Source organism: Heterodontus francisci, chromosome 2 (genome assembly GCF_036365525.1).
Source record: "Heterodontus francisci isolate sHetFra1 chromosome 2, sHetFra1.hap1, whole genome shotgun sequence".
NCBI classification, from domain to species: Eukaryota; Metazoa; Chordata; class Chondrichthyes; order Heterodontiformes; family Heterodontidae; genus Heterodontus; species Heterodontus francisci.
This window is the reverse complement of record NC_090372.1, coordinates 216,982,017-217,126,195: the sequence shown is the minus strand read 5'-3', so window position 1 is coordinate 217,126,195 and position 144,179 is coordinate 216,982,017. Positions and strand designations below refer to the sequence as shown.

Genomic DNA, 144,179 nt, shown 5'->3' with positions numbered 1-144,179 from the left:
TCCCTTGTTAACAGCACTGTGGGTGTACCCACACCCCAAGGACTGCAGCAGTTCAAGAAGGCAGCTCACCACCACCTTCTCATGGTGAATTAAGATTAGAGAAATGAATGTATGGCTAAAAGACTGGTATGGTAGAAGTGCTTTCTGGTTCATGGGGCACTGGCACCAGTACTGGGGTAAGTGGGGGCTGTACCAGTGGTACGGTCTACACCTAAACTGTGCTGGGGCTAGTATTCTAGCAAGCCACATAACTAGGGAAGTAGAGAGGGTTTTAAACTAAATAGTGGGGCAAGGGATTACATTTGGGAAGATGTGGTAAATCAAAGAGTAGAGACAAGAGAGAAGGACATTAATATGGGAAAAGATAAACACATTGACAGGAAGGGATTGAGAGTACAAATGCAAGAATAAATAAGCAGTCAAGGTTAGACATTACAAAATAAAACAAAACGGCTCTGTATCTGAACGCACATTGCATTTGAAACGAGTATGATCTATCAGTTCATCTGTTTTGTTTATTTCTAATTGCGCTGATAGGAATTACAGAGACATGGCTGCAGGATGACAGATCGGGTCCTGAATATTGGAGGGTACATGACATTTAGGAAGGACAGGAAGCTAGGAAAAAAGGTGAAGGGGTGGCTCTGTTAATTAATGATGGTATTAGCGCAAGAGAGGAATCACCCAAGTTCAGGAAACCACGATGTGGAAGCAGTTGGGGTAAAGATGAGAAACGATAAAGGCAAAAAGTCACTTGTGGGAGTGGTGTACAGGCCCCCTAACAGTAACCACACAGTAGGACAGAGCATAAAAGGAAGAAATAATGGGAGCTTGTCAGAAGGGTACAGCAATAATCATGGGGGATTTTAATCTACATATAGACTCAAAAAATCAGATTGGCAAAAGGTAGTCTAGATGAAGGGTTCATAGAATGATTTCAGGAAAGTTTCTTACAACAGCACGGTCTGGAGCTAACCAGAGAGCAGACTATACTAAACCAAGTATTGTGCAACGAGATAGGACTAATGACCTCATAGTGAAGGCTGCAGCGATCATACGATTGAATTTTACATTTGAGGGAGAGTGGTCTAAGGCTAGTATTTTAAACTTAAGGGCATGAAAGCAGAGCTAAAGTGAACTGGCAGATTAGGCTAAGAGATAGGTCAATAGAGATGCAGTGGCAGACATTTAAGGAGTCTTTTTTTTGAGGATATTATTAACAGTACTGACAAAGGGGAGTCAGTGGACGTGGTATACTTGGATTTTCAGAAGGCTTTTGATAAAGTCCCCCACAGGAGATTGGTTAGCAAAATTAAAGCACATGGGATAGGAGGTAATATAATCGCATGAATTAAAGATTGGTTAACAGACAGAAAGCAGAGAACAAAGAACAGTACAGCACAGGAACAGGCCATTCGGCCCTCAAAGCCTGCGCCGATCTTGATACCTGCCGAAACTAACACCTTCTGCACTTCCGGGGCCCATATCCCTCTATTCCCTTCCTATTCATGTATGTCAAGATGTCTCTTAAACGTTGCTATCGTATCTGCTTCCACCACCTCCCCTGGCAGCAAGTTCCAGGCACTCACCACCCTCTGTGTAAAAAAAAAAACTTGCCTCGCACATCCCCTCTAAACTTTGCCCCTCGCACCTTAAACCTATGTCCCCTAGTAACTGACTCTTCCACCCTGGGAAAAAGCTTCTGACTATCCACTCTGTCCATGCCACTCATAACTTTGTAAACCTCTATCATGTCGCCCCTCCACCTCCGTCGTTCCAGTGAAAACAATCCGGGTTTTTCCAACCTCTCCTCATAGCTAATGCCCTCCAGACCAGGCAACATCCTGGTAAACCTCCTCTGTACCCTCTCCAAAGCCTCCACGTCCTTCTGGTAGTGTGGCAACCAGAATTGCACACAATATTCTAAGTGTGGCCTAACTAAAGTTCTGTACAGCTGCAACATGACTTGCCAATTTTTATACTCTAAGCCCCGACCGATGAAGGCAAGCATGCCGTATGCCTTCTTGACTACCTTATCCACCTGCGTTGCCACTTTCAGTGGCCTGTGGACCTGTACGCCCAGATCTCTCTGCCTGTCAATACTCCTAAGGGTTCTACCATTTACTGTATACCTCCCACCTGCATTAGACCTTCCAAAATGCATTACCTCACATTTGTCCGGATTAAACTCCATCTGCCATTTCTCCACCCAAGTCTCCAACCGATCTATATCCTGCTGTATCCTCTGACAATCCTAATCATTATCTGCAACTCCTGTGTTGGCAGGCTGTGACGAGTGGGGTACCGCAGGGATCAGTGCTTGGGCCCCAGCTGTTCACAATACACAATGATTTGGATGTGGGGACCAAATGTAATACTTCCAAGTTTGCGGATGACAAAACTAGGTGGGCATGTGTGTTGTAAGCATGATGCAAAGTGGCTTCAAGGGGATTTGGACAGACTTAGTGAGTGGGCAAGAACGTGGCAGATGAAATATAATGTGGAAAATTGTGAAGTTATCCACTTTGGTAGGAGGAATAGATGTGCAGAGTATTTCTTAAATGGTAAGAGATTAGAAAGTGTAGATGTACGAAGGGACCTAGGTGTCCTTGTCAATAAGTCACTGAAAGCCAACATGCAAGTGCAACAATTGGGAAGGCGAATGGTATATCTACCTTTATCGCAACAGGATGAGTACAGCAGTAGTGAAGTCTTGCTTCAATTTTATAGAAACTTGGTTAGACCACACCAGGAGTACTGTGTGCAGTTTTGGTCCCCTTACCTTAGAAAAAGGATATTATTGTGTCATGCAGGCCCCCACCTGCCAAGAATGAGGCGCACATTATTTCACCACATGAACATTAAAACTTAAAATTGGTGCTGGGGAGAAAAGAGGGCCTATCACAAGGAATTGCCAGGCCCTTGCCATAAAGACCTTTTTGTTGTATGCGAGCAGACAGTGTTGGAACAAAGGACCCAATCCTTGCTTCCCCAATACACAGAAGTGGTCAGACCAGTTTAGTCACATGACTAACTGGCTGTTTGAATTTGAACTTGCCACAGACTGTTTGAAACTCAATGTTTTTTCTCCTGGACTGAACACCTCTCTCCTGTCTGCTCACATCTCTTTCTCACGGAACTGAAAACCACCAAAGACATATGAACCCCAAGAAAGAAAAGGCTCCTACAGTGAACAAGGTGTAAGACGAATACTGGGCCCCAACGAAAAACACTACCTACAATCAAGGTCTACGGAGAGTTCGAAGCACAGTAAAAAAAAAAAAAAACCCTCTTCAGAGATTGCCTCAAACCCCTCCATTTTATTTTTCTTCTCTTTTCTGTCCCTATTTGCATGTGCGTATCGCGTATACATGCCAGCGTGGGGTGCAGCATGTAGCCATAGGCGTTAACCGAAATGGAGTTTAAGTATTAGTAAATTTCATTTTTCTTCTTTAAACCTAAGAAAGCCTGTTTATGCTCATTTCTTTGCCTTATAGTCGGAAAGCAGTGAACAAGGATTCACCAAGGGGGAGCTCAACACAATGTGTTTAAAATTAAAACCTGTTACAATAAGACCAGGTGAAGACAGCAAATGACCCCTAGACATCCTTCTTACTGGGTCATAACAATTGCCATAGAGGGAGTACAAAGGTTCAACAGATTTGTTCCCAGGATGGCAGGACTGTCCTATGAAGAGAGATTGGGGAAACTGGGCCTGTATTCTCCACAGTTGCGAAGAATGACAGGTGATCTCATTGAAACCTACAAAATACTTAAAAGGGATAGACAGGGTAGATGCAGCAAAGAGGTTTCCCCTGGTTGGGGAGTCTAGAACCAGGGGAAACAATTTCAAAATAAGGGGGAAGCCACTTAGGACAGAGATGAGGAGAAATTTCTTTACTCACTCAGTGTCGTGAATCTTTGGAATTCTCTACCCAGAGGGCTGTGGAAGCTCAGTCATTGAGTATGTTTAAAGCAGAGATTGACAGATTTCTAAATACAAATGACATAAGGCGATACGAGAATAGTGTAGGAAAAAGGCATTGAAGTGGATGATCAGCCATGATCATACTGAATTGGGGGGGGGGACACACAGACTCGATGGGCTGAATGGCCTACTCTGGTTCCTATGTTCCTCTGAAATAATTTCAAAAAGTACTTCATTGGCTGCAAGGGCTTGTGGACAGCCAAAGCAGTGAAAAGGTGCTATATAAATGCAAATCGTCCCTTTCACAAGGTGATGACAGAGAACCACCGCCAAAGACTTGCAGGTGATAGGTAAATTGGCTGTTATAAATTGCCCCTAGTGTAGGTAGGTGGTAGGGCATATGGGATTACTGTGGGGTTAGTATAGATGGGTGGTTGTTGGTCAGCACAGACTCGGTGGGCCAAAGGGCCTGTTTCAGTGCTGTATCTCTAAATAAAAAATAAAAAAAACGACATCAGCTTGTTAGTCCAGAATGACTCCAACAAACTCCTTATCATAGCACCTAATTGGTTGCTCAACAATTCCAGAATTTTCATTCCCACTACTCTATCTAGGATTATGTAATCAATCCATGAAAATGAACTTCCCAATATTAGTTCTAAGTGTGCTTATGTCAGTAACGTACAGTGGCTGAGGAGATGGAACCATTTAAGGCTGAAAACCCACAGGCTCCTTTTATGGAGCAGGAGTAGGCCATTTGGCCCCTTCATGTCTGCTCCGCCATTTAGTAAGATCATGGCTGATCTGACTGTGGCCTCAATTCCACGTTCCCGCCTACCCTCCTCTGCCCTTTGACTCCCTTGTTAGGCAAGGATTTATCTACTCCTGCCTTTAAAGTATTCAATGACCCTGTCTCCATTGGAACTCTCTTCCCCAGAGAGCAAAGAGTCACATCCCTCAGAAAAAAAATTTCTCTTCACCCTTGTCTCAAATGGGAGACTTCTTATTGTTAAACTGTGTCTCCCGTAAGTGGAAACATCCTTCCAGCATCCACCCTGTCAAATCCCCTCAGGATCTTATAGAAACATAGAAAATAGGAGCAGGAGTTGGCCATTCGGCCCCTCAAGCCTGCTCCGCCATTCATGATCATGGCTGATCATCCAACTCAGTAACCTGTTCCCGCTTTCGCCCCATACCCTTTGATCCCTTTAGACCCAAGAGCTATATCTAACTCCTTCTTGAAAACATACAATGTTTTGGCCTCAACTGCTTTGTGGTAGAAAATTCCACAGGCTCCCCACTCTCTGGGTGAAGAGATCTTATGTTTCAATAAGATCACCTCTCAATCTTCGAAACTCCAATGGATACAGACTCTCAAGATTAAACCACCACCCCACCCCCCCCAATCCCAGGTATCAGTCTTCTCTGAACTGCTTCCAATGCAATTATATCCTTTGAGACCAAAACTGGACAATACTCTAGATGTGGTCTCACCAATGCCCTGTACAACTGTAGCTAAACATCTCTACTTTTGAATTTCTTCCCCTTGCAATAAACATTGCATTTTCCTTCTTAAATTACTTGCTGTATCTGCAAGTAACCAGCAAGCACCAGCTAGACCTCATTGTCACAAGGCGAGCCGCCTTAAACAGTGTTCAAATCACACGCAGCTTCCACAGTGCGGACTGCGACACCGACCACTCCCTGGTGTGCAGCAAGGTTACACTCAGACCAAAGAAGTTGCATCATTCCAAGCAGAAGGGCCACCCGTGCATCAACACGAGCAGAATTTCTCACCCACAGCTGTTACAAAAATTTCTAAATTCACTTGTAACAGCCCTTCAAAACACTCCCACAGGGGATGCTGAGACCAAGTGGGCCCACATCAGAGACGCCATCTATGAGTCAGCTTTGACCACCTACGGCAAAAGTGCGAAGAGAAATGCAGACTGGTTTCAATCTCATAATGAAGAGCTGGAACCTGTCATAGCCGCTAAGCGCATTGCACTTTTGAACTACAAGAAAGCCCCCAGCGATTTAACATCCGCAGCACTTAAAGCAGCCAGAAGTACTGCACAAAGAACAGCTAGGCGTTGCGCAAACGACTACTGGCAACACCTATGCAGTCATATTCAGCTGGCCTCAGACACCGGAAACATCAGAGGAATGTATGATGGCATGAAGAGAGCTCTTGGGCCAACCATCAAGAAGATCACCCCCCTCAAATCTAAATCGGGGGACATAATCACTGACCAACGCAAACAGATGGACCGCTGGGTTGAGCACTACCTAGAACTGTACTCCAGGGAGAATGCTGTCACTGAGACTGCCCTCAATGCAGCCCAGCCTCTACCAGTCATGGATGAGCTGGACATACAGCCAACCAAATCGGAACTCAGTGATGCCATTGATTCCCTAGCCAGCGGAAAAGCCCCTGGGAAGGACAGCATTACCCCTGAAATAATCAAGAGTGCCAAGCCTGCTATACTCTCAGCACTACATGAACTGCTATGCCTGTGCTGGGACGAGGGAGCAGTACCCCAGGACATGCGCGATGCCAACATCATCACCCTCTATAAAAACAAAGGTGACCGCGGTGACTGCAACAACTACCGTGGAATCTCCCTGCTCAGCATAGTGGGGAAAGTCTTTGCTCGAGTCGCTCTGAACAGGCTCCAGAAGCTGGCCGAGCGCGTCTACCCTGAGGCACAGTGTGGCTTTCGTGCAGAGAGATCGACTATTGACATGCTGTTCTCCCTTCGTCAGATACAGGAGAAATGCCGTGAACAACAGATGCCCCTCTACATTGCTTTCATTGATCTCACCAAAGCCTTTGACCTCGTCAGCAGACGTGGTCTCTTCAGACTACTAGAAAAGATCGGATGTCCACCAAAGCTACTAAGTATCATCACCTCATTCCATGACAATATGAAAGGCACAATTCAACATGGTGGCTCCTCATCAGAGCCCTTTCCTATCCTGAGTGGTGTGAAACAGGGCTGTGTTCTCGCACCCACACTTTTTGGGATTTTCTTCTCCCTGCTGCTTTCACATGCGTTCAAATCCTCTGAAGAAGGAATTTTCCTCCACACAAGATCAGGGGGCAGGTTGTTCAACCTTGCCCGTCTAAGAGCGAAGTCCAAAGTACGGAAAGTCCTCATCAGAGAACTCCTCTTTGCTGACGATGCTGCTTTAACATCTCACACTGAAGAATGCCTGCAGAGTCTCATCGACAGGTTTGCGTCTGCCTGCAATGAATTTGGCCTAACCATCAGCCTCAAGAAAACGAACATCATGGGGCAGGATGTCAGAAATGCTCCATCCATCAATATTGGCGACCATGCTCTGGAAGTGGTTCAAGAGTTCACCTACCTAGGCTCAACTATCACCAGTAACCTGTCTCTAGATGCAGAAATCAACAAGCGCATGGGTAAGGCTTCCACTGCTATGTCCAGACTGGCCAAGAGAGTGTGGGAAAATGGCGCACTGACACGGAACACAAAAGTCCGAGTGTATCAGGCCTGTGTCCTCAGTACCTTGCTCTACGGCAGCGAGGCCTGGACAACGTATGCCAGCCAAGAGCGACGTCTCAATTCATTCCATCTTCGCTGCCTTCGGAGAATACTTGGCATCAGGTGGCAGGACTATATCTCCAACACAGAAGTCCTTGAAGCGGCCAACACCCCCAGCTTATACACACTACTGAGTCAGCGGCGCTTGAGATGGCTTGGCCATGTGAGCCGCATGGAAGATGGCAGGATCCCCAAAGACACATTGTACAGCGAGCTCGCCACTGGTATCAGACCCACCGGCCGTCCATGTCTCCGTTATAAAGACGTCTGCAAACGCGACATGAAATCGTGTGACATTGATCACAAGTCGTGGGAGTCAGTTGCCAGCATTCGCCAGAGCTGGCGGGCAGCCATAAAGACAGGGCTAAATTGTGGCGAGTCGAAGAGACTTAGTAGTTGGCAGGAAAAAAGACAGAGGCGCAAGGGGAGAGCCAACTGTGCAACAGCCCCAACAAACAAATTTCTCTGCAGCACCTGTGGAAGAGCCTGTCACTCCAGAATTGGCCTTTATAGCCACTCCAGGCGCTGCTTCACAAACCACTGACCACCTCCAGGCGCGTATCCATTGTCTCTCGAGATAAGGAGGCCCAAAAGAATCTGCATACTAACTTCATGTGTGTACAAGGACACTCAGATCCCTCTGCATCTCAGTTCTGCAAACTCTCTCCATTTAAATACTTTGCTTTTCTATTTTTCCGACCAAGCTGGACAAGTTCACACTTTCCCACATTGTACTCCATCTGCCAAATCTTTGCCCACTCAAACTATTTATATCCCTTTGCACACTCCTCATGTCCGCCTTGTCTGAGACACACATCAGCCATGAACTTATCGAATGGCGGAGCAGGATCGAGGGGCCAAATGTCCTACTTCTGCTCCGAATTTATATATTCATATGTTATGAAGAGGATACAACTTACCCTTCTACCTATCTTTATCAGCAAATTTAACAACCATACATTCTGTCTCTTCATCCAAGTTTAATATAGATTGTAAATAGTTGAGGTCATACGAACATACAAATTAGGAGCAGGAGTAGGCCACTCGCCCTTCGAGCCTGCTCTGACATTCAATAAGTTCATGGCTGAACTGATTACTCCACATTTCCACCTACCCCAAATAACCTTCCATCCCCTTGCTTATCAATAATCTATCTACCTCTGCTTCTTCCACTGCCTTTTGAGTCCAAAGACCCTCAGAGAAAACATTTCTCCTCATCGGTCTTAAATGGGGGCCCCCTTATTTTTAAACAGTGACCCCTAGTTCTAGATTCTCCCACAAGGGAAAACACGCACCCTGTCAAGACCCCTCAGGATTTTGTGTGTTTCAATCAAGTCCCTCTTACTCTAAATTCCAGCAGATACAAGCCTAGCTTGTCCAATCTTTCCTCGTAAGACAGCCCACCCATTCCAGATATTAATCTAGTCAACCCTCTCTGAACTGCCTCCAATGCATTTACATCCTTCCTTAAATAAGGAGACCAGTACAGTATTCCAGATGTATAGCTGAAACATAACCTCCCTACTTTTGTATTCAATTCCTTTCGCAATAAATGATAACATTCCATTAGCTTTCCCAATTATGTGCTGTACCTGCATACTAACCTTTAGCAATTCATGCACTAGGACACCCAGATCCCTCTGCATTTCAGAGCTCTGCAATCTCTCACCATTTAGATAATATGCTTTTTTATTCTTCCTGCCAAAGTGGACTATTTCCCACATTATACTCCATTTGCCAGGTCTTTGCCCACTCACTTAACCTATCTATATCCCTTTGTAGCCTCCTTATGTCCTCTTCACAACATACATTCCTACCTATCTTTGTGTCATCAGCAAATTTAGCAAACATCCCTTCATCCAAGTCATTTATATAAATTGTAAAAAGTTGAGGCCCCAGCACAGATCCCTGTGGCACACCGCTCGTTACATCTTGCCAACCAGAAAGTGACCCATTTATGCCTACTGTTTCCTGTTAACTAGCCAATCTTCTATCCATGTCAATATGTTACCCCCTACACCATGAGCTTTTATTTTCCACAATAACCTTTGATGTGGCACCTCATCAAATGCCTTCTGGAAATCTAAGTACAATACATCCACCTGTTCCCCTTTATCCACAGCACATGCAACTTCCTCAAAGAACCCCAATAAATTGGTAAAACATGATTTCCCTTTCAAAAACCACGTGGACTCTGCCTGATTCTTCTTTGGCCTCCTTGTCTCGGGAGACAATGGGTAAGCGCCTGGAGGTGGTCAGTGGTTTGTGGAGCAGCGCCTGGCTATAAAGGCCAATACTAGAGTGACAGACTCTTCCACAGGTGCTGCAGAAAAAATTGGTTGTCGGGGCTGTTACACAGTTGGCTCTCCCCTTGCACTTGTCTTTTTTCCTGCCAACTGCTAAGTCTCTTCGACTCGCCACACTTTAGCCCTGCCTTTATGGCTGCCCGCCAGTTCTGCCAATCGCTGGCAACTGACTCCCACGACTTGTGATCAGTTACAGGACTTCAAGTCGTGTTTGCAGACATCTTTAAAGCGGAGGCAGTGACGGCCGGTGGGTCTGATACCAGTGGCGAGCTCACTGTACAATGTGTCCTTGGGGATCCTGCCATCTTCCATGCGGCTCACATGGTCAAGCCATCTCAAGCGCCGCTGACTCAGTAGTGCGTATAGTCTGCCTGATTACCTCGATTTTTTTCTAAGTGCCCTGCTATAACATCTTTAATAATAGCTTCTAACATTTTCCCCAAGACAGAAGTTAAGCTAACTGGCCAGTAGTTTCCTGCTTTCTATCTCTCCGCCGCCTCCCCCCCACTTTTTGAATAAAAGGAGAGACATTCGCTATTTTACAATCTAAAGGAACCTTCCCCAAATCTAGGGAATTTTGGAAAATTAAAACTAACGCATCAACTATCCCACTAGCCACTTCTTTTAACACCCGAGGATGAAGTCCATCAGGACCCGGGGACTTGTCAGCCCACAGCTCCAACAATTTGTTCGGTACCACTTCCCCAGTGATTACAATTTTCTTGAATTCCTCCCTCCCATTTCCTGACTTACAGCGAATACTGGGATGTTACTTGTATCCTCAATAGTGAAGATTGATGCAAAATATCTGTTCAGTTCATCTGCCAGCGCTGATCCCTGTTGCACTCCACTAGTTACAGCTCGTCAACCCAAGAATGACCCACTTATGCCTACTCTCTGGTTAGCTAACAGGAAACACTCCTCTATCCATGCTAATATGTTACCCCCTAAACCATTGGCTCTTATTTTGCGTGATAACCTTTGATCTAGCACCTCACCAAATGCCTTCTGGAAATACAAGTCCACCACATCCACAGGATCCCCTTTATCCCCATTGCTGGGGATAAAGAACTACATTAGTCAAACATGATTTCTCTTTCACAAAACCATATTGACTGCCTAATTACACTGAGATTTAATAATAGATTAATAATAGATTCCAGCATTTTCCCTATGACCGATGTTAAGCTAACTGGTCTGTAGTTTCCTCCTTTCTTGAATAGCAGAGTTACATTTGCTATTTTCTAATCTAATGGGACTTTTCCAGAATCTGCGGAATTTTGGAAAATTAAAACCAATGCATCCACTATCTCAGCAGCTCTAACTCGCTAATCTTATTTACCTTATGTCAATTTGCTCATAGCTCAGGTAATAATCCAGAGATTATTACCTTTGAGGTTCTGCTTTTTAAATTTAGGCCCTAGCTGCTCATTCTCAGCAGAACCTCTTTCCTAGCTCTACCTACATGGTAGATGAAGGTAGAAACAATGACCACTGGAACCTCCCCCTTCCACTGCAAGTTCCTCTCCAGCCCAGAGCAGATGTCCCGCATCCTAGCACTGGGCAGGCAACACAGCCAACTGGACTCACTCTCAGCTGCAGAGAACTGTGTCTATCTCCTGACTATGCTATCCCCTATCACTACATTCCTATTAACTTTCCCCCCCCCACCCCACCCCACCTCCCCACACCCACACTTGAATGGCTTCCTGTATCATGGTGCCATGGTCAGTTCACTCATCCACCTTGCAGCCCCTGCTTTCATCTACAGGTTGGAAGAACCTTGAACCTGAGACAATTGCAAAGATTGAGGCTCCTCCACTTATACATTCTGGGTCCCCATACCTGCCTCACTCACTTTCCTGTCCCTTACCATGGGCCAAAGCAGAAGACCCTATCCTAAGAGGTGTCCAGGTAACTTTCCCCTCCCTGATGCATTGCAGTGTCTGAAGCTCGGCCTCCAGCTCACTGACTCTGAGCCGAAGTTCCTGCAGCCGCAGACACTTACTGCGGACGTATTTGTCCTGGATCACACTGGCATCCAGGAGCTTCCACTTCATGTAGTCGCAACATTATCACCTACCCAGCCATTTTTATTATTTGATAAAAAATAAATTCATAAAGCTTAATACTCCCAATAAGCTTTATTACTGCTAGTAAACTTTACTAGTAATAAAACCAGTTACTGATAAATTACTTCAGTTTTGAAGATAAAACTCTCAGACCACTCCCCTCAAAGTAGCAATACCCAGCCTATCAGCTTAAGACTTTCCTGTGATGCCACACCAGGTTCCTGTACTGTTTTCAAACTCTCTCTACATGCTCTGCACATCTTTTTAAAAGTGAAAAAATGCAGGATGTCGACATCACTGGAAAAACCCAGTCTTTATTGCCCATCCCTAGTTGCACATTGATAAGGTGGCAGTGGGTAAAGGCCTGCTCGGGTCTGCAAATGAAACCCAACACGAGCCCGACAGAACCCGCGCCCAACCAGAGTCCTTTTATTTTTTCCCGCACCCAACCATAAATTAATCTACCTTCTGTTTTCCACCTTGTTCCTTACCTGCACAAGCTTAAAATAACAAAACCACCTTTAAAGTCCAAAAAGTAAATAAACATTAGAGTCACTTACCTGAGGTGGTGATCGAGTGTCCAATTCGGCCCAACCCGAGCCCAAATGCCAGACACGTCGTCAGGTTCAGGTCAGATAGCAGGCCTTTAGTGGTGGGCCATCTTGAACCACTGCAGTCCAGATGGTGAAAGTATTGTTAGATAGGGAATGCCAAGATTTTGCCATATATAATTTTTTTTATTCATTCATGGGATGTGGGCATCACTGACAAGGCAGGTATTTATTGCCCATTCTAATTCACCTTGAGAATGTGGTGATGAGCCCCCTTCTTGAAGCACTGCAGCCCCTGTAGGGTACATACACCCACAGTGCTGTTGGGAAGGGAGTTCCAGGATTTTGTCCCAGTTACTGAGTAACTTGGAAGAAGATCACATGCACTTGCTGTCCTTGTCCTTCTAGGCAGCGTGCACGATGACCATGTACTACTTCACTTGCATCATAAACTTTTACCTATGTAGCTCAACAGTTATAGGAACGGGAAGCCATTCAGTCCCACAGACCTATTCTCCCATTAAGTTAGATCATCCCTAATGTTAAGTCAGTTACTCAACTTCCAACTTGGTTACATAACCCTTACCAAACTAAAAATGAACAAAATGGCTGTCAATCTGGCAAAGGGTCATTGATGTCAATCATTAACTGTTGCTCTTTCCACAGATGTTACATGAACTGCAGAGTATTTTCAGCATTTTCTGTTTTATTTCAGATTTCCAGTACTTAGTTTTTTCTTTACAAAAGCAATCTCAGCTTTGATATTTTCAGCTGACTTCAATTTAGTTTCAGTTATTTTGGGGGGTGGCAAGTTCCAAATTGCCACTATCTTTTGTGGAAAGTGCTTCCTGACATCACTACTGAACTGCCTAACTAGTGGCTTATCCTAAAGTAAGAGCAAAATACTGCTGGAAATCTGAAATAGAGAGAAAAAAATTGCTGGAAATACTCAACAGGTCTGGCAGGATCCGTGGAGAGAGAAACAGAGTTTCAGGTCAGTAACCCTTTATCAGAAGTTCAGATCACTGACCTGAAACATTAACTCTGCTTCTCTCTCTCTCTCTCTCGCTCCACAGATCCTGCCAGACCCGCTGAATATTTCCAGCATGTCTTTTTAATTTCGTGGTTTATCCTTCTTCTACCCCCCCCCCCCCCCCCCTTGTCTAATGAAGGCGACAAGCAGATAAGCTGCACTTTTATTAAGCAGCCAACTTCGCAAGTACTTTTCTCTCCTTACCTGGAGTGCTGTACTTTCCCCAATCAGAGCTGAACAACTCAATAAAACCTTGTCCGAAATCCCCCTTCACATTAACCAGCTCCTCACCGACCAAAGGCAAGAGAGGGGGAAAAACTTGAAGCCATAAAAACAACCTCCAACCTCTTTCTAAACAGGACTCCACAATAAGCAGCACAGGGATTGGCCATGTTATATTTATTCCACCCAATCGTGGTGGACCTTGACTTAAAGAGGCACGTTCTTCTTAAAGGGGTGATCCAATATTTTTTGTTGCGCCGACAAAACGTTTTGGTGGGGTAGGGCGATGTTGGTGTAGGGGAAGATCACATTAAAGAAGTGTTTTTTTTTTAACGCACAAAGGCAAAAAATTTTCAACTGCCCCTTACCCTGCCTCATTCTGAAGTGTGGCAGATATGTAGAAATTGATTCCAAACACAAAGCAGTTAATATCACTCCTGTAACAGAAAAGGAACAGATGCAGAAATCTGACAGGAATAGCACTCAGTCCCAGGATATCACTGCAGGAGTTCCTCAGGGCCCAACCAACTTCAGCTGCTTCATCAATGACCTTCCTTCAATCATAAAGTCAGAAGTGGGATGTTCACTGATGGTTGCACAATGTTCAGCACCGTTCACGACTCCTCAGACACTGAAGCAGTCCATATGCAGCAAGACCTGGATAACATTCAGGCTTGGGCTGATAAGTGGCAAGATACATTGGTGCCACACAAGTGCCAGACAATGACCATTTCCAACAAGAGAGAATCTAACCATCTCCCTTTGACATTCAATGGCATTACCATCGCTGAATCCCCCACTATCAACATCCTGGGGCTCAGCATCGACCAGAAACTGAACTGAACCAGCCATATAAGTACTGCAGCTACAAGAGGAGTTGATGGTGTAGTGGTAATGTCACTGGACTAAGAGGCCCAGGCTAGGACTCTGGGGACATGAGTTCAAATTCCACCACAGCAGATGGTAAAATTTGAGTTTCAATTAATAAACCTAGAATTAAAAAGTTAGTAACCATTGTTGATTGTTGTAAAACCCCATCTGGTTTACTAATGTCTGCTGGCCTACATATGACTCCTTGGAGAGGATTCTTCAGGACAGTATTTACTCCCATTTGGAAACAAATGAATTTATTAGCGAGAGGCAGCATGGTTTTGTGAAGGGGAGGTTGTGTCTTACTAACTTGATCGGTTTTTTGAGGAAGTGACAAAGATGATTGATGAAGGAAGGGCAGTGGATGTTGTCTACATGGACTTCAGTAAAGCCTTTGACAAGGTCACTCATGGCAGACTGGTACAAAAGGTGAAGTCACACGGGATCAGAGGTGAGCTGGCAAGATGGATACAGAACTGGCTCTGTCATAGAAGACAGAGGGTAGCAGTGGAAAAGTGCTTTTCTGAATGGAGGGCTGTGACTAGTGGTGTTCCGCAGGGATCAGTGCTGGGACCTTTGCTGTTTGTAGTATATATAAATGATTTGGAGGAAAATGTAGCTGGTCTGATTAGTAAGTTTGCGGACGACACAAAGGTTGGTGGAGTTGCGGATAGTGATGAGGATTGTCAGAGGATACAGCAGGATATAGATCGGTTGGAGACTTGGGCAGAGAAATGGCAGGTGGAGTTTAATCCGGACAAATGTGAGGTAATGCATTTTGGAAGGTCTAATACAGGTGGGAAGTATACAATAAATGACAGAACCCTTAGGAGTATTGACAGGCAGAGAGATCTGGGCGTACAGGTCCACAGATCACTGAAAGTGGCAACGCAGGTGGATAAGGTGGTCAAGAAGGCATACAGCATGCTTGCCTTCATTGGTCAGGGCATAGAGTATAAAAATTGACAAATCATGCTGCAGCTATACAGAACCTTAGTTAGGCCACACTTGGAATATTGCGTACAATTCTGGTCGCCACACTACCAGAAGGATGTAGAGGCTTTGGAGAGGGTACAGAAGAGAACCAGGATGTTGCCTGGTCTGGAGGGTATTAGCTATGAGGAGAGGTTGGATAAACTCGGATTGTTTTCACTGGAACGATGGAGGTGGAGGGGTGACGTGATAGAGATTTACAAAGTTATGAGTGGCATGGACAGAGTGGATAGTCAGAAGCTTTTTCTCAGGGTGGAAGAGTCAGTTACTAGGGGACATAGGTTTAAGGTGCGAGGGGCAAAGTTTAGAGGGGATGTGCGAGGCAAGTTTTTTTACACAGAGGGTGGTGAGTGCCTGGAACATGCTGCTGGGGGAGGTGGTGGAAGCAGCTACGATAGCGACGTTTAAGAGGCATCATGAATAGGATGGGAATAGAGGGATACGGACCCCGGAAGTGCAGAAGGTTTTAGTTTAGACAGGCATCAAGATCGGCGCAGGCTTGGAGGGCCGAATGGCCTGTTCCTGTGCTGTACTGTTCTTTGTTCTTTTGTTGTTCATCCACAGCAATGTGGTTGACTCTTAACTGCCCTCTGAAATGGCCTAGCAAGCCACTCAGTTCAAGGGCAATTTGCTGGCCTAACATGATCCTGACTTGGAACTATATCGCCATTCCATCACTGTTGCTGGGTCAAAGTCCTGGAACTCCCTCCTTCACAGCACTGTGGGTGTACCTACCCCACATGGACTGCAGCAGTTCAAGAAGGCAACTCACCACCACCTTCTCAAGGGCAATTAAGATTGGGCAAGAAATGCTGGCATAGCCAGCAAAGCCCACATCCTGTGAAAGAATAAAAAAAAGTACTGAGGGAGTGCTGCACCATTGGGGGCACTGTCTTCCAGATGAAATGTTAAAGTGAAATGCCCATTTTCCCTCTCAGGTGGACATAAAAGATCACACAGCACTATTTTGAAGTGGAGTTCTCCTTGGTATGCTAGCTAACATTTTACCCTCAACCAACATCACTAAAACAGATTATTTCATCATTGTTTCATTGCTGTTTGTAACATTATAACAGTGACTACACTTCAAAACAACGTCATTGGTTATGAAACGTCTTGGGTCATCTTGAGGTTGTGAAAAGGCGCTGTATAAATGCAGGTCTTTTCTTCACAATGAATGAAGTACTTGAAGGCGTAATCATGGTTATGTAGGGAAGGTCGAATTTGAATGCGGAATACAGGCTTAAAGACAGGATTCTTGGTAGTGTGGAGGAACAGAGGGATCTTGGGGTCCATGTCCATAGATCGCTCAAAGTTGCCACCCAAGTTGATAGGGTTGTTAAGAAGGCGTATGGTGTGTTGGCTTTCATTAACAGGGGGATTGAGTTTAAGAGCCGCGAGGTTATGCTGCAGCTCTATAAGGCCCTGGTTCGACCACACTTGGAATATTGTGTTCAGTTCTGGTCGCCTCATTATAGGAAGGATGTGGAAGCTTTAGAGAGGGTGCAGAGGAGATTTACCAGGATGCTGCGTGGACTGGAGGGCATGTCTTATGAAGAAAGATTGAGGGAGCTAGGGCTTTTCTCATTGGAACGAAGAAGGATGAGAGGAGACTTGATAGAGGGTTCCAAGATGATGAGAGGCTTAGATAGAGTGGATAGTCAGAGACTTTTTCCCAGGGTGGAAAGGGCTATCCCCAGGGTGCATAATTTTAAGGTTATTGGAGGATGGTTTCGGTGAGATGTCAGAGGTAGGTTCTTTACACAGAGAGTGGTGGGTGCGTGGAATGCGCTGCCAGTGGTGGTAGTAGAAGCAGATACATTAGGGGCATTTAAGCGACTCTTGGATAGGTACATGGATGATAGTAGAATGAAGGGTAGGTAGTTAGTTTGATCTTAGAGTAGGTTAAAGGTTCGGCACAACATCGTGGGCCAAAGGGCCTGTACTGTGCTGTACTGTTGTATGTTCTATGAAACAGTCATAATTTTGCAGACACAAAGATAAAAAGATATAAATAATCAGTTAATCCATTTTGTTTTAATTGATTGAGGGGGGAGTATTGGCCAGGATACAGATAAAACTCTGAATAGTGCCATTGGATATTTTGCTTCCACCTGATCAGTCACCTGAAAATGACAACTCTGGCAGAGCAGCACTCCCTCAGTACTGCAGTGGGGTGTCAGGTTAGATAATGCACTCAGGCCTTTAAGTGGGTCTTGAACCCACAACCTTTGACTCAGACTTATGCCCCAGTGAGAGAAGAGTTGAGGAGAACTACTATAGCATTCATGGAGGAGAAGAATTTGATGAAGGATAGGGGAATAAACCATGGAGTGTATGAGCTGGTACTGGGGCCAAGGTATTGGAAAATTTTTTAATTCATTCGCTGTCCATTTCTGGTAACACTGACCTTCTGCTTGAACTGCTGCTATAACTGAATGAGTGGGTTGCTTAGGTAGTTACAAGTCTGATCTGAGATTGGAGTCATGTATTGGTCAGACTGGACAAGAACAGCAGGTTTCCTTCCCTAAAGGACATGAGCTAATGAGTTAAGATTCTACGACAATCTACCACCTTTGTGGTTACTTTTACTGATACCAGCTTTTTATTTCCAGATTTAGAAAATCTGAATTCACCGATCTTCACAACAGGATTTCTGGTGGCAAAATAACCACTACACAACTGCACCCCAGAGTTCAAAACAGGGCAGGAAGTGTGTGACTTTTGGGACCACCCCAATGGGTGAAGATGGTAATTTCTTGGCTCTCATGTCCCTATATATTCTTCAGGAAATTGGAACAAGGTGAAGGAGGGGGTATTAGATGATGTTTGTAGAAGACACAGGTTCCATACCAGAAATAGGCAGTAACCTAGGGGCTAAAAAGAGTGAGGATATTGATATCAGCCGAGAAAAAGGTTTGGAGAAACTTGAGGGACTTAAATCTGACAAGTCCCTGGGACCAGATGGCCTACATCCTAGGGTTCTAAAAGAGATAGCTGCAGAGATAGTGGATGTCTGGCTATGATTTTCCAGAATTCATTAGATTCGTCAGATTGGAAGTTGCAAATGTTGAACCACTTTTCAAGAAAGGAAGTAGAGAGAAAACAGGGAACTACAAGCCAGTTAGCCTAACATCAGTCATTGGGAAGATGCTGGAAACTATTATTAAAGAAGTCTTAACATTGCACTTGGAAAGCATAGTATGATTAGAACAAGTCAGCATGGTTTTACTACAGGGAGATCCTGTTCAACAATTTAATAGAGTTTTTTGAGGATGTGACTATTAGGGTAGATAAAGGGGAACCAGTAGTTGTAGTCATAGAAATCATAGAAAGTTTAAGGCACAGAAAAAGGTCACTTGGCCCATCTTGTCTCTGCCGGCCAAAAAACAATCCATCTATTCTAATCCCACCTTCCAGCATTTGGTCCGTAGCCCTGCAGGTTACGGCCCTTGAGGTGCATATCCAGACTCCTTTTGAATGAGTCTCTGCCTTAACTACCCTTTCAGGCAGTGAGTTCCAGACCATCACCACCCTCTGGGTCAAAGAGGTTTTCCTCATCTCCCCTCTAATTTTTCTACCAATCACTTTAAATCTATGCTCCCTCGTCCCTGACCTCTCTGCTAAGGTGAATAGACCCTTCACCCCCACGCTATCCAGGCCCCTCAAAATTTTGTACATTTCAATCAGACCTCCCCTCAGTCTTCTCTGCTCCAAGGAGAATAACCCCAGCCTATACAATTTTTCCTCATAGCTGCATTTTCCAGTCCTGGCAACATCCTCGTAAATCTCCTCTGTACCCTCTCTAGTGCAATTATATTATTTCTGTAATGAGGTGACCAGAACTGCACACTGTACTCAAGTTGTGGCCTAACCAATGAGTTATACAGTTCTAGCATAACCTCCCTGCTCTTATATTCAATACCTCAGCTACTAAAGGAAAGAACTCCATATGCCTTCTTAACCACCTTATCGACCTGTCCTGCTGCCTTCAGGGATCTGTGGACATTCACTGTAAGGTCCCTTACTTCCTCTACATTTCTCAGTATTTTCCCATTAATCGTGTATTCCCTTGCCTTGTGTGACCTCCCCAAATGCATCATGTCACACTTCTCCAAGTTGAATTCCATTTGCCACTTTTCTGCCCATCTGACCAGACCATCAAAATCTTTCTGCAGCCTACATTTATCCTCCTCAGTATCTACCACACGGCCAATCTTTGTGTCATCCGCAAACTTCTTGATCATTTTTAAAAATTCATTCATGGGATGTGGGCTTTGCTGACCAGGCCAGCATTTATTGCCCATCCCTAATTGCCCTTGAGAAGGTGGTGGTGAGTTGCCTTCTTGAACCGCTGCAGTCCATTTGGAGTAGGTATACCCACAGTGCTGTTAGGAAGGGAGTTCCAGGATTTTGACCCAGCGACAGTGAAGAAACGGCGGTATAGTTCCAAATCAGGATGGCGTGTGACTTGGAGGGGAACTTGTAGGTGGTGGTGTTCCCATGTATTTGCTGCTCTTGTCCTTCTTGTTAGTAGAGGTCGTGGGTTTGGAAGGTGCTGTCGAAGGAGCCTTGGTGCATTGCTGCAGTGCATCTTGTAGATGGTACATTCTGCTGCCACTGTGCGTCGGTGGTGGAGGGAGTGAATGTTTGTAGATGGGATGCCAGTCAAGCGGGCTGCTTTGTCCTGGATGATGTCAAGCTTCTTGAGTGTTGTTGGAGCTGCACCCATCCAGGCAAGTGGAGAGTATTCCATCACACTCCTAACTTGGGCCTTGTAGATGGTGGACAGGCTTTGGGGAGCCACGAGGTAAGTTACTCGCCTCAGGATTCCTAGCCTCTGACCTGCTCTTGTAGGCACGGTATTTATATTTTTATTTTATTTTTATTTAGAGATACATATGGTTACACCAGTTCAGTTTCTGGTCAATGGTAGCCCCTAGGATGTTGATAGTGGGGGATTCAGCGATGGTAATGCCGTTGAATGTCAAGGGGAGATGGTTAGATTCTCTCTTGCTGGAGATGGTCATTGCCTGGCACTTGTGTGGCGCGAATGTTACTAGCCACTTCTCAGCCCGAGCCTGGATATTGTCCTGGTCTTGCTGCATTTCTACACGGACTGCTTCAGTATCTGAGGAGTCATGAATGGTGCTGAACATTGTGCAACCATCAGCGAACATCCCCACTTCTGACCTTATGATTGACGGAAGGTCATTGATGAAGCAGCTGAAGATGGTTGGGCCTAGGACACTACCCTGAGGAACTCCTGCAGTGATGTCCTGGAGCTCAGATGATTGACCTCTAACAACCACAACAATCTTCCTTTGCGCTAGGTATGACACCAGCCTGCGGAGGGTTTTCCCCTGATTCCCAGTGACCTCAGTTTTGCTAGGGCTCCTTGATGCCATACTCGGTCAAATGCTGCCTTGATGTCAAGGGCAGTCACTCTCACCTCCACTCTTGTGTTCAGCTCTTTTGTCCATGTTTGAACCAAGGCTTTAAAGTGGTCAGGAGCTGAGTGGCCCTAGCGGAACCCAAACTGAGCATCACTGAGCCCCCTACATTTACGTCCAAATCGTTAATATACAGCACAAGAATCAGGGGACCCAATACTGAGCCCTGTGGAACCCCACTGGAAACAGTCCTCCAGTCGCTAAAACAGCCATCAAAAATTACCCTTTGTTTCCTGCCACTGAGCCAATTTTGTATCCACCTTGCTGCATTTCCCTGTATCCCATGGGATTTTATTTTTTTTAACCAGTCTGCCATGTGGGACCTTGTCAAAAGCCTAGTGTACCTGGATTTTCAAAAGGCATTCGATAAGGTGCCGTATAAAAGATTAATAGGCAAGATAAGGGCTCATGGTGTTGGGGGTAATACATTAGTGTGGATAGAGGATTGGTTAACAGACGGGAAGCAGAGTGAGCATAAATGGGGCATTTTCAAGTTGGCGGGCAGTGAATAGTGGGGTGCCGCAAGGATCAGTGCTGCGGCCTCAGCTATTTACACTCTACATTAATGACTTGGATGAAGAAACAGAGAGTAATATATCTAAGTTTGCTGATGATACAAAGTTCGGTGGTAAGGTAAGATGCAAGGAGGACAAAGAGAGGCTACAAAAAGATATAGACAGGTTAAGTGGATGGGCAACAAGATGGCAAATGGAGTATAATGTAGGGAAGTGTGATGTTGTTCACTTTGGACGTAAAAATAGAAAAACAGATTATTTTTTAAAAGGTGTGAAACTGGTAAGTGTTGATGATCAGAGAGACTTGGGGGTACTCGTACAAGGAATACACAAAGTTAACATTGTTGGCCAGGGGCTGCAAGAAGTACTGAATCTGTTACAAACTGTTGCATAGCTTGTGAACTAAAGTAACCCAAGCTCAGACACTGTTGAACAGCTTGTGAACTAAAGTAACCTGAGCTCAGGCACTGGCCTGTGCTGGTAAAAACCAGTTTGAACTAATTAATTTATGTGAAAGACAAGGAGAGATCACAAGCATAGAGTCTTATTTGGACAAAGAATGATACCAGGGTCTTTGGGCCTGGGCCAATAAGGAGAAGATACGAACAAGGTGAGCAGGCCTAAAGCAACAGGAAAGAGACTGCACAGCTCGAAGAGATAAGAAAGAGAATAAGTATGGAGAATCTCGGGCAGAGAGCCAGCGAGAAACTCCGGAGACCAACCATCGTGGAAGTGGAAGACCCTGCGTCAGCAACGCGATGACGACGTAAAAGAGAGAGAGAACGTAACGCCTGGCCAACGTCAGCTCTCCCCTTTTTCGGGTATTATCCTTTGTTTTCTGTGACTAGGTCAGGGAAAGGTCAGAGGAACCTAGTGGGTATGCTTATCGATTCTAGTTAGCTTTATTATTAACTGTATAACCCAGTTTGAGTTGCATGCTTTTGTCTAACCAAGTGTATAAGCCTTATTCTTACATTGTACAACAAGTTGAATAAAGTAACTTGATAGTTAAAGAAAGGACTGAGTTTCCTCCTCTTTGTACGAAGCCATTAACTGTAGCCAGTGGATTAGGTGGAGGGTGGCTCTCCTGTAACCCCGATATCCCAAACACCCAGCCTGAGCCTGAATTAAGAGGACTTAGTCCCACGTGACGGCCAGGATCAAGTGGGTGGAGGGAATAAAGGTGCCAAGGGGGAGTTGACCCTGCGCCACGGTTTACATAATTGGCGTCCCTGGGTGGGCACGAGGATCAATCTCTCCGTTGAATCAGTGGGAGACTCGAGCCGAACTGAATTGGCAAAGTACAGAGAGAACAGGAACTTAGGGATTAATTCATAGCTACTAACATAAGATGACGAGTAAAAGGGAATCTCCAAGCCCTGAGGACTTGGATTGTTTTGATTGGAAGGGACTCCTCCAAAAATATGTAATAGGGAATGGGCCGCAATACGTGGAGTATGCAGGTCACACTAGCGACAAGGGAAAACCGGTAGGAGAAGCCCTTTGGAAGATTCCACAAGCAAAGATGTCAGCTAGGAAATTTTTAAAAATACAGAAGTCAGTAGCTATCGGCTGTTTACTTGAGGAATGGATAGAATGCCAACAGCAGGCTAAAAATGAGCAGAACAGACTAGAGGAAGAGATTACAAAACTCCGTGAGGAGGCAGCCCACCTTAGTGAAAAAAGTAACTGATTTGCAGGGACAGAGAAGTGTGGATTTGATGCATATGAACCAATATCAGTTACAGTGTGAAAAACTAGTTACGGAAAAAAGTAGGCAAGAGGGAGAAGCCCAAGCAGCTAAAGCTGAGGTGGAAGGATGGAAACAACAATGTAGTGATTTAAAAACTGCTATGAATGTGATTCAGAGAGCAGTTCAGGAAAAGAGAAGTAATTCAGGTGATCACACAAAGTGTCAAAAATACATAGCGAGACTGCAAGAGCAGCTAGCCACGCAGAGAGGTATAATCTGTGATTTTGCACCTGAAGGAAGTGAGGAGAATGGTGAAGGGGGCATAGATTGGAATGAGTTAGCAGATGAAGCGGCTAGATACGGCCATGATGACGGAGACCCTCTACCCGAGGATCCTCCGCCAGCACATGAGCCAGAGCCAAAGGAGCCATCAGTCCCCATGGCCCCCCTTGTGATCACTAGGGCAGCGATAGGGGCAGATGGCCAGGTGGCAGCTGGCCCACGTATGACATATTCCACTCCAATGGGGGTACAGCAATTGAGGGATATTGCGAAAGATATTGGGACGTGCGCACCCGGGGATGATCCTAGGGAGCTATTCCAAGCGGTCAGTCAACAGAGAGGAATACAAGGCTTAGATGATGCTGAAGAAAGAAAATTAATTATAATATGCTACACCCTCACATACACTCCGCCCTACCGGAGGAGCAAAAACTCGGTAGAGGCACAAATGAGGATTTAAAAGATCAAGTATTAAACGTCATGGGCGTTAACAGAGGGGACCCAGTGGAGGCGCTAACGAAATGCTATCAAAGAAAAGGTGAACACCCTGTCGCGTCTGCGGCTCGCATCTGGGCGGTGTTTCAAGGGGTACATGGCGCAAACCTAGATAGAGCCAATCCAACGCCAGAGATTAGAAACCGATGGCTGAGAACGCTGGTGTCACATGGCACTGAGGAGTCAAGAAGGGCACTTGATCAATTTGATCCCTCTGATGACACGCACACAGAGGCTTGGCTACTCAGGAGGATGGTTAGAGCATGGGAGAAGGAAACAACAAAATTCTCCAAGGCCCCTTGGGGAAAGGTGATGCCTGTCAAAGATCAGATAATAACCTGGAGAAATGAAGGGAGGGGAACTACACAAGGGGCACCCCACCCCGCCTATCAGACAGGAGGAAGGGGTCGAGGCATTGGGAGAGGATCCGTCCCAGGAACAGGGAGAACTCAGAACTGCTGTAACTGTGGCCAGGAGGGACATTTCAAAAGAGAATGCCCAAACCCGAGACGAGAAAATGCAGGTCGGGGAGGAGGCCAGAACAAACGCCAGAGCCTACCCGTGGAAGGACTGAATAGGTCAAATCCTCAATGTGATATAATAGAGATAGCACCGTCTTCGGGGTTGTACCCTGAACCACAATGACGGTTGCAGGCCTCTCCGTTATGGGTGTGTGACACACGGTGGGAGAACACAGGGAGACCCCTAGTGAATGGTAGGGTTGGAGGCCGCCCTGTCACATTCCTTTGGGACACTGGAGGATCCCGAACCACCGTAAACACCACCAATGTTAGTAAAGTAGATTGGAAAATTCAAAGCAAACTTGTTTTACGTGGATTCACAGGACATTCACAAGTGGGATATGTGAGCGTACCGTTGGAAGTCAGTGTGGGGGACATAGCAATGGAGCACTCAGTGGTTCTCATTAAGTTACTCAGAGAACAAGAACATATATTAGGGTGTGATTATATGGCTAAAGCAGGACTTTGTTTTAACCCTGTTAATTGCGCGATTTGGCAAATGCCCTTGGGCATAGAGTCGTATAGCATAGAAACAGGCCCTTCGGCCCACCGTGTCCATGCCAACCATAATGCCTATCTATACTAATCCCACCTGCCTGCATTAATTCCATATCCCTCTATGCCTTGCTCATTCAAGTACCTGTCCAGATGCCTCTTAAATGTTGCTACTGTTCCTGCCTCCACCACCTCCTCAGGCAGCTCATTCCAGATACCCACTATTCTTTGTGTGAAAAATGTACCCCTTTGATCCCCTCTAAACCTCCTCCCTCTCACCTTAAATCTATGCCCTCTAGTTTTAGTCACCCCTACCATGGGAAACAGACTCTGGCTATCTACCCTATCTATGCCTCTCATAATTTTATATACCTCTATCATGTCCCCTCTCAGCCTCCTTCGCTCCAGGGAAAACAGACCCAGCCTAACCAATAGCACCCATTCCCGACAGCAGATTTACAGTGACAATCACTGATGCCTAATTGCCAGACCACCACCTTAAAGTTCCACTGCCCTATGGTCCAAATAGCCAGCCATTTTAAATATCATACCTGACAGTTACTCCAGCTGTATGTAGCTTGGACTGCTACTTGTTGCCAAGTCCAGCACCAGGTAGATTAGAGATAGGGCAGGAGGGGGATTAAGCCTTGAATTTGATGTTTGAATTGCTGCTGATGAGATTAATTGAAAACATTAATTAAGTCACTTTACTAGACTAAGATTAAGTGGGTGAAATCTCTCTTTATAACTAACTCAAGCCCTCCAAACCAGGCAATATCCTTGTGAATCTTTTCTGCACCCTCCCTAGCTTAATCACATCTTTCCTGTAGTGCGGCATGGATTGTATAGATCACACATCCGTCCCGGTGGGGGAATACCAGGATAGGATATGCACGTTTGGGGAAATGTGGACAAGACCAGAAGAAATGAGTAGCAATTGTGAAGTACAACAAATTATCACACAGAATTCAGTAGTATTTTCTCGACATAAACATGATTGTGGGAAAATGACCGGGAGTGTGAGTATACAGGGTCCAGATCCTAAACCACAGAAGCAGTATGGTTTTCCAAAACAGGCAGAAGAGGAGGTGGGAAAGGTGATACAGAATTTGCTGCTACAAGGGATACTAAGACCGGTAGCCTCCACTAACAACTTGCCTATTTGGCCGGTGAGGAAACCGGACGGTAGCTGGCGACTAACGATAGACTACCGAGAATTAAATAAGGTAACCCCGTTAACGGCCCCCACCGTAGCAACTAGCCCAGAGACGGTAGTTAAACAAAATGAGGTCACAGTGGTTCACGGTTTTAGACATAAGTAACGGTTTTTGGTCTATTCCACTGGAGATAGACTGCCAATATAAATTTGCGTTTACCTTCCAAGGACAACAATATACATGGACCGCCCTGCCACAGAGATTTCATAATTCCCCATCTATATTTCACCAGCGTCTAAGGGAAGGGTTAAAAGGTTTGAGATACAGCACTGAAACAGGCCCTTCGGCACACCGAGTCTGTGCCGACCAACAACCACCCATTAATACTAACCCTACAGTAATCCCATATTCCCTACCACCTACCTACACTAGGGGCAATTTACAACGGCCAATTTACCTATCACCTGCAAGTCTTTGGCTGTGGGAGGAAACCAGAGCACCCGGCGAAAACCCACGCGGTCACAGGGAGAACTTGCAAACTCCACACAGACAGTATCCAGAATCAAACCCGGGTCCCTGGAGCTGTGAGGCTGCGGTGCTAACCACTGCGCCACTGTGCCGCCCCAAAGCCGGTTCTCAAAGCCTGAAAGCCTGGTGCAGAATGTGGACGACTTACTTCTACAAACTGAAACGGAAAAGGAACATTATCAGCTACTAAGTGAATTACTACAATTGTTACATGAATTGGGACTAAAAGTAAACCCTAAAAAAGTGTAGGTTATGAAACAGAAGGTTACTTACTTGGGAATGATCTTGACACTGGGTAAGAGAGAAATTGACCAATGAAGGGTGGTAGCGGTTGGCAAACTCCCTATCCCGATGGATGAAAAAGGGTTGAGATCCTTCCTGGGGTTGGTGGGATATTGCAGGGACCACATTGACGGATTTGCTACAAAAGCAGCCCCATTAATGGAGCTATTGAAAAAGAATGTGGCGCGGGAGTGGAAAACTGAACACACACAGGTCATTTCAGATTTAAAGCAGGCACTAGCTACTGCGCCTGCTCTGAAAACCCCAAATCCAACTGAGCCGTTTTCATTGGAGGTAGCTACCACAGACACCACCCGCTCGGCAGTTCTGTTACAGGAGACACACGGGAAATTGAGACCAGTAGCGTATGCCTCGCGTATGCTTTCACCGGTAGAGCAGGGGTATATGACATGCGAGAAACATTTGTTAGCAGTTTTTTGGGCAGTACAGTATTTTACTTACGTAGTGGGACTGAACCCACTTACAATATTGACAGAACATACTCCCGTACAGTTACTATTAGACGGTAGGATCAAAGACGGGTCAGTAAGTCAGAGCCGAATTGCTTGGTGGATACTATTGTTGCAAGAAAGAAACATAAGCGTAAAAGGGGTAAAAACTACCACTATGTTGACAGACAACCTAGTGTATCAAGGAGAGAAACATGAGTGTCAAGTCATGATAGCAAATGATCCCAAGGGACCATTTGTATCAAAACAAAGAGGAGGGGGTAGGAGTGGATTGGAGAAAGCAACGGGGCCCGAAAGCAAAGATGCAAAGGAAAAAGAAGAACCCCACTTAAAAATTTTTGTGGATGGTTCCTCATCAGTACAGGATGGTGAGAGGAAAACTGGGTGCGGGATATATGTAGAAGACGAACACGGTCAGGAAAAATTTAGCACAGCCTTAAAATTGCCTAAAACCATGAGCGCGCAGGCGGCAGAATTAGCAGCCGTCGCATATGTGGTTGGCCACCCAGAATACTTCCCGCCCGGATCAGTTATATATTCTGATAGCATGTATGTCTGTAATAGCCTCAAGGAACATTTGCCCTTATGGGAGGCGAGAGGTTTTGTCTCAGCAGATGGGAAGCCCCTTCCATCGGCCCCATTATTAAGATACATCTTTGTAGGAGCACAGGGGAAAGGATATGGGATCACGAAGGTAAAAGCTCATTCAAAACTTAGTCCGGAAGGGAACAGGAAAGCGGATGAGCTAGCCAAACAAGGTGCTGTTAGTGGGCAGGAATGGCAGCTACCGATTGAGGACATTGGGGAACAGAAAGGGAAACAGGTTCAGATAATGGATTTAACAGAGGAGCAGAAGAAAGATGGAGAATTGAAAAAACTGATAGAAGGAGTAGAGTCAGACACATACAAAGAGTACTAGGGGGTCTATATTCAGGACGGAGTGGTTTTATGTGAAGGAAAACTTGTAGTGCCAGAGGGGGGATGAAACCAAATAATCCACTGGTACCATGACATATGGGGACATAAAGGGACAGAGAGTACCCTGGAAAGGATAAAGGAGGTGTGCTGGTGGTCTGGGATGAAAGGTGACATGGAACACTACGTCAAGAATTGTTTGATTTGTGCACAACACAACCCCGATAGGAATGTCAAGAAAGGGGCCCTCCGACATACTAGACCAGTAGAAGGGCCTTGGACTAATTTACAGATAGACTACGTAGGACCCCCTACCCCCCACTCCAGGAGGGTTTAAGTACATTCTAATAATAGTAGATACGTTTACCAAATGGGTGGAAACTTTCCCAACCAGAACAAATTCAGCCAAAATCACCGCGAAAATTCTGTTAGAGAGGGTGTTCACTCGGTGGGGTTTACCCCGAAGCATAGAATCAGATCAGGGAACACATTTTACAGCCCAAGTAATGCAAAATGTAATGACCCTCTTTGGGGTCAAACAGAAATTCCACATACCCTATAGACCACAGTCTAGCGGAATTGTGGAAAGGATGAATTGGATATTGAAAAACATGATAGCTAAAATGGTACAGCAGCACAAGACGACCTGGCAGGTCATTCTGCCCTATGTGTTGATGGTAATCAGGAATACTGCGGCTTCATCAACAGGCTATACTCCCTATAAACTCATGACGGGAAGGGGCATGAGAGGAATGGAGGGGTTGGTAGGTTTGGAATTGTCCGAACCCGAGGTGGACAGTATCATATCAGAAAAATGGGTGCAACAACTAGTAGAAACAGTGAGAGAAGCAAATTACATAGCAGCTCACCAAGAACGAAAGAAGAGACAGCAAAGCAAGGCTTATTTTGATGCGAAAGCTAGCCCGAGAGAGTTGGACCATGGACAAAGGGTAATGATCAGAATATACCAGCCCTCCTCATTCTTGAGTCCAAAGTCCAAAGTTATGAGATAGTAGATAAAGCTAGTCCATCTGTATACAAAGTATTGACAGCACCAGATAAGAGTGGCTGGTATCACATTAATCAGTTAAAGTTAGGAGGAGAAAAACAAGATAATCACAGTTGGCATGTGATGCTTGATGCTCCCGATGTTTCGACCGAAGGTCAGGGAGATCAAGAGCAGGATCAACTGCGGATCCAAACGGAAGTGTTTGAAAGATAACCTGATGTTGTACGTCCACATACAGAGAGAAATCGAGGGGAAAAACGAAAGTAAAATAAAGAAAACAGGGGAAGTAAGTGGGCTAGAAGAAATAGACGGTTAGAATCAGTAACAAATTGGGAACAAGATATAGACAGTCTGGCTCAGTGTATGGAGAGACTGGACTTAAAATAGGATATGAAAGAAACTGTAAATAAGAGCTGAAATTACAATTGTATATTACAGGCCTAGCCCACAATGAAGAGGGTGATACATTGCATTGCTATTGGATTGACCATATTTGGGACTATAGGTGAACCCGCATCGGAGCTGTCACGACGAATGAATGTTCCGGAAGCAGTGTTGACGCGGGAAGACTATCCCGTGGCCAGAAACAACTTTGCTCTGCAGATCAAGATAGTTCGAACCAACAAAGGAAAGCGAGAAGATTTAAATTTGTATTATGCGGGAGTGGATGGGTTGGCGTGCGCGGGAAAAACATTGGGTATACCGGAGGGAACAGAAGTTTGACCTTAACTAACAGAGTGTTAGGTACCTGTGACGAGGATAGAGGAAGATATTATGTTGGGGCAGTGTTTCATATTCCCCGACACGGAAGCAATTTGACCTACCCTTTAAAGAGAGTCCATAACGTGGGCAAGTACCAAGAGGGTATTTGGATATCTTTAAGTAACCCACCATCTCATGCCATTGTAATGGATGGTGTTGAGAAAGGGGTAGATTTGTCAAAATGTCATCAAGGGGAGAATCACTGGGCCTGTCCGGAAGAGACAACGAGACAGAAACTTACAAATTGCGGGCTCAGCACCTATGAAAATTGTTCATTGTCCATTCTGCGTGTTAATAACCAGACCTTTTCACAATATGCCCTTGTGGGGCAAACACATTACACAGCCACGGCTGCTATGAACTACAACAAGGGCTGGAAACAGTGCCCTCTGGAGGGACACAATGTAGCCATTCACAATGTAACCTCGGACTTGGTTGTTGGTGAACAAGTCCTGCCTAAGCCAATAACGAGGATAGTGAAAAAGGAAAATCTCACAATCCAATGTACTGATACAGATCAAGAGGTACGGGAATATATTGCCACCGAATTACCACCCATTCCACACCTAACAGCAGATTGGGCACAAATAGCAGAAGAGGCAAAAGAGATAATTCATCAATGGAATAAACACACTAAAACAATTAGAACCCATTCCGACAAGGCAAATTAACTGTTGCGTGACCCAGGGTTTTGGAGTAAGTTTTGGAATTGGAGATCTAATGTTCAAATACATCCAAGGGTCAGAATTGTATCACATATCACATGTTGCTGTCTTAGTGATTCTATGTGCGCTAATAATTGTTGTACTCAATGTATATCAGCTTAGAAGGTGGAAAAATGAAATTTTGCGAAGATTGGATGATGGGGCTATAATGAAACAGAAGGAACGGTTATCAATATAAACAAAAACTGTAAAAAAAACTGTATATACTAAGTTTTATAGATGTATCTTTTTGTATGTAACGGTATAGCACACCCATTGGGGGACAATGACATTCTCAGGAATGGTTCACAGAGAAGGGAGGATTGATGATCCTAAGATAAGTATCTTTGGATCAAGAGGGGGGTGATGTTGGCCAGGGGTTGCAAGAAGTACTGAATCTGTTACAAACTGTTGCATAGCTTGTGAACTAAAGTAACCTGAGCTCAGGCACTGGCCCGTGCTGGTAAAAACCAGTTTGAACTAATTAATTTATGTGAAAGACAAGGGAGAGATCACAAGCATAGAGTCTTATTTGGACAAAGAGTGATACCAGGGTCTTTGGGCCTGGGCCAATAAGGAGAAGATATGAACGAGGTGAGCAGGCCTAAAGCAACAGGAAAGAGACTGCACAGCTCGAAGAGATAAGAAAGAGAATAAGTATGGAGAATCTCGAGCATAGAGCCAGCGAGAAACTCCGGAGACCAACCATCGTGGAAGTGGAAGACCCTGCGTCAGCAACGCGGTGACGACGTAAAAGAGAGAGAGAACGTAACGCCTGGCCAACGTCAGCTCTCCCCTTTTTTGGGTATTATCCTTTGTTTTCTGTGACTAGGTCAGGGAAAGGTCAGAGGAACCTAGTGGGTATGCTTATCGATTCTAGTTAGCTTTGTTATTAACTGTATAACCCAGTTTGAGTTGCATGCTTTTGTCTAACCAAGTGTATAAGCCTTATTCTTACATTGTACAACAACATGAATAAAGTAAATTGATAGTTAAAGAAAGGGCTAAGTTTCCTCCTCTTTGTACTAAGCCATTAAATGTAGCTGGTGGATTAGGTGAAGGGTGGCTCTCCTGTAACCCCGATATCCCAAACACCCAGCCTGAGCCTGAATTAAGAGGACTTAGTCCCATGTGACGGCCAGGATCAAGTGGGTGGAGGGAATAAAGGGGCCAAGGGGAAGTTGACTCCGTGCCACGGTTTTCAACATGCAGGTGCAGCAGGCTATTAGGAAAGCAAAATGGTTCAATGAAGAGTGCAAGAGGGCATGCGAGGAGCAGCACCAGGCATACCTCAAAATGAGGTGTCAACCTGGTGAAGCTACAGCCCAGGACTACTTGCGTACCAAACGTAAGCAGCATGCAATAGATCCCACAACCAATGGATCAGATCGAAACTCTGCAGTCCTGCCACATCCAGCCGTGAATGGTGGTGGACAATTAAACAACTAATTGGGGGAGGTGGCTCCACAAATATCCCTATCCTCAATGCTGAGGGAGTCCAGCACATCAGTGCGAAAGATAAGGCTGAAGCATTTGCAACAATCTTCAGCCAGAAGTGCCGAGTTGATGATCCATCTCGGCCTCCTCCTGAGGTCCCCAGCAACACAGATGCCAGACTTCAGCCAATGCGATTCACTCCATGTGATATCAAGAAATGACTGAAGGCATTGGATACTGCAAAGGTTATAGGCCCTGACAATATTCTGGCAATAGTACTGAAGACCTGTGTTCCAGAACTTGCCACGCCACTAGCTTAAAATTGCCCAGATATGTCTTGTGCACAACATGTAGGACAAGTCCAACCCGGCCAATTACCACCCATCAGTCTACTCTTGATCATCAGTAAAGTGATGGAACGTGTCATCAACGGTGCTATCAAGCGGTACTTGCTTAGCAATAACCTGCTCAGTGGCACTCAGTTTGGGTTCCGCCAGGGCCACTCAGCTCTGACCTCATTACAGCCTTAGTTCAAACATGAACAAAAGAGCTGAACTCAAGAGGTGAGGTGATAGTAACTGCCCTTGACATCAAGGCAGCATTTGACTGAGTATGGCATCAATGAGCCCTAGCAAATCTGGAGTCAATGGGGATCAGGGGCAAAATCCTCCACTGGTTGGAGTCGTACCTAGTGCAAAGGAAGATGGTTGTGGTTTTTGGAAGTCAATCATCTGAGCTCCAGGACATCACTGCAGGAGTTCCTCAGGGTAGTGTCCTAGGCCAAACCATCTTCAGTTGCTTCATCAATGACCTTCCTTCCATCATAAGGTCAGAAGTGTGGATGTTTGCTGATGATTGCACAATGTTCAGCACCATTCACAACTCCTCAGATACTGAAGAAGACGGTGTAGAAATGCAGCAAGACCTGGACAACATCCAGGCTTGGGTTGATAAGTGGCAAACAACATTTGCACCATAGAAGTGCCAGGTAATGACCATCTCCAACAATAGAGAATCTAACCATCTCCCCTTCACATTCAATGGCAGTACTATCGCTGAATCCCACACTATCAACATCTTGGGGAGGTTACCAGTGACCAGAAACTGAACTGGAGTACAAATACCATAGCTACAAGAGCAGGTCAGAGGCTAGGAATCCTGTGGTGAGTAACTCACCTCCTGACCCCCCAAAGCCTGTCCACCATCTACAAGGCACAAGTCAGGAGTGTGATGGATTACTCTCCACTTGCCTGAATGGGTGCAGCTCCAACAACACTCAAGGACCTCGACACCATCCAGGACAAAGCAGCCCGCTTGATTGGCACCCCGTCCACAAACATTCACTCCCTCCACCACCGACGCACAGTGACAGCAGTGTGCACCATCTACAAGATGCACTGCAGCAGTGCACCAAGGCTCCTTAGACAGAACCTTGCAAACCCGCGACCTCTGCCACCTAGAAGGACAAGGGCAGCAGATGCATGGGAACACCACCACCTGCATGTTCTCCTCCAAGCCACACACCATCCTGACTTGGAACTATATCACTTTTCCTTCACTGTCGGTGGGTCAAAATCCTGGAACACCCTTCCTAACAGCAATATGGGTGCACTTAACCCACATAGACTGCAGCAGTTCAAGAAGGCAGCTCACCACCACCTTCTCAAGGGCAATTAAGGATGGACAATAAATGCTTGCATTGGAGGTGGTGAGCAAAGGTTTACTTACTAAATTGGTCCCTGGGATGAGGGGTTTTTCCTATGATCAGAGGCTGAGTAAATTTGGCCTATATTCTCTGGAGTTTAGAAGAATGAGAGGCGATCTAATTGAGACGTACAAGATTCTGAAAGGGCTTGATAGGGTAGAAGCTGATAGATTGTTCCCACTGGTTACGGAATCTAGAACATGGGGACACAATCTCAGGGTAAGGGACCAATCATTCAGGACTGAGATGAGGAGAAATTACTACACTCAAAGGGTTGTGAATCTTTGGAATTCTCTACCCCAAAGGTTTGTGGATGCTCCATCATTGAATACATTTAAGGATAGAAAGACTTTTGGTCTTGCAGTGAATCGAGGGATATGGGGAGCAGGCAGGAAAGTGGAATTGAAGCCCAAGATCAGCCACAATCGTATTGAATGGCGAATCAGGCTCGATGGGCCGTATGGTCTACTTCTGCTCCTATTTCTTGTGTTCTTGTGTTTGCCTAGCGATGTGTCTTGGACTTAATTACCTCAGTGAATCAGGAAGGAATTTCCCAGAGCTTTGCCTGAAACTAGGCACGATATTTTTGTCTTCACCCCACCAGAGTGTGTCATTGTTACTAGTGATTGGAGAGGATGGTGCTTGAGGTTACACTGTCGAATGGATATCGTGGCCATGGAGGTCCCTGATGATCTCTTATTTTCCTTTGAATCTGTTCGTATGAACATACGAACATATGAATTAGGAGCAGGAGTCGGCCACTCGACCCCTCGGGTATGCTGCACCATTCATGGCTGAACTGATTACTCCACATTTCCACCTACCCCGATAACCTTCCACCCCCTTGCTTATCAAGAATCTATTTACCTCTACCTCCACCACCCTTTCAGGAAGAGATTTCCAAAGACTCACGACCCTCTGAGAGAAAAAAATCCTCATCATCTCTCTTAAATGTGCGACCCCTTATTTTTAAACAGTGATCCATAGTTCGAGATTTTCCCACAAGGGGAAACAGCCTTTTCACATCCACCCTGTCAAGACCCCTCAGGATCTTATATGTTTCAATCAAGTTGAATACTCTTCTAAATTCCAGCGGATACAAGCCTAGCCTGTCCAATTTTCCCTTATAAGATAGCCCGCCCATTCCATGTATTAGTCTAGTAAACCTTCTCTGTACTGCCTCCAACGCATTTACATCCTTAAATAAGGAGACCAGTACTGTACACAGTACTCCAGATGTGGTCTCACCAATGCCCTGTATAGTTGAAGCATAACCTCCCTACTTTTGTATGGGATGGAGGTAAAAGGATGGAGAGGTCAGTAGCTCTGGTTTGTGGTGGAGAGAAGGGGTTCAGAGTTAGCTTTCTTCATTTGATGATTCTTGAGTACTAGGAGGAGTCAGTTGTGCAGAGAAGAGGCAGGGTGGAGGAAGCAATTGTGATAATGAAGCCAGATGTGGCAGTGGATGTAGGTAGAAGGAGGACTTTCAAGGCTGACATTTCGGAGGCAGCACTGAGGGAGTGCTGCATTCTGGGAGTTGCCAATCTTCAGATAGGATTGAGGTCCCATCTGCTGGGACCAGGTGGGTGTGAACGATTCCACGAATCAGGGAGTTCTCGGCGCCCTGTGGCCATGGTTCCTCCTTCAACCAACGACTAACTGGTTGCTCATCGCAAGGTGTTAAGTAACATCTCCAAAAAAAGACACACTCTTTTCTCCACGCAACACCAGTCACTGTCCTTCCAAGTAGTTCACTGGGTGCCATGGATTATGGGATGTTTTTGAGAGATGATTTAAGGAGGTGGCAGTGGGGAGGGTGGAGGGAAGATGTGTCTAGTCATGATATTTAGGTCACCGTGGTGTGAGCAGACTTGATGCTCTCTTGCCCACATCTCTGTCCTTGACCTCCTGCAGTGTTCCAGTGAACATCAATGGAAGCTCAAGGAACAGCACCTGATCTTTCGATTAGGCACTCTCCAGCTTTGTGGACTGAAAATTGAGTTCAATAATTTCAGAGCCTTTTTTATATTTTATTTGATTTTATTTTAATCATGTTTCTGTTTATCATGAGGACAGAACTGCTCATTATTCTGCCATTAACACTCTTTCTGGACTAATGCTTTGCCTTTCACACAAGCATTAACACGCTGTCCCATGACAGCTTTGTTATTTAAGCTCTCCTGCCCTCTGCCCTATCACACACCTTCCCTTTTGTTCTGTTCCCTACCAAACCCCCCTCCCCCCTTCATTTGCTTAAAACCTAATTATTTGCTAACCTTTGCCAGTTCTGATGAAAGGTCACTGACCTGTAACGTTAACTCTGCTTCTCGCTCCAGACCTGCTGAGTATTTCCAGCACTTTTTATTTTTATTTCAGACTTGATGGACTTTTCTGCCCATCAATTTCTTATGTTGTTTGTCCTGATGGAATGTACGGCAGGTGTGCTACAATCTGTAGCAGATGGACTTGAGCCCATGGAGGTGACTGTTGTACAAGTGGCACAGTTGGAATGGGAGACTGTGCAGATGCTAGACATTGAGGGTCGTTTCGATGTCAGTGCAAGTGCCAAGCTGGTTGTTGTATAAACACACTGGTGCGCACACACGGATGCACACATGAGCACGTGTGGGAGAGATTGTTAATATTCTCTAGAACCCCACAGGTCCTTGTACAATGACTGTGTTGCTGGAGGCAGCAGCAGCTGTCTGCATACTCACAAGATGATACAGTCCACACTTCCGGTGGCACAGACAATCAAACAATTCATGGACCTCAAGAGTGGAAATCAGAGGCAGATGGCTTCTTCCAATAAGTCCTCCAACAGGGACTGGTGGAAGGATGGTACATAATACATAAAACACAGTAAGTAAGTAAGTACGAATGTAATTGTGTCACAAATTGGGCTGGATTTTGGTGTGAGCTATGACTCAATTGGTAGTACCCGTGCCTCTGGATCATGAAAGTTGCGGATTCAAACCCACTCCAGAGACTTGAATGCGAAATCTGGGCTAACACTCCACTCCAGTATTGCACTCTTGAAAGTGCAGTCTTTTAAACTGATAGCCAGTCTGTCACCTCAGGTGGATGTAAAAATGCCGTGGCACTATTTGAGAAAAGAGGCAGTGTAGGTATTTTGGTGCCTTAGCCAACATTTATCCCTCAACCTTCGTTCTTTCAACAGTTCTTTCTTAAAGTTTCTTGGAGAGAGTTGTCTGTTCTTGGACATTTTCTGGGAGAATACTTCCCTCCTTCAGCTAAGGTTAGGAGAACCCACTGGGGACTGGACTTACTAGGTGAAGGTGAATGTCTTTTCTCATCCAAGTTTTGCAACTTCTTAATTCCTTTGTGGCTCTCAGTCAACTCAAACAGCCGGAAGAAACTAGTCAGCAGGGTGAGGCCAGTAATGGGGAGTAAAAATACAGCCTTCAGGACTATATTCATGAAATGATTGCTTAAGTGTACATAAGATTTGTTAGGACTCTGCTCCTTTTATCTTGATTACCTTTGCGGCCCAAGTTATACAATTAAGGTACGTCCACATGTACTATTACCCGGGTTCTTAATGCCTTCTGTATTGGCCTTTATGTTGGTATTCTATTACTCTGTGACAAGAGGCACTGAAGGAACTGGAGTATGCACTGCACAAGGGTGGAAATATTATTTAAATTAAGAATAAAAATCATCACATTTTTATGACTTGGGTTAAAATGAATTAATGGAACTGGGAGGAGGGTCATGTGCAGCATATACACCAACACAGACCAAATACCAAAGCAAAATACTGTGGATGCTGAAAATCTGAAATAAAAACAGAAAATGCTTAAAATACTCTGCAGGTCAGGCAACATCTGTAGAGAGAGGAATAGTGTTAACTTTTAAGCATTTTCTGTTTTCACACCAGCATTAACCAGTTGGGCCGAATGGCCTGTGTCGGTGCTATGTAATGTTGCCTGTAAATTATCTGCTAGTATTACAATTTCAGAATGGCTTAGAGCTATATTTACCAGATTGTTAAGGAATTTTAGAACCTGAGAGGGTGATCATTTGGCAAAAAGGTACGTCAAACGAAATAATAAATTAAACAGTGCAGTCAAATAATACTGTAGCTGAGGTTTGACTATGCAAATGAGCAGCTGCAATACAAAAATAAACGTCAGCATTTTGCTTTGTGCCACGCATTTAACGCAAAATAAAAATAACTTTTTTTTAAAAAATGTTTTTAAAAATGCAAATTCTGCCAGTTAAAAAACAGTCGCTTTTGTCGTTGTCCCCTCCCCTTTTAAAACGTTGCCTTTAAGACTACGGTTTCAAAGAGCGACTCAGGTGTCGACCCAGTTTGATCGCGTTTTGTGATTGACGGGAGGTTTGGACCAATTGATGGTGGGAATCGCTGTCTCCTGTTGAAAGGCGCTGCTGCGAAGTAGCCAATTGGCGTGAGCGGAGGGCGGGACTGGGTACCAGCTATCAGGTTAGTGTGACCCGCAGTAGCGGGCAAAACATGACAGCAGCCAGGGAGTGAGCGGACGGTAACGTCAAGTAAGTAATTGAGTGAAGGGAGAGGAGGAGGAGGAGGAAGGGAGAGGGTTCAGATAGAGTTAAAAACTGTGTGTGGCAGTGTTTTTGGAAAGCCTTAATTAGGCCTCGTTACCGTGGTTACTGCCCGGTTTGATGCCATGGCTAGTGCCCCTGTGCCCGGTTTGAGGCCACGGCTAGTGCCCCTGTGCCCGGTTTGATGCCATGGCTAGTGCCCCTGTGCCCGGTTTGATGCCATGGCTAGTGCCCCTGTGCCTGGTTTGATGCCCCTGTGCCCGGTTTGATGCCATGGCTAGTGCCCCTGTGCCCGGTTTGAGGCCACGGCTAGTGCCCCTGTGCCTGGTTTGATGCCATGGCTAGTGCCCCTGTGCCTGGTTTGATGCCCCTGTGCCCGGTTTGATGCCATGGCTAGTGCCCCTGTGCCCGGTTTGAGGCCACGGCTAGTGCCCCTGTGCCCAGTTTGATGCCATGGCTAGTGCCCCTGTGCCCGGTTTGATGCCATGGCTAGTGCCCCTGTGCCTGGTTTGATGCCCCTGTGCCCGGTTTGATGCCATGGCTAGTGCCCCTGTGCCCGGTTTGAGGCCACGGCTAGTGCCCCTGTGCCTGGTTTGATGCCATGGCTAGTGCCCCTGTGCCTGGTTTGATGCCCCTGTGCCCGGTTTGATGCCATGGCTAGTGCCCCTGTGCCTGGTTTGATGCCATGGCTAGTGCCCCTGTGCCTGGTTTGATGCCCCTGTGCCCGGTTTGATGCCATGGCTAGTGCCCCTGTGCCCGGTTTGAGGCCATGGCTAGTGCCCCTGTGCCCGGTTTGATGCCACGGCTAGTGCCCCTGTGCCTGGTTTGATGCCCCTGTGCCCGGTTTGATGCCATGGCTAGTGCCCCTGTGCCTGGTTTGATGCCATGGCTAGTGCCCCTGTGCCTGGTTTGATGCCCCTGTGCCCGGTTTGATGCCATGGCTAGTGCCCCTGTGCCCGGTTTGATGCCATGGCTAGTGCCCCTGTGCCCGGTTTGATGCCATGGCTAGTGCCCCTGTGCCCGGTTTGATGCCACGGCTAGTGCCCCTGTGCCCAGTTTGATGCCACGGCTAGTGCCCCTGTGCCCGGTTTGATGCCACGGCTAGTGCCCCTGTTCCCGGTTTGATGCCACGGCTAGTGCCCCTGTGCCCGGTTTGATGCCACGGCTAGTGCCCCTGTGCCCGGTTTGATGCCACGGCTAGTGCCCCTGTGCCCGGTTTGATGCCACGGCTAGTGCCCCTGTGCCCGGTTTGATGCCACGGCTAGTGCCCCTGTGCCCAGTTTGATGCCACGGCTAGTGCCCCTGTGCCCAGTTTGATGCCACGGCTAGTGCCCCTGTGCCCAGTTTGATGCCACGGCTAGTGCCCCTGTTCCCGGTTTGAGGCCACGGCTAGTGCCCCTGTTCCCGGTTTGATGCCCCTGTGCCCGGTTTGATGCCCCTGTGCCTGGTTTGATGCCCCGGCTAGTGCCCCTGTGCCCGGTTTGATGCCATGGCTAGTGCCCCTGTGCCCGGTTTGAGGCCATGGCTAGTGCCCCTGTGCCCGGTTTGAGGCCATGGCTAGTGCCCCTGTGCCCAGTTTGATGCCATGGCTAGTGCCCCTGTGCCCAGTTTGAGGCCATGGCTAGTAACACCATGTCTAATTGGATGCCATGGCTAGTGCCCCTATTGTGGAGAATTTCAAACACCACTCCGGAGCTTTATTCAAGCATTTGCAGGGGAGAAACAGTTAGTGAACTAAGTCCTTCTCAAAGAATCAATTGTTATAGTAGCCATATTTATCCTTCCCCCTAGAGGAAGCTACGCATTACAAATATCCAAACAAGACAGAGTTTCTGTGCCCATATTATTCCGGCTAACCCAATTAACGACTGTAAAATTCAATCAATTGTAAGATTAATCAGTTCTAAAATTCAATCAATTACAATTAACCCATTAACAATTGTTAAAACAACAAGCAATTTATTGAACCATAGGTGCCCCACACCACCCCCTGTTGGATACTATGGCTAGTGCTCCAAGGCCCAGTTGGATGCCATGGCGACGAACCCCATGCAAAAACTATAGAGCAACTACCCTAATATCAACAGCAGTGTCGTTGATTCTTACATGCCCACTGAAATGGCCTAGCAAGCCACTCAGTTGTACCTAACTGCTACAAAGTCAATGAAAAGGAATGAAACCGGATGGACCACCCAGCATTGACCGAGGCACCGGAAACGGCAATGGCAAACCCAGCCCTGTTGACCCTGCAAAGTCCTCCTTACTAACATCTGGGGGCTTGTGCCAAAGTTGGGAGAGCTGTCTCACAGACTAGTCAAGCAACAGCCTGACATAGTCATACTCACGGAATCATACCTTACATACAATGTCCCAGACACTGCAATCACTATCCCTGGGTATGTCCTGTCCCACCGGAAGGACAGACCCAGCAGAGGTGGTGGCACAGTGGTATACAGTAGGGAGGGAGTTGCCCTGGGAGTCTTCAACATCGACTCCGGAGCCCATGAAGTCTCATGGCATCAGGTCAAACATGGGCAAGGTAACCTCCTACTGATTACCACCTACAGCCCTCCCTCAGCTGATGAGTCAGTACTCCTCCATGTTGAGCACCACTTGGAGGAAGCACTGAGGGTGGAAAGGGCACAAAATGAACTCTGGGTGGGGGACTTCAATGTCCATCACCAAGAGTGGCTCGGTCACACCACTACTGACCGAGCTGGCTGAGTACTAAAGGACATAGCTGCTAGACTAGGTATGCGGCAGGTGGTGGGGGAACCAACATGAGGGAAAAACATACTTGACCTTGTCCTCACCAATCTGCCTGCTGCAGATGCTTCTGTCCATGACTGTATTGGTAGGAGTGATCACCGCACAGTCCTTGTGGAGGCGAAGTCCCGCCTTCACATTGAGGATACCGTCCATCGTGTTGTGTGGCACTATCACCGTGCTAAATGGGATAAATTTCGAACAGATCCAGCAATGCAAAACTGGGCATCCATGAGGCGCTGTGGGCCATCAGCAGCAGCAGAATTGTACTCAACCACAATCTGTAACCTCATGGCCCAGCATATCCCCACTCTACCGTTACCATCAAGCCAGGAGACCAACCCTGGTTCAATGAAGAGTGCAGGAGGGCATGCCAGGAGCAGCACAAAGGAGAGGGATAATGCAGACATTGTAGTTAAAGAGGAGGAGTGTGAAATAGTAGATATGATAAGCATAATGAGAGAGGGTCTGACATCCTTGAAAGTTGATAAATCGCCAGGGCCGGACGGATTGCATCTTGGTTTCTTAAAGGAAGCCAGGGAGGAAATAGCAGATGCTCTGAGGATCATCTTCAAATCCTCACTGGATATGGGTGAGGTGCCAGAGGATTGGAGGTCTGCGAACGTTATACCATTGTTTAAAAAGGGTGCGGGGGATAGGCCAAATAATTATAGGCCGGACAGTCTGACCTCAGTGGTAGGTAAATTATTAGAATCAATTGTGAGGGATATGATAAACTGCCACTTCGAAGGGCTTGGATTAATCAGGGATAGTCAGCATGGATTTGTTATGGGAAGGTCATGTCTTACTAACTTAACTGAGGTTTTTTGCGAAGTGACAAGGAGGATTGATGAAGGTAGTTCAGTGGATGTGGTCTACATGGATTTTAGTAAAGTATTTGACAAGGTCCCGCATGGCAGACTGGTCAGTAAAATGATAACCCATGGGATACAGGGGAATGTGGCAGGTTGGATCCAAATAAAGGGTAGTAGTCGACAGATGTTTTTGCGAATGGAAAGCTGTTTCCAGTGGTGTTCCACAAGGCTCAGTGTTGGGTCCCTTACTGCTTATGGTATATATTAAATGATTTGGACTTAAACGTGGTAGAAATTTCCACATGACTCAAAAATTGGCCATGGAATTGATAGTGAAGAGGATTGCTGTCGACTCCAGAATTATATCAATGGTTTGGTTGAGTGGGCGGAAAAGTGGCAAATGGAATTCAATCCAAAGAATTGTGAGGTAATGCATTTTGGGAGGGCAAACAAAGCGAGGAATACACAATAAATGGGAGGATATTGAGAGGGGTAGACGAAGTGAGAGACCTTGGAGTGCATGTCCACAGGTTCATGAAGGTGGCAGGACAGGTAGATAGAGTGGTGAAGAAGGCACATGGAATTCTTTACTTTATTGGCCGAGTTATGGAATACAAAATGAGAGATGTAATGTTGGAACTGTATAAAATGCTGTTTAGGCCACAGTTGAAGTATTGAAATGTACAAAATTTTGAGGGGCCTGGAGAGAGTGGAGGTGAAGGGTCTATTCACCTTAGCAGAGAGGTCAGTGAAGAAGGAGCATAGATTTAAAGTGATTGGTAGAAAAATTAGAGGGGAGATGAGGAAACATTTTTTCACCCAGAGGGTGGTGGGGGTCTGGAACTCATTGCCTGAAAGGGTAGTAGAGGCAGAGACCCTCATCTCATTTAAAAGTTGCCTGGATGTGCACCTTTAATTGCCATAACCTGCAGGGCTATGGACCAAATGCTGGAAAGTGGAACGAGGCTGGGTGCCTATTTTTCTTTTGGCTGGCACAGACAAGTGGCCTCTTTCTGTGCCGCAAACCTTCTAAGATTCTGTGATTCTATATCCTGTTGAATGTCATGGCTGCTACCCCCTCATATCCTGTTGGATGCCGTGGCTTGTGCCCCCATTGCTCAGTTGGTAATTGAGTGGAGGGAGAGAAGAGGAGGTGGTGAGGCGGTTAAAAGTTAAAAACTGTGTATGGTGGTGTTTTTGGAAAGCCTTAATTAGGCCTCGTTACTGTGGTAACTGCTCAGTTGGGTGCCACTGCTAGTGCCCCCCATGCCCAGTTGGATGCATTGGCTAGTGCCCCCCATGCCCAGTTGGAGGCCGTGGCTAGTGCCCCCCATGCCCAGTTGGAGGCCGTGGCTAGTGCCCCCCATGCCCAGTTGGAGGCCGTGGCTAGTGCCCCCCATGCCCAGTTGGAGGCCGTGGCTAGTGCCCCCCATGCCCAGTTGGAGGCCGTGGCTAGTGCCCCCCATGCCCAGTTGGAGGCCGTGGCTAGTGCCCCCCATGCCCAGTTGGAGGCCGTGGCTAGTGCCCCCCATGCCCAGTTGGATGCCTTGGCTACTGCCCCCCATGCCCAGTTGGATGCCTTGGCTAGTGCCCCCCATGCCCAGTTGGATGCATTGGCTAGTGCCCCCCATGCCCGGTTGGATGCCTTGGCTAGTGCCCCCCATGCCCGGTTGGATGCCTTGGCTACTGCCCCCCATGCCCAGTTGGATGCCTTGGCTACTGCCCCCCATGCCCAGTTGGATGCCTTGGCTACTGCCCCCCATGCCCAGTTGGATGCCTTGGCTACTGCCCCCCATGCCCAGTTGGATGCCTTGGCTAGTGCCCCCATGCCCAGTTGGATGCCTTGGCTAGTGCCCCCATGCCCAGTTGGATGCCTTGGCTAGTGCCCCCCATGCCCAGTTGGATGCCTTGGCTACTGCCCCCATGCCCAGTTGGACGTCATGGCTACTGCCCCCCATGCCCAGTTGGATGCTGAAAAGGCACCTCACCACCACCTTTTCAAGTGCAATTAGGGATGGGCAACAAATGCTGGCCTTGCCAGCGACACCCACATCCCATGAAACAAATAAACAAAAAAGTTGGATGCCATGGCTGCTGTCACCATCCGCCCCCACCCCTGCCCAGAAATTCCTCTGAGTGTCTGGGAGCGGATCCCCAGTTGTTTTCCCATGATGCCAGGCAGGAATGTGGATGTTGCTGGAATGTGAAGAAGTGGGATCTTTGTAAAATGACCTCCCACGTTTCTTTTATTCATTCGATGTGGGTGTCGCTGGCAAGGCCTAGCTCTCTTATTGGCAAAACAGGGGTTTGCTAGGCCATTTGAGAGGGTAGTTAAGTATAATTCACATTACTGTGGCTCTGGGGTCGCATATAGGCTAGACTAGATAAAAATGGCAGATTTGCATCCCTAAAGAACATTAGCGATAGTCTTTTACAACAATCTGATAGTTATACGGTCACCATCACTGATACTAACCTTTTATTACATTGCTCGATGTTGTCCATAAGCCATCAACTAGTGGGAAGGATGGAGAGGAACAAATTTGCAAAGCAATTACAGAGAGGTGCAATTAGTATAGGGTAGTCATAATGGGGGGCTTTAATTATCTAAATATAGACTGGGGTAATTGTAGTGTAAAGGGCAGCGAGGGGCAAGAGTGTGTTCAAGAAAATGTTCTACAGCAGTATGTTTCTAGTGCAATGAGAAAGGAGGGACTGCTAGACCTGTTTCTTGGGAATGAGGTGGGACAAGTGGATCAGGTGTCAGGAGAACATTTAGGGGACAGTGATCAAGGTTTAGGCTAGAAAAAGACAGAGAACAATCCAGAGTAAGAATAATGAGCTGGGGGAAGGCCAACTTCAGTGGGGTAAGAATGGAGTTGGGGCAAATAAATTGGAGTCAAAGGTTGGCAGGAGAAACAGTAGCTGAACAACGAACCTTCAAGGAAGAGATAGTTCAGGCACAGTCAAGATATTTTTCCTCGAAGGGGAAAGATAGGGTAAACAAATCCAGAGTTCCCTGGATGACAAAAGAGAAAGAGATTAAGGTAAAGAAGAAAAAGTGTGCTTACGGCAGATGCCAAGTAGAAAATACAATGGAGAACCAGGCTGAGTATAGAAGGTTCAGAGAGGCAATGAAAAAGCAGAGAGAGTATGAAAAGAGACAGGCAAATAACGTAAAAGGGAATCCCAACGTTTTCTACAGAGATGTGAATAGTAAAAGGGTGGTAAAAGGAGGAGTGGGGCTGATTAGTGATCAAAAAGGAGATTTGTGCATGCAGGCAGAGGGCATAGCTGAGGTATTAAATGAATACTTTGCATCTGTCCTTACCAAGGAAGAAGATGCAACCCATGCAATGGTGAAAAACTTTTGTTGTAAAAATATTGGAAAGAACGGGCTGTTTAATTGTTTTATATAATCATAACATACAGTTGGAGACAAGCGGTCATGTGATTAAAAACTGCAGGAATGCCTCTACCCATAATTGGCAACTTTAGCTTCTCCCCTAACTTCTGCCTGCTGTATGATCTGACCCTTTTGTGGGGATGTTTTCTAGCCACTATAGTTATGCCCTGATCAGACTGGGTTCATGAATTTGTCCCAACATGGCCTGTGGATTATGGTTGTGAAACGAAAGGTGAAGCAGCATTATAGGCTCATCCAAATATGTTTTTTTTAATGCACAGGATGTGGGTGTCACTGGCAAGACCTGTGTTTATTGTGAGGCCATTCGGCCCATTTCATCCATGCTGGCTCTCTGCAAGAGCAACTCCACTGGTTCCCAGGCCTTTTCCTCATAGCCTTGCAAATTTTCTTGCTTCAGGTGCTTATCCAATTCCCCTTTAAAAGCTACAATTGAATCTGCCTCCACTATACTCTCAGGCAGTGCATTTCGGATCCTAACCATTCACTGCGTAAAAATTTTTTTCCTTATGTCGCTTTGGTGTTCTTTTGCCATACTCCTTATGTTGGTGTCCTCTGGTTCTTGAACCTTCCACCAATGGGAACGGTTTCTCTCCATCCACTTTGTCTATAGCCTTCATAATTTTGAACACCACTATCAAATCTCTTAATCTTCTCTTCTCCAAGGAGTACAGGCCCAGCTTCTGCAGTCTATCCTTGTAACTGTAGACCCTCATCTCTGGAACTATTCTCGTAAATCTTTTCTTCACCTGCTTTAAAGCCTTCATATCCTTCCTAAAGTGTGGTGCCCAGAATTGGACATGATACTCCAGTTGAGGCCGAATCTGTGTTTTATAAAGGTTCTTCATAACTTCCTTGCTTTGGGGTGAAAGGTTATCGGGAGTAGGCAGGAATGTTGAGTTGAGATCAGCCACGCACTTGTTGAATAGCAGAGCTGGCTCAAGGGGCTGAGTGATCTACTCCTGCTCCTAATTTGTATGTTCGTATGTCTTTTTGTAAAACCCAGGATCCTGTATTCCTTTTCAACTGATTTCTCAATCTGCCATGCTACCTTCAATGATTTGTGCACAAATATCCCCAGGTCTCTCTGTTCTTGCGTGCCCTTTAGAATTGCAATTGGTGTGTATGTCCTGTGTGTAGCAGGACAGGTAGAATAGGTGGATGAGAAGGCATACAGGATTCTTTCCTTTATTAGCCGAGGCATAGAATACAAGAGCAGGGAGGTTATGCTAGAACTGTATACAACATTAGTTAGGCCACAGCTAACAGTACTGTGTACAGTTCTGGTAACGTATTACATCACATGAGAGGGTACCAAAGAGATTTAAGAGGTTCGCAGAATCACAGAAGTGTTATAGCACAAAGGAGGCCATTTGGCTCATTGTGTCTGCACTGGCTCTCCAAAAGAACAGTTTACCTAGTGCCACTCTGCAGCCTTCTCCCTGTAGTCCTGCACTTTCTTCCTTTTCACATAGCAATCCAATTCCCTTTTGAATGCCTCGATTGAACCTGCCTCCACCACACTCTCAGACAGTACATTCCAGATCCTAAACACTCACTGAACCTGCCTCCACCACACTCTCAGACAGTGCATTCCAGATCCTAAACACTCACTGAACCTGCCTCCACCACACTCTCAGACAGTGCATTCCAGATCCTAAACACTCACTGAACCTGCCTCCACCACACTCTCAGACAGTACATTCCAGATCCTAAACACTCACTGAATGGAAAACGTTTTTCCTCATGTCGCTATTGTTTCTTTTGCCAATTACCTCTTGTTCTCAATCCCTCCACCAATGGGAACAGTTTTTCCCTATCCACCTTGTCCAGAATCCTGATGATTTTGTATATCTCTATCAAATCTCCTCTCAACCTTCTCCAAAGAAAACAATCCCACCTTCTCCAATCTATCCATGTAACTGAAGTTCCTCATTTCTGGAACCATTCTCGTGAACCCTTTCTGCACTGTCTTCAATGTCTATGTCCTTTTGAAGTTCTACACTACCCTCCTCACAGTTCACACTGCTTCCAAGTTTAGTATCATCTGCAAACTTTGACATTGTGCCCTGTACACCGAGATTTAGGTCATTAATATGTATCAGGAAAAGCAAGGGTCCTGACACCGACCCTTGGGGAACTCCACTACAACCTTCCTCCAGTCCGAGAAACATCCATTAACCACTTCGCTCTGTTTCCTGTCACTGAGCCAATTTTGTATCCATGTTGCTATTGTCCCTTGTATTCCATGAGCTATAACTGCTCACAAGTCTATTGTGCGGCACTTTATCAAATGCTTTTTGGTAGTCCATGTACACCAGATCAACAGCATTGCCCTGATCAACCTTCTCTGTTACTTCATCAAAAAACTCCAGCAAGTTAGTTAAACATGATTGCCCCTCACAAATCTGTGCTGACTTTCCCTAATTTACCTGCATTTGCCCAAGTGACTATTAATTTTGTCCTGAATTGTCATTTCTAGAAGCTTCCCCAACACCTAAATTAAACTGACTGGCCTGTAGTTGCTTGGCTTATCTTTACACCCTTTTTTGAACAAGGGTGTAACATTTGCAATTCTCCAGTCCTCTGGCACCACCCCTGAATCTAAAGAAGACTGGAAAATTATGGCTAGTGGCTCAGAAATTTCCACTCTCGCTTCCCTCAGTAGTCTTGGATGCATCTCATCCGGTCTTGTTGCCTTTAAGTACAGACAGTCTATCCAATACCACCTCCTTATCAATTTTAAACCCTGTAGTGTTTGAATTATCTCCTCTTTCAGCATGACCTGCACAGCATCATCTTCATTAGTGAAGACAGATGCAAAGTATTCATTTAATACCTCAGCCATGCCCCCTGCCTCTATGTGTAAATCCCCCTTTTGGTCCCCAAATTGGCCCCACTCCTTTGACCATCCTTTTACTATTAATGTGCCCATAGAAGACTTTGGATTCCCTTTTATATTAGTTGTCAGTCTCTTTTCATACTCTCTTTGCTTCTCTTATTTGCTTTTTCACTTCCCCTCTGAACCTTCTATATTCTGCCTGGTTTTTGGTTATGTTATCCACCTGACATCTGTTATAAGCACATTTTTTCTTCTTAATTTCTATCGCTTTCGTCATCCAGGGAGCTCTGGATTTGTTTTCCCTACCTTTCCCCTTTGTGGCACTATACCTTGACTGTGCCCAAACGATCTCTTCTTTTAAAGGCAGCCCAGCTATCATTTTGCCTGCAAACCTTTAATTCCAATTTATCTGGGCCAGATCCATTTTTACTCCATTGAAGTTGGCTTTCCCCCAGCTCATTATTCTTACTCTGGATTGTTCCTTGTCCTTTTCCATAGCTAACCTAAACCTTATGATAAAATGATCACTGTTCCCTTTTGACACTTGATCCACTTGACCCACCTCATTCCCAAGGACCAGGTCTAGCAGTCCCTCCTTTCTCATTGGACTGGAAACATACTGCTGTTGAAATTTTTCATGAACACATTCCAGGAACTCTTGCCCCTCATGGCCTTTACACTACTATCCCAGTCTATATTTGGATAATTAAAGTCCCCCATTAATCTATAATTCTTGCCAGGTTGTTGGCAGGAATGGAGAATTTTAGTTATGGGATAGTTTTCTTTGGAATAGAGGAGGCTGAGGGGAGATTTGATTGAGGTGTACAAATTCCTGAGCAGCCTAGATAGCATGTATAGGAAGGACATGTTTCCCTCAGCAGAGAGATCAGTAGCTAGGAAGCATAGATTGAAAGTGATTTTAAACTAAAATAAAGTTAAATAAAGACAATTACAAAGGTATGAAGACAGAGTTGGCTAAAATGGACTGCGAAAATAGGTTAAAAGGTAAGATAGATAAGCAATGGCAGTCATTTAAGGACATCAACAAAGATAGTTCAATTGAGAAAGAAAGACGCAACGAGAAGGATGAACCTTCCACGCTAACTAAGGAAGGTATCAAATTGAAAGAAAAGGCATACAATTCTGCGAAGGTTCGTGGTCAGCCAGAAGCTTGGGAAAATTTTAGAAACCAGCAAAGGATGACTTTAGAAAAAAAAGAGAAATTAGAATATGAGAGTAAGCTAGCAAGAAATATGAAAACACAGTGAGAGCTTTCATAAATATGTAAAAAGAGAGTAGCTAAAGTCCCTTAGAGGAGCCTGGGGAATTAATAGTGGGAAACAAGAAAATGGCAGACATTGAACTAATATTTTGCATCTGTCTTCATGGTAGAAGACACTAAAAGCATCCCAATGGTAGTAGAAAATTAGTGGGCAAAAGGGACGGAGGAGCTATCACTGGAGAAAAAGTACTAGGAAAACTAATGGGACTAAAGGCTGACAAGTTCCCTGGACCTGATGGCCTGCATCCTAGGGTCTTAAAAGAAATGGCTGCAGAGATAGTGGATGCATTGGTTGTAATCTTCCAAAATTCCTTAAATTCCGGAAAGGTCCCAGTGTATTATCTGTGATGTTTCCCCTAGTGGGAGAATCTAGAACCAGGGGTCACTGTTTAAAAATAAGGGGTCGCCCATTTAAGACAGAGATGAGGAGAAATCTTTTACTCTGAGGGTCACAAGAACATAAGAAATAGGAGCAGGAGTAGGCCATTCAGCCCCTCAAGCCTGCCCCGCCATTCAATAAGATCATGGCTGATCTGTTCCAGGCCTCAACTCCTCTTTTGGGCCTGCTCCGCATACCCTCGACTCCCCGAGATTTCAAAAATCTATCTACCTCCTCCTTAAATACAATTAGTGACCTGGCCTCCACAACTCTCTGAGGTAGAGAATTCCAGAGATTCACCACCCCCTGAGAGAAGAAATTCCTTCGCATCTCAATTTTGTCGTGAGTCTTTGGAACTCTTTTCCTCAAAAGACAGTGGAAGCAGAGTCTTTGAATATGTTTAAGGCAGAGGTAGATAAATTCTTGATAAGCAAGGGGGGGGGTGAAAGGTTATTAGGGTAGGTGGTAATGTGGAGAAATCAGTTCAGCCATGAACTTATTGAATGGTGGAGGAGGCTTGAGCAGCCGAGTGGCCTACTCCTGCTCATAATTCGTATGTTCGTATTGGAAAACTGCAAATGTAATGTCCCTATTCAAGAAAGAAGGGAGACAGCAAACAGGAAACTATAGGCCACTTAGTCTAACATCTGTCATTGGGAAAATGCAAGAATCCATTAAGGAAGTATCAGCAGGACATAATGAAAATCAGAATGCAATTAGGCAGAATCAGTATTGTTTTATAAAAGGGAAATTGTGTTTGACAAATTTGTTCGAGTTCTTTGAGGATGTAACGAGCAGGATGGATAAAGGGGAACCAGTGGATGTGGTGTATTTGGATTTCCAAAAGGCATTCGATATGGTGACACATAAAAGTTTACTACACAAGAGAGCTCATGGTGTTGGCGGTGATACATTAGCATGAACAGAGAATTGGCTAACTAATAGGAAATAGAGAGCCAGGATAAATGTTGGCAAACTGTAACTAGTGGGGTACCACAGGGTTCAGTGCTGGGGCCTCAACTATTTACAATCTATATTAATGACTTTGACAAAGGGACAGAGTGTATTGTAGCCAAATTTGCTGACAATACAAAGATAGGTAGGAAAGCAAGTTGTGAGGAAGACACAGGGATACAGATAGGTTAAGTGAGTGGGCCAAGATTTGGCAGATGGAATATAATTTGGGAAAATGGTAGGAAGAATAGAAATATTACAATCCGGCAGTTTTGTGGTCACCATTACTGATACTAGCTTTTTATTTCAGATTTATTTAATTAACTGAATTTAAATTCCCCAGCTGCCATGTCTGGATCATTAGTTGAGGCCTGTGGATTACTAGTCCAGTAGCATGAATAAGCACTATCTTAATGTATTCCTGGTAAGACAGTGTACAACATGCATTCCTACATATTCTTTTGTCATTTACATTGCATAGAATATCAATGTTTAATTGATTGGGAGCTAGGGAGCAGGGAACTGAGAATTGGAAAAAGGAGTTTGTTCTCTGATTGTTGCGATGTGACGTGGTGTTCCATGGGGTATCTGTGTTGGGGTCTCTGCTTTTCACCATCTTTATCAATGACTTGAGTGAATGAATAGAGAGTTCTATATTCAAGTTTACAGATAAGTTATGGAGATAGGAGGCTCAGTAAGTTGTTTAGATGGGAGCAGTGAGTTACAAAGGAACATAGACAAAATGAGTGTGCAAAAGAATGGCAGATGGAATTCACTGTGAATGACCATCCACTTTGGATCCTAGAAAGACATGTTGGAATATTTTCTTAGTGGTGAGAGAGACAAATTTGTGGAGGAGCAAAAAGAAAGAACTTGCAATTCTACAGTGCTCTTCACAACCTCAGGACATGCCAAAGCACTCTGCAACTAATGAGGCACTTTTAAAGTGAAGTCACTCTTGTGTAAAGAGAATTGGGTGTTGATGTACACAGATTATTAAAAGCTAGTGCACAGGCACACGCAGCAATCAAAAAGCCTATGAGACGTTGGCCTTTCTCTCGAGGAGGTTGGAATTCAAAAGTGAGAAAGTGATGCTTCAATTATATAGAGTTCTGGTCAGACCCAATCTTTTTTTTTATTCATTATTGGGATGTAGGCGTCACTGGCCAGGCCAGCATTTATTGCCCATCCCTAATTGCCCTTGAGAAGATGGTGATAAGCTGCCTTCTTGAACCGCTGCAGTCCATTTGGGATAAGTATACCCACAGTGCTGATAGGAAGGGAGTTCCAGGATTTTGACCCAGTGACAGTGAAGGAACGGCGATATAGTTCCAAGTCAGGATGGTGTGTGACTTGGAGGGAAACGTGCAGGTGGTGATGTTCCCATGCATTTGCTGCCCTTGTCCTTCTAGTTGGTAGAGGTCACTGGTTTGGAAGGTGCTGCCTCAGGAGCCTTGGTGCATTGCTGCAGTGCATCTTGTAGATGGTACACACTGCTGCCACTGTGCGTCGGTGGTGGAGGGAGTGAATGTTTGTAGATGGGGTGCCAATCAAGCGGGCTGCTTTGTCCTGGTTGGTGTAAAGTCAGAAGTGGGGATGTTCGCTGATGACTGCACAATGTTCAGCACCATTCGTGACTCCTCAGATACTGAAGCAGACAGTGTAGAAATGCAGCAAGACTTGGACAATATCCAGGCTTGGGCTAATAAGTGGCAAGTAACATTCACGCCACACGAGTACCAGGCAATGACCATCTCCAACAAGAGAGAATCTAACCATCTCCCCTTCACATTCAATGGCATTACCATCGCTGAATTCCCCCACTATCAACATCCTGGGGGGTTACCATTGACCAGAAACTGAACTGGAGTAGCCATATAAATACTGAGGTTACAAGAGCAGGTCAGGCTAGGAATCCTGCGGCGAGTAACTCATCTCCTGACTCCTCAAAGCCTGTCCACCATCTACAAGGCACAAGTCAGGAGTGTGATGGAATACTCTCCACGTACTTGGACGGGTGCAGCTCCAACAACACTCAAGAAGCTCGATACCATCCAGGACAAAGCAGTACGCTTGACTGACACCCCATCCACAAACATTCACTCCCTCTGCCACCGTCGCACAGTGGCAGCAGTGTGTATCATCTACATGATGCACTGCAGCAGTGCACCAAGGTTCCTTGGACAGCACTTTCCAAACCTCGACCAACTAGAAGGACTAGGGCAACAAATGCATGGGAACACTACCACCTGCAAGTTCCCCTCCAAGTCACACACCCTCCTGACTTGGAACTATATTGCCTTCCTTCATTGTCGCTGGGTCAAAATCCTGGAACTCCCTTCCTAATAGCACTGTGGGTGTACCTACCCCACATGGACTGCAGTGGTTCAAAAAGGCAGCTCACCACCAGCTCCTCTAGGTCAATTGGGGATGGGCAATAAATGCTGGCCTGGCCAGCAACGCCCACATCCCATGAATGAATTTTTAAAACAAGTACACTTGGTGATTTCTTGACCAAGCTTGGTCAACAATTCAACGGCCAATTTTGGAACTTTAAGCAGCTGGAGCCTTGTGTGAGTCTCTCTGTGGAAGTGGATGTAAGTGACATTTCTGAACAAACGAGCTAGCTGTTTAAGCTGGATTGTGCTGATTTGGAAATGGAGATTATTAATCTTCAAAATGGCATTCAACTGAAATCAAGGTACCTTGCAACTGATTTGTAGAGACTTGTGGATATGGAGAGCTACAGCAATATCCGCACAGCAGCAATGAAAGTGGCTTCATTGTTTGGTTCCACGTGTCTTTGTGAGTCCTCCTATTGTGACATGAGCTTTATCAAATCAAAATTTCGAACCCGGCTGACTGACGAGCATCTGAATGACTCCAGCAGAGTTGCCCTCTCCAGTTACAAGCCAAATTTCACAGGACTGGTGGACAGCATGCAGTGTCAAGTATCACATTGAAATAAAGTTAAGATCAGTTTTCCTTCATAATTAATATAATGTAATTATCATAGCTACGTATTTAGTTTGCATTTAACTATCTATATTTTTCAATATACGTTTAAGTAGCTCGTTTATCAGAAGTAGCTCTCACTAAAGAAAAGGTTGGAGACCCATGGTGTAGAAGGAGCTGTACACTATATCTAACCCATGCTGTACCTGTCCTGGGATTGTTTGATGGGACAATGTAGAGGGAGCTTTCTTCTATCTAACCTATGCTGTACCTTCTGTGGGAGAGCCTGGCGGGGCAATGTAGCGAATGTGTCAATTGTTATCTAACCAGTGTTTGTCTGACTTGAGATTATTCAGTCCTGACACTATTAAAGTCTATATTCATACACACTATCCCTTTTGCAGTCTTTCTTGTCTCCCCATGATATTGTTATACCTAATGCCCTTCTGACTTTTCTTTTTTTGTGTAACATTTTAAAATGTTAAAATCTATTTTTAAAATTCTGATCTTTGTGTTCAAATCCCTCCATGGCCTTGCCACTCCATATCTCGCTAACCTCCTCTAGCCCTATAACCCTCCGAGATATCTGCACTCCTCCAACATTGATCTCTTATGCAACCCCTCTTCCTTCTAATTGGCAGCCTTGTCTTTAGCTCCCAAGGCCCTAAGCTCTGGATTTCCGTTTGCAAACCTCTCTGCCCCCCTCTCCTCCTTAAGACAGTGCTTAAAACCTACCTCTCTGATCAAGAATTTGGGTCATCTGTTCTGTCCTAATATTATCAGCATTTATTACCCATCCCTAATTGCCTTTGAGAAGGTGGTGATGAGCCGCCTTCTTGAACCCGCTGCAGTCCATGTGGTGTAGGTGTACCCACAGTGCTATTAGGAAGGGAGTTCCAGGATATTGACCCAGAGACAGTGAAGGAATGACGATATCGTTCCAAGGCAGGAAGGTATGTGACTTGGAGGGGAACTTGCAAGTGGTTGTGTTCCCATGCCTCTGCTGCCATTGCCCTTTTAGTTGGTAGAGGTCACGGGTTTGGCAGGTGCTGTCAAAGGAGCCTGGAGGAGGTACAGCAGTGCCTCTTTTAGACAGTACACACTGCTGCCACTGTGTGCTGGTGATGGAGGGAGTGAATTTTGGTTTAAGGTGGTGATGGATGGGGTGCCGATCAAGCAGGTGGCTTTGTTCTGAATGGTGCTGAGCTTTTTGAGTGTTGCTGGAGCTGCACTCATCCAGGCACGTGGAAAGTATTTCATCACACTCCAGACTTGTGCGTTGTAGATGGTGGACAGGATTTGGGGAATCGGGAGATGAGTTACTTGTTGCAGAATTCCCTGCCTCTGACCTGCTCTTGTGACCACAGTATTTATATGGCTGATCCAGTTAAGTTTCTGGTCAATGGTAACCTCCAGATGTTGATGGTGGGGGATTCAGCGATGTCAATGCTGTTGAACGTCAAGTGGAGATGGTTAGATTCTCTCTTAATACAGTCACAGAGTCATAGTCATAATGGAACAGAAGAAGGCCATTTGGCCTATTGATTCCATGCTGGCTCTCTGCAGAGTAATCCAATGAGTCCCATTCCATGGCTCTGTCCTGCAGCCCTGTAAGTTTATTTCCCTCAAGTGCCCATCCAATTTTCTTTTGAAATCATTCATTGTCTCCGCTTCTTTGGTGGAGATGGTCATTGCCTGGCACTTGTATTGTGCGAATGCTAATTACCACTTATCAGCCCAAACCTGAATGTTGTCCAGGCCTTGCTGCATGCAGTCATGGACTGCTTCAGTATCTGAGGAGTCGCGAATGGTACTGAATGCTGTGCAACCGTCAGGGATCATCCCAACCTTTAACCTTATTTTGGAGGAAAGATCATGATGAAGCAGCTCAAGATGGTTGGGCTTAGGATGCTAGCCTGAAGAACTCCTGCAGTGAGGCCCTGGATCTGAGATGATTGGCCTCCAATAACCAAAACCATCATCTTTGTGCTCGGTATGACTCCAACCAGCGGAGAGTTTTCCCCCTGATTCCCATTGACTTTGGCTTTTCTCGGGCTCCTTGATGCCACACCCCGTCAGATGCTGCTTTAATGACAAGGGCAGACACTCTCACCACTTCTCTTGAATTTAGCTCTTCTGCCCATGTTTGGACCAAGGCTGAAATGAGGTCTGGAGCCAAGTGGCCCAGGCGGAACTCAAATTGAGCATTGGTGAGCAAGTTATTGCTGAGTAAGTGCCACTCAATAGAACTGTTGGCAACCCCTTCCATCACTTTGCTGATGATTGAGAGTAGACTGATGGGGCGGTGATTGGCCAGATTGGATTTGTCCTGCTTTGCCGAGATATTATCAACTGTAAAGCATCCTATTCCCCTCTCCATTACCAATCTTAAACAACAAAACAGATTTTGACAGCTATTTTAGGGAGGCTCTGAATCATAGAATCCTACAGTATAGAAGGAGGCTATTCTGTCCATTGTGACTGTACTGGCTGTTGGCAAGTGTAATCTTATTTGCCGGCTCTTACCCAGTAGTCCTGCAAATTTTTCCTTTTTCAAGAAATGTATTCAATTTCCTAACCATTTGCTGTGTAATGGAAAAAACTTGACCATATTGCCTTTAGTTTGCTTGCCAATCACCTGAAATTGGTATCCTCTGGTTCTTGACCCTTCCATCGATGGGAACAGATTCTCTACTGTCTTTTTGTTTATTATACAAAGAACAGTACAGCACAGGAACAGGCCATTCGGCCCTCCAAGCCTGCGCCGATCTTGATGCCTGCCTCAACTAAAACCTTCTTCACTTCCGGGGACCGTATCCCTCTATTCCCATCCTATTCATGTATTTGTCAAGATGCCTCTTAAACGTTGCTATCGTATCTGCTTCCACCACCTCCCCCGGCAGAAAGTTCCAGGCACTCACCACCCTCTGTGTAAAAAAAAAACTTGCCTCGCACATCCCCTCTAAAGTTTGCCCCTCGCACCTTAAACCTATGTCCCCTAGTAACTGACTCTTCCACCCTGGGAAAAAGTTTCTGACTATCCACTCTGTCCATGCCGCTCATAACTTTGTAAACCTCTATCATGTCGCCCCTCCACCTCTGTCATTCCAGTGAAAACAATCCGAGTTTTTCCAACCTCTCCTCATAGCTAATGCTCTCCAGACCACGCAACATCCTGGTAAACCTCTTCTGAACTCTCTCCAAAGCCTCCACGTCCTTCTGTAGTATGGCGATCAGAATTGCATGCAATATTCTAAGTGTGGCCTAACCAAGGTTCTGTACAGCTGCAACATGACTTGCCAATTTTTATACTCTATGCCCCGACCGATGAAGGCAAGCATGCCGTATGCCTTCTTGACTACCTTATCCACCTGCGTTGCCACTTTCAGTGACCTGTGGACCTGTACGCCCAGATCTCTCTGCCTGTCAATACTCTAAAGGGTTCTGCCATTTACTGTATACCTCCCACCTGCATTAAACCTTCCAAAATGCATTAACTCACACTTGTCCGGATTAAACTCCATCTGCCACTTCTCCGCCCTAGTCTCCAACTGATCTGTATCCTCTGACAATCCTCATCATTATCCGCAACTCCACCAACCTTTGTGTCATCTGCAAACTTACTAATCAGACCAGCTACATTTTCCTCCAAATCATTTATATATACCACAAACAGCAAAGGTCCCAACACTGATCCCTGCGGAACACCACTAGTCACAACCCTCCATTCAGAAAAACACCCTTCCACTGATACCCTCTGTCTTCTATGAACGAGCCAGTTCTGTATCCATCTTGCCAGCTCACATCTGATGCCGTGTGACTTCACCTTTTGTACCAGTCTGCCATGAGGGACCTTGTCAAAGGCTTTACTGAAGTCCATATAGATAACATCCACTGCCCTTCCTTCATCAATCATCTTCGTCACTTCCTCAAAAAACTCAATCAAATTAGTAAGACATGACCTCCCCTTTACAAAACCATGCTGTCTCTCGCTAATAAGTTCATTTGTTTCCAAATGGGAGTAAATCCTGTCCCGAAGAATCCTCTCTAATAGTTTCCCTACCACTGACGTAAGGCTCACTGGCCTATAATTTCCTGGAATATCCTTACTACCCTTCTTAAACAAAGGAACAACATTGGCTATTCTCCAGTCCCCTGGGACCTCACCTGTAGCCAATGAGGATGCAAAGATTTCTGTCAAGGCCCCAGCAATTTCTTCCCTTGCCTCCCTCAGTATTCCAGGGTAGATCCCATCAGGCCCTGGGGACTTATCTACCTTAATGCTTTGCAAGACACCCAACACCACCTCCTTTTTGATAATGAGATGACTGAGACTATCTGCACTCCCATCCCTAGGCTGATCATCCACCAAGTCCTTCTCTTTGGTGAATACTAATGCAAAGTACTCATTTAGCACCTCGCCCATTTCCTCTGGCTCCACACATAGATTCCCATCTCTGTCCTTGAGTGGGCCAACCCTTTCCCTGGTTACCCTCTTGCTCTTTATATATGTATAAAAAGCCTTGGGATTTTCCTTAATCCTGTTTGCCAATGACTTTTCATGATCCCTTTTAGCCCTTTTGACTCCTTGCTTAAGTTCCTTCCTACTGTCTTTATATTCCTCAAGTGCTTCGTCTGTTCCTAGCCTTCCAGCCCTTTTGAATGCTTCCTTTTTCTTTTTGACTAGGCTCACGATATCCCGCGTTATCCAAGCTTCCCGAAACTTGCCAAACTTGTCTTTCTTCCTCACAGGAACATGCTGGCCCTGGATTCTAATCAACTGACATTTGAAAGACTCCCACATGTCAGATGTTGATTTACCCTCAAATAGCCGCCCTAATCTAAATTCTTCAGTTCTGCCTAATATTGTTGTAATTAGCCTTCCCCCAATTTAGCACCTTCACCCGAGGACTACTCTTATCCCTATCCACAAGTACCTTAAAACTTATGGAATTATGGTCACTGTTCCTGAAATGCTCCCCCACTGAAACTTCGACCACCTGGCTGGGCTCATTCCCCAATACCAGGTCCAGAATGGCCCCATCCCTAGTCGGACTATCTACATATTGTTTCAAGAAGCCCTCCTGGACGCTCCTCACAAATTCTGCCCCATCCAAACCCCTAGCACTAAGTGAGTCCCAGTCAATATAGGGGAAGTTAAAATCACCCACCACCACAACCCTGTTACCTTTACATCTTTCCAAAATCTGTCTACATATCTGCTCCTCTACCTCCCGCTGGCTGTTGGGAGGCCTGTAGTAAACCCCCAACATAGTGACTGCACCCTTCTTATTCCCGAGCTCCATCCGTATTGCCTCGCATACTTTCATGGGATGAGGGCGTTGTTGGTAGGCTATCATTTGTTGCCCATCCCTAATTCCCCTTGACAACTGAGTGGCTTGCCAGGCCATTCAGAGGCAGTTAAGAGTCGACCACATCGCTGTGGGTCTGGAGTCACATGTAGGCCAGACCAAGTAAGGATGGCAGATTTCCTTCCCTAAAGGACATCAGTGAACCAGTTGAGTTTTTACAATTCGTGATTGTTTCATGCCACCAGACTAGCGTTCAATTCCAGATTTTTTTTGCTAATTAATTGTAGTTATTATTTAATTGGATTTAAATTCTACCAGCTGCTGTGGTGGATTTGAACCCGTGTCCCCAGGACATTAGTTTAGGCCTCTGAATTATTAGTTCAGTGACATTTCCACAATGTTTCAGTCTCCCTCCAACCCCTCTGATTTTGATCACTCTTTTCAACCTTCGTTAAGGAGAACAACCCCAGCTTCTCCAGTCTATTCATGTAACAGAAGTCACCCATCGCTGGCACCACTTTTGTAAATCCTTTCTGCACCCTCTGTAAGACCTTCACATCTGCCCTAAAGTGTGGTGCCCAGACTGGGACACAATATTCCAGTGTTTTATAAAGGTTCATCATAGCATCCTGTTTTTGTACTCTATGCCTCTGTTTATGAAGTCAAGGATCCCTTATGCTTTTTTAACTACTTTCTCAACCTGCCCTGCCACCTTCAACGATTTGTGTACATATACATCCAGGTCTCTTTGTTCCTGCACCCCATTTAGAATTGTACCCTTTATTTTTTAATTGCCCGCCCCCCCCCCATTCTTCTACCAAAATGTGTCACTTCACACTTCTCTGCATTAAGTTTCATCTGCCATGTGCCCACCCATTCCACCAGCCTGCCTATGTCCTCTTAAGGTCTATCACAATCCTCTTCAATGTTCACAATACTTTCAAGTTTTGTGTCAACTGCAAATTTTGAAAAGCAGTGGTCCTCATACCAAGCCCTGGGGAACCCCACTATGTTCCTTCCTCCAGGCCAGAAAACAGTAGTTCACCACTACTCTCTGTTTCCTGTCATGCAGCCAACTTTATATCCATGCTGCTACTGTCCCTTTTATTCCTTGGGCTGCAGCGTTGCTTCCAAGTCTGTTACGGGACACTTAATCAAATGCCTTTTGGAAGTCCATGTAAACCACATCAACCACGTTACCCTCATCAATCCTCTCTGTTACCTCATCAAAAACTCAATTAAGTAGGTTAAATGTGATTTGCCTTTAAAAAAATCATGCTGGCTTAATCCACCCTTGTCCACATGACTGTTAATTTTGTCCCACATTATAGTTTCTAGAAGCTTTCCCACGACTGAGGTTAAATTAGCTAGCCTACAGTTGCTGGATTTACCCTTGTGCCCTTTTTATACAAAGGTATAACATTTACAATTCTCCAGTCCTCTGGCACAACCCCCATATCTAAGGAAAATTGAAAGATCATGACCAGTACCTCTGGAATTTCTACCTGTACTTCCCTCGGCATCCTCTGCATCCCATCTGGTCCTGGTGACTTATCAACTTTAAGTACAGCCAGTACCTCCTCTTTATCATTTTTATTTTAGCCCATCCAGTGTCTCAATTGCCTCCTCATTGACTCTGATCCAGTAGCATCTTCTTCCTTGGTAAAGAGAGATGCAAAGTACTCATTTAGTACCTTAACCATGCTCTCTGCTTCCATACATGGATCCCCTTTTTGGTCCTTAATTGGACCCACCTGTCCTATTACTATCCTTTTACTGTTTACATGCCTGTAAAAGACTTTTGAATTCCCTTTTATGATAGCTGCCAGCCTCTTCTCATACTCTCTCTTCTGCCTCTCATTTCCTTTATCACTTCACCTCTGAATTTTTTTATATTCAGTCTGGTTCTCCCATATATTATCAAAATGATATCTGTCATACGCACCCTTTCTCTGCTTCATCTTACTCTCTATCTTTTTCACCATTCAAGGAGCTCTGGCTTTGTTTGTCCTACCTTTACCCTTGTGTGAACGTATCACCTTTTTAAAGGCAGCCCATTGTTCAGTTACTGGTTTTCCTGCCAATCCTTCATTCCTGTTTATCTCAGACAGGTCTGTTCTCACCCACTGAAATTGGCCCTCCTCCAATTAATTATTTTTCTCTTGATTGCTCCTTGTCCTTTTTTTTAGCTCATCTAAGCTTCTATGGCACTATAATCACTGTTTCGTTAATGTTCCCCTACTAACACTTGATCCACTTGACCATTCCCCAGGACCAGATCCAGCAATTTCTCCTCCTTCGGGTGGAAAAGTACTTGTCAAAAAGGTTCTGCTGCAAACACTTTATATCTCTTCTCCTTCTCTGCCCTTACATTATTATTATTCTATATTCAGATAAAGTCCCCCATTATCACTGCTGTATAGTTTTGCACCTCTCTGTAATTTCCCTGTAAATTTGCTCCTCTATCTTTCGCACTAGTTGGTGGCCTATAGAATACACCCAATAGTGTAATGACACCTCTGTTGTTTCTTAACTCTAATGGAATAGCTTCTGCTCTTGACCTCTCTAGGGCACCCTCTCTCCAGCACTGTAATATTCTCCTTAATCAATACTGCCACCCCTTCTCCTTTCTTTCCTTCCCTGTCTTTCCTGAACACCTTGTTTCCTGGAATATTTAGTACCAGTCCTGTCCTTTTTTGAGCCAGGTCTCTGTTATTGCCTCAACATCATATTCCCATGTGCCTATTTGTGCCTGTAGCTCAACAAGCTTATTTACCACACTTTGTGCGATTACATACATGCATACATAAAACTGAATGAGATCTTACATATTCCCTCTTAGTCAGACTTCACGATCTTACTCTAGTGCTATCTTTTTCTTCCAATCCTTTGTGAACCTTGTTTCCCCTTTCTTTTGTTACATCCTGGTCCTCATCCCCCTTCCAAATTAATTTAAATCCTCTCCCGCAGCAATAGCAAACCTCTCCCTCGCACCCCCACCCTGTTTGGATAATGAACCTGGCCCTGTTGAGGTGTAACTCTTCCAGTCCGTACTGGTCCCATCTCCGCCGAACCTGGGGCACTGGGAGTACCATCGAGGTCCTGCTTGCTAGTTTCTTTCCTAGCTCCCTAAATCTGCCTGGAGGACTTCATCCCCTTTATACCTATGTCATTGGTACCAATATAGACCACAACCTTTGGCTGTTCACCCTACCCCCCCTCCCCCTCCACACTGCCTCAGAATGTTCTGCAACTGCTCAGTGACATCCTGGACCCTATTACCCCATCGTTACCAGAATCATGTCTGCTGCTGCAGAAACACCTGTCTGATCCACTATTACTATTGTTTTCTCAATCCTCCTGCCCCACTGTACAGCTGAGCCACCAGCTGCACTCCCCAGAGGACCAATCACTCTTGCCAGTATTCAAAACTGAATACCGGTTGGAGAACAAGATGCACTTGGGACTCCTGCTCTATCTGCTTAGTCCTCTTTGACTGCCTGGCGGTCACCCATTTCCTCTCTGCTTGCACACCCTTAAGCTGAGTGGTGACCACCTCCAGAAATGTGGTATCCATGAAGTTCTCAGCCTCGCGGATGCACTGTGGTGACTCTTGCTGCTACTCAAGCTTTGAAACCCAGAGCTTGAGCTCCTCCAGCTGACAACACTTCCTGCACATGTTGTGCAGGACTCAAGAAGCGTAATGAGCTGTATACCAGTCTGCTGGGTATGGTTCTTTGGGGGGGGTGGGGGGGGGGAAAGTATGGAGGATTTTGAGCTGATGAGTTTTTACTGTCTAATTCAACAGTTTAAGCCCAGTTTTCCTAATAGCATATCAATACCAGTTTGTCTCCTTCCATGAGTATGACAATTTATTTCTGAAACAGTGACAGTAGTGAAATGCTGACTTTCTCTTTTTCCAGAGATATTGTGACGTTCCTCTTTATCATTGAATAAGGACTTGTCCAGTCCGGCTGAAGAATTTCATGAGGAGGACTGAGGGGACACCGTGATGGAAGGTTCTTCATCTCCCCACACCTCTAGGCCGTCATCTTCCCGCAAGCGGGAAAGGAGTGTGGAAAGCCAGAGTAGGTCAAACGTCAGAGTGACCTCCAAGCCAGTGAGGAAAGTGCGGAGAACGGCAAGGTGGAACACAACGGACTACACGGTTCACGATACCGACAACGACATGCTTTTGATAATTTCCAACGAGAACAGAGTGCAGAGGAGACCAAGGAAACTGGCAGGGAGGAAAAGCAACCGCAAATTGAACGCACAGCACAGTGGCCGCAAAAACAATGTTCCCCTGGATGATGTAGGGACGAAGGAGGCCATCTCTGAGGGCCTAGGAGGCTGGAACAAGCTAATGGATTCAAAACTGGAGGCTGAGAGGATAGTAGCCTTGGATCGATGGGGCCAAGAGCTACCGATCGAAGTCTTGGTTCACATCTTCCATTATGTCGTGTCATCGAATGGTGCTGTACCGTTTCTCTGCAGGTAAGGACACTGAGCGAGGGACCTTTTCTTACTTGTTGAGGTGTGTCCTGGCCCTGCGAGCAGCGGGAGGGGTGGGGGGGATCCTGACACTATACGTGTATCTTTTGTCAGATATTTACCCCTTCCCTTTTAAAGGCTATTATGGATTCTCCTTCGCTTACCATCTCTGGTCGAGCTTTCGATGTCCTAACAAACTTCTTGTAGTTGGCCTTAGTTGCATTTTGTAGTGGATAAGGACTTTCTGATAGAATCGTTTTCCCATTACTGATGATGAAATCTTCTTGGATTGTCATTGACCCCTTAAATTTGATCTCTATAGTTTTAACTTTCTGGGAGAGCAGAAAGCCTCTCCACTACCATCTCAGGATTACAACTCTGAGTTTCAGTCTGCGTGTTTGTGTGATTTGATCTTCTTGTACTATCTTTTTGTTTTTAAACAGGATGGCCCGCGTGTGTCATCTGTGGTATGGAGCTGCTGCCAACCCCAAACTCTGGCAGAAGGTTACAATCTCCTATTGCTGGGTGGAATCTGGAAAGAAATTGGTGCCTCCAATTCAGAGAAAAATCCAAAACACCCTCAACTGGCTGAGAGACAACAGGTTTGTATGAGCCTTATGGTTGAGAAAAACATGTGTCTAATGGGGGGGTGGGGGAGCTGGTGGTGGTGCTTGATGTGAGGTATTGTCAGGTGAGGTCAGCAACTACAGTGGTAAAGAACAAGAAGTTGCATTTATGTAGCAACTCTAATGTCCCAAGGAGCTTCGTGGTAGCGTTATCAAACAAAATTTGACACCCAAGCCACGTAAGGAAATACTAGAACAGCTGAGGAGTTAGGTTTTAAGGAGCGTCTTAAAGGAGGAGAGAGAAGTGGAGAAGTTTGGAGAGGGTATTCGAGAGCTGAAAACATGGCTGTCGATGGTAGGATGAAGGAAGTGAGGGATGCACAGGAGACCAGAATTAGAGGAGTGCTGAGTTCTCAGAAGGTTGGAGGAGTTTACAGAGATAGGGAGGGGTGAGGTCATGGAGGGATTTGAACACAAGGATCAGAATTTTAAATTTGAGGCATAGGACTGAGAGCCAACCTAGGTCAATAGCATGGGGCTGATGGATGAACGGGACTTGCTTGGAGTAGGATACGGGCAACAGAGTTTTGGTTTGTCCAACAGTTATGGAGCTCCTGCTGTAAACCTCTCTCCTCTCCCGTTAAAAACACCACCTTGACCAAGTAATCGGTCATCTTGCCTACCCTCTCCTCTCCTGGCCCTGTCTCTGTTTCCCACAGAGGTTGCGCTAAGCCTCTCAGGCTGTTTTCAGGTTAAGGGTGGCGAGAAGTGGAAGGTCACCATTACTCCTACTAATAGCAAAGGAACAGCTGCTGAAATGGCTTTAATATTGAGGCGGACACTGGTTCTCAGACTTCAGGGGCTACAGCTACAGCAGAGAATCAGTCCCTTCGTACAATGTTGGCCAGCACAGGCACCTTTCAAAACTGCAGGATTTAACCAACATTTGTTTTTAACGTACAGGTTTTCACAGCTTCGGGAATTTTCTCTCTGCAACTGGAACAATCTAGTGAGTCACACCATGAAGGTAAGATTGATAATCAAGGATCGCTCCCCAGTTGGATTAGCAGTATGCAGTTTGTTTTCAGTGCTGTCCTTGAAGTCATATTCATATCCACTAATGCTAACTCTTTAATGCTGTGTCATCCGAACATAAGGAAAAAAACTCGCCAATATTACTAAATACGCTGGGACCAATGAGCATGATCTTTTCCACTTCTGTGCTCTCTGTCTTGTGTAAGTTTGACCTGTTTCCTTCCCTTTATTTATTTATTTAGAGATGCAGCCTGGGTAAAAGGGGTAATAATAATCCATTTAGGTGGCAAAAGGGCCTGTTTTAAAGAAGACAAAGGGACAGAATGTCTGCTTGTATGTGAGAGTTGTTACTCAGAGGACATGAGGATGCTGATGGTAGTGGAACAGTCACCAAGGTACAATTCTGCCATTGTGGTTAAATTGCATTGTGGAGGAAACTTTAGTTTGCTTTACCTCACCTGGGCGTACTTGATGGGGCAGCAAATTGTGAGCTTTATCCTGTGCTGTATATGACAGGATTGCTTGAATTAAAGAGATTTTCACCTATCCTGTCCTTTATCCGGTCTGCAATACTTAATGCTGAGGTAAGATGTAAATTATAAGGAAGCGTTCCGTTCAGTAACTGAGTCTAGTTGCCACACTGTTGCATAAGGCAGTACCTCATCCTGTTTGATTTGTGAGCGGAGTTCCAGGTCTCACTGTTGCTGCAGCATTTTTACAATATCAGTGTTGTTGTTTTCCTCTTACCAGGCCATCGCTGAGTCCTGCCCTCACTTAGTTTCCTTGCGACTGACCAACTGCACTGGTGTTACATCTGATGTCTTTGAGGCACTAGCCACCCATTGCCGAAAGCTGGAAAGTTTAAACCTGCAGCATTCAGTGGTAAGTGGGCTACTTGTGAGTTGTACGTTTGAGTTGTGAGCCTGCACTCTAGTTATTGCACAATTGTACCCATTTGAACAAGGGGAGTTCACTCAGCCTATTGTGCCTGGGCCCTATACCCTTTATTACTTTTTTTCTCAGCACCAGCTCAACACCACCTTCTCAAGGGCAATTAGGGATGGGTAACAAATGCTGGCCTTGCCAGTGTTGCTCACCTCTCATGAAACGAATAAAAAAATAAAAATTCGTACCCAATCAACTCCTGGCCATCCAGCAGTATTGTTGATAGTTCATTCTCGGGCACTATCCCTGCAAAATCACTGTTACCACCCTCTCAAAAACCCATCCTCAATCTTTCCATCTTCTCTTATTGCTGCCACGTCTCCAACTTCCTTTTCCTCAGTAAGGTCTTCAAAAAGCTGCTGAGTCTAGGTCAGTTGGAGCTTTCCAAACTGAGCGTGATGAAAGCCAGGAACTTGTTGCTTTGAGTCTTGATACCATATCGTTTGCCCTTCCTTACAGGTTGACACAGCAGCTGTCGTCAGTTTTCTCGAAGCAGCAGGCTCGAACCTCAAACAGCTTTGTGTGACGTACAACAGTCGCCTGCACAACATCTTCAATGCCATTGTGGTGAGGAACGTCATGGGGGCAGGGATTTTAGGAACCCATTATATTTGTGCTGTGGTAGAGGGGGAACATTCTACTGAACCTGTGTGTATAAAGTAAATACCACATGACGCACCACCAGTGTACAAGCAGGGGTGCAGTTACATATAGGTGGCTGGCTAGGCTGAGAGGCTGTACAAGTCTGTTTGATTTACGTTGGCCTCATTTGTTCAATGCACTATTATAATGAATAGGTTGCTTAGTTGAATGTCGCTAGTGGATGTTACTTTGCGAATTATAATTTTTTCCCCCTTTTTCTCATCACCTTTCTCGTGCCCTCAGGTTGATGCCATTCATCATTCCTGTGGCTTAGTGGGTTAGCCTCTGGATCAGAAGGTTATGAGTTAAAGTCCTACTCCAGGGATATGAACACATAATCAAGGCTGACCCTTCAGTACTGAGGGAGTGCTGCACTGTGGAGGCGTCACCTTTTGGATAAAAAGTTAAACTGAGGCGTTGTCTGCCCTTTCAAATGGATGTAAAAGATTTCACGGCAGTACTCTGAAGAAGAGTAGAGGAGTTCTCCCCGGTGTCCTGGCCAATATTTATCCTTCAACCAACATCACTAAAAATCAGAAGATCTGGTCATTCATCACATTTTGTTTGTGGGGCCTTGCTGTATGTAAATTGGTTGCTGTGTTTCCTACATGAGAACATTGAATATCCTTTAAAAAGGAATTAATTGGCTGCAAAGCACTTAGGGAGTCCTGCGGTTGTGAAAGGTGCTAGATAAATGCAAGTTCTTTGTTTCTTTTCTCTTTATTCCTGAGCATTCCCATTCAAAAGATCATCGTGAGAAATAGGAGCAGGAACAGGCCATTCGGGCCCTCAGGCATGCTCTGCCATTCAATAAGATTTTAGCTGATCTGATAAACCAGGTAATTACAGGCCAATGAGTCTAACATCAGTGTTTGGGAAAATATTGGAAAAAACTCTGAGGGGCAGGATTAATCTCCACTTGGAGAGGAAGGGATTAATCAAGCATAGTCAGCATGGCTTTGTCGGGGAGATCGTGTCTAACTTGATTGAATTTTTTGAGGAGATGACTAGATGTGTCGATGAGGGTAAAGCAGTAGATGTAGTATACATGGATTTCAGTAAGGCTTTTGATAAGGTCCTGCATGGGAGATTGGTTAAGAAGGTAAGAGCCCATGGGATCCAAGGCAATTTGGTAAATTGGATCCAAAATTGGCTTAGTGGCAGAAGGCAGAGGGTGATGGTCGAGGGCTGTTTTTGCGAGTGGAACCACTGTGACCAGTGGTGTACCACAGGGATCGGTGCAGGGACCCTTGCTGTTTGTAGTGTACATTAATGATTTAGATGTGAATATAGGAGGCATGATCAGTAAGTTCGCAGATGACATGAAAATTGGTGGTGTTGTAAATAGTGAGGAGGAAATCCTTAGATTACAGGGAGATATAGATGGGTGGAGCAGTGGCAAATGGAATTTAATCCTGAAAAGTGTGAGGTAATGCATTTTGGGGGGGACTAACAAGGCAAGGGAATATACAGTGGATGGTAAGACCCTAGGAAGTACAGAAGGACCTTGGTGTACTTGTCCATAGATCACTGAAGGTAGCCGCACAGGTAGTTAAGGTGGTTAGAAAGGCATATGGGATACTTGCCTTTATTAGTCGAGGCATAGAATATAAGAGCAGGGAGGTTATGATGGAGCTATATAAAACGTTAGTTAGGTCACAGCTGGAGTACTATGTACAGTTCTGGACACCACACTATAGGAAGGATGTGATTGCACTGGAGAGGGTGCAGGGAGATTCACCAGGATGTTGCCTGTGCTGGAGCATTTCAGCTATGAAGAGAGACTGAAAAGGCTAGGGTTGTTTTCCTTGGAGCAGAGAAGGCTGTGGGGGGCATGATTGAGGTGTACACGATTATGAGGGGCATTGATAGGTAGCAACTTTTTCCCTTAGCGGAGGGGTCAAGAACCAGGGGCATAGATTTAGGGTAAGGGGCAGGAGGTTTAGGGGAGATTTGAGGAAAAATCTTTTCACCCAGAGGGTGGTTGGAATCTGAAACGCACAGCCTGAAGAGGTGGTGGAGGCAGGAACCCTCACAACATTTAAGTATTTAGATGAGCACTTGAAACACCATAGCATACAAGGCTACGGGCCAAGTGCAGGAATATGAGATTAGAATAGTTGGGTGCTGGATGGCCGGACATGATGGGCTGAAGGGCCTGTTTCTGTGCTGTATAACTCTATGATTACACATTACCAGGCCTAAAATAGCCTGTTTCCTGGTTTATTTATTTTTATTTAGAGATACAGCACTGAAACAGGCCCTTCGGCCCACCGAGTCTGTGCCGACCAACAACCACCCATTTATACTAATCCTACATTAACCCCATATTCCCTACCACATCCCCACCATTCTCCTACCACCTACCTACACTAGGGACAATTTACAATGGCCAATTTACCTATCAACCTGCAAGTCTTTGGCTGTGGGAGGAAACCGGAGCACCCGGCTAAACCCCACGCAGACACAGGGAGAACTTGCAAACTCCCCACAGGTAGTACCCAGAATCAAACCCAAGTCGCTGGAGCTGTGAGGCTGCGGTGCTAACCACTGCGCCACTATGTCGCCCTGGTTGGTTCCAGAACATATTGTTTGAAGAAACTATCCCGAATAAACTCTATGAACTCATCCTCCAGGCTACCTTTGCCAATTTGATTAGTCCAATCTATATGAAGATTGAAATTTCCCACTATTATTGCAGTACCTTTCCTTACAAGCCCCGATATTTCTTGAGTTATACTCTGTCCTGCAATGTAGCCACTGTCAGTTGGCCTATACACTACTCCCGCCAGTGACTCCTTTACAAAAGCAAAATACTGTGGATGTTTGAAATGCTCAGCATTTCAGGCAGCATCTGTGGAGGGAAAAAAAGAGTTCACTTTTTTTTTCGCCTACTCTGACCCTTTTTTGCTGGTGCACTCTTATGTTTGTATGCTCTGTCCCTTTCTGTCTCATGCTCCTTATCAGTACCCATATCACTCTACTGCACTATTGCCTTGTTCTTTCTCTTTAATTTTCCAAATCTCCCCTCACTTGAACCCTCCTGCCTACTATTTAGTTTAAAGCCCTCTCTACAGCCCTAGTTATACAATTTGCCAGGACACTGATCCCTGTCGTGGTTTAAGTGAAGACCATCCCAACGGTACAGCTTAAAGGCCTACTTAGGTCAGGAAAAAGAACCCGACCTGAACCCGACTGATCCACAGCGGACCCGAGCCCGACCCGAGTCCCTCCAGTTTCGTCCCGAGCCGGACCCGACCTGAGCCCGACTCCACTCGACCGGACCCGAGCCCGACCCGACCATCCCTTTACTTACCTTCCAACTTGGAAGCTCCAGGAAGCTTCAGCGCATGTGTGATGATACCACAATGACGTCACTTGCTGACTGGGCAGACTCAGTTTTGTTCCGGACCCCCAGCTCAGCTAAGTTTTTTATTTTTAGCACTTACCGGCAGAGCACTTACCGTGTGTGTCTGGCCCGGCCCGAGCCGAAAGCCGGCCCCAGAAGAGGGGCCCAACCAGAACCGAACCTGACGCATGTCGTCTGGTCCCATCGGGTTCGGGTCGGGTAGCAGGCCTTTTGTACAGCTCCCTCTTACCCCAGTACTGGTGCCAGTGCCCCATGAATCAAAACCTATTTTTCCCACACCAATCTTTGAGCCATGCCAGCCTCATATCAGCACATTCCTCCATCCAGGGATGGAGTGATGACTTGGGTTGCATTAGAGTGCTAAAGTGGAAGTTTGATGACTGAGGGTAATTAGGGTTAATTTTATCTTAAGTCTAGTCTGTCTTTTATTAAGCAGATTAACTTAACAGTTGCTGTTTTGGTTGGAGAAGGTGAGTTTTTAGACCAGCTTTAAACAGGGTTCACTCAGGCACTGCTTGCAGCTGCACCTTGTTAATTAGAGAATTGGCTTAAACCAGTTTTCAGGGGCTAGAGTCAGTCAGTATAAAAGTGGGCCATCTTACAGTGCTGACCTTGTTTGCAATGGAGTGCTGACTTGGGTTGCATTAGAGTGCTAAAGTGGAAGTTTGGTGACTGAGGAAGTTCGGTGAGAAGGGAGTGAGGAGCTCCTTTCATTTCCTCCCTGTCCTCAGAGTGAGGGGAGCCGAGAGTTTCCAAAGAGCACAGCTGACTGGTGAGTAAGTTCTGGTGGGTATTTTTCAAACTGGATTGAATTGTAATTCATTGTTTTAGCAAGACTTAGTTGTTTTTTTAAAATTATAATCTTCTAAAGTTTTAAATTTAAAGGGTTTAGTTATGGCAGGAGAGCTTAAAGCCGTGGTTTGCTCCTCTTGCTGCATGTGGGAATCCGGGAACATTTCCAGTCCCCGGGATCAGCATGTGTGCAGGAAGTGTGTCCAGCTGCAGCTCCTGGAAGCTCGGGTTTCAGAGCTGGAACGGCGGCTGGAAACACTGTGGAGCATCCGTGAGTCTGAGAGCATCGTGGATAGCACGTATAGAGAGGTGGTCACACTGCAGCTGAAGGGACTTGAGGAAGGAAGGGAATGGGTGACCACCAGGCAGTCCAAGAGAAACAGGCAGGTAGTTCAGGAGTCCCCTGGGGTCCCGCTTGCAAATCGGTATTCCATTTTGGAGGCTGATGAGGCTGGTTCCTCCAGGGAGTGCGGACAGAGCCAAGCTTCTGGCACCGCAAGCAGCCTGTCTGTAAGGGAAGGGGGAAAGAGAGGAAGAGCAATAGTAATAGGGGATTCTATAGTCAGGGAAACAGATGGGCACTACTGTGGCTGTCAACGTGACTCCAGGATGGTGTGTTGCCTCCCTGGTGCCAGGGTCCGGGATGTCACTGAACGGCTGCAAGACATCCTGAATGGGGAGAGTGATGAGGCAGAGGCCATGGTGCATGTTGGTACCAATAACATAGGTAGAAAGAGGGATGAGGTCTTGCATCAAGAATTCAGGGAGTTAGGCAGTAGACTAAAAAGCAGGACCTCTCGGGTTGTAATCTCTGGATTACTCCCAGTGCCACGTGCTAGCGAGTATAGAAATAGGAGAATAGCACAGATGAACGCGTGGCTAAAGAGTTGGTGCAGGAGGGAGGGTTTTAGATTCCTGGAGCACTGGGACCGTTTCTGGGGAAGGTGGAACCTGTACAAGCGGAACAGTCTACATCTGAACCAGAGGGGGACTAACATCCTTGCTGGCGGGTTTACTATTGCTGTTGGGAAGAGTTTAAACTAATTTGGCAGGGGGAGGGGATGCAGACTCCTAGCAGAATAGGGACACAGCTAAATATAGGAAAGCGAACAAGTCAGAGGGAATACAGCGGAAGTAAGTTTCAAGGGAGTAAGACCAGGATGGAAGGCCTCTACTTTAATGCCAGGAGTATTGCAGGTAAAACGGATGAGTTAAGGGCAAGGATTGACACGTGGAATTGTGATATAGTAGCCATCACGGAGACATGATTGAGGGAGGGGCAGGATTGGCAGCTCAATATCCCGGGATAAAGAATCTTCAGGCGAGACAGAGGAGGGGGTAAAAGAGGAGGGGGCATTGCAATATTAGTTAAGGAGTCAGTTACTGCAGTAAGCAGAGATGATATCTTGGAGGGGGCATCAAATGAAGCTTTATGGGTAGAGTTTAGGAATAAAAAAGGGACAGCCACATTGCTAGGTGTTTATAATGGACCCCCAGATAATCAGCGGGAAATTGAGGAGCAAATATGTGTGCAATTTGCAGAGGTGTGTAAAAATAATACGGTAGTTATATTAGGTGATTTCAACTTTCCCAACATTAATTGGGATAGTCATCGTGTTAAGGGCTTAGATGGAGTGGAGTTCTTAAAATGTATACAGGAGAACTTTTTAGCTCGATATGTAGAGGATCCAACAAGGGAGGGTGCAGTGCTGGACCTAATTCTGGGGAATGAAGTCGGACAGGTGGTTGATGTGTTGGTGGGGGAGCATTTTGGTGATAGCGACCACAACATGGTACAATTTAAGCTTGTTATGGAGAAAGAAATAGACAAGTTGCAAAAAAAGATTGTGGACTGGGGGAGAGCGAATTTTAGTAAAATAAGGCAGGATCTGGCCAAGGTAGACTGGAAAGAGTTATTTTTCGGGAAATCTACAGAAGAGCAGTGGGAGGCATTCCAAAAGGAAATGGGGAGGCTACAGGCCCAACATGTTCCCTCTCGGGTAATAGGTAGGAGCAACAAGCCCAGAGAACCATGGATGACCAGAAACATTCAGGGTACGATGAGAAGGAAAAGAGAGGCTTTTAGCAAATCAATGGAAGCATTAGTGGAGTACAGAAAGTGTAGGATGGAGCTTAAGAAAGCAATTAGGAGAGCAAAGAGGGGATATGAGAAAGCTCTGGCTGGTAAAAGTAGGGAAAATCCCAAGATATTCTGTAAGTATATCAATGGGAAGAGGATAACCAGGGAAAGAGTAGGACCCATTATGGACCAAGGGGGAAACTTGTGGGTGGAGCCAGAGGACATTGGTATGGTTTTGAATGAATACTTCACATCTGTCTTCACCCAAGAGAATGAGGATGTTGATATGGAACTTAGAGAGAGAGACTGTGAGGTTCTTGAGCAAATTGTCATAGGGAGTGACAAGGTATTGGAGGTTTTGGAAGGCTTAAAAGTGGACAAATCTCCAGGTCTGGACGATTTGTGTCCCAAAATGCTGTGGGAGGCGAGGGTGGAGATTGCAGGGGTTCTGACCCTAATTTTTAATTCCCGTATGGCCACGGGGGAGATGCCAAAGGACTGGAGAACATCTAATGTGGTCCCACTATTTAAGAAAGGTTGTAGAGATAAGCCAGGGAACTACAGACCAGTGAGTCTCACGTCAGTGGTAGGAAAACTATTGGAGAAAATTCTGAAGGAGAGAATCTATCACCACTTGGAGAGGCAAAATTTGATTAGGAATAGTCAGCATGGCTTTGTCAGAGGGAGGTCAAATGGGCAGAGAAGTGGCAGATGGAATTTAACGCTGAAAAGTGTGAGGTGATACGCTTTGGAAGGAGTAATGTGACATGGAAGTATTCAATGAATGGCCTGACACTGGGAAGTTCCAAGGAACAAAAGGACCTTGGCGTGTTTGTCCATTGATCTCTGAAGGCAGAAGGGCAGGTTAATAGGGTGGTGAAAAAGGCATATGGGACACTTGCCTTTATCAATCGAGGCATAGATTACAAAAGCAGGGAGGTCATGTTGGAGTTGTACAGAACTTTTGTAAGGCCACAGCTGGAGTGCTGTGTGCAATTCTGGTCGCCACATTATAGGAAGGATGTGATTGCATTGGAGGGGGTGCAGAGATGATTCACCAGGATGTTGCCTGGGATGGAACATTTAAGCTATGAAGAGAGGTTGGATAGGCTTGGGTTGTTTTCACTGGAGCAGAGAAGACTGAGGGGTGACCTGATCGAGGTGTACAAGATTATGAGGGGTATGGACAGGGTGGATAGGGAGCAGCTGCTCCCCTTAGTTGAAGGGTCAGTTACGAGGGGTCACAAGTTTAAGGTGAGGGGCGGGAGGTTTAAGGGGGATTTGAGGAAGAACTTTTTACCCAGAGGGTGGTGACGGTCTGGAATGCCCTACCTGGGAGGGTGGTAGAGGCAGGTTGCCTCACATCCTTTAAAAAGTACCTGGATGAGCACTTGGCACCTCATAACATTCAAGGCTATGGGCCAAGTGCTGGCAAATGGGATTGGGTAGACAGGTCAGGTGTCTTTAATGTATTGGTGCAGACTCGATGGGCCGAAGGGCCTCTTCTGCACTATATTATTCTGTGATTCTGTGCATGAGGAACTGTCAGATTTATTCACCTCTTGAGCCCAAGTTCCCTCTCCATCTCACTCACACACTACCCAGCTTCAGCTAATGATCATTTGAGATCACAAACTCAGCGTGCATTTCCAAATTGATAAACCTGAGTGAAAGGGCCACTAGTGAGTACAGCAGAAGGATAGAAAGTGAGGCAGATGAGAAATAGTAATTGTGACTTCAAGCCTGGGTTTTAGTAGGGTGTAAAAGAAAGAAAGAACATGCATCTCGGGATGTTCCAAAGCATTTTACAAACGTTGAAATAGTATTTGAGGTGTAGTCACTGCTGTAACGTAGGAAATGTGGCAGCCAATTTGCACACACTAATCTCCTACAATCAGCAATCTGTTAATGACCAGATAATCTGTTTAGTGATGTTGATTGAGGAATAAATTTTGGACAGGACCCCAGGGATAACTTCCTCACTCTTCTTTAAAATAGTGCCATGTGATCTTTTATGTTCACCTGAGAGGACAGACAGGTCCTAGATTTAATGTCTCTTGCATAAGACAGCACATCCCTCAGTATTGCACTGGAGTGTCAGCTTTGATTTTTGTGCTGAAGTCCTTTTGTGGGACTTGAACCCTCAACCTTCTGACTCAGTCAAGACTGCTACCAACTGAGCCACACCAGACACAGTCATGGTTGGTTAGTTGGCATCCTTCCATCTATGAAGGATGATGTATATGCAGCAAACAATCCATTTAGGTGGGGTATCTTCTCTTTGTGCACCTTGATGGCTGTGAAGGCCAATCCTTGAGAAGCAGGTTCTGCCACAAGTGGTACACGTGAAGCTGCCAAGTGACTCTGTGAGTTGTTGTTTTTGACATTGGCGCCTGTTGCCAAGCTGCTGTAGCAACTGGTCATCGTGAGAGTGCACACCAGTCCACAGGATGTGTCACCAATTTCCTCTTTTGCCAGCTAGTGTCTCGCAAGTGTGACAGTCGACATTTAGGGCCTTCGTGTCACACTTGCAAGCATCCTTGAAGTGGAGCTTTGGGCACCCCACTGGTCGTCTTGCCCTGGCTACCTCACCATACAGAAGGTCCTTGGGTATGCAACCGTCTTCCATCCTGCGGATGTGTCTGATCTATCGATGCTGCCTCTGTTTGATTTGTGCCGACACTTTTGGGAGCTCTGCCTTTGAGAGGACTGCCATATTTGTGATTTTGTCCTGCCAGGATATAGCCATAATGTGCTGCAGGCAGCAAAGATGGAAATTATTGAGTTTCTTTCCCTGATAGCTGTAAGTCACCCACGTTTCACATCCATAAAGTAAGGTGCTGAGAACACAGGCCTTGGTCTTAAGGATCAGCTTGGTGTTATCCCCTGCATGTTTCACAAGTCAGCCAAAGGCAGTAGCTGCTTTCTCGATGCATTTCTCGAGCTCTGCATCAAGGGACAGATTGTCTGTCACCGTGGACCCATGGTAGCAGAATTTGCTAACCACTTCCAGTGGGGTATTATTTAGTGTGATTGGGGATCTACAGTGACAGACACATTCAGTGACGAGCTAATCCGTTTTATTAATATTGGTTGAGGAATAAACAGTGGCCAGGACACCACGTTGCTCTTCTTCGAAATAGTGTAATGTAAGAGGAAGGCAAGGGTAAAGTTGGGGTGGAGGGTGGGGGTCCATCAGGAATTCCACAGGGTTCTGGCTGCTTGATCACTTAGCCAACGAGCATCTTGATGCTTGCTTTTTACTTTACATTTTTTACGTGTGTGGATGATATTGGGTTCCAGTTTGCTCTGAGAGGAACAAGCTGGCATGGCAGCATCAGACTGAGTGCAGTGTTTCCCAGTTGGCTGCCTGCTTTACTCACCTGTTTTCTCTGTGCTCCTGTTCCATAGGCTGGCTGCTGCACTGACCTTCAGCTACTGGAAGTGAACACTGAAATCAAGCAGACCAACCCCTATTTCCAGTTCTGCATTGAGATGCTGCAGGCTGGCTGCCCAAGGCTGCAGGTATTTCTGGAGCAATTGCTTCACATCCTGTCCTTTAGAGAGGACAGCATTGCATTTGCCTTCGTAATCGCTTGCTGTACCTGCATACTAACTTTTTGTGTTTTGTGTACTGGGACAACCAGGTCCCTCTGGCATCTCAGAGTTCTGCAGTCTCTCTCCATTTAACTAATATATTGCTTTTCTATTTGTCTGGCCAAAGTGGACAAGTTCACACTTTCTCACATTATACTCCACCTGCCAAATCTTTACCCTCTCACTTTTTAAAATTTTTTTTTTGTGCAGCGTGGGTGTTGCTGGTTAGGCCAGCATTTGTTGCCCATCCTTAATTGCCTTTGAACTGAGTGGCTTGCTGAGCCATTTCAGAGGGAAGTTAAGAGTCAACCACATTGCTGTGGGTCTGGAGTCAAATGTAGGCCAAACCAGGTAAGGACGGCAGATTTCGTTCCCTAAAGGACATTAGTGAACCAGATGGGTTGTTACAACAATCGACAATGGTTTCATGGCCACCATTAGACTAGCTTTTTTAATTCCACATTTTTATTAATTGAGTTCAAATTTCACCATCTGCTGTGGGGAGATTCGAACCCATGTCCCCAGAGCACTAGTCTGGGCTCTGTATTAATCGTCCAGTGGCATTACCACTATGCTATTGCTTCCCCTAACCTATCTATATTCTTTTGCAGACTCCTTATGTCTTCTTCACAACTTACTTTCCTACCTATCTTTGTGTCATAAGCAAATTTAGCAACCATACATTCTGTCCCTTCATCCAGGTCATTGGATATAGATTGTAAATAGTTGAGGCCCCAGCACTGATCCCTGTAGCACTTCATTAGTTACAGCTTGCCAAACTGAAAATGACCCATTTATTCCTACTCCCTGTTTGTTGTGAGCTAACCAATCCTCTGTCCATGCTAATATGTACCCTATACTATGGCTATTATTTTGTTCAGTAACCTTTGATATGGCACCTTTCAAATGCCTTCTGGAAATCCAAGTGCCCCACATCCACAGGTTCCCCTTTATCCATGTTGCTTGCTACTTCCTCAAAGAACTGTAATAAATTAATTAAACATGATTTCCCTTTCACAAAACCATGCTGACTCTACCTGATTACCTTAGGATTTTCTAAATGAACTGCTATAACTTCCTTAATAATAGATTCCAACATTTTCCCTATGACACATGTTAAGCTAACTGGCCTACTTTCTGTCTTCCTCCTTTCTTGAATAGTGGAGTTACATTCCACTATTTTCTAATCTGATGGGACCTTTCCAGAAACTAGGGAATTTTGGAAAACTAAAACCAATGCATCTCAGCAGCCACTTCTTTTAAGACCATCAGTGAAGTCCATCAGGACCTGGGGACTTGTCAGCTTTTAGTCTAAATTTTCTCAGTACCCTTTCCCTGCTGATTGTAATTGTTTTAAGTTCCTCTCTCCCTTTCAACTATTGATTCACAGTTATTTCTGGAATGTTATTTGTATCCTCTTCAGTGAAGACGGATGCAAAAAATCTGTTCAATTCCTCCCCCATTTCCTTATTTTCCATTATTAATTCCCCAGACACTCTCTCTAGAGGACCAACATGCACTTTACTTATACTTTTCCTTATTAAATACCTGTAGAAACTCTTACTATCCGTTTTTATATTTCTAGCTAGCTTTTTTCTTGTACTCTAATTTTTCTCTCATTATTCTTTTCGTCATTCTTTGCTGTTATTTTATATTCTGTCCAATCTTCTGATCTGCCACTACTCTTCGCTGAATTGTACGCTTTTTCTTTCAATTTGACACTATCTTTAACTTCCTTCGCTAGCCACTGATGGTGCATTGATCCCCTAGAGTCTGTCTTTCTCACTGGAATGTATCTTAGCTGAGTGTTAGGAAATATCTCCTTAAATGTCTGCTGCATCTTTTCCTTTCATTTTTTTCTTTTCTGTCTCTAATGACCCCTATCGCTTAACCTAATTTCCCAGTTTACTTTAGCCAGCTCTGTCCTCAAACCCTCATAATTACCCTTATTTAAGTTTCAAACACTAGTGTCAGATTCACTCTTTTCACTCTCAAACTGAATGTGAAATTCATTCATGTTGTGATCACTACTACCTAGGGGGTGCCTTTACTACGAGGTCATCAATTAATCCGGTCTCATTACACATTACTAGATCTAGAGTGGCCTGCTCTCTGGTTGTTTCTAGAATGTGCTGGTCTAAGAAACTGTCCCAAAAACACTCCATGAACTCATCTTCCAGGCTACCTTTGCCAATCTGATTTGTTCAATCTAACTGTAGATTAAAATCACCCATGATGATCACCATACCTTTCTCACAAGCCCCCATTATTTCTTCCTGTATATCCCGTCCTACAGTGAGGTTATTGTTAGGGAGCCTATAAACCACTCCTACAAGTGACTTCCTACCTTTACTATTTCTTATCTCTACCCAATACTGATTCTACATCTTGATTTTTAGAACTAAGGTCACCTCTCTATTGTATTAATGTCATCCTTAATCCTAGTTTCCTGTCCTTCCAAAATGTCACGTCCCATTGAATATTCAGGCCCCAGCCTTTGTCATCTTGCAGCCATGTCTCTGTAATGGCTATAAGATCATACATATTTATTTCTATTTGAGCTATCAATTCATTTATTTTGTTACGAATGCTACGCGCATTCAAATACAGAGACTTTAGTTCTGTCATTTTACTATTTACGCAACCTCTAGCCTTAGCTGCTTGCACACTCTTAATTTAGTACATTCTGTCCCTTCCTGTCACTCTCTGATTATTATTTCCCTTATTGCTACTTTGCTGTCTTGCCTTGTCCTCTCTCTTTAATTTATCATACCTTCTCTCACTTGATTCCTCGCCCCACTATTTTTAGTTTAAAGCGCTCTCTACTGCCCTTGATATATGATTCGTCAGAACACTGGTCCCAGCATGGTTCAGGTGAAGATCATCCCAACAGTACAGCTCCCACTTTCCTCAGTACTGGTGCCAGTGCCCCATGAATTGAAACCAATTTCTCCCACACCAATCTTTGAGCCATGCATTTAACTCTAATCTTATTTACCCTACTCCAATTTGCTTGTGGTTCAGGTAATAATCCAGAGATTATTACCTTTTGAGGTTCTGCTTTTTAATTTATCCCCTAGCTGTTCATACTCTCTATGCAGAACCTCTTTCCTAGTCCTACCTACGTTGTTGGTACCCATGTGGATCACGACAACGAGATCCTCCCCTTCCCCCTCCCACTGCAAGTTCTTCTCCAGCCCTGAGCAGATCCTGAACCCTGGCAGGCAACACAGTCTGCTGGACTCTCGCTCTTGGCTGCAGGGAACAGTGTCTATCCCCCTGACTATACTGTCCCCAACTACCACAAAATTCCGAGTTACTCCCCCTTCTTGAATGGCTTTCTGTACCATGGTCAGTTTGCTCATCCACCCTACAGCCCTCGCTCTCATCCATACAAGCTGAAAGACCCTCAAACCTGTTGTCAATTGCAAGGGCTGAGGCTCCTCCACTTCTGCCTTTTCAATCCCCTTACCTACCTCACTTGCAGCCACATCCTCCTGCCCCTGACCAAATCAGAGGACCCTATCCAGTGGGGTGTGACTGCCTCCTGGAACAAAGTATCCAGGATCGCCGTGTCTGTAGCTCGGCCTGCAGCTCACTGACTCTGAGCTGAAGCTCCTCGAGCCGCAAACACTTATTGCAGAATGTGGTTGCTGTGAATCACACTGTTGTCTACGAGTTCCCACATAATGCAGCTGCAACACATTACCTGCCCTGTCATCCTTATTGTGTTTTAAATAACTAGTTATTTACTTAATTAATTTTTAAATTAATGTCCCTGCTCACCGGCACTTACTGCTCTAATTTAAACTTTGGCAATACGATAAAGCTTGCTACTTAAAAATAAAACAGAACAGTCGACTCACCAGCTTACTTCCCTTCTGCTTGCCTGTTTTAAATAATTATAATTAATTAATTAGGTGGCTACATAAATTTTAATTTTAGGTTTTTCTAATTTTTAACTATTAACACACACACCCTAACAACAGTGCACTGACCTAGCTATTTACAAATACTCCTAACAATCCCTCAGTCCTCAATCCCTCCAAAGGGGCTTCTGTTCTAATCCTGAAAGCAAGTTGGTGAAGGACAGAACTGGAGTCAATCTTTACACTTTTTTTATTTATTTAGTGTTACACATTACAACCACATACCTTCTAACCCAACAAACCCCAGTTTTAGTCTGTCTGTATAGAGGGCACGAGTGAATCCAGTTAATGCACATGACTTGCATGCAATTAAACACAATTGGTATACAATTAACAGATTCCCTTGTGTCTCTTTAAGTAAAATATTAGAGTTAATATGCACAACCAAAGTTCCATTTTCTGTACAAAGCATTACATTGCAAGATGTCCCTCCTCTAGAAAGCTGAACAATTTCTTTGTACATGCATTTCTTCTTTTTGTAAAACAATTTAACAGTTGATGACTTGCATCTACCCATTTAATTTAAGAGATTTCCTTTCATTCCAACATCTGTCTCAAGCCAGCAAGGTCAATCTGTAACCTTTTCTCCGAGTAGAGTATATATTTTTGTAAAATGTACATTATCCCACAATGAACGATTATCTCCATAACGTTTAATGATTGTACTATCTTCAGTATGCCCCTTGTACAGAATCTCACTTAAAATTTTTGACAAATGGAATTCCACAAGAGCCAGTGTTTATTTTTTTTATTCGTTCATGGGATGAAGGCGTTGCTGGCTAGGCCAGCATTTATTGCACATCCCTAATTGGTGTGTGGCTTGGAGGGGAAGTTGCAGATGGTGGTTTTCCCTTGTATCTGTTCTCCTTGTCCTTCTAGGTGGCAGAGGTCATGGGTTTGGAAGGTGCTATCAAAGGAGCCTTGGTGAGTTGCTGCAGTGCATCTTGTAGATTGTAGACACTGCTGCCACTGTGCGTCGGTGATGGAGGGAGTGAATGTTTAAGGTGATGGTTGGGATGCTGATCAAGCGGACTGCTTTGTCCTGGATGGTGTTGAGCTTCTTGAATGTATGGGAGCTGCACTCATCCAGGCAAGTGGAGAGTATTCCATCACACTCCTGACTTGTGCTTGTAGATGGTGAACAGGCTTTGGGGAGTTATGAAGTGAGTTACTCACCACAGAATTCCCAGCCTCTGACCTGTTCTTGTAGTTACAGTATTTATATGGCTGGTCCAGTTCAGTTTCTGGTCAATGATAGCACCTCAAGATGTTGATGGTGGAGGATTCAGCAATGGTAATCCCATTCAATGTCAAGCAGAGATGGTTAGATGATCTCTTGTTGGAGATGGTCACTGCCTGGCATTTGTGTGGCGCAAATGTTACTTACCACTTATCAGCCCAAGCCTGAATGTTGTCCAGGTCTTTCTGCATTTGGACATAGATTCCTTCAGTGTCTGAGGAGTTGCAATTGGGACTGAACACAAGAAATAGGAGCAGAAGTAGATCATATGGCCTATCGAGCCTGCTCCGCCATTCAGTACGATCATGGCTGATCTTGGACTTCAATTCCACTTTCCTGCCCACTCCCCATATCCCTTGATACCCTGCGAGACCAGAAATCTGTCTATCCCAGCCTTAAATATATTAGGAATATCGGAGAAGGACATTCAGCCCATTGAGCCTGCCCCGCCATTCAATATGATCATGGCTGATCATCCACTTCAATACTTTTTTCCCACAGTATCCTCATATCCCCTTATGTAATTTGTATTTGGAAATCTGTCAATCTCTGCTTTAAATATACTCAATGACTGAGCTTCTACACCCCTCTGGGTTACAGAATTCCAAAGATTTCACAACCCTCTGAGTAAAGAAATTTCTCCTCATCTCTGTCCTAAATGGCTCCCCCTTAATTTGAAATTGTGTGCCCTGGTTCTAGACTCTCCAGCCAGAGGAAACATCTTAGCTGCATCCACCCTGTCTATCTCTTTTAGTATTTTGTAGGTTTCAATGAGATCACCTCTCATTCTTCGAAACTCTAGAGAATACAGGCCCAGTTTCCCAATCTCCCTTCATAGGACAGTTCCACCATCCCGGGAACAAGTCTGGTGAACCTGCGTTGTTCTCCCTCTACGGCAATGATATCCTTCCTAAGGTAAGGGGACCAAAACTGCACACAGTATGCCAAGTGCAGTCTAACCAAGGTTCTATACAATTGAAGCAAGACTTCACTACTCCTGTACTCAAATCCTCTTGTGATAAAGGCTAACATACCATTAGCCTTTCTAATTGCTTGCTGCACCTGCATGTTAGCTTTCAGTGACTTATTGACAAGGACACCCTTTGTACATCTACATTTACTAATCTCTTACCATTTAAGAAATACTCTGCACAATTATTCCTCCTACCAAAGTGGATAACCTCACATTTTTCCACATTATATTCCATCTGTCACGTTCTTGCCCACTCACTAAGTCTGTCCAAATCCCCTTGAAGCTGTTTTGCATCTTCCTCACAACACACATTCCCACCTAGTTTCGTGTCATCAGCAAACTTGGAAATGCTACATTTGGTCCCCACATGCAAATCATTGATATATATTGTGAACAGCTGGGGCCCAAGCACTGATCCCTGCTGTACCTCACTAGTCACAGCCTGTCAAAGTGAGAATGACCCGTTTATTCCTACTGTCTGCTTTCTGCCTGTTAACCAATCCTTAATCCATGCCAGTATATCACCTCCAATCCCATGTGCTTTAATTTTGCTAACCAGCCTCCTGTGGGCGACTTTATCAAAAGCCTTCTGAAAATCCAAGTATACCACGTCCACCAACTCCCCTTTATTAATTCTGTTGGTAACATCCTCAAAAAAAACCAACAGGTTCGTCAGACATGATTTCCTATTCATAACCATGTTGACTATGCCCAATCAGATCATAATTAACCAAGTGTCCATTTATCATCCTTTAGAATATATGCTAGCATTTTCCCAACAACTGATGTAAGGCTAACAGGTCTGTAATTCCCTGTTTTCTTTCTCCCTTCCTTAAATAATGGGGTGACATTTGCAACCTTCCAATCTGCAGGAACCACTCTAGAATCTACAGATTTTTAGAAGATAATCACCAATACATCCACTATCTCCATAGCTACCTCTTCCAACACTCTGGGATGTAGAATATCAGTTCCCGGGGACTTATCAACCTTCAGCCCCATTAATTTCTCCAATGCAGCCTTCTTATTAATACCAATTTCCTTCAATTCCTCATTCCCCATAATCCCATTGAAAACAAACTATTCAACAATGGAGCATCCACAACTCTCTGGGGTAGAGAATTCCAAAGATTCACAACCCTTTGAGTGTAGTAATTTCTCCTCATCTCAGTCCTGAATGATTGGTCCCCTATCCAGAGATTGTGTTCCCGTGTTCTAGATTCCCTGACCAGTGGGAACAATCTCTCAGCTTCTACCCTATCCAGCCCTTTCAGAATCTTGTATGTCTCAATTAGATCGCCTGTCATTCTTCTAAACTCCAGAGAATATAGGCCCAATTTACTCAGCATCTCATTATAGGACAACCCCCTCATCCCAGGGACCAATTTAGTAAATCTTCGCTGCACTGCCTCCAGTGCAAATATATCCTTTCTTAAATGTGGAGATCAAAACTGCACAGTATTCCAGGTGCGGTCTCACCAACGCCCTGTATAATTTTAGTAAGACTTCTTTATCCCTGTACTCCAATTCCCTTGCAAAATATTCTGCTTTTCTATTTTTACGACCAAAGTGAACAACTTCACACTTCCCTACATTATACTCCATTTGCCATCTTGTTGCCCACTCACTTAACCTGTCTATATCTCTTTGCAGCCTCTCTGTATCCGCATAGTGGCGCAGTGGTTAGCACCGCAGCCTCACAGCTCCAGGGACCCGGGTTCGATTCCGGGTACTGCCTGTGTGGAGTTTGCAAGTTCTCCCTGTGTCTGCGTGGGTTTTCTCCGGGTGCTCCGGTTTCCTCCCACAAGCCAAAAGACTTGCAGGTTGATAGGTAAATTGGCCATGATAAATTGTCACTAGTATAGGTAGGTGGCAGGGAAATGTAGGGACAGGTGGGGATGTTTGGTAGGAATATGGGATTAGTGTAGGATTAGTATAAATGGGTAGTTGATGTTCGGCACAGACTCGGTGGGCCGAAGGGCCTGTTTCAGTGCTGTATCTCTAATCTAATCTAATCTTCCTGCAGCTTACCTTTCTACCGAGCTTTGTATCATCAAACGTAGATACATTACTCTCTGTCTCTTCATCCAAGTCATTAATATAGAGTGTAAATAGCTGAGGCCCCAGCTCTGATCCTTGTGGCACCCCACTATTCACTGCCTACCAACTTGAAAATGCCCTATTTATGCCCACCCTCTGCTTCCTGTCTTAACGAATCCTCTAACCATGCTAATATATTACTGCCAACACCATGAGCCCTTATGTTGTCTATTAATCCTTTATGTGGCACTTCATCGAGTGCCTTTTTGAAATCCAGGTATACTAAATCTACTGGTTCCCCTTCACACCAAACCCTGTCACCAGGTTTCATGGAGGCACCCAAGATTGCGTCGTTGGCACCAGCTAGACCTCATTGTCACAAGGCGAGCCGCCTTAAATAGTGTTCAAATCATACGCAGCTTCCACAGTGCGGACTGCGACACCGACCACTCCCTGGTGTGCATCAAGGTTAGACTCAAACCAAAGAAGTTGCATCATTCCAAGCAGAAGGGCCACCCGCGCATCAACACGAGCAGAATTTCTCACCCACAGCTGTTACAAAAATTTCTAAATTCACTTTTAACAGCCCTTCAAAACACTCCCACAGGGGATGCTGAGACCAAGTGGGCCCACATCAGAGACGCCATCTATGAGTCAGCTTTGACCACCTACGGCAAAAGTGCGAAGAGAAATGCAGACTGGTTTCAATCTCATAATGAAGAGCTGGAACCTGTCATAGCCGCTAATCGCATTGCACTGTTGAACTACAAGAAAGCCCCCAGCGAGTTAACATCGGTAGCACTTAAAGCAGCCAGAAGCACTGCACAAAGAACAGCCAGGCGCTGCGCAAACGACTACTGGCATCACCTATGCAGTCATATTCAGCTGGCCTCAGACACTGGAAACATCAGAGGAATGTATGATGGCATTAAGAGAGCTCTTGGGCCAACCATCAAGAAGATCGCCCCCCCTCAAATCTAAATCAGGGGACATAATCACTGACCAACGCAAACAAATGGACCGCTGGGTTGAGCACTACCTAGAACTGTACTCCAGGGAGAATGTTGTCACTGAGACTGCCCTCAATGCAGCCCAGCCTCTACCAGTCATGGATGAGCTGGACATACAGCCAACAAAATCGGAACTCTAATGCCATTGATTCTCTAGCCAGCGGAAAAGCCCCTGGGAAGGACAGCATTACCCCTGAAATAATCAAGAGTGCCAAGCCTGCTATACTCTCAGCACTACATGAACTGCTATGCCTGTGCTGGGACGAGGGAGCAGTACCCCAGGACAGGCGTGGACAATATCATCACCCTCTATAAAAACAAAGGTGACCGCGGTGACTGCAACAACTACCGTGGAATCTCAAACAAAAACAAGAAATGCTGGATTCACTCAGCAGGTCTGGCAGCATCTGTGGAAAGAGAAGCAGAGTTAACGTTTCGGGTCAGTGACCCTTCTTCGGAACTTCGAGTTCCGAAGAAGGGTCACTGACCCGAAACGTTAACTCTGCTTCTCTTTCCACAGATGCTGCCAGACCTGCTGAGTGAATCCAGCATTTCTTGTTTTTGTTTCAGATTTCCAGCATCCGCAGTATTTTGCTTTTATTATACCGTGGAATCTCCCTGCTCAGCGTACTGGGGAAAGTCTTTGCTCGAGTCACTCTAAACAGGCTCCAGAAGCTGGCCGAGCGCATATACCCTGAGGCACAGTGCAGCTTTCGTGCATGGAGATCGACCGTTGTCATGCTGTTCTCCCTTCGTCAGATACAGGAGAAATGCCGCGAACAACAGATGCCCCTCTACATTGCTTTCATTGATCTCACCAAAGCCTTTGACCTCGTCAGCAGACGTGGTCTCTTCAGGCTACTAGAAAAGATTGGATGTCCACCAAAGCTATTAAGTATCATCACCTCATTCCATGACAATATGAAAGGCACAATTCAACATGGTGGCTCCTCATCAGACCCCTTTCCTATCCTGAGTGGCATGAAACAGGGCTGTGTTCTCGCACCCACACTTTTTGGGATTTTCTTCTCCCTGCTGCTTTCACATGCGTTCAAATCCTCTGAAGAAGGAATTTTCCTCCACACAAGATCAGGGGGCAGGTTGTTCAACCTTGCCCGTCTAAGAGCGAAGTCCAAAGTACGGAAAGTCCTCATCAGAGAACTCCTCTTTGCTGACGATGCTGCTTTAACATCTCACACTGAAGAGTGCCTGCAGAGTCTCATCGACAGGTTTGCGGCTGCCTGCAATGATTTTGGCCTAACCATCAGCCTCAAGAAAACGAACATCATGGGACAGGACGTCAGAAATGCTCCATTCATCAATATTGGCGACCATGCTCTGGAAGTGGTTCAAGAGTTCACCTACCTCGGCTCAACTATCACCAGTAACCTGTCTCTAGATGCAGCAATCAACAAGCGCATGGGAAAGGCTTCCACTGCTATGTCCAGACTGGCCAAGAGAGTGTGGGAAAATGGCGCACTGACACGGAACACAAAAGTCCGAGTGTATCAAGCCTGTGTCCTCAGTACCTTGCTCTATGGCAGCGAGGCCTGGACAACGTATGTCAGCCAAGAGCGACGTCTCGATTCATTCCATCTTCGCTGCCTCCGGAGAATACTTGGCATCAGGTGGCAGGACCGTATCTCCAACACAGAAGTCCTCAAGGCGGCCAACATCCCCAGCTTATACACACTACTGAGTCAGCAGCGCTTGAGACGGCTTGGCCATGTGAGCCGCATGGAAGATGGCAGGATTCCTAAAGACACATTGCACAGCGAGCTCGCCACTGGTATCAGACCCACCGGCCGTCCATGTCTCCGCTTTAAAGACGTCTGCAAACGCGACATGAAGTCCTGTGACATTGATCACAAGTTGTGGGAGTCAGTTGCCAGCGTTCGCCAGAGCTGGCGGGCAGCCATAAAGGCGGGGCTAAAGTGTGGCGAGTCGAAGAGACTTAGCAGTTGGCAGGAAAAAAGACAAAAGCGCAAGGGGAGAGCCAACTGTGTAACAGCCCCGACAAACAAATTTTTCTGCAGCACCTGTGGAAGAGCCGGTCACTCTAGAATTGGCCTTTATAGCCACTCCAGGCGCTGCTCCACACACCACTGACCACCTCCAGGCGCGTATCCATTGTCTCTCGAGATAAGGAGGCCAAAGAATCCTTTATGTGGCACTTCATCGAGTGCCTTTGCGAAATCCAGGTATACTAAATCTACTGGTTCCCCTTGATCTACCCTATTAGTTACATCCTCAAAATACTCTACTACATTTGTCAAACAGGATCTCCCTTTAGTAAAACCATGCTGATTTGTTCATACTTTTCTTTTCCAAATGCAATGTTTAGACTTCTTTAATAATAGTTTCCAGCATCTTCCCAACGACTGACGTTAGGCTAACTGGCCTGTAGTTCCCCGTTTTCTCCCTACCTCCTTTCTCGAAAAGCAGAAATGGTCTGATGGGACCATTCCTGAATCTAAGGAGCACTGTGCAATCATTAGCGAAAATCCCCACTTCTGGCCGAAGGATGTTAGGAAGGTCATTGATAAAGCTTCTGAAGATGGTTGGCCAAGGACACTATCCTGATGAAATAGCTGCAGTGATATTCTGTGGCTGAAATGATTGGCCTTCAACAGCCACAACCATCTTAAATAAAAGCAAAATACTGTGTATGCTGGAAATCTGAAATAAAAATAGAAATGCTGGAAATACTCAGCAGGTCTGGCAGCATTTGTGGAGAGAGAAGCAGAGTTAATGTTTCAGGTTGATGATCTTTCATTCGCATCTCCTCAGTACCGAAGCAGTTCAGGCTGCATGTAGCAAGCCATAGAACCAAAGAAAAATTCTGGCATAGAAGGAGCCCATTCAGCCCGTCGTGCCCATGCCGGCCAAAAAAGCTAGCCACCCAATCTAATCCCACCTTCCAGTACCTGGTCCATAGCTTTGCCGGTTACAGCACTTCAGGTGCATGTCCAGGTACCTTTTAAAAGAACTGAGGGTTTCTGCCTCCACCACCATTCCTGGCAGTGAATTCCAGACACCCACCACCCTCTGGGTGAAAAGGTTTTGCCTCATGTCCCCTCTAATCCTTCTACCAATCACCTTAAGTCTGTGCCCGCCGTTACTTGACCTCTTCGCTAGGGGAAACAGATCCTTCCTGTCTTCGCTATCCAGGCCCCTCATAATTTTGTCCACCTATTAAGTCACCCCTCAGCCTCCTCTGTTCTAAGGAAAACAACCCTAGCCTATCCAATCTTTCCTCACAGCTGCAACGTTTGAGCCCCGGCAACATTCTTGTTAATCTCCTCTACACTCTCCAGAGCAATTATGTCCTTTCTACAATGTGGTGACCAGAACTGTACGCAATACTCCAATTGTGGCCTAACCAGTGTTTTATACAGTTCCAACATTACATCCCTGTTTTTGAATTCTATACCTCGGCCAATAAAGGAAAGCATTCCGTATGCCTTCTTCACCACTCTATCCACCTGACCTGCCACATTCAAGGACCTGTGGACATGCACTCCATGGTCTCTCACTTCTTCCACCCCTCTCAATATCCTCCCGTTCATTGTGTATTCCCTCGCTTTATTTGCCCTCCCCAAATGCATTACTTCACACATTTCTGGATTGAATTTCAGTTGTCATTTTCCGCCCACTCAGCCAAACCATTGATATCTTTCTGGAGTCTACAGCTATCCTCTTCACCGTCAACTACATGGCCAATTTTTGTGTCATCAGCAAATTTCCCAATCATGCCTCCCACATTTAAGTCCAAATCATTAATATATACCACAAACAGCAAGGGACCCAACACTGAGCCCTGTGGAACACCACTGGAAACAGCTTTCCATTCACAAAAACATATGTCGACTACTACTCTTTGTTTCCTGTCACTGGCCAATTCTGGATCTAGCCTGCCACATTCCCCTGTGTCCCATGGGCTTTCATTTTACTGACCAGTCTGCCATGTGGGACCTTGTCAAATGCCTTACTAAAATCCATGTAGACCACATCCACTGCAATACCCTCATCAATCCTTCTTGTTACTTCCTCAAAAAACTCAATTAAGTTAGTAAGACATGACCTTGCCGTAATAAATCCATGTTGACTATCCCTGATTAATCTGTGCCTTTCTAAGTGGCAGTTTATCCTGTCCCTCAGAAGAGATTCTAACAATTTACCCACCACCGAGGTCAGACTGACCAGCCTATAATTTAGCCTATCCCTTGCACTCTTTTTAAACAATGGTACAACGTTTGCAGACCTCCAATTGTCTGGTACCTCTCCTGTATCTAGTGAAGATTTGAAGATGATCCTCAGCGCATCCGCTATTTCCACCCTGGCTTCCTTTAACAACCTAGGATGCCATCCATCCGGCCCTGGCAATTTATCCACTTTCAAGGATGTCAGACCCTCTAGTACTTCCTCTCTCATTATGCTTATTGTATCTAATATTTCACACTCCTCCTTTTCAACTACAATGTCTACATCATCCCTCTCCTTTGTGAAGACAGAGACAAAAAACTCATTAAGAACCCTGCCCACATCTTCTGCAGCCTTGTCACCTCTGATAGACCCCTACCCTTTCCTTCGTTATCCTCTTGCTCTTAATGTACTGATAAAACATCTTTGGGTTTTCCTTGATTTTACCTGCCAATAATTTTTCATGTCTTCTCTTTGCTTTTCTAATTTCCTTTTTTACTTCACCCCTGCACTTTTTATACTCCTAGGCTTTCTAAAGTATTAAGATTTTTGTGATCGTCATAAGCCCTGGACATGATTCAGGCTTGGGCTGATAAAGTGGCAAGTCCCATTTGTGCCACACAAGTACCAGGCAATAACTATCTCCAATGAGAGAGAATCTAACTGTCTTCCCTTGATATTCAACGGCATTACCATTGCTGAATCCCCCACCATCAACAGCCAGACACTTAACTGGACCAGCCATATGAACACTGTGGCTATAAGAGCAGGTCAGAGGCTAGGAGTTCTGCAGCAAGTAACCCAGCTCCTGACTCTCCAAAGCCTGTCTACCATTAACAAAGCACAGGAGTCAGGAGTATGATGGAATGCTCTCCACTTGCCTGGATGAGTACAGCTCCAACAATATAAGAAGCTCAACGCCATCCAGGACAAAGCAGCCTGCTTGATTAGTAACTCAATCACCATGTTAAACATTCACTCCCTCCACCACTGGTGTACAGTGGCAGCAGTGTGATCTGCTACCCTCTGTAAACTTCATCTCATGCAAGCCTTTACCTGTATGCTATCCTGCACCAAATCCCACTCACCCTTCCCTCTGTCCTTGCTGAGCTACATTGAGACATTGGTACTGGTCTCCCACCCGTAAAACTGCCCATTCCTCTGATGTCCAGATTTAACATTTGTTCACCATCTATTGAGAATAAATACCATTCTGTTGTCCTGCCCTGATGTCTAGAATTATCATCATCGTTCTCTGAATTCCAGCGATGGCCTTTTGAAGTGGAGGCAAAGTGCTCCCAAATATTGTCTTAGATATGCTATGTGAGCTTGTAGTGAATTGCACTCTATCTTCCATGTCAGGCCTTCAGTATGACCTGTTAGGAGCTGGTCGATATTTGTATTCTGATCTTATGTTCTTCTGCATGCGCAGAAACACCCTCTGACAGTTTAAAGCTCATCCCTTCTCATTCAGTGTCCCAGGCATAGAGAACCTCTAACAACTTCTTCTGGTGCAGGTATTAAGGCTCCTGAACTTGACCTGGTTTCCGAAGGCTTGCACTATGATTGTTTCGCCAGAGGTCGGCTTCTCTGAGCTGGAGGAGTTATGCTTGGCCACATCTTCATTCTCGCTGGTGACGGATGAAGTTCTGGTAAAGTTGCTGCACTTGTCATCCAGGCTACGGACATTAGACCTGAGAGGTTGCTATCGGATCACGTCAGCAGGGTTACAGCTTCTGCCCTGCCAAGGTATGGATGTGTTTCTCTGAAGCCACCCTTTTATGACCCCTCTGTCCAGGTATTTGTGTATGATTAGGGTACATTGATTTATATTTATTTTATACTATAAGTGTATTGCTATAAATAGATTTGTTTTCTAGCACATTGCTATCCTTAAGCACTCCCAGATCAGGTATGGCATGTTTTCTATGCAGGATAAAGCATCTGTTTGCTCTGATGAGCCCTCCAAAGCCAAGTACAGCACAGGTTTGATACAGAGTAAAGTTCCCATTACTCTGTCCTAAGAAGTACTCAAAGGGCAAGTACAGCACTGGTTGGACACAGTGTAAAGCTCCTTCTGCATTGTTCTATCAAATACTCCCAGGGCAGTTACAGCACAAGTTAGATTAAGAGTAAAGCTTCCTCAACACTGCCCCATCAAACAATACTAGGGCAGATGCAACATGCGTTAGATACAGATGGCATTTATTGACTATTGCTGGTTGCCCTGAGGAAATGATTTTGGGCTTTTGTCTTGAACCACTGCAGTCCAGCTCATGTATGAGGTTGTCCAACTGTTGTAGGAGGTTGCTATCTTTATCTGGCTTAGGGTGAGTTAACCTGTGAGATGAATATTGGAGGGCTGCAACAGCACGTGCACTCTTCTTATCATAGTCTGGTCATACTCCTGTATTTAGGTCAGGAAGAACCATCTGTCTCACCATCCCAAGGCACAGAGCCCCATGTTGCTAGGTTGCTCACCTGCAAGCACATGGGTGGCTCGCTGGAAGTTGCACGAAGGTCTATCCTCCTTCCACAGGAAGAGACACAGGGAATTTATCACAGGTTGAACAGGTCCACCTCCAGCTGGAACTCTAGAAGACACAAATTACATACCAGAAGTAGAGGATAGCCAAGGGCCTAATATGAGTGAGGAACTTAAAATGATATCAGCAGAGGAAAAGTATTAGAGAAACTTAAGCGACTAAAAGCTGACAAATTCCCATGACCCGATGGCCTACATCCTAGGGTTCTAAAAGATAGTTCTGCAGAGATAGTGGATGCACTGGTTATGATTTTCCAAAATTCCCTAGATTCTAGAATGGTTCCTTTGGGTTCGAAGTTAGCAAATGTAACACCACTGTTCAAGAAAGGAGGGAGAGAAAACAGAGAACTACAGGCCAGTTAGCCTGACATCAGTCAGTAGGAAAATGCTGGAATTTATTATTGAAGAAGACCTAGCAATGCACTTAAATAAAAGCAAAATACTGCAGATGCTGGAAATGTGAAATAAAACCAAAATGCTGCCAGACCTGCTGAGTATTTCCAGCACTTTTTGGGTTATAACAATGCACTTAGTCTGATCATACTATAATTTTCTAAATTAGCATGGTTTTATGAAAGGGAAATCGTGTTTAACAAATATATTAAGAATTTTTTGAGGATGTAACTAGTAGGGTGGATAAAGGGGAACCAGTAGATGTAATCTACTTGGACTTGCAAAAGACATTCGATAAGGAGCCACACAGAAGGTTAATATTAAAGTTAAGGGCTCATGGATTTGGGGATAATACCTTAGCATGGATGAAGCATTGGTTAATGGGCAGAAAGCAGAGAGTAGGGATAAATGGGACATTCTCAAGTTGGCAGACTATAACTAGTGGAGTGCCGCAAGGGTCCTCAGCTATTTACAATCTATATTAATATAATGACTTCGACGAAGGGACCGAGAGTAATGTATCGAAGTTTGCTGACGATACAAAGCGAGGTGGGAATGTAAGCACTGAGGAGGACATAGAGGCTGCAAAGAGATATAGTCAGGTTAAGTGAATGGGCAGCAAGGTGGAAGATGGGGTAAAATGTGGGGAAGTGTGAGGTTACTCATTTTGGTAGTAAGAATAGAAAAACAGAATTTTTTAAAAGGTGTGAAACTTCTAAATGTTGATGTTCAGAGGGACTTGGGTGTACTTGTACAAGGAACAAAGAAAGGTAGCATGCTGGTACAGCAGGCAATTAGGAAGACAAATGGTATGCTTGCCTTTTTAGCAGGAGGATTGGAGTACAAGAACAAGGAGGTCTTGCAACAATATTTAGGGCTGTGGAGAGACCACACCTGGAGTACTGTGTGCAGTTTTGGTCTCCATGCCGAAGGAAGGATATACTTGCCTCAGAGGTGGTGTAGCGATGGTTCACTAGATTGGCTCCTGGGATGAGAGGCTGAGTAAATTGGGCCTATACTCTCTGGAGTTTAGAGAAATGAGAGGTGATCTCATTGAAACATTCTGAAGGGGTTTGGCAGGTAGACACTGAGTAGTTGTTTCTGCTGGTTGGGGAATCTGGAACACAGGCACAGTCTCAGGATAAGGACTGAGATGAGGAGAAATTTCTTCACTCATTGTGAATCTTTGGAATTCTCTACTCCAGAGGGTTGTAGATGCTCCATCATTGAATATATTCAAGACTGAGATCAATAGAATTTCGAAATCAAGGGCTGAGGGGAGCAGGCAAGAATGTACAGTTGAGGTCGAAGATCAGCCATGATCGTATTGAATGGTGGAGCAGGCTCGATGGGCCATTTGGTCTATTCCTACTCCTTCCTATTTCTTATGTTCTTGAGGAACTGGCAAATACCAAGCAATCTCTGCCTACTTTAACAACAATTTGCATTTATATAGCTCCTTTAACTTATTAAAACTTCCCATTTCTTTATAAGAACAATATATTAAAATTTGACACTGAGCCACATAAGGAGCTATTAGAACAGATGATGGAAAGATTAAAAAGGTAGGTTCGAAGGAGCATTTTGGAGGAGAGGGAGGTAGAGAAGCTTAGGGAGGGAATTCAAAAGTTTAGGCCCTAGGCAGCTGAAGGCATGGCCAGAATAGTGGAGTGACAGAAATTAGGGAATTGCAAGTGGCCATAATGTGAGGAGTGCAGAGATTGTAGGGTTGTAGGGCTGGAGGAGGTTACAGAAATAGGGAGGGTTGAGGCCATGGGTTTTTAATGTAAGGATGAGAATTTTAAAGTTAATGGGTTGCCTGATTTAGAGCCGATGTAGAGAGTACAGGGATGATGGCCACACTATGTTGGAGAGTTCCTGAGAGTCAACTTCAAGCTAGCTCCTCATTGAGATTGCAGCCCATGACTTCTACTACCTGCACCCTCACCTGTTGAGATGTCTGAGGCGAAAGGACTAGATTGCTTTCTCATGAAACTCTTTGCTTGTTTCAACTCCAGACCTGGCGCGGCTGTTCCTGGGACTTTACTGTAGCACCACCACCCTACTGCTAGCTAAACAGGGCTCGGAGCAGATGGCTTTGAAATGGAAGCATTCTTTGCAAGAACTGGATCTCACTGGTCAGTGCTACAACGAGAAGGACCTTGAGCTGGCTATGGAGATCCTAGCGGGGACTGAGGGGAACCATGTCCTGCGCTCTTTGAACCTGGCTGGGACAAAGGTCACGCTGGATGCCATCAGGTATTCATCATTAGATGTACTTACTAATCAGTGTGGTCCCCTGTTAAAAATTGTAAGACGATCTGGAGTGACAAAAGGCCATTAAGCACATCAAAAAGGAATTCGATATATACCTAAAAAGGAAACATTTGCAGGGCTATGGGGAAAGAGCAAAAGACTGGAGCTAATTAGTTCTTTAAGTGTTGGTGCAGGCTGTATTATTCTATGATCAAGCCCATTCTGTCTGGAGTTTATGTATGATTCTTCACCACCTGCCTCTGTAGATCATTATACTATACTTTCTGGTCAGCGCAATTCTCTTATGAGAACATTGCTAAATTCCCCCTCCCCTACCTCCCCTGTTTTATAGACACCAGGCAGCGCTATTAACATCTCCATTAGGAATAAAGGGGGAGAAATGAGTTTGGCATCAGAAAGCGGCAGCGTGCTTGGAACACGTGCCCCAGGACTGTTGGCCCAAAGCTCACTGAAAATCAGGCTTTGGGCATAAAACTGGTGAGCTGCAAACAGCGATCAGGACTTTGATGCACCTTGCCAGTCAAGGCTCTAGAAAGCTGTATCAGCTCCGACACAGAGCCGGCCTGTAAGTAACTCGGGTTGGCAGCACCCTACTGTATTGTGGCAGTAGGCGTGCCTTTACATGAACACAAGTAGAACCAAAAAGTGTACCTACCTTTTCTCAGTGGCTCCCATTAAGGAGTTTGGTTTGGCTGGCGTAGATTATAGTTATGAATGAAAGATTTGGTAAAACTGCAACAAAGGAAGTCTAAGGGGGAAATTTAGTAGAGGTTTTCAAAATTAAAAAAGGTTTGCAGAGAGCAAATAGTGAAAGATTGTTGCCACTTGAACTGTCATAAATTTCTAGGTTTTGTCATTCCAGACTTTCCAGTGTTAAGTATTCCTACTCTGCCTAAAAAAAATGTCTTTAACCCAGCCTAATATCACTGCATCTGTACTAATGCAACACTTCCCAGTTTCTCGCACCAGCCATCACATAGCTTCAAAGAGTGAAATTGTCAATTAGTTCATTCTTTTGAGCCTATGGCCTCCAGAACCTGGATAGAGACTATCCAATCCCATTTTACATAACAAAAGAAAGGACTTGCATTTCTATAACACCGTAAACAAACCTAGGACACTCCAACACACTCCACAGCTAATGGTGTACTTATGATAAAAGCAAAATACTGCGAATGCTGGAAATCTGAAATAAAAACAAGAAATGCTGGAACCACTCAGCAGGTCTGGCAGCATCTGTGAAAAGAGAAGCAGAGTTAACGTTTCTGATCAGTGACCCGAAACGTTAACTCTGCTTCTCTTTTCACAAATGTACTTATGAAGTGTAGTCACTGTTGTAATGTAGGAAACGAGGCAACTAATTTGCATATAGCGCAATCCCACAGAAAGCAATGAAAAAATGACCAGATCATCAGTTCTAGTTATTGATCGAGGGATTAATGTTGGTCAGGACACTGTGGCAAGCTAGGTCCACCCAAGCTCAGAAGGAGCCTCAATTTAATGCCTCATCTGATAGACAGCACCTCCCATAGTGCAGCACTCAGTCTGCACTTGTAATGCACTGGGAGTGTCAGCCTAGAATTTGGGCTGCAGTCTCTGCTGTGGGACTTGAAGCCACAACCTTCTGACTCAGAGGTGAGAATGTTACCCATTGAGCCACGGCTGATACTGAGAGTAAAAGACTTGCACCTCAGCAGCTGGGTTTGAGTCCAAGTCATGGGGATCAAAAACCCACTAAACCAGCCAGTCACCTGGACCATAAAGATCAGTTGAGGTAAAAGCATAAATGCATTTAAGGGAAAAATTAGATAAGTAGCCTCAGCTACTTAAGATCATTATCAATAACTTAAACTCGCACCCCTCGTTTACTACATATCCAAGTTTGCTGATGCTACAAAGCTAGATGGGAAAGTAAGCTATGAGGAGGACGCTAAGGGATATAGATAAGGTAGATGATTGGGCAAGAAGTTGGAAGATGGAGTATAATGTGGGGAAGTGTGAAATTATCCACTTTGGTAGGAGGAATGAAAAAGCAGAATTTTTTTTCAAGGTGTAAGACTAGTAATATTAGTGTTTAGAGAGATTGGGGGTCCTTGTACACAAAGCTAACATGCATGTACAGCAAGCAAATAGGAAGGCAAATTTATGTTGACCTTTATTGCAAGGGGGTTGGTGTATAAGAATAAGAAAGTCTTGCTGAAATTCAGTAAGACTTAAGTGAGAGGACCTGGAGGACTGTGTACAGCTTGGTCTCCTTCTCTAAGGTATGATAGACTTACCTTAGAGGGAGTGCACTGATACTTCACTACATTAATGCCTGGGATGAGAGTTCTGACTGGTGAAGATTGAGTAGAATGGGTCTATATTCTCTGGAGTTTAGAAGAACATAGGAACGTAGGAGCAGGAGTAGGCCATTCAGCCCATTGAGCCTGCCCCGCCATTCAATATGATCATGGCTGATCATCCATTTCAATGCCTTTTCCCCCACACTATCCTCATATCCCTTTATGCCATTTGTATTTAGAAATCTGTCAATCTCTGCTTTAAACATACTCAATGACTGAGCTTCTACACCCCTCTGGGGTACAGAATTCCAAAGATTCACAACCCTCTGAGTAAAGAAATTTCTCCTTATCTCTGTCCTAAATGGCTCCCCCTTAATTTGAAATTGTGTGCCCTGGTTCTAGACTCTTCAGCCAGAGGAAACATCTTAGCTGCATCCACCCTGTCTATCTCTTTTAGTATTTTGTAGGTTTCAATGAGATCACCTCTCATTCTTCGAAACTCTAGAGAATACAGGCCCAGTTTCCCAATCTCCCTTCATAGGGCAGTTCCACCATCCCGGGAACAAGTCTGGTGAACCTTCGTTGTACTCCCTCTACGGCAATAATATCCTTCCTAAGGTAAGGGGACCAAAACTGCACACAGTACGCCAAGTGCAGTCTAACCAAGGTTCTATACAATTGAAGCAAGACTTCACTACTCCTGTACTCAAATCCTCTTGTGATAAAGGCTAACATACCATTAGCCTTTCTAATTGCTTGCTGCACCTGTATGTTAGCTTTCAGTGACTTATTGACAAGGACACCCAGGTCCCTTTGTACATCTACATTTACTAATCTCTTACCATTTAAGAAATACTCTGCACATTTGTTCCTCCTACCAAAGTGGATAACCTCACATTTTTCCATCTGTCACATTCTTGCCCACTCACTAAGTCTGTCCAAATCCCCTTGAAGCCTCTTTGCATCTTCCTAACAACACACATTCCCACCTCATTTTGTGTCATTCGCGTACTTGGAAATACTACATTTGGTCCCCACATCCAAATCATTGATATGTATTGTGAACAGCTGGGACCCAAGCACTGATCCCTGAGTTACCCCACTAGTCACAGCCTGCCAACGCGAGAATGACCCGTTTATTCCTACTCTCTGCTTTCTGCCTGTTAACCAATCCTTGATCCATGCCAGTATATTACTTCCTATCCCATGTGTTTTAATTTTGCTAACCAGCCTCCTGTGGGCGACTTTATCAAAAGCCTTCTGAAAATCCAAGTATACCACGTCCACCTTTTATTGATTCTGTTGGTAACATCCCCAAAAAACTCCCAACAGGTTTGTCAAACATGATTTCCCATTCATAAATCCATGTTGACTTTGCCCAATCAGATCATTGTTATCCAAGTGTCCATTTATCACATCCTTTAGAATAGATTCTAGCATTTTTCCAACGACTGATGTAAGGCTAACAGGTCTGTAATTCCCTGTTTTCTCTCTCCCTCCCTTCTTAAATAGTGAGGTGACATTTACAGTCTGCAGGAACCGCTCCAGAATCTATAGAATTTCAGAAGATGATCACCAATGCATCTGCTATCTCCAGTGCTACTTTCAACACTCTGAGATGTAGAATATTAGGTCCTGGGGACTTATCAACCTACAGCCCCATTAATTTCTCCAATACAACCTTCTTACTAATACTAATTTCCTTCCATTCCTCATTCTCCCTAATCCCTTGGATCTCTAATTCTGGGAGATTTCTTGTCTCTTCCTCAGTGAAGACAGGCACAAAATAATCATTTAGCTTCTCTGCCATTTCTCTATTCCCCATTATAAATTCTCCTGACTCTGCCTGTAATGGACCCACATTTGTCTTAGTCAACCCTTTCCTTTTTACAAACCTATAGAAGCTTTTACAATCCGTTTTTAAATTTTTTGACAGCTTACTTTCATATTTATTCTCCCTTTCTTTATCAGTTTCTTTGTCCTCCTTTGCTGTATTCTGAAATCCTCCCAATCCTCCAGTTTACTACTATTTCTGGCAACTTTATAGGCCTTTTCTTTTCATCTTATACAATCCTTTAACTTGCTTTGTTATCCACGGTTGACTGCCTTTACTTTTGGGGTTTTTGTGCCTTGAAAGAATGTATAGTTGCTGTAAACTATGTAATATCTCTTTAAAGACTATCCATTGCCTATGTACTGTCATAGTTTTAATGTATTTTCCCAATCCAGCTCAGCCGGTTTGCCCCTCATATCTTCATAATTTTCTTTGTTCAAATTTAACACCCTGGCTTCAGATTGAACTACCTCACTTTCAAACATAATGTAAAATTCTATCATATTATGGTCACTCATCCCTAAAGGTTCTTTTACTACAAGATTATTAATTATCCCTTTCTCATGACATAAAACTAGATCTAAAATAGACAGTTCTCTAGTTGGTTCCTGAACATACTATTCTAGAAAACCATCCCTAACACACTCCAGAAACTTGTCCTCCACTGCATTAGTGCTCATTAGGTTTATTCAGTCTATATGCAGATTGAAGTCACCCATGATTACTGTATTACCCATGCCACGTGCTTCTCTAATCTCCTGATTAATATATTGCCCCCACACTACCACCACTGTTTGGCCTATAAACAACTCCTACCAATGTTTGCTGCCCCTTGCTGTTTCTTAGCTCCACCCAAACAGATTCCACATTTTGTTCTTCCGATCTGAGATGCTCCCTTACTAATGGGGCGGCACAGTGGCGCAGTGGTTAGCACCGCAGCCTCACAGCTCCAGCCACCCGGGTTCAATTTTGGGTACTGCCTGTGTGGAGTTTGCAAGTTCTCCCTGTCTCTGCGTGGGTTTCCTCTGGGTGCTCCGGTTTCCTCCCACATGCCAAAGACTTGCAGGTTGATAGGTAAATTGGCCATTAGCAATTGCCCCTAGTATAGGTAGGTGGTAGGGAAATATAGGGACAGGTGGGGATGTGGTAGGAATATGGAATTAGCGTAGGATTAGTATAAATGGGTGGTTGATGGTCGGCACAGACTCGGTGGGCCGAAGGGCCTGTTTCAGTGCTGTATCTCTAAACTACACATAATGTACTGATCCCATCCCTATTGTTGGCGCAACACCACCTCCTTTTCCTTTTTGCCTGGCCGCCTTAAATGTCGAATATCCTTGAATATTCAGTTCCCAGTCTTGGTCACCCTGTAGCCACATTTCCATTATGCCAATTAGATCATACCCATTTACCTCTATTTGGGCCTTTAAATCATCCACCTTGTTGCGAATGCTGTGTGCATTCAGGTAGAGTGCCCTTAACCTTGCCGTCTTGACATTATTCTGTATTCTAAGCCTAATTGATGCTTGCCTTTGTTTCGCCTGCCTTCTAATGTCACTTGCTATTTTTCTACCTCCTGTTACCAGCTTTACTTCCTTCCACTTTGAGCTACCCCTCAGGTTCCCATCCCCCTGACAAGCTAGTTTAAACCCTCTCCAACAACACTACCAAATCTCTCTGCCATTAGTTCCGGTCCTGTTAAGGTGTGGCCCATCCATCTTGTACAGGTCCCACCTGCCCCAGAACTGGTCCCAATGCCTCAGAAATCTGATGCCCTCCCTCCTACACCAATTCTCCAATGAGAGGTGGACTCATTGAAACATACTAAATTCTTAGGGGGCTTGACAGGGTGGAGGCTGAGGGGCTTTTTCCTCTGGCTGGAACATCTAGAACATGCGGTCACAATCTCCGGTTAAGCTGGTAGCTGTTTAGGTCTGAGATGAGAAGAAATTTCTTCACTTAGAGGGTTGTTAATCTTTGGAATTCTGTATCCCAGAGGGCTGTGATGTTATTGAGTATATTTAAGATGAAGACTGGGATTTTTGGGTCATGGGGAATTAGGGATATGGAAATAGGGCAGAAACGTGGAGTTGATATAGAAGTTCAGCCATGATATTATTGAATGGCAGAACAGGCTCAATGGCCTACTCTCCTATTTATGTTCTCTCTGTAGATAGGGTTAGGTGAGGAGGACTGGTAGGAGGCTTATGTGAAACATAAACACTGGTGTGGATCGTTGAACAGAATGACCTATTTCTGTTCTTTACATTCTATGTAATTAAACCTGTCTTTCTCGTCCAGATGCTGAATGCTCTCCTGTGGAGCATAATTCTCTCAGGAAACATCTGATTTCCTGGCTATTGTTTCTGGTCATTGAAGTAATGTTTGCTTTTCTTTTTCTGTCCCTCGCTGCTGTCCTGCAGAGTGGTGGTGAGCAGCAGCTCCAATTTGAGCTACCTGAACCTGACGTCCTGCCGCTGCCTCCCCCGTGGGCTTAAGCGCATCTATCGAGGCCAGGACGAGATCCGCCAGTTTGTCAACCGGTTGCTGTGCAGCGTGGAGGACAGCAGCTCAACAGTGAACATGGACAACAAGAGGAGGTTGTGAAGCAGGTGGCCCACTCACAGACACCAGCAAAGGCCATATTGCAATTTCAAAGGGTGGTGTGACTGACTCACTTTCTTAAACAAAGTGTGTGTATGTGCGTGTATGTGTGTGTGTCTGACCAGCTCCTTCCATAATGTTCAAAGCACAATCAGCAAATAAAAGATAAAAAATATCGACTGTACTCCAGGTTGAGCTCTTGTTTTGGTTGTACTCCAGGTTGAGCTCTTGTTTTGGTTGTACTCCAGGTTGAGCTCTTGTTTTGGTTGTACTCCAGGTTGAGCTCTTGTTTTGGTTGTACTCCAGGTTGAGCTCTTGTTTTGGTTGTACTCCAGGTTGAGATCAGTTTCTTCCAATAAGCAAAATAAGTTTTAACTACAAATAGTCAAAAAAAAATTGCCGAGCAATAGATATCTGAAGTAGACTGGAGAAAGGGATGTAATACTGGGCTACAGGTTAAGGTGCCTTGTGATGTTGAGAAAAAGTTGCAAGGTTAATGTGACTTTTATGAAAGCGTGGGAGCCCAGACAGGTCAGACTATAAAGAGACTGATTTGAAGTGCAGAGTAAGGATTCTTTTGAGATTACAGGTATCTCAATGACCAGCCCTGTGAAGTGGTTGGTGAGCTTGTGTTTCTAAAAACAGTGGCTAGGAAATTCTGCTTCCCTAATCCATAAATGTAAACTGAGGCCCAATTTTGCAGCCCTTTACAACCACTTTTTTTAATACAGCCTTATCTGAATACGAGGGGAGATAAATGTCCAGTGCCTTAAGTGTTTTATCTTTTTCTGTACCCTCCACCCTCCCTCAGAACCACATTCCAGTCTGCAGCCCCACACTTAAATGGAGGCTAATTTCCTTTTTTCAACGGTGATAATTGACAAAGCGGTAATTGCTTTTCTACATAGAGTGGAAGAGCAGAGGCCATTGACGTGAATACTTAAATCATGGTGCATTACTGAAAATATAAATTCACAATTGTAATTTTTGGTAAAGTCTGGGGGCTGATGCAGCTTTCATTCTCAGGAAAAGCAAGGTAGCTTTCTCTCGCCATTGATCTCAGCAAACACTGCCACCCCCCCAAACCAAACACACTCCCTGGGGGTGGGCGGTTAAGGAAGAATGAAATGTAAAATTGGTCTGGGATCTTCCAACTCCTGCTCCAGCAACCCCATACAGGAACCTGGCCAAAGATAGGACTGGACTTGGCAGTAGACTCCTCTGCCATTCACTCACTATCCAGAATCGCATGTGGTGATTGGTACATGTCCAAGACTGTGGAGCTATAATCCAGCAAGTTCCTTTGTGAGGTGGAGGGGGCACAGGGTGGGGGGGCACAGCGGGAAAGGAGAGCATTCCAGACTGCAACTGTGATTGGTGCTTTTACGATCTTGCAATATATATTCTGTGACTCTTTTATTAATAGTGGATGTAGAAATAAATATTTGGAATATGTAAATGTGCATATATGTAATTAAATATTTGTAAAACTTGAGTTTCATTCTTTTTATTTGTAGTATTTGTATCAGAATTGTGACCAGTAGATTTAGCAGAACATGATCCTGAAGGGTTTTGATAGAGAAAATAGGGAGAAAGTGGCAGAAAGGTTGGTAACCTGAGGACCCAGATTTAAGGTGACAGACAAAAAAACCAGAGCTAACGTGAGGAAACATTTTTTTACACAGCAAGTTGTGATTGAGAATGTAATGCTGAAGTGGAAAATTTTACAGTGTTATGGGTAAGAGCAGGGGAGTGGGATACAAGTTGTAGTTGATGAATTGGATTTTTTGGGCTGAATTTCACCAGTCCCTTGACGCCGTGGGTCGTGACGGGGGACGGTGGGGGGGGGGCCAGTAAAATTCTGGTGGAAGTGGCCCACCACGAACCACGACGCCGAGATGGCCCCACTGAATATTAGTGATGGCGGCGAGCCCTTGTTGCGGTCCCCCACCCCCCCCAAACCGGTCTTCAAGCGGCAGGGCCTTCATTAAAATATTGAAATTAGCTAAATAAACATGCAAATGAACTTAGCTGCCGCCGCCGGCTGTCCCACGCCAATTTTACAGCCAACCGGCCGCAACTTGCGCGCCTTCGGAACTGCTTTGGAGTGCTGAGGCGAGACACTGGTGGGGAGGGGGGAGGAATAAAATTATCAGGGGCAGGGGAAAACCATTCCTACTGGTTGTGGGGATGGTGGGAAGGGGTGAAGGGTCAGAGATATTGAAGTTTTGGGAGGGTGGGGGGAGGAAGTTCGGAATTTCAAAGTGTATTTTTGGGAAGGAATAGGTCAATTTATGTGTTGAGGACTTAGTGGGGGTGGGAGAGGGGATGCAATGTTGAAATAAACGTTTATTGAATTTTTTCATCACTCTGGCACCTTTTAAATATATAAATCTATCCTGAAGGGCTTGAAACCCTTTAAAAATGGTGACGGTGCCTGCGCGGTGGCACCGGACACCGTGGTCGGGGACACGGCTGCCGCCCCCTCTACGTCATCAGGGGCGGTTCGCCTCCTTCATTTAAACGAGCCCCTGTGCATATCGCGAGGGCTATGTGGCGGCACTTACGTGTCAGAAGGTCGCTGACTGGCGTGCTGATAAAATTCAATCCTTTAAAAATTCATCTTTGTGATGTGAGCATCACTAGCAAGGCCAGAATTTATTGTACCTCCAGTCCATGTGGTGTAGCTACACCCACAGAGCTGTTGAGGAGTGAGTTCCAGGATTTTGACCTATCAATGGCGATGCAGTTTGAAGTCACGATGGTGTGTGGCTTGGAGGGAGCTTGCAGGTGATGGTCTTCCCATGTGTCTGCTGCCCTTGTCTTTCTAGGTGGTAGAGGTCACGGGTTTGGAATGTGCTGTCGAAGGAGCCTTGGTGAGTTGTATTATAGCACTACCGAAGAACTGGCATATGCACAATGGGGTGAATGGTTGTCGGTGCCTTATTAATCTATGATTTAATAGAACAGATGGTGCAGGTAGTGTCAGTTCCCATTGGTATGCTACAGCCTACCACTTAGTTGGTGCTTCTTGAAATTTCCGGTGTGAAACTACTATATTAGGCACTTTAAAATCTACCCTCATTATCTTTGACTTGACAGCTGCCTCAGGTCATAGATACAGCTGCAGCATTCTTGAAAGTTAGTATGATCGAGTTCTTAGAATTCCCAATTATGTGACTGGTGGATGGTGTTTCAGCTCTGGTCCCTGATCCCTTGTAGATCAGAACAATACTGCTGGTGTTCAAAGATTCAAAGCAGATAAGACTGAGGGGATGGAAGTTTTTTTTTGCCTGCAAGTGTCCTACAGGAATCAGTTTACGTACAGCATAGAACTGCCTCATTTGGTAATCTTAATGAGAAAGGCCACAGGACAGTAATTGTGGGGAATGCAAAAAAAACCCACATTGGGACACCTGGTGTTAGAGCTAAGGTTGCTGGCACAGAGTGGATGAGATCTTCACTCTGAATCTAACTGCAGCACTTGATCCTGGAGTGTTCGAGTCTAAAAGGCCAAGTCCAAGGGCTGACTTTTTTTGGATGCCTCTCCCTCCCTGCACCACCCACCCCCGACATTGGGCATAGAGACGCCTTCTTCGCTTCAAGATGCTGTTTACGGTGCTGCAATGTTCATCATGGCGAGGTGAGGGTGGGACAGCAATCCTGATTGAGGCCAATTGAAGTGCTTAAAAAGCTCATAAAGTGCTTGGTAAGGGCATTTTGAAGGGGGTGTATGAGTTTCAGAGCTGTCCATTTCTGATCAGAAGGGAGACGGGTACAGAGAAGGGAGCCAGTCATGGCTGCCCCAGGGAATCACCCCCAATCCAATAAAAGGGTCAGCAGCGAAAAGGGGGACTTGGCATTTGCAAAGGAGATGCCCTTGATGCTGTTTTTATAATATTCTTTCACAAGAACACAAGAAATAGAAGGAATACCCCCATGTGGCCTATCAAGCCTGCTCTGCCATTCAAAACGATCAAGGCTGATCTTGGGATTCAACTTCACTTTTCTGCCCACTCGCTATTCCCCTTGATTCCCTGAGAGACCAAAAATCTATTTATGGGATATGGGCTGTGCTGGCAAGGCTAGCATTTGTTGCCAATCCCTAATTGGCCTTGACAACTGAATGAAATGGCCTAGCAAGCCAGAGGGCAGTTAAGTGTCAACCACATTGCTATGGGTCTGGAGTCAGAAGTCGGCCAAACCAGGTAAGGATGGCAGATTTCCTTCCCTAAAGAGCATTAGTGAACCAGATGGGTTTTTCCAACACTTAACAATAGTTTCATGGCACCATTACTACGACTAGCTTTCAATTGCAAATTTTTATTACATTTATTAATTTAAATTCCACTAGCTGCTGAGGTGGGATTTGAACCAGTGTCCCCAGGGCATTAGCCTGGGTCTCTGGATTACTAGTTGTGACATTACCACTATGCCACCATTTCCCCTGGTGACAGGGACAGTGGGCACTCAGCACTTGAGTATTTAGCCTCCCCAGCATCTTGGGGGCAGAAGAGCAGGGGATAAGGCCACCAATCACAATGGGGCACCCACCTGTCCAAAAGGAAGCCTGCAGATGGCAATGGGGGCATGATTGTCAGATTTGGGGCCCTGGAGCAATGAGAGGCACCCTCCGCAGGAAGGGCAGAACCCGAGCAGCAGGAAAGGAAAGAGGGTCAGGAAGGCAATGGCAGCCATACCCTCAACACAGGATCTACTGCCAAAGATGGAGCGACCTGGCGATGACAGACCCTGCACTGCAGGTGACAGTGACTCTTCAGCAAGATGGGCAAGGAGATCTGTGGCCGTCATTGCCAAATAACTTACACCTTACAGCACTACTCAATATGCCTGCCAGTTAGCTGTCAGTCACTGTAACCTTGAATCACTTCTCCTCTGGCTCCTTCCAATGATCAGCTACAGACTTTGGTGATGTTATGCAAACGGCAGCACACCACTGCCTTTCGCAGGTTATCAATGCCTCTTTGCCAGAGTACATCCATTTCACAACAGAGGCAGCCTTGCAGGGAGAGAAGGCAGTTTGGTTTTTCCACCATTGCTGGATTCCCCCAATTGCAGGGCATCATCAGTTGCACCCAGCGACCCACCCATATCAACAGGATGTCCAACTGGACTGTGACCACAAGTGTGTCCTCCATGTGTGTGCTTGCTTTCCTAGCAGCTGCCACTAGTCCTTCATCCTCTGCCAGTATAGGCTGCCTTAAATCTTCACTCAAACCCTAAAAGTGCATGGATGGATCCTAGGAAACAAGAGATATCGCTTAAAGACATGGCTACTCACCCCTCTATGGGAGCCCCAGCCAGAAGTGATGCAACCAGTGTCACCTGCTCAGTAGGATAACCATTGAGCAGGTCATCTGGCTTCTGAAGATATGATTCCAGTAACTAGGCTATTTGGGTGGTCCCCTCCAATACCCTCCTGCAAAGGTCTCAGTCATTGTGGCAGTCTTGGCAAGACATGGCTCAGGGCCTGAAGGGCTCATGAGGATGCCATGGATGACAGGGATCTCCCAATTCAGGAAAGTCTCAACTGAGCCCCACATTGAGGGGCATGGCATAGAAGGGAGTCTGAGATACCTGCGCTAACACATGCATGGAAGATGCAGCCTAGAATATCTAATCACCTACCACCAATGAAGGAGGCACAGCTGCCCTTACCTTGCAGGATCCCATTATCTCCTCCATGACATCATGCTACTTTTCCTATCACTCCAGCAATAAAAGGAGTTTCAGATATCTGGCTTAAAGTGTCATAATTTATACAGTGCAAATAGAGGAAAACAGTAGACAGTAAGAACACACCAAAGTGCCCCACTTAGCGATCCGCCCGACACCATAGCCTCCTCCTGCCACCCTCTGGGTGGAGAACCTCCCTCTGCCTCCAACATTAGATCTAGGTCTGCATTGAAGAAGTGTGCAAAGGTGCCAGGCCTCTGGCACTCCCGTGACATCTCACCTCCCTCTGGTGCTGTGGAAGGCTTTGGCACAATCAGATTTCTCCCTTTGGACAACTAGAAGCCTTAGTGATGGCTGCTGTGGTGAATCTAAATCAGTTTCACATTTCACCTGACCCACCTCTGTTCCTGCCCCACTGGCTCAAATTAGACATGGATCCCATCTCTATATAAATTAAAGGCTCAGCCCCATGAAAATCTCAATTTTAATCAGTTTCCTACCAGAGGCGAGTTCCCGACTGTCATGCTAGACCCCCATCTGCCAAGAATGAGGCACATTAATTTTGTCATGAACATTGATTTTAAACTGAGTGAAGAAAGGACTTGTTAAACAGATGAGCTGTGGCTGAAAAATACATTTGCATATTAACAGATAAAGGAAAGGTTAAAGGACCATTCCCTGACATATTCCACCCACAATGGACCTTGTTCACCAGCTATTGTAAGAGGAGCATTCCAGAGACTGCTAAGGTGCTACAATCCAAGACGTGGTCAGACCAGTTAGACACATGACTAACCTGCTTGGCAACCTGGGTTTTTCTGAATTGTACAAAGAGTTTGAACTCCGTGTCTGTTTTTGCTCCTGGACTGAAGGTCTCTCCTGTCTGCTTCCATCTCTTTCTTTCAAGCCTCTGAATCCACTGAAGACACTGGAACCCCAAGAGAGAAAAGTCTCCTACAGCAAACAAGGTTTAAGAATATTGGGCCCCAACGAAAAGCAAGATCTACCTACAATCAAGGAGCTACAATCTACAGTGAGCTCGAAGAACCGTAGTAAAAACTCTTCAGATATTGCCTCAAACTTTTCGACTTTATTTTTTTCTTTACTCTTTTCTGTCTCCATTTGCATGTATTGCATATGCATGCGAGTGTGGGGGACGGGTCGTGTATCCGTAGGTCTTAACCGAATTAGAGTTTAAGTTGAATAAATTTCAACTTTTCTTCCTTAAAACTAAGAAAGCCTGTTTGTACTGGTTTCTTTGCCTTATAATTGGAAAGCGGTGAACAAAGATTCACCAAGGGGGGAGCTAGAAACACGGTGTGTTTAAAATGAAACCCTGTTACGGCAAGACCAGGTGAAGGCAGAGAGGGAACCCTGGACACCTTTTTCACCTGGTCGTAACACCGACCCAAACACAAACACAGCTCCCGTTTCCCATCTCCTTGGCGAAAGTTCAGCTTCAGCTGTCTGTCCTGGAAAGTACGTCATTCTCCAGCATCAACGTCCCTCATCTTGATAAGCAGAGGCAATCTCAATCACATTTCCTATTCTGGACATACTTGGTTAGAATTACTCAATTTTTATTTACAATTCATATTTTCAAAAATAGTATCAGTTCAAAGGTTATTTCTTTTATACATTTTGAAACTTCTGGCACTTATCGCAATCCCTCTCTCTTCTTTGGGGGCGAGGGGGTTGCGGGCAGCAGGAGTGGTGATCAAAGCTCATCTAGGTCATGGTTCACCATCTTCCTCCTCTGGTGCCATGGAAATGAAGAGTCTCATTCCGACAGGAAGGTGATCAGTCAGTCCAGCCAGCTGGGTGATAAAGGTGAACTCCTCCAGTTCCTGTCATGGAGAATAAACTAATTAGCATAATCACTCCTCTCTGAATAAATCTAGCTAATTACCCATCACTGAATAAATTAAGATCATTACTTTTTAAAAATGTATTCATGGGATGCGTGTCACTGGCAAGGCAAGAATTTATTGCCCATCCCTAGCTGCTTGAGAACTGCTGCAATCCATGTGGTGTAGGTACACCCACAGTGCTGTTCGGAAGGGAGTTCAGGATTTTGACCCGGTGACACTGAAGGAACGGCGATATAGTTCCAAGTTTGGATGGTTTGTGACTTGGAGATGGTGGCATTCCCATGTGTCTGCTGCCCTACCCCTCCCCGCATACCGAAGGGACTGTTCCTCAGTGACACCCTGGTCTACACCCACTTCGTCCCCGACACCTCATCCCTTTCTCATGCAATTGCAGGAGGCATAACACCTGCACTTTTACCTCCTCTCTCCTCACCATCTAAGGCTCCAAACACTCCTTCCAGGTAGCGCAGTGATTTACTTGTATTTTCAATTTAGTATACTGTATGCGCTGCTCACAATATGGTCTCCTCTACACTGGGAAGACCAAATGCAGATTAGGAGACCACTTTGCAGAATACGTCTGCTCAGTCTGCAAGCATGACCCAAGCTTCCGGTTGCTTGCTATTTTAATTCTCCACCTTGCTCTCACGCCCCCACGTTTCTGTCCTTGGTCTGCTGTAGGGTTCCAGTGAAGCTCAATGCAAGCTCAAGGAACAGCACCTCGTCTTCCGACTAGGCACTTTATAGCCTTCTGGACTTAACATTGAGTTCAACAATGTCAGACCATGACCCCTATTTTGATTGTTTTATTATACCATGTGCTGGTCTTAAACTTTATGTTTTTGCTTTCAGATAGAACTGTTCGTTATTCTACTCTTAATACTTTTGTCTTTTACTACAATTATTACCACTCCCTTTGCCTTTTGTTCCATGACAGCTTTGTCATTTAATCTCTCCTGCCCTCTACCCCATCAGACCTTCCCTTTTGTTGTTCTTTCACCACTATCCACACCCACCTTTCACTTGCTCATTTCTAACCTTTGCCAGTCTGATGAAAGGTCATGAACCTGAAAAGTTAACTCTGTTTCTCGCTCTACAGATGCTGCCAGACCTGAGTATTTCCAGTAGAATTTGTTAACCACATCCAGTGGGGTGTTATTTAGTGTATTCAGGGGTGGAAATTAAACACCTGGTCACATGACCATGGTTTTCTCTATGCTTATAGTCAAGGGAAACAAGTTATAGGTAGAAGAGAGACAGTCCAAGAGTCTTTGTAGCAGAGTTTCTATATGAACGACTAGCACAGCATCATCAGCGTAGAGGAGTTCTCTGATCAGGATGTGATGTGTTTTTGTCTTTGCTTTCAACCTTGATAGGTCAGACGGCAAGCTCTACAATCTATGTGCAAGTAGACTCCTTCCATATCTGCAGGGATGGTGAAGGTCAGGAGCATGGGGAAGAAGATGCCAAACAGAGTGGGGACTAGGACACAACCCTGTTTCACTCCATTCTTCACTCTGAAACTGTCAGAAGTGGAGTCATTAAACTGCAGAGTGCAGTGCATATTGTCATGAGAGGAGTAGATCAGACTGAGGCGCTTCGGTGGACAGCCAGGTTTTCCCAAAGTCTTGGCATCAAATGCCTTAGAGAGATTTACAAAAGTAAGGTAAAGGGCCAATAACAACTTGCATTTGTATAGCATGAGCACAGTGGCGCAGTGGTTAGCACTGCAGCCTCACAGCTCCAGCGACCCGGGTTCAATTCCGAGTACTGCCTGTGTGGAGTTTGCAAGTTCTCCCTGTGTCTGCGTGGGTTTCCTCCGGGTGCTCCGGTTTCCTCCCACATGCCAAAGACTTGCAGGTTGATGGGTAAATTGGCCATTAGCAACTGCCCCTAGTATAGGTAGGTGGTAGGGAAATATATAGGGACAGGTGGGGATGTGATAGGAATATAGAATTAGTGTAGGATTAGTATAAATGGGTGGTTGATGGTCGGCACAGACTCGGTGGGCCGAAGGGCCTGTTTCAGTGCTGTATCTCTAAACTAAACTAAATTAAATGAGGTAAAATGTCCCAAGGTTTTTCACAGCAGCATTATCAAAAAAAATTTAACAAAGCCATTTAATGAGATAGCTTGGTCAAAGAGGTCAAGTTTTAAGGAGGAAATCAAGGTGGAGAGATTTAGGGAGGAAATTCCAGAGATTCAGGCCTAGGTGGCTGAAGGCATGGCCACCAATGATGGAGTGATTAATATCTGGGATGTGCAAGAGGTCAGAATAGGAGACATGCAGAGGTTTGTAGGGCTGGAAGAGGTTACAGATATGGTGAGGGGCGAAGCCACGGAGGGGCTTCAAGAACAAGGTTGAGAATTTTAAAAATCGTGGCATTGCCAGACCAGGAGATAATGTACGTCAGTGAGCACAGGGCTATTAGGATAGGGCAGCACACTCACAGTTGTCACTTCCTTTGCAATAGTGTCTTCCCGATACAGCAAATAATCAATCCTGCGTCCACCTGCCACATTTCTGGGCTCTGTTCCGTCAGTGGTGTTGGTAGCAGGGTTAATGGGGAACGCCAGATATTGTTCCCTCAATTCATTAATCTCCAAGGCCCTGCACGAATTGAAAACATTTGTGTGTTTTATAAACCGGGGATTATTCAAATATCTTTGACGCAGCTACTCATTGCAGAATTGCCTGATATTTGTCAGGTACGAGGAACAGAGACGGACAGACAAATGCCTAAGTCCATTTCTGGAAATATCTCAGTGCTTCAGCAAACTGAGTTGTTTGAAGTTTGGTAACTGTGAGGTAGGCAACCCATTCAGAAGAAATAAAAGAATGAGTTTGCATTTCTGGTGCCTTTCACGGCTTCGAGGCATCCCGAAGCATTTTACAATCAAGTACTTTTTAACGTGTAGTCACTGTTATAATATAGGAAATGTTGTAGCCAATTTACACACAGCAAGGTCCCACAAACAACAATGTGATAAATGGCCAGATAATCTGTTTTGAATGTTGATAAACATTGGCCAGGTAACTGGGGAGAACTCCCCTTCAAAATAGTGCCATGGGATTGTTTTGTTCACCCAAGATGGCAGATGGGACCTCAGTTTAACGTCTCAGGTCGAAAGATGGCACTTCCGGCAGTGCAGCATTCCCCAAGTACTGGCCCTCTGACAGTGCAGCGCGCTCTCAGTACTGCACTGGGAGTCTCAGCCTGGATTATGGACTCAATCTCTGGGTGGGGCTTGAACTCACAACCTTCTGACTTAGAGTGTTGAAGTGACACTCAAGTGCTGCATATTTTGTATTGGGCCCAGTCCTGCTGTTTGTGCTTTGTTTCTCTTGCCTATACTCACCGCTGCAAGTTTTCTGGGCTGATCACTGGATCTTCATACATGGTTCTTTGTTCCAAAAGTGTGCCTAAAAACAGATGGGACAAGCCTCTTAGTACAACAGCATCTCATTGTGCCACAGGATATTCTTTCATTCAGTTGGTCCTTTTAGAGCATTTGCTATCTGCAATAACAGGACCATTAGAAGTGCCCAAAAACAGTCAGTCCACCACGAACAGGCTTGGGGGTATTCACTGCACCTAGGTTGGATCTACCTTATGAGAAAAGCATAATTGAATGGTCATGGTCAGTCCTTTACTGAGGGTGTTTCAAAACCAGCTAACACAACTTTACCCTCCTCTTATAGGAACAGAACTAGGCTATTCAACAACAACTGGCACTTATGTAGCACCTTTAAAGTAGTAACGCAGCAGTGTTATGTCAAAACTTGATTGTCACATAAGGAGATATTAGTGCAGATGACCAAAAGATTGATCAAGACGTAGGTTTTAAGGAGCATCTTGAAGAGAGGTAGAGAGGCCGAAAGGTTCACAGAGGAATTCCAGAGCTTAGGGCCTTGGCAGCTGAGTGCAGATATCTGCACTCCTCCAATTCTGACCTCTGTCCTCTTATGCAATGGGATATGCAAGAGGCCAGAATTGAAGGAGTGCAGATATCCTGGAATTTTAGAGATGGGCGAGGCCAAGAAGGGATTTGAAAACAAGGATGAGAATTTTTAAATTGCTTCATTGCTTAACAGGGAGCCAGCATAGGACAAGGAGCACAGGGCTGATGGGTGAATGGTGGGGAAAGTCTGATTTAGGATGAGATAGGAGTGCATGTGCATACATGCCCAGAGCAGCAAATAAGGTTGGTGAGCTAGAAACACAGGTATCCATGAGGGATTATAATACAGTGAGAACAGTAGCGATCTGGTTCAATCAAATAGAGCAATGGGCACTTAATATTCTGGGTACAATGTACCAGGAAAAATAGGGAAGGTAAAAATAGAGTTGAGGTGGCAATATTGATCAAAGATGCTGTTCGAGCACTAGAGAGGGATGATGTACTTGAGGGTTCAAAGACAGAATCTATTTGGTTAGATTTAAGGAACAATAGAGGAGTATCACACAGCTGGGTCACTATAGGCCACCAAATAGTGAGGAGGTGCAAATTTTCAGGTAAATTGCAGAAAGATTAAGAGCTTCAGTGATAATGGGGGGAGTTTCAATTATCTTAACATAGAATTGGGGAAAATAAGTGTAAAGGAAAACGAGGGGGAGGAATTATTGAAATGTATATAAAAGAACTTTCTTGGTCTGTATGTTTCCAGCCCAATGATGAATGAGGCAGTGCTACATCTGGTTCTTGGGAATGATGTGGGTCAAGTGGATCATGTTACAGTGGGAGATTTAGGAAACAGTGATCACAAAATATTAGTTTAGAGCAGTTATGGAAAAGGACACAGAACACTCAAAGGTAAAGATACTGAACTGCAAAAGGGCCAATTTCAGTAAGCTGAAAAGGGATTTGGCCCAGGTGAATTGGAAACAAAAATTGGCAGGCAAAATGTAAATGAGTAAATGGAGGCCTTCAAAGATGTGATAGTTTGGATACAGACTAGACACATTCCCATGAAGGGGTACGGAAGGGCATTGACTTCGGTCCCCTCCACAAACTCTGTTCCCTTGCTGCCGGCTCTCTGATGTTGTATATGATCCCTGGATGACTAAATATATGGTGATTAAAATACTGTGTCCTCAGTACCTTGCTCTATGGCAGTGAGGCCTGGACAACGTATGTCAGCCAAGAGCGACGTCTCAATTCATTCCATCTTCGCTGCCTCCAGAGAATACTTGGCATCAGGTGGCAGGACCGTATCTCCAACACAGAAGTCCTCGAGGCGGCCAACATCCCCAGCTTGTACACACTACTGATTCAGCGGCGCTTGAGATGGCTTGGCCATGTGAGCCGCATGGAAGATGGCAGGATCCCCAAAGACACATTGTACAGCGAGCTCGCCACTGGTATCAGACCCACCGGCTGTCCATGTCTCCGCTTTAAAGACGTCTGCAAACACGACATGAAATCCTGTGACATTGATCACAAGTCGTGGGAGTCAGTTGCCAGCGTTCGCCAGAGCTGGCGGGCAGCCATAAAGACGGCGCTAAAATGTGGCGAGTCAAAGAGACTTAGTAGTTGGCAGGAAAAAAGACAGAGGCGCAAGGGGAGAGCCAACTGTGCAACAGCCCCGACAAACAAATTTCTCTGCAGCACCTGTGGAAGAGCCTGTCACTCTAGAATTGGCCTTTATAACCACTCCAGGCGCTGCTTCACAAACCACTGACCACCTCCAGGCGCGTATCCATTGTCTCTCGAGATAAGGAGGCCAAAGAAGAAGAAAAAAATTAAACAGAAAAAGGAGGCTTATGTAAAATATCAGGTTCATAATTCAGTAGAGGACAGCACTGAATACAAAAATTACAGGGAAGAATTGAAAAAGGAAATAAGTGGGGCAGAGAGAGAGTATGAGTGTACATTAGTGACAAAGAACCCAAAAGTCTTTCATAAACATAATAGCAAAAGTGTCAAAAGGGGCCCAGTAGGCACCTTCTTCTTGTGGAGGCATAGGGCACGGCTGAGGTACTAAGTGAGTACTTTGTACCTGTCTTCACTAAAGATGATGCTGTCTGTGTCACAGTAAAGGAGGGAGTAGTCTTGGGGATGTGGTGGCGTAGTGGTAATGTCACTGCTCTGGGGACATGGGTTCGAATCCCACCAGGGCAGATGGTGAAATTATTTGAATTCAATTAATGAATCTGGAATTAAAAAGCTAGTCTAAAGGTGACCACGAAACCATTGTTGACTGTTGTAAAAACCCATCTGGTTCACTAATGTCCTTTAGGGAAGGAAATCTGCCATCCTTACCTGGTCTGGCCTACATGCGACTCCAGATCCACATCAATGTGGTTGACTCTTAAATGCCCTCTGAGATGGTCACTCAGTTCAAGGGCAATTAGGGATGGGCAATAAATGCTGGCCTAGTAATGCCCACATCTTATGAATGAATAAAAAAAAATTGGATGGGATAAAAATAAAGAGGAGGTAATTAAAAGACTGGCAGCACTTAAAAAAGCCATCCAGTCTAGAAAGAAATAAGGACGAAAAATTTGGAGACCCTGGACAATCTTCTGATCCTTAGACTTGGGAGTGTATTCAAAAATGTGGAGAGGGATGACCATAGCAACTACAGGGCAGTCAGCGCAACACTGGTGGTGGGGAAACTTAGAGACAATAATCTGGGACAAAATTAACTGTCATTTGTAAAATTATGGGTTAATAAATGAAAGTCAGCACAAATTGTTAAAGGCAAATTTGACTAACCTGATTAAGCTCTTTGATGAAGTTACAGAGAGGGTTGATGAGGGTAGGACAGTTGATTTTGTGAATATGGACTTTTTAAAGGGCAACTGATTAAAGAATGTTAGCAAAATTGAAGCCCATGGGATTAAAAGGGACTGTGATTAAGTGGATACAAAATTGGCTAAGTCATGGAAAGCAGAGTAGTGGTGAATGGTTGTTTTTCAGACTGAAGGGGAATATACACTCATGTTTCCCCCAGGGATTGGTGTTTGGACCAATACTCTTTCTAATATATATGTAAATGACCTGGACTTGGATATATAGCACATAATTTCAAAGTCTGCAGATGACACGAAACCTGGAGAATTAGTAAACAATGATGAGGATAGTAACAGACTTCAGAAGGACATACATTGGTGAAATGGGCAGACATATAGTAGCTGAACTTAATGCAGGGTACTGTAAAGTGAAGCATTTTGATAGGAAGAATGAGGAGAGGCAATATAAACTAGATGGTACAATATTAAAGGGGGTGCAGGAACAGAGGTACCTGGGGGTGTACATACACAAATCTTTGAAGGTGGTAGGACAAGTTAAGAAGGCTATTAAAAAGGCATACAGGACCCTTGGCTTTATAATTAGAGGCATAGAGTACAAGTGCAAGGAAGGTATGCTAAACCGTATAGCAGGCAAAAAAGTGTTCGCAAGAGCGTGCCCTCTGTAAACGATGGGGAAGTGTATATGAATCAGATGACAGACCTCACTGAATGACTGACCAAGTCGAGTGAGTACTAACCTATGACCCCTGGCTTCTCGTTACCCGGTCCGATACAGCAGGGATCTTTATACATTTTGAATATCTGATGATGCTGTTCCAATTGATCTTCTAGAGGAAGAAGAACAAGTTGTTAAGGACACAGAAATTAGTGATTTTCGATCTCGTGCAGTTGGCCCTGTCCAGGATCCTTTGATGGCTCAGGATCGAGCTGAACTGATTTTGCTCTATTTTGATGTTCAGCTTTAACTGATTAAATCAGACAACCCTTTTTCTCACATGTCCATTGTCCTGTTAAGATATTCTAACCACCATTAAGCTCAGCTAACTCTGCACAAACCAAGGATCAAACATGGGCTCTTCTTGCTCAACTTTACCTTTCACTAATGCTAAATAAAAGTGACAATGGAGCAGTTGAATTGTTAAAAATCCAACAAGTTCAATAATGTTATAAAATCAAAATACTGCAGAGGCTGGAAATCTGAAATAAAAATAGAAAGTGCTGCAAATATTCAGCAGGTTTGTGGAGAAAGAGTTCACATTTCAGGTCTGTGACCCTTCATCAGAACTCTTATTTTAATTCAATAATGTCCTTTACTGAAAGGAACTTGCAGTCCTTAATCGGTCTGGGTCCAAGTGTGAATCCAGTCCCATGCCAAAGTGGTCCACTCTTAACTGCCCTCTGAAGTGGCTGAGTGAGTCACTCAAATGTATCAAATTGATTGCAGCGGTCCAAGTACCACCTTCTCATTGTAATAAATGACACCCACATCCTGAGAATGAATTAAATTTACAATGGTAAAGGAGAGACTGTACACAAATGACTGATTAGATTATAATGAAGGTGGGCTGTCACTAGCAGGGAAGGGGAGATCATTATTAATTTTAACAGCGTGGACAGACACTCACCCAGTGAGCTGTTGTCAAAGTTGAAATCCCCACAAAGAACATCGAACACAACCTTCTCTTCCTCGTTCCTTGACACACTCTGGAACTCGCTGATCCACACCACTATGTGACTGAGCTGCCCTTGGCGAATGTGGCAATCCTCTGAAAGAGACATTTGAACTTGAAACCAGACAGATTCTCAAATTTCACATCGAGACTTCAGGAATGCAAACTACTCAAAAGTTTTACTTTACAGACATCTGAACTCAGAGTTCAACAATTTCACATCATAACCTTTGTCTTCACTTTTCTGGATGACAGCTGTTGGTTATGATTCTGCTATTCCCATTCACACCTCCTTTAGATTAATCTTTTGTTTCTTGCTCCATTACCATCTCTTAGTCAAAGGCAAAATAAACCTTGCTGCCTTCTACACTATCACAGACCTTCCCTACCTCTGTACTTGCTTAAAAACTGTTACATCTCTTAACTTTTCTCAGTTCTGACAAAAGGTAATTGACCAGAAACATTAACTGTTTATCTCGCCACAGATGCTGCCAGACCTGAGCATCTAGTGACGGAAATCCCACATGCCAAATGGAAAATATTAATTTAATCGTATGGAACCTTGCCTGAGACTTTTGCTGAAATTGTTCCAAATAACTTCTTTAAAAAAAAGAACAGAGCAGCAAAGATGGCCATGCACGAATTTGCCAAGGGCCAACTAGAGACAAAGGCAACTGCCCAGTCCAGCCAGAACAATGGAGGTGCTCTTTGATTAAATTATCTAGAATGGTTTTGTCAATGTTGATCTTCAAAAGCCATCGACACCCATCGACTTTGAATTTCAAAAAATTTCAAAAAACCTTCCGGAAACTTCTGTTTCAAACAAAGAGGTGGTCACATGACATGCCTGCCTGTGTAACTCAGAGTGTGAATTGTGTCTCTGAAAGCAGACAGTAAATTAACTTCACGGAAGAAAGCGCCTCTCTCTAGCAAAGTCCCAGGGAAGCCTTGGCTGCAGCTAAACCTCAAATCTACAGATCTCACAGTCAGCAAATGAGGATGGATAAAGCCTCGCTTCAGCCTTCCGGAACCACAGAAGCAAGCCCGAATTATGCACGTGGCCCAGTGAGGTTTTCAGGACTTCAATTTCAACTAAGGACACTGGAACTACAATTCCGTAATTATATTCCATTTTTATTAAGGACTCTACTCCAACCTCCCAACTCTCTTTTTCCCCTTCTGTATCTATTTGTGTGTGTGCACATACATGCCTCTCGTATGAAGGTAAGCATGGTTGTGTTGTGTATTTTAGTTATTTTAACTGATTTAGAGTGATAAGGTTAATAAACTTGCATCTTTCTTGTTTAAACTCAAGAAACCCTGCCTGATTATAATTGTAAATAAACCAATTAGAGGAACAGGAGCAAGTGCTCACTGAGGTGGTAAGTTCAATCACTGTGTTAAAAGGATAAACCCTGTTGTTGGCAAACTGGGGCGAAAGGGGAGCCCGAGACCACTTCCTCACCTGGTCGTAACAATCTCCAGTATTTTGTGTTTTCAGCTCAGATTTCTAGCATCTGAGGTATTTTGCTTTCGTCACAAATCTGAACCTTTGCTCGAAAACATTTTTGGTGGGCAGGGTCTGATCAAGCTTTGAGAATTCACTATGGTAATTTCATTTGTTTTTGCTTCTTTGCTGTTCAGTATATTCTGCCTCCATAGAAGAAGGGGAATCCACTTTCAAAAGGCATTTGATAAAGTATCACAAGATAAGGGGGACAATATATTAGTATGGAAAGAAAATTAGTTAAAGAACAAGTTAAAGAAAAAGAAAGCAATGATAAATGGCTCATTTTCAGGTCGACAGGCTGTTGTTAGGGGTTGGGGCAAGGATCAGTGCTGGGGCCTCATATTTACAATCTCTATCAATGACTTAGAAGAGATGAAGTGTGCTGTATCCAAGTTTACCTACGATACAAAGCTAGGTGTGAAAGTAAGTTGTCAGCAGGATACAAAGTCTATAAAGGAATAGTAGGAAAGAAGATGGCAGATGGAGTACAGTGTGGGGAAATGTAAAGTTATTGACTTTGGTAAGAAGAATCGAAAAGTAGAATATTTTTTAAATGGTGAGAGACTGTTAAATGTTGGTGTCAGTGGGATTTGGATTTCCTTCTACACGAAACAAAGTTAATATGCCTTCTCCTGAGATCCCCACCATCAAGGGATGCCAGTCTTCCGTCAATTCGATTCACTCCAGTTGATAAAGAAACAGCTGAGTACACTGGATACAGCAAAGGCTTTGGGTCCTGACAACACCCTGGCTGTACTGCTGAAGACTTCTGCTCTAGAACTAGAGGCGCCTATGGTCATGCTGTTTAAATACAGATAAAACACGACATGAACCAGACAAAGGAAAATTTCCCAGGTATGTCCTGTCCACAATAAGCATGAGTAATTTGGTCAATTATCACCCTATCAGTTGCGCCACACGAGTACAAGGCAATGACCGGCTTCTACATGAAAATCTAACCATCTTCTCTTGAAAGTCAATGGCATTACTTCTGCTGAATTCCCCACCATCAACATTCTGGCAAGAGTGGGGGGCAGGTGGGGGGGGGGGGATAAATTACTAAGTATTTATCCCGAAAATTAAACTGGACCAGCCATATAAATACTGTGGCTTTCAGAGCAGGTTAGAGGCTGGGAATTCTGCAGCAAGAAACTCACCTCCTGACTCCCTAAAGTCTTTCCATCATCTACAGGTACAAGTCAGGAGTGTAATGGAATACTCTCCAGTTGCTTGGATGAGTGCCGCTCCAATACTCAAGACACTTGACACTTTCCAGGATAAAGCAGCCCACTTGATCAGCGCCCCATCCATTCACTCCCTCCCCCCACTGACACACAGTGGCAGCAGTGCGTACCATCTACAAGATGTACTGCAGCACCTCGGTAAGGCTTCTTCGACAGCATCTTCCAAACTCTCAAACTCTCCTGCCTAGGAAAACAAGAGCAGCAGGCATGTGGGAACACTACCACCTGCATGTTTCCCTCCAAGTCACATGCTATTCTGACTTGGAACTATATCACCATTCCTTCATTGGCACTGGGTCAAATTCCTGGAACTCTCTCCCTAAAGGAATCAAGAGATATAGAGATTGGGCAGGAATTAAGGTTCAAGATCAGGCATGATCTTATTGAATGGTGGAGCAGGCTCGAGGGGCTGTGTGGCCTGCTCCTGCTACTACTACGTCTTATATTCGTGATCTGGCTCATTATGGGTTACTGACTCGAGAAGATTATTCCAATTTCCATGCACGCTCTATTGGATAAAACCATCGATCCTTTCTCTCCCACACCCCCTACTTACCTGGCAGTTCCTCACCTCCACTTGTGTACTGCCACGAAGCTCAGTAAGCGAAGTTGACAACAGAGTCTTATCCATTACTCTGTAGCACCAAGTTTGGCAGGTTGAGGAAGGTCCTTCAGCAAGAGACTGACAAACACTGCACTAATTACTTATAATTAGAGAGAGAAGACAGCAGAGAAACAGGTCATTTCGCCCAACTGTTCCATGACAGTGTTTATGCTCCACATGAACCTCCTCCCACACCATGTCATCCAATCCTAGCAAATATGTCTGATGATGGGCTACAGACCCACAACCCACTGGATTAGGGGACCCATTTCCATGCTTTTTACCTGCTGTGGCATGCAGGTGAGTGCAGCTGAGATATCCAACAATCGGCTGGCCTTTCTGAGTCAAACCAACTTGCACCTGAAAGTAAAAAGATTATAGTTTTGTTGTTGGTGACTGTCACTTTTCAAGAGCTGTTTTTGTTAACCCTGCCCGCACCACAGCATGGAAAGGATTTGGAAAACAGCTACACTTAAATGCAGGGGTTTTAAAGCAATGTGTATTCACACAGGTTTCAAAATAAAGACATGGAAACAAAAATGTGGTTAAAATGCTGATGAGCTGGACACTGAACTTGTTTCTCTAAAGACTGTAAACAGCAAATCATCAGCCTCTATTAGAAATCTGCGCAACCTTACACCCATTGCCATAAGAGTCAGAGTCATTATGGCATAGGAGGTGGCCATTCAACCAATCAAATCCATGCCGGCTCTCCACGGAGCTATGCTGTGTTACGACTGAGGCGAGAGGAGTGCACCGTTGTTTCTAGTTCCACTTCTCCACCGGTCACAGCAGAGATTTAAATGTTTACCCAGATACCGATGCGGTCAATAATATACTCAACTCCTTATCCCAGAATAAAATACACCAATCAGGTTTCTTCAACAAGCACCAAAATTATCAATTTATTATAAAACAAGTCTTAACCAGTAATGAAGCAAAGTATTAACACAGATTGAAATATGAAAGTACCCTTTTTACCATAGCCCCCAACACACACACAAACACAAACGGTTAACCAAAAAAAAAGATTTTCACTTTCACTGTTTAAAAAAAAAAACAGAAAAAGAGTACTTTGGCCAAATACTTGCTAATCCTTGAAGAAAAGAAATATGGAAAGATGTCAGTTTTTTTTTGTCTGTCGTCCGGGTGTATGGTGTCGGGTCACTGGGATCCTTTTCTGGATCAATTCGTTCAGGTGGCGTCGAGGATTTATCCGGCAGGTGTTTCCAGTGTCTCAGGAGGAATGCAGCAACAGGGGTTTCCAGCAGGCCTTGCAGGAGGAATGTAGCATCAATTTCTCTATTTCTTACACTCGCTTCCAAGAGCTTCTCAAAGAGATGAAAAAGGCTGAGTCAGGGGTTTGTCCTTGGCAGGCTGATTTTTTAAAATTCCACTTCAGAACACTATCCATACCCCAACTGACAGTTCAAAGTGAAACCAAAACAATATCTCAAGAGTCAAGCCTCCTGACCCTATAAATCTTGATCTGTCACTTCTCTGTAAACATCTTCTCCAGGTCAAAAAAAAACCCTGCTGGGTACTTACCTGAAGATAGGTGACTTCCAGTAAGGGTTGTTTACAAAGTCCAAAAGACATTCCGATGACCTCTTTTAAAAGAAAACAAAGTCCAGTATCTATGGAATCATTTTCAGTTTTAAAAACACAAGTCCTCAAAATTTCACAAAAAAAATGAAAGCACTCATAACAACTGGCTTGATCTCCATAACCCTGCTAGTCTATTTCTCTCAAGTGGCTATCCAATTTCCTCTAGAAGTCACTGAGTGTCTCTGCTTCCATCATCCTTGTGGGCAGCGAGTTCCAGGTCATTACCACTTGAGGCATAAAAAAGTTCTTCCTCACATTCCCCCTGCATCTTTTGCCCAAAACCTTCAATGTGTGGTCCCTAGTTCTTGGATTACTTAATGGGAACAGTTTTTCCTTGTCTAACTTATCTAAGCCTGTCATAATCTTGTACACTTCTATTAAACCTCCCCTCAATCTCCTTTCATCCAAGGACAACAAACCCAGCCTTTCCAACCTAACCTTGTAACTAAAATCCGCCATCCCCGAAACCATTCTGATAAATCTCTTCTCCACCCTCTCAAGGTCCCTCACATCCTTCCTGAAGTGTGGTGACCAGAACTGAACACAATAATCTAGGTGGAACCTAACCAGAGCTTTATAAAGGTTCAACATAACTTCCTTGCTTTTGTACTCAATGCCTCTATTTATGAAGCCCAAGATCTCACATCTTTACTAACTACTCTCAATATGTCCCGCCAAAGTCTGGAAAGGGATATAGGTAGGTTACGTGAGTGGGCACAAATCTGACAGATGTAGTATAATGTGGGAAAATGTGAACTTGCCCACTTTGGCAAGAAGAATAGAAAAGCAGTATATTATTTAAATGGAGAGAGAATGCAGAATTCTGTGGTACAGAGGGATCTGGGTATCCTGGTACACAAATCACAAAAAGTTAGCATGCAAGTACAGCAAGCGATTAGGAAGGCAAATGGAATGTTGTCGTTTATTGCAAGTGGAAATAGAGAATAAAAGTAGGGAATGTTTGCTACAGTTGTACAGGGTGTTGGTGAGACCACATCTGGAGTACTGTGTACATTTTTGGTCTCCTTACTTAAAGGATATAACTGCATTAGCAGTTCAGAGCAGATTCACTTGAATGGGATGAAGGGTTATCTTATTAGGAAAGGTTGGACAGGTTGGGTCTCTATCCATTGGAGTTTAGAAGAATGAGGGGTGATCTTACTGAAACATTTAAGATCCTGAAGGGACTTGATAAGGAAAACATCCTCTCAGCATCTGCCCTGTGAGAGAAACTAGAACTAAGGGACACAGTTCAAAAATAAGGGGTCGCCCATTTAAGATGGAGATAAGAAATTTTTTCCCCTCAGTTAGGAATTCTCTTCCCTAGAAAGCAGTAGAGGCTGGGTCTTTGAGTATTTTTAAGGCTGAGTTTGATAGATTCTTGATTGACAAGGGAGTCAAAGGGTATGGGGGTAGACAAGAAAGTAGAGGTGAGGTCACAATCAGATCAGATCTAATCAAATGGCAGAGCAGGCTCAAGGGACCAAAAGGTCTACTCCTGCTCCTAATTCATATGCTCGTAATTTCATGCATCATTTATCCCCCCACTCTTCAAGCCTGTTTATGTCATTAGTATTTTGGTGCAGATCTCTACATTATTAACTACACTTGCCAGTACGGTATCGTATGCAAGTTTCTACACCATGCCTTCAATGTCCAAGTCCATTTCATAGAATAGGACAATACAGGAGGAGAATATTCGGCCCATTGTGTTTGCGCTGGCTCTTTCAAAGGGCGGGGAGATGGTGGCATAGTGGTAATGTCACTAGAGTAGTAATCCAGAGCCCAGGAGACATGGGTTTGATTCCCATCATAGAAGATGGTGAAATTTGAATTCAATTAATAAACCTGGAATTAAAAGCTAGTCTGATGGTGACCATGAAACCATTGTCGATTGTTGTAAAAACCCATCTGGTTCATTAATGTCCTTTAGGGAAGGAAATCTGCTGTCCTTACCTGATCTGGCCTACATGTGACTCCAAACCCACAGCAATGTGGTTGACTCGTTAAAAAATGCCCTCTGAAATGGACTAGCAGCCACTTAGTTCAAGGGTAATTAGGGATGGGCAATAAGTGCTGGCCTAGAATAAAAAACAAACCAGTTAGGCCCACTCCAAATCACTGCAATTTTTTCTCCGAGGATTTTTCCAATTCTTTTTGAGAAGTCATTTCTGAATCTGTATCCACCACCCTATCATGCAGCACATTCCAAATCCTAATCACTTGTTGCATAAAAAAGTTTTCCCTCATCTTTGGAATTATTTACCCCAGGGGGATACATCTGGATGCACACATGTTCAAGGCTGAGAGAGGTGGATTTTTGGACTCTAGGAAAATCAAAGACTAAGGGGATCGGACAGGAAAGTGGAGTTGAGGTTAAAGTTCAGTTACTGAATGGTGGAGCAGGCTTGATGGACATAGGAACAGGAGTAGGCCATTCAGCCCCTCGAGCCTGTCCCGCCATTCAATGAGATCATGGCTGATCCGCGGCCTAACTCCATATACCTTTGGCACATATCCCTTAATATCTTTGCTTAACAAAAATCTATCTATCTCAGATTTAAAATTAACAACTGTTCTAGCTTCAACTGCTGTTTGTGGGAGAGAGTTCCATCCTTTGCATGAAGAAGTGCTTCCTAACATCTCGCCTAAACGGTCTGGTCCTAATTTTTAAGACTATGCCCCCTAGTTTTAGAATCTCCAACTAGTGGAAATAGTTTATCTTTATCTAGCCTGTCTTTTCCTGTTAATATCTTGAGGACTTCAATCAGATCACCCCTTAACTTTCTAAATTCTAGTGAAAACAGGCCTAATTTGTGTAATCGCTCCTCATAACTTAACCCCTGTAGTCCCGATATCATTCTTGTAAACCTACATTGCACTCCCTCCAAGGTGTGGTACCCAAACTGCTCACAGTACTCCAAGTGGGGTCTAACCAGGGTTTTGTACAACTGCAGCATATCCTCTGTGTCTTTATACTCCAATCCTCTAGATATAAAGGCTAGCATTTCATTAGCCTTTTTGATTATTTTCTGCACTTGCTCGTGGCATTTTAAAGATCGTTGCACCTGAATCCCCAAGTCTCTTTGGACATCCACTGTACTTAGCCTCTTCCCATTTAGAAAGTACCCTGCTCTATCCTTTTTTGGTCCAAAATGGATAATCTCACACTTGCCCGCATTGAAATCCATCTGCCACAGTTTTGCCCACTCACCTAGTCTGTCAATATCTCTTTGCAATTTTATGCTATCATCTAGACTGTCTACAATGCCGCCTAACTTAGTATCAGCAAATTTGGATATATGACTTACCATGCCATCATCCAAGTCGTTAATGAATAATGTGAATAATTGAGGCCCCAACACAGATCCCTGTGGGACACCACTAGTCACATCCTGTCAATTGGAGTACTTACCCATTATCCCCACTCTCTGCTGCCTACCACTCAATCAACTTTCTAACCATGTCAATAATTTGCCCTCAACTCCATGGGCTTCTACCTTAGTTAACAGTCTCTTATGTGGGACTTTATCAAATGCCTTCTGGAAGTCCATATAAATAACAACCAAAGACATTCCCCTGTCCACTACCTTAGTCACCTCTTCAAAAAATTCAATGAGATTTGTCAGCATGATCTTCCCGTCATGAATCCATCCTGGCTGTCCCTGATTAACTGAAATTTTTCAAGGTGTTCAGTCACCCAATCCTTGATCATAGACTCCAGCAACTTGCCCACCACAGATATCAGGCTAACTGGTCTGTAATTTCCTTGGTTCCCCCTTTCACCCTTCTTAAAAAGTGGAGTGACATGCGCAACTTTCCAATCCAGAGGGACCACTCCTGAATGTAGGGAACTCTGAAAGACTATAGTTAGGGCATCTACAATGTGCTCACCTACTTCCTTTAACACCCTCGGATGGAAACCATCAAGTCCTGGGGATTTCTCACTCTTTAGTTCCATTAATTTCCTTGTTACTGATGATTTACTTACGTTAATTGTATTAAGTCCCTGTCCCCTATTGGATATTAATTTTTTTCGGGACTTCCGGCAAGTTATCCTCCTTTTCAGCTGTAAATACTGAGGCAAAGTAATTGTTCAACATGTCTGCCATTTCCCCATTATCAATGACAATATCTCCAGTTTCAGCTTTTAGTGAGCCTACATTGCTCTTGACCACCCGCTTTCCCTTTATGTAATGATAACATTTCTTCTTATTGATTTTGATGTCTCTTGCAAGTTTCCTTTCATAATGTCTTTTAGTAGCTCTTTTAAGCTGCTTTGTGATCCTTTGCTGGTCTTTGCATCAATCCCATTCAGCCGGATCTGTGCTGTGTTTAGCATTTTTCTAAGCCATTTCTTTTTGTTTTATGCTATCCCCAATCTCTTTAGTTGTCCATGGCTGTTTTTTCTGTGAAGTGGACCTTTTTCCTCTCAGGGGTATACACTCGCTCTGTATTTTGTTAAATGTTTCTTTAAATATTCTCCACTGTTCTTCAGTCGTTTGACCCATTAACAGATCTACCCAGTTTACCGTGGACAGTTTCTCTCTCATCCCGGTAAAGTCAGCCTTACCCAACTCTAAAATTCTAGTAGTTGATTCGTGCTTTTCACTTTCAAATGCTACCTTGAATTCAATCATGTTGTGATCACTATTTGATAAATGTTCACACACAGTTAGGCTACAATTAAATTTGGCTCATTACTCATAACTAAATCTAATATTGCAGTCTACTCCTGCTCTATTTCTTATGTTTTGTTGCCTCTGGTTCTTTTGCCCTCTTGTTATTAGTCATTGGAAACAGTTTCTCTGTATTTACTCTACCTAAGTCCTTCATGATCTTAAAGACCTCTATTAAATCTTCTCTAAGGAGAGCTCCAGCTTTCCAATCTATCGACGCAATTGTAGTCTCATATTCTTGGAACCATTCAAGTAAATCTCTTCTGTAATGTCTCCAAAGCCTTCATGTGGCTTTGCAGACAATGCCTCTATTTATAAAGCCCAGGAACTCATATGCTTTATGAACTGCACTGTTAACGTGCCCAGCCACTTCCAAAGATTTATGCACAAACATCCCCACCATCTTGCACCCCCTTTAAAATTGTATTATTTTGCTTGCATTGTTTCTCCATTTTCTACCAAAATGCACATCTCACTCTGTTTGAATTTCATCTGACCATTCACCAACCTCTTAGAACCATAGAAAAAGGACCACAGAAGCAGGCCATTCAGCCCATCCTGTCTGCGCAGGCTGAAAAAGCTAGCCGCCCAATCTAATCCTACCTTCCAGCACCTGGTCCGTAGCCTTGCAGGTGACGGCACTTCAGGTGCATGTCCAGGTACCTTTAAAAAGAATTGAACGTTTCTACCTCCACCACCAATCCGGGTACTGAATTCCAGACACCACCCCCCCACCCCACGGGTGAAAAAGTTTCTAACGTCCATTCTAATCCTTTTACCAATCACCTTAAATCTGTCCCCTGGTAATTGCCCTGTCTGCTAGGGGAAACAGATCCTTCCTGTCTACTCTATCCAGGCCCCTCATAATTTTTTACACCTCTATTAAGTCACCCCTCAGCCTCCTCTGTTCTAAGGAAAACAACCCAAGCCCATCCAATTTTCCCTCATAGCTGCAACTTTCAAGCCCTGGCAACATTCTTGTTAATCTCCTTTGTACTCTCTCCAGAACAATTATGACCTTCCTGTAATGTAGTGACCAGAACTGTACACAATACTCTAGCTGTGGCCTAACCAGCACTTTATATAGTTCCAGCATTACACCCCTGCTTTTGTTTTCTATACCTTGGGCAATAAAGGAAAGCATTCCATATGCCTTCACCACTCTAGCTACCTGTCCTGCCGACTTCAGGGACTGTGGAAATGCACTCCAAGCACTTCTTCTACCCCTCTCAATATCTTGAAGTCCATTCCTATTTTCTTCACTGTTTACGACACATCCAAGTTTTCCTGTCATCTGTAAATTTCAAAATTTCGTCCAGTATCTCCCAAGTCCAAGTCTTTAATGCACATCAAAAACAGCAGTGGTCCTAGTGCTGAATCTTGCGGAATCCCACAGTATACCGCCCTCCTGCCCAAAAAAACAGCTGTGCGCCACAACTCTGTTTTCTGTCCTTTAGCCAATTTTGTATCCTTCATGCCGCCACTGGCCCTTTTATCCCATTGACTTCATTCACACTGCAGATCAAACCAACAAAAAGGCAATGTGCACTTCATGACAAAAATCAAGTAGTTAACAGTGAAGTTGAGAATTCCTTTAAGACTTGGTATTTAACATGTCCAAACAGTGCAGAGCAGCAAACTGGTTACTCCAGTCACATCACACTTTGAACAATGGAACATAAAACAGGAGCATGCTGTGCAGAATGCAACAGTGCAGTATTCCTTCAGTACTGTGCTGAAGGGGTCAGCTTAGATTTTGTACTCAAGTCTCTGCAGTAGTGCACATACAGATAAACTTATGACAGTGTGAAAACATTGAGCCACAGCTGATTTCCAATCACCATGCAAGATACAGCGAACATATACGTGAAAATTCTTTCTGGGAAATAAATTCTTCCTTACCTTAATGCACAGGAGACCTTTAGCAGCCAAGGCATCTTCCCCTCGGGTCCTGGGGAAACAGTGATACCTGGCGTCGAGGATGGGATAGCGGCTGGCAAGGAAGATACCACTGTTGAGGAATTTGAACTCGCAACAGCCGTGGAAGCCATACACACCAACATCGTAAAGGATGTGCCCGAAAGCTGGCTGAAGGAGCTGCTTCAGTTTGGCTGCCGCCCGTTTCTCAAATACTTCCAGGAGGCAGACAAAGGCCACATCAGCAGGAAAGAGTGGAGATATTTCCGTAGGCAGGTCGTCTTTCTTGTTTTGCTTTTTCTGAGGCCTACCTTGGCTCTTCAAAGAGGAGGGAGATGGAGCTTGCTGCCCACTGGGCTGGTCGGCTGGTACCTCATCCATGACATTTGGCAGGTTGCTTCCTTTCACCATTGTAAGTTCTGAAGGATCCGCGTTGGTTTGACTTGCACCCAAACTTTCATGCACGTTCTCGACTTCGCTGCTCTCCTCGGAACTATCAATATAGTGCAGGTCGTTCATAGCCAGAAGCGACCCTCCAGGTCCAGCTAGGCTGTAAGAGTTGGATGCTTGTTTGATGGTGGCCAGCAGGCTATTCCTACTCTGCAAGCTGGCAGTCTTGCTCGGAGGGTCCACGCAGACTTTAATCCTTGGCCGGCTGACAGAGTTGCAGATATGGGCAGCAATCTGAGCAGCTCTCCTTTGAGTCTGAGCCAGGTTGTTAAATCGGGCCAAGCAGTTGGGCAGAAAGCACAAGTTCGCTTCCACAAAGCTAAAACCTTTGCCCTCACCGTATCCCGTCCATTTCTCCTGAATCTCTACCTTTGGAGTTTTCACATGGGAGTAACTGAAGGGTCTGCGCATTGCTTGTAAAGGAGCCCAGACGATGAATCCAACTAGCGCCAATGGCACAGAGATTGCCAACAAAGTCAGACACAGAAAGAATCTGAAGAAAACCTTCATTGGCCAAAGGTAGCACTCTTGTTCTTGTTTTTGATGCTGCTCATAGGTCGTTGGTATACAAACAGCCACCATGTGATCCAGGGACCAGAAGCAGGGGAAGATCAAGGCCCAGGCTACAGTGTGTAAGCCATGGGCACAGGCATTGGGGAAAGGAGATTCACGTAGAACCATCTTTGCAAAAAAATCTTCCCAAGCAGTAGGTATGCTATAAGCTCAGTAAATAGTTCTGGTAGGCTGAAGCAATCATTTACCACTGTAATTTGTTTTGTATTATGTTGCATTCATGAAGACCTGTGTCCAGATGTGCCAGTCTGGAACGTGACTCCTCTTTTCCCTCTCATGACCTGTAATAAAACAAACATTATCAATTTCAGTATCTATTCTTAAAATGGAAAGAACCTATAGAATATTAGAGCAGGGAGGTTATGATGGAGCTGTACAAAACGCTAGTTATCCACAGCTGGAGTACTGTGTACAGTTCTGGCCATCACACGATAAGAAGGATGTGATTGCACTGGAGAGGATGCGGAGGAGATTCACCAGGATGTTGCCTGGGCTGGAGCATTTCAGCTATGAAGAGGGACTGGATAGGCTAGGGTTATTTTCCTTAGAGCAGAGAAGGCTGAGGGGGGACCTGATTGAGGTAAACAAAATTATGAGGGGCATAGATAGGGAGAAACTTTATCCATTAGCAGAGGTGTCAATAACTAGAGAGCATAGATTTAAGATAAGGGGCAGGAGGTTTAGAGGGGATTTGAGGAAAAATATTTTCACCCAGAGGGTGGTTGGAATCTGGAACACACTGCCTGAAGGGGTGGTAGAGGCAGGAACCCTCACAACATTTAAGAAGTATTTAAATGAGCACTTGAAACGCCATAGCATACAAGGCTACGGGCCAAGTGCTGGAAAATGGGATTAGAATAGATAGGATTGATGGCCGGCTTGGACACAGTGGCAGAAGGGCCTGTTTTTGTGCTGTATAACTGACTCTAACCTAGTGAACCACAGTGCAGTACTGAGGGCGTGCTGCACTGGAGGTGCTGTCTTTCAAAGTCTTGGAATTTCCTCCACAACAGCACTGTTTGTGTAACAACACCATTAGGACTGCAGCAGTTCAAGGCAAGGCAGCGGCTCACCACCATCTTCTGAAGGGCAATTATGGATGAGCAATAAATGCTGGCCTTGCCAGCGGCACCTACATCACATGATTGAATAAAAAAAACTACACTTTAAAAGTACTTTGTTTCTTATAAAGTGCTTTGGGATGTCCTGAGGTCATAAAAGGTGCTATATAAATAAAAAGTTATTTCTTTAACAGTAATGTACATCAGGCATATAAGGTTTGAGGTTAGGCAGCAGTACACTGCACTGCCCCTCACACACTCAGATACTTTGGATAGCGACCTGAAGCAGGAACCCTGGCTGTATCCCCTTCCCTCCCTAACAAATCTTTCCAGCCAACTAGCTGGTTTGTAAAGCTCGATGACATTTTCCCTTTTTTTTCCCAGCTCAGTCATTTCGACTGGTAACTTTGCTAGGACCATAAACTTGAGTGTACCCGATTTTCCAGCATAAAACTGTGGCTGGAGCATCTCTCACAATGCCAGCTTGTTCTCCTTCCCCTGATGCCAATTCCAGGATCATCCCCGAGTCCTGAGTGTTTGTGTGGCTGAGTCAGCCTCCTCCCATCATCCTTGGCCAACTGCCCTTCATTCAAGTGGCAACCCTATAAGACACGGTCCTTGCAAATCCTCCACTCCACTCCACTCCACTCCACTCCACTCCACTCCACTCCACTCCACTCCACTCTATGCTGTAGCCTAAACCAGGCTCATTCCCTCCAGCTCCTGTGCTCTTGATTCCCTTTGGGTCCTACTCTCTGCTGTGTAAAAGAAGCATACAGGACCTACATGTTAATCAATGTCTGTGTTGAGTAATTAAAGACTTAAAAAAACCTTAATACTAAAAAATTCCTTCCAATGCAATAACAACTAATGGTTCTGAGAAGTTTAAGCAGTGATGTAATCACAGTCCTGATGAAAAGTCACAGACCTGAAATGTTGACTCTGCTTTTCTCTCTACAGCTGCTGCCTGACGGGGAGGCTGTAGCGTAGTGGTAATGTCACTGGACTGGTAGCCCAAAGGCCCAGGCTAATGCTCTGCAGACATGGGTTCGAATCCCACCACAGCAGATGGTGAAATTTGAATTCAATTAATAAAATCTGGAATTAAAAAGCTAGTCTAGTGTGACCATGAAGCCATTGTTGATTGTTGTAAAAACCCATCTGGTTCACTAATGTCCATTTATTTTTTATTTGAGAGATACAGCACTGAAACAGGCCCTTTGGCCCACCGAGTCTGTGCCGACCAAGAACCACCCATTTATACTAACCCTCCAGTAATCCCATATTCCCTACCACCTACTTACACTAGGGGCAATTTACAATGGCCAATTTACCTACTACCTGCAAGTCTTTGGCGGTGGGAGGAAACCAGAGCACCCGACGAAAATCCACGTGGTCACAGGGAGAACTTGCAAACTCCGCACAGGCAGTACCCAGAATTGAACCTGGGTCCCTGGAGCTGTGAGGCTGTGGTGCTAACCACTGCACCGCCCCCATGAGGGAAGAAAATCTGCTGTCCTTACCTGGTCTAGCCTACATGTGACTCCAGATCCACAGCAATGTGGTTGCCTCTTAAAATGCCCTCTGAAATAGCCACTCAGTTCAAGGGCAATTAGGGATGGGCAATAAATGCTGACCGAGCCAGCGACGCCCACATCCCATGAACGAATAAAAAAAAAACCAGAGTAATTCCAGCATTTTCTGGTTTTTGCTGTGATGTAATCACAGGGCTTGGCCAGTGTTCATAAATCACTGAAATCTCTTAACTTAAAACATCAAAGCCACTTGACTCATTAACCCAACAACCAGATTTACTCAGTATGTACGCCCATCCTTAAATGGGCGATCGCCCACTATTGAAAAAAAAAAGCCATGCCCCATTACAGACCTGGCAAATTGTGGAATACAAATATAAAATTTGCCCAGGAGCTAAAACGACAAGGTGTGGCCGAATTAGGGAGCTTAACAAAGTCACTTCATTTGATTTATCTGATGCCTTCTGACTGTGAGGCGACAGTGCCAGCCACTGAGCCACGGCTAATACAGATGAGAATGAATGGAAAAAATGAAATATTGCTCACTTAACCTGACTGACCTTCTCCGGGGAGGATCTCACCTGGAGCCGCTTCTCCATGGCAAGGACTCGGTGCTATGTGTGCGAGGGACCGGCAGCTATTCTCCTGTTCTCCAACACCACAGACATCTAGAAAGCCGGGCCAGGCGGAAGCAGCCGCTCATAATTCCCCAACCGCCACCTGTCACCTGCTCTCCACGCAAGCGCACTCCCACCTGCGCCACCTGCTGGTCCTCAGACGTCATCACGCACGACACGCAGCCCCGCCCCCTGGCAGGTGCGGAGAAAGGAGGACCGGAAAGTGTGGAGTGGCGGTTGACAGTTGAGCGCGTAAACTTTGCGCAAAAATTTGTTTGCGGGCTTACTCAATCGCTTTAAAAGGCTTATATATATGTTTAACTTAACATTGTTATATTTACTGCTTATTTAGACGGAGCTGTTTTTGTTTAGGGTTGGTTCGAGGGCACAGATTTAATATAATTACGAAGTATTTGAAGGGAGGTGAGGAAAGGGTTGCCAATTGTTAAAGCAACGTTCATAAATAGTTTTATTATTCATTCTCAGGATGGGAACATTATTCACAAAATCAAAGTTTATTGTTCATCTTTTGTTGCCCTGTATAACAGAGCAATTTGCTCAACCACTTCAGCGGGTAGTTCAGAGTCAACCACAGTGGGACATTACTTTTAATTCGTTCCTGAGATGTGAGCATTTCTTACCCATCCCTCGTTGCCCTTGAGAAGATGGTGGTGACTGAGTGGCTTGCTAGGCCATTTCAGAGTTAAGAGTCAACCACATTGCTGTGGGTCTGGAGTCACATGTAGGTCAGAACAGCAGATTTCCTTCCTTGAAGAATATTACTGGACCAGCTGAGTTCTTACAACAATCTGGTAGTTTCATGATCATTGTTACTGACTAGCTTTTTATTCCAGATTTATTAATTAATTGAATTTAAATTCCATCAGCTGCTGGGATTTGAACTTGTGTCCCCATTAGCCTGGGCCTCTAGATTACTAGTCCAGTAACATTACCACTACGTGACCATTCTCCTAAAACTGGAGTCATATATAGACCAGATCAGGTAAGGGCAGAAGATTTCCTTCCCTGAAGGATATTAGTGAATGAGTTGGGTTTCTTACAGCAATCTGACAGATTCATGGTAATTTTTACTGATACCAGCTTTCAAACTCTCAATCTGCCACGTTGTGATTTGAATAGATGTCTCTCTGGTTTACTAGTAGAGTAACATAACCACTACACTACCTCACTGTTAGTATTACAGGGAATAAGGCTTACAGGGCTTAAAAAGAACAATATTAAAGAGTATGGAGAATACATCGGAGAAGGAGCATGGGCGGTTCATGTGACACTGTTTTCCTCACAAGAACACACAAGAAAGAGGAGCATATGGCCCATCGAGCCTGCTCCGCCATTTAGTAGGATCATGGCTGGAGCTTGGGCTTCAATTTCACTTTCTTGCCCGCTCCCCATATCCCTTGATTCACTGTGAGACCAGAAATCTATCTATCCCAGTGAAATATATTCAATGATGGAGCATCCACAACCCTCTGGGGTAGAGAATTCCAAAGATTCACAACCCTTTGAGTGTAGTAATTTCACCTCATCTCAGTCCTGAATGATTGGTCCCTTATCCTGAACTGTATCCCAGTGTTCTAGATTCCAAGACCAGTGGGAACAATCTCTCAGCTTCTACCCTATCAAGGCCTTTCAGAATCTTGTATGTCTCAATTAGATCGCCTCTCATTCTTCTAAACTCCAGAGACTATAGGCCCAATTTACTCAGCCACAGACCTAGTCACAGACCTGGTGAACTCAATAAGTCTTTTTCACTGCTATTATATCGCATGAATTGATGTTTTGGAGAGTGGAAAGGTGGAAGGAAAGGGTAGGTACAAATTCTTCTCTCTGGATGGGGTGGTGGGTGGCGGGTGGCAGGGGTAGCTCACTGGGATTGAAACATGTAAGTGTCTCTGTTCAAAGAGACTTGGGAGTGCTTGTACAAGAAATGCAGAAAGTTACCATGCAGGTACAGCAAGCAATCGGAAGACAAATGGCATGTTGCCCTTTATTGCAGGGGGATTGGAGTACAGGAATAAGGAAGTCTTGCTACAATTGTACAGCATTTTGGTGAGACCACATCTGGAGTACTGTGTGCAGCTTTGGTCTCCACATTTAAGAAATTATATACTTGTATTGGAGACGGTACAGTGAAGGTTCACTAGATTGGTCCCTGGGATGAGGGAGTTGTCCTATGGTGAGAGGCTGAGTAAATTGTGCCTATATTCTCGAGTTCAGAAGAATGAGAGGTGATCTCATTGAAACATATAAGATTCTGAAGGGGCTGGATAGGGTAGACACTGAAAGATTGTTTCCACTAGTCGAGGAATCTCAGGTTAAGGGGTCAATCATTCAGGACAGAGATGAGGAGAAAAATACTTCACTCAAAGGGTTGTGAATCTTTGGAATTCTCTTCCCCAGAAGGTTGTGGATGCCCCATTGTTTAATACATTTAAGGCTGTGATAGACTTATTTTTGATCACTCAGGGAATCAAGGGATGTGGTGAGCAGGCGGGAAGGTGGAGTTGAGGCTTAAGATCAGCCAAGATCGTTTTGAATGACGGAGCAGGTTCAATGGGCCATATGGTCTACTCCTCCTGTTGTATTTTTGTAAATAATGGCAGCATAACGTACAGTGAATACTTTGGGATTTATCTCAATTTGGGCATCAGCGTTTATTTATGAAGAACTGTTCGGCAGAATAGCTGTGTCAGGTAGAGTCCATTGATAGTTCATGACTTAAAGAAAGAGTTTTCACACAGAAGGTAGTGGAAATCTGGATCTCGTTCCCAAATTAATTGACATTTTCAAGTCTGAGATTGATAGATATGGAGTAAAGGCGGGTAAATGGAGTTGAGGTACAGATCAGCCATGATCTAATTGAATGGTGGAATAAGCTCGAGGGGCTAAATAGCCTCCTTCTGTTCCTATCTTACTAGATTTGTTCTGCCACGTGACCCTAACTCACTTAATCCTCTCTTATCTTCTGAGTTGTTTTGTGCTGTTGCTTTGAACTCCATTTCACATTTTTGTGCTTTCTCTTGTTTTCTTCCTGGTTCCAGTGCAAGTTTCAGGATGCCTTCCTCCACATTCCTATAGTTTGTCTTCACTTGTTCCATAATGTTCCAACACGTTTGCCCTCCACTATGCTTTCTCACTGATGAAATTAAGACTTGCATTGTTTAACCTTTATCTGTTTCCTGCTCAGAAGCTCAAAACTGTAGCAGTCCTCACCTCTGCCGTATTTCTTTCTTGTTGCAATCTTCAGGCTTTTGAAACCCAAGCTTCACTCCAGTTAATGAATTCCTCCTGATTAACCTCATCAACTTTATTCCCTTAAACTGTAGCAAAATGCTACAGTATGGGCCTTGGCCTATCACTTTAGTTTCTCAAAATTTTCTTTGATCAAGAAGATACAAATGTGAACCTGGGATTGATTTTTAGAAACATAGAAATTACTAGACAATAAAAGACTAAGGTTCATCTAGTTCACCTTCTATCAGCCTGGTAGTGCTGTGATATGTCAATAATGGAATGGAGATTGATTGCTGTGATTACAATAATTCCATTAGTGTACAACAGACCATACATAAGGTGAGGAAAAACCCGTGGTGGAGAGCTTTGGAAAACATAGGTCCAAAATCATCTCTTTCTCCCAAGCTACAGTTACCACAAGTTAATTCACAGACTGAAATCCAGGGAAGTGGGCAATACTTTTTTTTATTTGTTTGTGGGATGTGGGCATCACTTGCTAGGCCAGCATTTATTGCCCATCCCTAATCGCCCTTGAGAAGGTGGTTGTGAGCTGCCTTCTTGAACCGCTGCTGTCCTTGAGGTGTAGGTACACCAACAGTGTTGTTCGGAAGGGAGTTCCAGGATTTTGACCCAGCGACAGTGAAGGAATGGCGATATAGTTCCAAGTCAGGATGGTGTGCGGCTTGGAGGAGAACTTGCAGGTGGTGGCATTCCCACTCATCTGCTGCCCTTGTCCTACCAGGTGGTAGAGATCGTGGGTTTAGAAGGTGCTGTTGAAGGAGCATTGGTGAGTTGCTGCAGTGCATCTTGTATATAGTACACACTGTTGCCACTGCATCGGTGGTAGAGGGAGCGAATGTTGAAGGTGATGGATGGGGTGCCAATCAAGTGGGCTGCTTTGTCCTGAATGGTGTCGAGCTTCTTGAGTGTTGGAGCTACACCCATCCAGGCAAGTGGAGAGTATTCCATCACTCTCCTGACTTGTGCCTAGTAGATGGCGGACAGGCAATGGGGAGTCAGGAGGTGAGTTACTCACTGCAGAATTCCCAGCCTCTGACCTGTTCTTGTAGCCACAGCATTGATGTGGCTGGTCCAGTTTAGTTTCTGGTCGATGGTGACCATCAAGATGTTGATAGTAGGGGACTCAGTGATCGTAATGCCATTGAACATCAAGGGGAGATGGTTGGATTCTCTTGTTTGAGATGGTCATTGCTTGGCACTTGTGCGGTGCAAATGTTACTTGCCACTTATCAGCCCAAGCCTGGATGTTGTCCAGGTCTTGCTGCATATTGATATGGGCTGCATCAGTATCTGAGGAGTCTCGAATGGTGTTGAACATTGTGCAATCATCAGCGCACATCCCCACTTCTGACCTTATGATGGGGGGTAGGGCATTGATGAAGCAGCTGAAGATGGTTCGGCCTAGGACACTACCCTGAGGAACACCTGCAGTAATATTCTGGAGCTGAGATAATTGACCTCGAACAACTACAACCATCTTCTTTTGCGCTAGGTATGACTCAAACCAGCGGAGAGTTTTCCCCCTGATTTCCATTGACTCCAGTTTTGCTAGGGCTCCTTGATGCCATACTCTTGTCAAATGCTGCCTTGATGTCAAGGGCAGTCACTCTCACATCTCCTCTGGCATTCAACTCTTTTATCCATGTTTGGACCAAGGCTGTAATGAGGTCTGGAGCTGAGTGGCCCTAGTGGAACCGAAACTGAGCATCAGTGAGCAGGTTATTGCTGAGCAAGTGCCGCTTGATAGCACTATTGTCGACCCCTTCCATCACTTCGCTGATGATCGAGAGTAGACTGATAGGGTGATAATTGGTAGGGTTGGATTTGTCCTGCTTTTTGTGTACAGGACATGCATGGGAAATTTTCCACATTGCAGGGTGGATGCCAGTGTTGCAGCTGTACTGGAACAGCTTGACTAGCTGCACAGATAGTTCTGGATAACAAGTCTTCAGTACTCTTGCCAGAATGTTTTCAGGCCCCACAGCCTTTGCAGTATCCAGTGCCTTCAACCATATTTTGATATCACCTGGAGTGAATCGGATTGACTGGATACTGGCATCTGTGTGCTGGGGACTTTAGGCGGAGGCGGAGATGGATCGTCCACTCGGCACTTCTGGCTGAAGATAGATGCAAATGCTTTTGCACTGATGTACTGGTCTCCCCCATCGTTGAGAAGGGGATATTTGTGGAGCTTTCTCCTCCTGTTAGTTATTCAATCGTCCACCACTATTTATGACTGGATGTGGCAGGACTGCAGAGCTTAGATCTGATCCATTGGTTGTGGGATCGCCTAGACCTGTCTATTGCATGCTGCTTCTGCTGTTTGTCATGCATGTAGTCCTGTGTTGTAGCTTCAGCAGGCTGACACCTCATTTTGAGGTATGCCTGGTGCTGCTTCTGGCATGCCTTCCTGCACTCTTCATTAAGTCAGGGTTGGTCCCCCGGCTTGATGGCACTGGTAGAGTGGGGGATATGCCGGGCCATGAGGTTACAGATTGTGGTTGAATACAATTCTGCTGCTGATGGCCCATAGCGCCTCATGGATGCTCAATTTTGATTTGCTAGATCTGTTCGAAATCTCTCCCATTTAGCGCAGTGATCGTGCCACACAACATGATGGTCGATATTCTCAATGTGAAGACGGGAGTTTGTCTCCAGAAGAACTGTGTGGTGGTCACTCCTACCAATACTGTCATGGACAGATGTGTCTGCAACAGGTAGACTGGTGAGGACGAGGTCAAGTAGGTTTTTCCCTCTTGTTGGTTCCTTCACCACCTGCTGCAGACCCAAGACTTGATCAGCTCAGTCAGTAGTGGTGCTACCGAGCTATTCTTGGTGAGGGACATTGAAGTCCCCTATCCAGAGTACATTTTGTGTCGTTGCTACCCTCAGTACTTTTTCCAATTAGTGTTCAACATGGAGAAGCACTGATTCATCAGTCGAGGTGGGGGCCGGGGGCAGGCGTGAGTGGGGGTAGGTGGTAATCAGCAGGAGGTTTCCTTGTCCATGTTTGGCCTGATTCCATGAGGCTTCATAGGGTCCAGAGTCAGTGTTGAGGACTTCCAGGGCAACTCCCTCCCAACTGCATACCACTATGCCGCCACCTCTGCTGGGTCCGTCCTGCCGGTGCGACAGGACATACATAGGGATGGTGATGGTGGTGTCAGGGACATTGTCTGTAAGATATGATTCCCTGAGTATGACTGTGTCAGGCTGTTGCTTGACTAGTTTGTGGGACAGCTCTCCCAATTTTGGCACAAGCCTCCAGATGTTAGTAAGGAGGATTTTGCTGTGTCGACAGGGCTGGGTTTGTGTTTGTCATTTCCTGTGTCTAGGCCGATGCCGGGAGGTCAGTCCTGTTTCATTTTTTTATCAGACCTTTTAGCGGTTTGATACAACTGAGTGGCTTGCTAGGCTATCTCAGGGGGCATTTAAGAGTCACCCACATTGATATGGGTCTGGAGTCACATGTAGGCTGGGTAAGGACAGCAGATTTCCTTCCCGAAAGAATATTAGTGAACCAGATGAGTTTTTACAACAATCGACAATGGTTACATGGTCACCACTAGACTAGCTTTTATTTCCAGATTTAGTCGTTTGGTAGTATAGAACTTGAGTATTGCTGAAAATAGAGAAATTTTCTCAAAGCTTTTTGTCTTGCTCTCATCAGGACAATTCACAATTGTACCAATGTAAGGGAAACAACAAATTTATACTCTGAAAAGAGAGTGCTGATTGGTTGGCAAGTGGACTCTGGTAGAGGCATTGCCATGGAGAATGTACCAGTTTATGGTGCCTGACAGTTAACTGCCAAGTTTTGTTTGGTGCATTCTTCTGGGGGGAATTCCCCAATTATAGGAGAATTAACAAAAAAGTGATTTTTTTTAGTTTCTTTTTCCAATTTTGTTCATGGTTTATAAAAATATTGGTGGTGGGGTGGGTGGTGACACCTGTTCGTATGTCAAAACTCATCCTTTTTTTATTCTTTCATGGGATGTGGCTGTGCTGGCAAGGTCAGCATTTGTTGCCCATCCTTAATAGCCCTTGAGAAGGTGTGGTGAGCCACCTTCTTGAACCGCTGCAGTTTGTCTGGTGCTGGTACTCTCACAGTGCTGTTAGGAAGTGAGTTACAGGATTTTGACCCAGTGACAATGAAGGAACGGTGATATAGTTCCAAACCATGATGATGTGTGACTTGGAGGGGAACTTACAGTTTGCTGCCCTTGTCCTTCTAGGTAAAAGAGGTCGCAGGTTTGGAAGGTGTTGTCGAAGGAGCCTTGGTGAGTTGCTGCAATGCATCTTGTCTATGGTACACACTGCTGCCAATGTGTGTCGGTGATGGAGGGTGTGAATGTTTAAGTTGGTTTGGGGGTGCCGATAAAGAGGACTGCTTTGTCCTGGATGGTGTTGAGCTTCCTGAGTGTTGTTGGAGCCGCACTCATCCAGGCAAGTGGAGAGTATTCCATCACACTCCTGACTTGTGCCTTTTAGATGGTGTACAGGCTTTGGGGAGTCAGGAACTAAGTTACTTGCCTCAATTCCCATCCTCTGACCTGCTCTTGTAGCCACAGTATTTATATGGCTGGTCCAGTTCAGTTTCTGGTCAATGGTAACCCCACGGGGATTCAGCAATGATAATGCCATTGAATGTCAAAGGAGATGGTTAGATTCTCTCTTGTTGGAGATTGTCATTGCCTGGCACTTAGGTGGCAAGTTGCATCCATATCACACATAAGCCCAGACCTGAATGTTGTTCAGGTCTTGCTGCATACGGATGGATGTGCCAGGCAGTAAGTAGTGGCAGTGTGAAGAGTGGGGCAGTTGGAGGTGGGAGATCATGTGATGAAAGCTGCCAGAGTATGTCCAACCATAGTTCACAATTCTAGACAACAACTTATATTTATATCGACCAGTTAGAGGTGGCATGTTCCCTCCCTGAACAATAATAGTGAATCAGTTGGATTTTTACAATTTTCTAGAGCTTTCATGGTTATTTTCCTGGTCCCAACCACCATCAATTACCAGATTTATTGAATTCAGTTTCACTATAGGTGAATCATGGTCTGATTTAAAACTCACTGTATCTGATTTACCAATCCAGAAGGCAGCTGCAGCTCAGTGGTAGCGCTCCTGCCTCTGAGTCAGTATTGTGACGGAAACCGCACCTGCCAAAATGAGACATTAATTTCATCATATGGTACATTATTATTTGAATGCTTATTGGACCTTGAACATAACTTTTTTTTAAAAGACCACAGAACAGTGGCTGAAAACATGGCTGCTGATTTGCATTCTAAAAGACAGTGGCAAGGAGAGACAATGGAAGTACTCCTTGATTCAATTGGCCAGATGGGTTTTGTCAATAGTGATGATCAAGCCACATTGAGCCAGCATTCGACCCCTCCACACCCCCCCCCCCCACCCTGAGAGTGTCTGGTAAGCTTGGAGGAATCCACAAATCTCGCAGGCGAGGCTGTCCAAACAAGGAGCCAGTCACATGACTGACCTGCTGGCCAACCTGGGTTTTTTTGAATTGTGCCTGACCCAGAACAGTTTTTGGAAGAGACTGCAATCGAACTTCAAGAAGAGAGCACTCCCTCTCTCTGTCTGTCTGTCTCTCTCTTTCTCTCTCTCTCTCTGTCTCACATGCAAAGTTCCAGGGACCCACGGAAGTAACTTAAGCCTCAAGACAGAAGACCAGGGAAACAAGTTTGAAAGTGTGCACTGGGCCTCAACGAGGACTACAAGACTTAACTTCAATCAAAAACTTTACATCCAACGCAAAACCAGCAACTGAATTTCCATCTACTACTTCGAACCTTCCCCGCTTTTAATTCTTTCTCCTCCTGTCTCTATTTGCGTGTGTGTTTTTCACATATTTTTGGTAGTTTTAACTGAGTTAGAGTTTTAAGGTTAATAAACTTATACCTTTCTTGTTTAAATCTGAGAATACCTATCTGATTTCTTTACAATTACAGTTAGAGAGCAGTAGCAAGGACTCACTGAGGAGAAGCTAAAAACACGGTGTTTAAAATTAAACAGTGTTATGGCCAAACCAGGAAAAGGCTGAGAGGGGAGCCCTAGACCCCCCTCCTCACCTGGTCTTAACAGTGTAATTGTGTAACCAAGTATTAGTGGTTGTGAAATACATGCTATTTATTTACTGCTTAGCACAATGGTATGATGACTGAGTGTTTCCAGTCTCTCTGTGGCTGCGTTTAACCTTTGACTGTTTGACATCCTTCCATCTATGAAAGATGATGGACACGCAGCAAACAATCCATTTAGTTGGGGGTATCTTCTCTTGGTGCACCTTTGCTGAAGGCTGTGAAGGCCAGTCCTTGAGAGGCAGGTTCTGCCACAAGTGCTGCATGTGAAACTGCCAAGTGATGCTGTGACTTGTTCTTGATGTTGGCACCTGTTGCCAAGCTGCGGCAGTAATTGCTCAGCATGGTAGTGCACACTAGACCACAGGATGTGTCGCCATTTCCCTCTTTCAGCAGCTAGGTGTGATAGTCAACATTTAGGGCCTTCATGTCATACTTTCAAGCATCCTTGAAGCGAAGCTTTGGGTGTCCGACTGGTCATCTGGCCCCCGCTACTTCACCATACAGAAGGTCATTGGGTACGTAACCGTCTTCCATTCTGCGGATGTGCTCGATCCACTGAAGCCGCCTCTGTTTGATTATTGCGAATACACTTGGGAACTCTGCCCTTGAGAGGATTGCCACATTTGTGATTTTGTCCTGCCAGGATATACCCATAATGCATCGCAAACAGTGAAGATGGAAATTATTGAGCTGCTTCTCCTGTTAGCTGTGTTATGACTGAGGCGGGAGGAGTGCACTATTTATTCTAGTTCCACTTCTCCACGGGTCACAACATATATTTACATTTTTTCCTACCCACCGATACGATCAATCATAGACTCTATTTTATTCCAGAATAAAACACACCAACCAGGTTTCTTTGATAAACAACAGAATTATCGGTTTATTATAAAACAAG

General features: G+C 44.9%; 3 protein-coding genes across 7 annotated transcripts in view; 1 reads left to right on the top strand and 2 right to left on the bottom strand.

The window, feature by feature from the left end:
- slc52a2 (solute carrier family 52 member 2) overlaps positions 1-13,858 on the bottom strand; it is a 26,367-nt gene extending 12,509 nt beyond the window's left edge. The window contains exons 1-2 of the mRNA XM_068015754.1: positions 13,667-13,858; positions 12,439-12,548 (exon numbers count right to left, since the gene is read on the bottom strand). The gene's annotated coding sequence lies outside the window, so the exon portion shown is untranslated. The remainder of the gene's footprint in view (positions 1-12,438; positions 12,549-13,666) is intronic.
- Positions 13,859-38,407: 24,549 nt separating this feature from the next.
- Positions 38,408-103,560, top strand: fbxl6 (F-box and leucine-rich repeat protein 6). 2 transcript variants are annotated; one of them, XM_068015747.1, is made up of 10 exons: positions 38,408-38,438; positions 63,171-63,744; positions 64,185-64,343; positions 65,271-65,334; positions 66,093-66,224; positions 66,747-66,854; positions 76,583-76,696; positions 91,681-91,912; positions 95,120-95,360; positions 101,921-103,560. In XM_068015747.1, the coding sequence occupies exons 2-10, from the start codon at positions 63,260-63,262 to the stop codon at positions 102,102-102,104; spliced, it is 1,719 nt and encodes a 572-aa protein (XP_067871848.1). In that variant the 5' UTR covers positions 38,408-38,438; positions 63,171-63,259; the 3' UTR covers positions 102,105-103,560. The 2 variants fall into 2 exon arrangements, with proteins under 2 accessions (XP_067871848.1, XP_067871847.1); XM_068015746.1 differs by having other exon boundaries at positions 38,418-38,506.
- A 5,395-nt stretch (positions 103,561-108,955) lies between these two features.
- smpd5 (sphingomyelin phosphodiesterase 5) lies at positions 108,956-134,006 on the bottom strand. Of its 4 annotated transcripts, none has more exons than XM_068052326.1 (8): positions 133,825-134,006; positions 129,645-130,963; positions 121,740-121,815; positions 118,053-118,193; positions 117,165-117,254; positions 113,030-113,093; positions 112,121-112,280; positions 108,956-109,645 (listed from the first exon to the last, which is right to left on the bottom strand). In XM_068052326.1, the coding sequence occupies exons 2-8, from the start codon at positions 130,788-130,790 to the stop codon at positions 109,532-109,534; spliced, it is 1,791 nt and encodes a 596-aa protein (XP_067908427.1). In that variant the 5' UTR covers positions 130,791-130,963; positions 133,825-134,006; the 3' UTR covers positions 108,956-109,531. The 4 variants fall into 4 exon arrangements, with proteins under 4 accessions (XP_067908427.1, XP_067908422.1, XP_067908434.1 ...); XM_068052321.1 differs by having other exon boundaries at positions 133,839-134,006; XM_068052333.1 differs by having other exon boundaries at positions 133,860-134,006.
- Positions 134,007-144,179: the final 10,173 nt, after the last annotated feature.

Coding starts and splice junctions, on each gene's coding strand:
- fbxl6 (XM_068015747.1), top strand. CDS start 63,260: ATGGAAGGTTCTTCATCTCCCCACACCTCTAGGCCGTCATCTTCCCGC. Junction 63,745..64,184: donor GCTGTACCGTTTCTCTGCAG/GTAAGGACACTG, acceptor GTTTTTAAACAG/GATGGCCCGCGTGTGTCATC. Junction 64,344..65,270: donor AACTGGCTGAGAGACAACAG/GTTTGTATGAGC, acceptor TTTAACGTACAG/GTTTTCACAGCTTCGGGAAT.
- smpd5 (XM_068052326.1), bottom strand. CDS start 130,790: ATGGTTCTACGTGAATCTCCTTTCCCCAATGCCTGTGCCCATGGCTTA. Junction 113,094..117,164: donor CGAGAAGCCAGGGGTCATAG/GTTAGTACTCAC, acceptor ATCTGTTTTTAG/GCACACTTTTGGAACAAAGA. Junction 112,281..113,029: donor AGCCCAGAAAACTTGCAGCG/GTGAGTATAGGC, acceptor CAATTCGTGCAG/GGCCTTGGAGATTAATGAAT.